Source organism: Lutjanus erythropterus, chromosome 5 (genome assembly GCF_056507025.1).
Source record: "Lutjanus erythropterus isolate fLutEry1 chromosome 5, fLutEry1.hap2, whole genome shotgun sequence".
NCBI lineage: Eukaryota > Metazoa > Chordata > Actinopteri > Lutjaniformes > Lutjanidae > Lutjanus > Lutjanus erythropterus.
The window spans coordinates 23,109,214-23,231,109 of NC_139321.1; the positions used below are offsets into that span (position 1 = coordinate 23,109,214).

Sequence of the window (121,896 nt, forward strand, 5' to 3'; positions counted from 1 at the left end):
TAACTGTACATCAGTCATTGATCTGTTTGTTTCACACAGGCTTCACATGGTTTGACTGCACCTTATTAAATGGAACACACATATCACAGTGGGTCCTTGAAGCCAGTGACATCCTGTGTATTCCTTCAACAACAGCCTCTCCCACGGTTACTGAGGGTAAGGAGACTCCCATCACTAATATCCCATCATCCAGTCAGCCTCCCTCCAGCATAAATGGTTCATGGTACCTTAGTCAGTGAACTTTACCACTTTGCACCTTATCCAATGGGACACACATATCACAGTGGGTGCTTGAAGCCAATTACATCCTGTATTTTAAGTTGGAGGGTAAGGAGATGACATCACAATGTCAATAAAAACACCAAATTAATCCCTAATTAATATACAAATTTTTAATGTTGTGTCCCAGTTTGAGCACTTAAGCGTCAAAAGTAAGAGAAAGCTTCACAAACTGTGCAGTTCAATTACAGGCTGCAAACAAACCCAACTGTCTGACCCCCGTGGCAAAACAGTGCAAAACTTAAATGGCAAAAACCTAAACGATCACAGCCATCCATTAACTCATCACTCTCAAATGTTGTCAGGGTAACGGTACAGAGTCCTCTGTGCAAAGAAAAACATCTACAGAAAAACTACAGCACTTTACATTAATTTCTTTCTTTCTGTTAACCTGAACTCAGTCCTCGCCATCGAGCACCTGCTGCTCCTTTTAATGCAGCTTCTACTGTGTTTCTATGTCATTTTTACTGTGTCCTGTTTGGATGTGATGTGTTGGGTTTTTAATGTGCTTTCTGTTTTCTGTGCGTATGAGCAAAGACAGATTTCTGTCTTTTGCTATTCTATTCTATTCTATTCTATTCTATTCTATTCTATTCTATTCTATTCTAGAAAGTACCACGTGTTGGTTCTGAAACTATTACCACTTCTATTGATAAATAAAGGTATAAAAAATCAACTGACAATCGCATGATTTTAAGGGGTCAACTCAGAAAAAAACAAAACAATTATGAGGTTCTACAGATTTATTTATTTATTGAAGTATCTCATCCCTGACAATTTCAGATATTTAATTAATCTAGTAAACTCTGATTTTCTTCATGACATTGTATTAGCTCATTGCAGTTATATCATGCCTATACTGGAAATATGTTTTTTTTATAGACTCCCTATGAAATAGCACACACAGACACACATACACACAAATGTGTATCAGTGTAATTTTGCAGAAATGAAATAATTAGGTAATTATATTTTTATTTTTTAGGTATTGAAACTTCCTGTGATGGCAGACAGGATGGAGCTCAGTGTTATGGAGCTTTGGGAGGAACTGTGGTCATCCAGCTGATGGACAGCGCCTCAGAAATATTTAGATACCAATGGTCTCAATACAGAACAGTTATACTCAGTGGGGGCAAGAATAGGAATCTGTCTAATCTGATAGAAGACAGATCTTCATTCGCTCCCAGTGATGGAACATTTAGGATCAACAGCCTGAGCAGTGCTGATGGTGGTGAATATACTCTGAAAATATTTGATGAAGCTGGAAAGCTCACAAAGACTCAAACTCTACAGTTGACCATTCAAGGTAAATAATTATTTTTTCCTCCTGGGGAATTTAGTAACATTGACAGACACACATTATATACTAATATTAAAACGACATATATCATCTTGTAGATGTATTTGTATCCATGTCTGTTCTCTATTAGAAACTATATAAAATGATTCTGTTAATATAAACAGTCATGTGAGTGTGTTTCCTTCAGCTTCTGTGTCCTCTGTCCTGCTGGTCTCTGAGTGTCTGTCCCAGGGAGAGATGAGGGTGTCCTGCTCCTCTGAGGGAGGGGACAGTCCTCAGTACAGCTGGACTCTGGATGGACACACACTGACAGACACTCAGCTCCTCTCTGGAAATGAAGACAGCAACATCATCACTCTGAGACAAGACGTCTCAGGACAACTGGTCTGTTCAGTCAGAAATCATGTCAGTAATGTCTCAAAAGAAGCAAACAGATCTAACTGTGGTGAGTGAGAACATGATGAAGATTGATGATTGTGACACTGATGATTATGATCACTCTGTACATCAGTCATTGATCTGTTTGTTTCACACAGGCTTCACATGGTTTGACTGCATCTTATTCAATGGGACACACATATCACAGTGGGTCCTTGAAGCCAGTGACACCCTGTGTATTTCTTCAAACACATCAACTACTGTGGGTGAGGAGACTGACATCATAGAGTCAATCAAACCCTCCACTCTTCTGTCACAGCAATAACTTGACATGTGATCTTTGTGTCTCTTTGTTTGAACAGATCTCTTCCTGCTCATATTACGAGCTGCTGTGATTCTCATGTTAACTGGGATTTTCATCTATTTTGCCTGGAAGAAGACAAAACAGGAGATATCTGAAGGTTCTGCTGTCTGTCGAAAGACGGAACGTCAAGAGAACTCTGTTGTGATGGTTGAAATGAGAAGTTCTGCATCTGAACTTTAAGTTACTGGAACCTCTCACCTGCTGTGATCGGCCATGTGTCTTTATGGAGGTGAAAACAGAGTTTAAAGTCAAAATTCTCCTCTGCTTTTATTCTCCTCAAATTTACTTCTTTACATCTCAAGAATACCTTCCTATCTTTTTGACATTATATTCTCGATATTTTTCTTTGAAGGAAAAAGTTGACTTTATGGTAAATTAGTTTTAATTTTGTATCAGTATTTTTCTCAGTACTTATGTATAATTTAATCTGGTGATTTTAATCTAAAGCCTGTATTTAAGATTCTGTATTAAAGCCCAAACTGTATTTTTGCAGCGTAACAATTACAGTCATATTCTCATGTATATGACTCAAGTGTTTAACTCAGAAAAGATTTATTTATGTAAATAATAGTTTTGTGTTTTTCACATCTGATTATAATCACAAATATGGACGTGTTTTGCTTCCATGTTTACAAAGACTAATAATGTAAAACCTTTCAAAGCTTTAAATCATAAGTGCTTTAATTTAGTTGCTCAGTCTGGTGTCATCAGTTAGTTTAGGTAAGATTCCTTTTTGTTGACATTTTGATCATGAACTGTTCCTTTAATGACTGCTGACAACTGAATAAAACTTCCAGACTCGTCATCAGTGGCGTCTGTAGGTGTGAGGTTTCCCTCTACTGGTTCACGCAGGAGTTACTGTTGTTTATAGATGATTCTGTATTCAGTAAAACTCTGTTGAGAACATCTCAGGAAAAATAATATCAGAGGTCTTTTAATGGTTGGGGCATTTGTCTTTAACAGTCGCCAGTAGAGGGCAACAGAATCTAAGGAGTTGACAGAGAGGAAGAGGAGGAAGACATGATGGATTATACAGACGAGGTTCAAACCAGCAGCATTACAGAGAAACAGTTTGAGCTTCAGACCGCTGTGGGCCAACAGCAAAGTGTGAATATTTTACAACCTCGGATGTCATATTGTTACATTTTTTTCACATTGTTGATACTTCTGACAAAAACCAGTAATCCTCTGACAGTACATTTTTTTTACTAAAACAATAAAGAGGAGAAAATTTGGATATTGCAAAGACACTAAGTATATTAACAAATAAAGACAACAATTAACCTTAATAAAGTCTGATTCTGTATAATGTAGAACTGTTCTACCACTGTGTTAGAGGCTGACATTATGTAAAAATATAAAACTGTGATCATAATCATTGTATTATTATTGCAGTTCAAAAACTCAAATTCATATTCATTGATAAATGTTGCTTTACTGAGTTTTATTGGATCATAATCTTTAATTTTTAGACAATGTATTTTCAGGTATTTAACACTTTAACCTTTAGTGTTGTGTTTATCTTTAAATTTGCAGCTTTTATTTAACATTAACATTATTCTGCTCACGTAACTTCATATACATTTCTGTTTAATTTAAAATTCTAACTATTTTTTTTCTATAGTTTAAGACTTCACTGTCTAAACTATAACTTACAATACAGTTAGATGTGTGCAAATAATTCCTATCTGCTGAACACCTTCTTATAATAAAGACCTGCTAGAGGGTTGGTGTTAGTTTGAGAGGTTGAGACTTCACCTCAGGCTGTTAATTTTGATTAAATATAACTTATCATTCATCAGAAATACGATGCATCATGTGCTTATTTTGTCAGAAATGGTGAGAGGGAGACATGACAAGTAATTTTTAATTACTTCCTCTGTTAATATTTGAACATGGGCGTCTAAGAAATGTCAGCTGTCAGTCTCAAATCCTCTTTCTGCATGAAGAAGGAATGATTCCCTCTGTTCCACTCAGTCCATCACACCCAATGTGGCCCTCTTGGTCCGGATGAAAAAGGAAGTGAAGCTGACATCACTTCCTTTTCTCCTCTCTACCTATAAAAAGATGAATACAACAACGCTCCAGTCGGTCAAAGTTGTGACACATTCTTCTTGGAGGCCGATCACTTCTCAGGACACATTTCAGGCTGTTCAGTGTAGGATGTTCTTGTTTGCTGTTGAATAAAGAAGAAAAGTTTGTCTGGAAGCTGCTGACTGGATCAACAGAGGCTGAACACTGACGAGACATGGAGGCTGTGATTGGACTGTTGCTGATGCTTCTCGGAGTCTCTCATGGTGAGCTGTTTAACTTATAACACTAATGACACAAATTAATTTTGGATTTAGTATCATTTGAATTAAGTGAATTTAATGTTTTGCTGCTCTAATTTGTGCGCTTTCATGTATAGTTTTGAGTTTCATATAGACATTCTCCCCACTGATGTGCAAACTAAGACAATTTAAGGTCAGTCAATGTGCTTTAAACAGAGAATACCAATCTCTAATTGAAATTATACTCATATTTAATAGTGTCCTGGTTCAAGTACCTAAGTGTCATAAATTAAGATGAAGCTTTACAAACTGTGTAGTACAATTACAGGCTGCAAACAAACCCAACTGTCCGATCACCATGGAAAAACAGTCCAACACTTAAGTGGCAAAATCTTAAACGGCCTCAGTAATCCATTGAATCATAACTTTCAGCTCCTGCTGTCAGGATAAAGGTCAGAGTCTACAGAAAATCATTTATTTCTGTTACCATTAAATATCTTAACTATTGAGGAAAGACATTTTTTTAATTTAAATCTATTTATTTATTTCTGTAAACTTGTAGCTTATTCTTGTATTGTGTTTCTGTGTGTTTTAGTGTGTCCTGTTTGGATGTTGTTGGATGCTCTTTTCAATGTACTTTTTTTCTCTGCACGTAAGTAAAGGCAAATTTCTGCCTTTTGCACAGAAAGTGTAGACAAAGTATTATTGTATTCTATTCTATTCTATTCTATTCTATTCTGTTCTGTTCTGTTCTACCGCAGCCCAAATGCTGCAGGATAGAAAGCACCTGTTGGGTTTGAAGAAATTACCTAAAAAAAAAAAAGATAAAGATGTAAAAATCAACTGACAGTAATATGTTAATTAAATGTTCAGCTTCAAAACAAAACAATTATGAGCTCCTACATGTTTATTTATTAAACTATACTTATATGATTAAAGAATCTCATCCCTGACAGTTAAGATATGTAATTAATTTAATAAACTCAGTTGTATGACAGTGTATCATGTCATTGTAGATATATCATACTTATACTGAAAATGTGAATGAAAATGTTTTTGTTTTTTTTGTTTTTTTTCTCAGGTGTTGAAACTCACTGTGACGGCAGACAGGATGGAGCTCAGTGTTATGGAGCTTTGGGAGGAACTGTGGTCATCCAGCTGATGGACAGCGCCTCAGAAATATTTAAATACCAATGGATTAAAGACAGAACATTTATACTCAATGGGGGCAAGAATAGGAATCTGTCTAATCAGATAGAAGACAGATCTTCATTCACTCCCAGTAATGGAACATTTAAGATCAACAGCCTGAGCAGAACTGATGGTGGTGAATATACTCTGACAATATTTGATGAAACTGGAAAGCTCACAAAGACTCAAACTCTACAGTTGATCATTCAAGGTAAATAATTATTTTTGCCTCCTGGGGAATTTAGTAACACTGACAGACATACATGTCATATACTATTGTTAAACTACATATATCTTATATTCTACATGTATTTGTATCCATGTCTGTTCTTTATTAAAAAAATGTATAAATGACCAAGATTCCGTTAATATAAAAAATCATGTGAGTGTGTTTCCTTCAGCTCCTGTGTCCTCTGTCCTGCTGGTCTCTGGGTGTCTGTCCCAGGGAGAGATGAGGGTGTCCTGCTCCTCTGAGGGAGGGGACAGTCCTCAGTACAGCTGGACTCTGGATGGACACACACTGACAGACGCTCAGCTCCTCTCTGGAAATAATGACAGTAACATCATCAGTCTGAGACAAGACGTCTCAGGACAACTGGTCTGTTCAGTCAACAATCATGTCAGTAATGTCTCGAAAGAAGCAAACAGATCTAACTGTGGTGAGTGAGAACATGATGAAGATTGATGATTATGACACTGATGATTATGATCACTCTGTACATCAGTCATTGATCTGTTTGTTTCCCACAGGCTTCACATTGTTTGATTGCACCTTAATCAATGGGACACACATATCACAGTGGGTGCTTGAAGCCAATTACACCCTGTGTATTTCTTCAACAACAGCCTCGATTACTGGGGGTAAGGAAAATAAACCCTCCACTAATATCCCATCACCCAGTCAACCTCTCTCCAGCACAGATGGCTCATGGTACCTTAGTAAGTGAAAACTAACCAACTGCAGTGGATTCAGTGAAGTTATTTTCCCTTTTAATGTTTGTCTGTCTTCCTGAAAACACCTGTTATGTTTGCTAACTTAAATTATGTGTCTCTTTTGTCTTTTGCTACTGAAACTGGCGACCAGTAATAGCTGGTGTACTCGCTGCACTGGTAGTTCTACTTGTGGTCGGGCTGGTGGTCGTCTGGGCTCATAAAAGAAAGCAAAACAACAAAGTTAAAGGTACTAAAACTTTTATTTTTCCTGATCCATCGCTGCATTCAGAGTTGATTTTCTCTATTTAAAAGAATAGTTTGACATTTTGGGCTGTACATTTACCAGAGTCATTATTAGCTTTAATTTTTATTTCATTTTTATTTTAGTATTCAGTGTAGCTTAGTTTCAATTGATTTCCATGGTGACTTTTGTTAATCATAAAATAAATTTAAATAGTGCAGAATAATACAGGCACAACACTTGAAGTGAAGGAAGTGGACTCACAGTCATGTAGACATTTCTCTAAAACGCGCACCGTTGCCTCCTAATGCTTCTTGTGTTGACAAATTTGACCAAACTGACAATAACTAAAAACATTACTTGTATATTTTTTATTTTAATTCAGTTAGTTTTGTAAGTACACAATATTGTTTCAGTTCATTTAATTTTTTTCATAAGCTCTTTTTTATTTGAGTTAACTTTAATTTTTCCTTGCAGTGATCAGTCTTTTTGTTAAGTCACGGGAAATAAAATGTTAAACTATTCCTTTAACAATCCACTATACAATCACCATGTATTTAATTAAATATGACATGTTTGTGCCACTTGTTGCTCTGCAGAAGAAGGGGATGAACAGGAGCTAACGTACGCTGATGTGAATATTGTGCAGCGGGAGGGGAGGCCGAAGAGGCAGAGGGCGGAGGTGCAGGTGGAGTACGGCCAAGTCAAGTTTTCAGATCAACCCCGGCAGACTGCTGAAGCAGCGGGGGATGAGTCTGTGTACGCCAAGGTCCGTACAAGCAGGTGATTCAGAGTTTTCACAAAGACTGCAGCACTGAAGGCAGATTGAGGAGGTGTTTGTTAAAAAGGCCTGAAGGTGTTTCACCTTAATTTATTGTTAGTTCAAACAGGAGAAATATAAGCCATCATTGCACATAGATATATTGTTTTTTTGTTTGTTTGTTTGTTTCCATGTTTGTTTTCATCACTTTTACTGTACCTCTGTTGAGCGGGCATCAGAGTATCAGCTCCATAATTTCAGTCACAGGATGGCTAGTTTTTATGGACTTGTTTTTGTAGATTATTTAACAATTTCTTAAGAAATTGTTATTAATATTATTATTTTTTAGATTTTTCAGATTCAAAGGAGCTTTGTTTATATGTGACTCAAATGTTTAATGTTTAAATAAATTAAAAGAAATTGAAGCAAATGACTTGTGGTTAAAGAATATAATAAAATATAATGAGAACTATATTAAGACTGCAACATTTTTTTTAAATGAATGAATGTGTGTGTGTGTGTGTGTGTGAGTGTGTGTGTGTGTGTGTGTGTGTGTGTGTGTGTGTGTGTGTGTATTATGTACATGTGGTGTGTGTTTTACTGTTTCTCTTTATCTTCAAATTGTTTCATACTAGTCTTCCATTTTTACTTGTTTCGAATTTATGACCATATTTACTTTTAGTTCATTTTTTTTGTAAAATTGCAATAGTGATAATAAGAATTTTATAAATAACAAAGTATGTTTTGTGTTATTATTCTATAATGATTTGCAGACATGAACAGTTCTCTAAAGTCCTGTGAAAAGTGTGTTTATATTGGTGCGTCATGTCATATAAAACGGTTACTTTTAACTTAATGTCAAAGCAATAAAGTTTGCATTTTCTTAAATGAAAATGTTTTCACTGAAAACACGTGAAATAGTTGACAGTCAGAGTATGCTCTTGCATTGGAACATTGTAGATTTATTAAAGCTTTAACGGCGTGTGTGAGAGTTAATCTCTTATTCAGCCGTCTTCCTCTGGGTCTGTAGACTAAAGATAAGTTGGTAGAGAAACGTCTTGTTGCTCAGGAAGTTCAGTTAACACGAAGTTGTTTCCATGATGTAAACACTTCTGCTTTTTCATGGCATGAGCTGTAACTCTTACAAGATTGGTTTATCGGCCTGTTGCGTGATTTTGAAGCACTCACAGGGTGTTCAAACAGCTCGTGTCAGTTGACATATCCCTTTAATGCAATGATAAAATGAGTTTGGGTGGTTTTAATCAAGGCCTGCAGTCTTTTCATGAGTAATACATTAAATTTCAAAATTTCCTACAATATAAGCAGTTGCTTCTGAAATTTGAAATGATCATACTTTTTCTGTTTAGCATTTCTTAAAAGAGCGAGATAAAGGAATGTCTTCTTTTCTTCCCTTTTCTGCCAAACTGAAACAAGAGGGGAATTGAGAGGGACAAATTAAGTGGTTTTAAACTCGTGTGGTTAAATAAGAGGAGAAGGACTCAACAATTTGTGAGATGAGCATGAAATGTGTTTTATCTTTTCACACCATCAAGTGTTCTATATTTAGTCTGATGTGTTTCCTATCACTCTGTGGCTTCCAGTTCAGAATGTACGTGCCACAACAGATATCAGCTGCACTCAACTGAAGAAACACTCGACGCTTAATGATGTTTTAATAAGTTTTATATTTCAGCAATTGAGTATTTAAGTAAAGTAAATAAAAGTAAAGTAAATAAAAGTGAAGTAAAGTAAAGCAAGGTAAAGTAAAGTACAGTAAATGAAAGTAACTTAGATATTTTTTCTAATATTATCCGTTATGTTCATAAAAAATCTCTCCATTTATTTGGAATTAACTTGAACAACATGCACCTGAGAACTACAACAAGCGGATCAATGTTTAATTTAAAGCAAAGATGAGGTGCTTGTGGTAAAAACCAAAGCACATTTAATCACAGGATGTACGCATGCAGAGGAGAACACGTAAGCAAACCAGTCACTCCTCTGCGTATTTAAGTTTCAAAGGTTTTATTGTTATTAGAGGATGTGACAAATAAAAATGCTGAATCTTGAATGCAGTGCTACATTCTCCTCAGCATAATTCTCTACAATGATCACATAAAACACATAAAACAACACAATATTGTCATGTTATTAATATTATAGTTAGAAAACAGTTTTCATACATAAATGTGGGCCAACTTTTTGCCAACAACAGGTCACTTTTGCCCTCGTCATCTATGTTATAATAATTTCTTAATGATTTATTAAGTGTGTACAACCTAATCAATAGCCTAATCATAAGCCATTTTTAAATCATAAGAGTATTCTTATTGTACAGTAGAACCCAGCTTTTGATAAAATGCTCTAATAACTACTTACAGACATAATATAAACCATATAAAAATATCAAATTAATTAGTTACAGCGAAAATACTTACAAACATAATGTAAACTATATATAGACATACGTAAATATAAAAATACTAAATTAATTATTTAATTTTTAATATTATTACATATTGTATATTATAAATAAAAATAAAAATAAATATAAAATCTAAAATATCTATGAGATGTAAAACTCTGTTAGCTTCACTGTTTGATTTTAGTGCAGTGACTTATGGGCAATCTGGCATGTCATCTTCCTGCAAAGAGAAGCTCCATTGTTCAGTTCTTCCCTACACAGCTCACAGTTTCCCTTGAACTGAGCATGTTTTGCTCCCTGTGGTTTGGAGTCTGATTTAACACGACTGAATAACCTGTGCAGTCCACCTCACAGCGAACAACAGGTTGAACAGATCACAAATGCAGTCTGTTTTTTTTTTTTTTTTTTAAGTGAACCATCGTGCTCCGACCTAGAAGAGGGTGTGCTCGACTGCACAAGATGCAATGATAAACAGCGAGCGCAGAAACAAACGACTCAGTACTGGAAAGCATCAGCTAGTGGAGTGAAGTCTCTTGCATTAAGTTGCTACTAAGCTCTTAAAAACAGGAGAATGAACAAAACAACTGATATAGTGAACATTTTGGAGAAATAACTCGTTTTCATGTTGTCAAAGCTGTTATCAGGTAAAAGCCCAGTGCTGTTACATCTGCCAGCAGCCTTTTGGTGTGGGCGTGGACTGGGTCACACGGTGTGAGTCCAAACCTTTGATCCCCCTCAGGCAGGGCACCTTTCTTTTCTCGACACAGTATCACCCTCTGAAACACCTATTTGTATAAAATAATTTTTAATAAGTTGCATGAAATCAGTGTGGTGCAGTTTAGTTTAAAGTTGTTCTGTTTCTGTCTGCTTTGTAACGTCTGCTTTAAGTGAAAGTGTTCAAGTGTGCTTGTGTGGGTTTAACCAAAGACAGAGGTTACGTGATTGGTTTGGTTTGATAGCTTGAGATTAAAGGTTGATCACCATGGTCTGCCATTCAGCTGATTCACAGAGCCATAAAATTGGTGTTTATGGTTCATGATAGTTGGAGCGTCCCAAGCAAATAATTGACAAAACAGCAGAAGTGTAATAAAGTTACTCCAACAATCCACTATCCTTCTGCCATCTGATCAGTATTACTTTGTTTAGTACAATCACAGACCTTTTTCACAGCAGCTACACTGATATGACACAGCAGGGTAAACACAGACCTTTTACCAGTGAAACAAATTTAGTCCCCATTCTGAATAGATGGGGCCTTTTTAGGATCATAACACCTGTGTTTATGTTACTATTTCATGTTAAAATGTCTGCTTATTATCTGTTATCTATTATCAAGTGTACGGGTGTCAAATTGTTCATTGCTGTTGCCGTGTTAACCTTTTAATATGTGTATTATATAGGGAATCCAAAGAGATTGACCGTTGCACCTTATCTCTTGCCAGTTGACCCACAATTAAACATTTATTTTTTCGTCATAAAAACCAGGTGATTCTTTTCATTGTCGTGACACGTTCATGTGATGTTACCTTTGCCATGCCAGAGGTGTTTAACTATAAAAACAAGACTGGTTTTTGAATGTCCTTCAAGTGACTTATGTTTTTATTTTTTAGAGAATTTTTCAACCATTTGGCAAGGTAGATAAAAAATACAGAATTTAGAGTTTCTTCAGTATTTTGTACAGTACAGCTGGTTTCTGTTGAACAGTGTGTCTGTAAAGAAATACAGTGTTGATAATTACAGAAGTGAAACAATTTGTCAAATGCCGGGCGCTGAATTACTACCTTAAAATCCTGCAATCCTGTGTAAACTTGTGGGGTTATCCAGTAGTCGGTGCATTAGCTGCATTAGATGCAGTAGATGTGTCGACACACCTCACTTTAGCCACTTAGAAAATGTCCACCTAAAAAAAAACAAAAAACCACTATACACTATATTTAGAATGTTTTCTCTGCTTTCCTGTGCCATCACATGGCCTTTCTCTGACAAGAAAGTGTCATTATATAAACCAAACATTGCTCTCTACAAACCAACTACACTCCATACCTCATCGATCGCAGGAGTTGCTGGTGTAGAAAAAATTACTCACTTTAACTATATTGAAATATGCCCAAAATCTCAAAGCGAATATATTGCAATATGTTATTTCTCCACCACCCTGTCTAAGGTTATGGGTAATCATAACAATATCAATGACTATCCATCCTATTGATCAGGTAAGTTAGATTGAAAAGAGAGCAGATCAGAACCTTTGCAAACAAGTTAGGGACTTATTTGTAAGAAATGGAAAACAATGACTTTATATTTTATGACATTCATTCTGACAATAACTAACAAACAAAGATGCAACAATAAACAAGACAAACAAATAAAGGTCAGGATGAATAATGGCTGAATGTGGATAACCGTAATGAACAGCATGATGAACAAAGAAAGAGTGAATGATTAAATAAATAAATGAGCAAATGGTTTGTGGAACGGTTGGGAAGGGGACATTATTAGCGTCGTTATTTGGCACCGTTCTACAGCAGACAGTAATGGAAACAGATGAAACATTTGTTACCTAATTCTCCCTTCATTAGGCAAATCAATATTTTTAATCATCTTAATACAGATTTTTCCTAACATCTTTCATTAAGGAATGAATACATTAACTGTATATCAAACTCATTGCACTCTTAGCGGTATGAATATGAACCTTAAAGATCGAACAATAAACACAATTCCAGTTTACATGTTGCAATGAAATAATTACAGATCATCAGTGTATAGTCTATACCCACAGGTGCAGTTGCATGCACCAAATCAAAATGAATGACATAAGACTGAGTATATGTCTGGGTATTAAAATGAGATAAGCTCTGCTATTCTTTTTGATCTGTCATCCTTGAAGTGCATGTGGGGGAAGCAGCAGGGGTCTCAGGGACAGAGAAGCTGAAAGTTTTGATTTTGCAGATCCTAAAAGTCGTCCGCACCACCTGTATCCTACCACTGTCTCTATCTGATAGTATGTTTGTGTTACTGTGCGACTTCTGTGTTTTAAAGGGGTAATTCTGATTAAATGACGTCATACAATAACAATTTCACAAATGGGATTTGGTTGGTTTGGGGAGTGTGCTATTTGGCTCACATAATGGCAGTTTCCTATCAGAAAAGGCGGTCTGGTGGTGGTTAAGTGGTGAAAATATTCTACATCATTATAATGGCCTTGTTTGCTTGTGTTGGTCATATACAGTAGTGGTTCCCTGGAGTAGTGATTTCTTGGAGCCCCCTGCTTCTATCTAACAATGGTTGAGCCCCCACAAGCCTGTACACAGACCAAAAGAATAAGTGATTAATACCAAAGCTTTCCTGTTAAAAGTTGGATCTGGATCAACCTGGATCCCAGATTGGGAGCCAATGATATAGAGGCATCAGTATTAAAATGAGACTGTTTCATAACCAGTTAAAAACTCCTTGTAGATGTTTGTTTTCTTTATGGGCTCCATGAAATTATCAAGAAGCTTTTCTCTGAGGACATGTTTCAGAAGAATATGAAAGCAGACAGACTGGTGACGGTGGTAAGTGCTAATGAACAGAAAATGCAAACCAGATCAATAAACCTCTGTAGTGAGCATACTTTTTATACAACGTGCAGCAAAACATGTTTTACAAGCAGCAAACGAAACTTCTCAAACACATGAAAATAGAAACACACTGCTAAAAGTGAAAACAGACAAATTCTTTCACAGGATTACAGAAGTTGAAATAAGATTTTGGTTCACTGGTTCATTTTGAAATCCACGACTGATGCTGGTCAGTTCTAAATTTACATTGCTACATTTGCCTCTTTTCCTTCCTCTTCTGTCACCTACAAACAGGAACAATCCGAAGTGTGCTAATATTCCTCACATATACAATACAGAACATACATCTTGTCACACATACAGTACATAAGTCTGAGAAGCAAGTATTTTTTTCACTTAAAATGTGTGAATTTAGTAGTACAAAGACTGCACATTAAGAGACATGTGGCAACAGTTATGTCAGGATGTGGCTAAACACTGCTAATATGAACATCCTTTTCCATGGTCATTTTTAAACGCGTGTGCTCTCGGTTTGTTGCCGTCACTATGTTCACAATGTTGTAGCTAATAACATTAAATAAAAACAAATTTTAAGTTCAAATCGAAAAAAAGCAAACGTTATTTTGATGTCATGTGCACCTATTTAACATTAAAAAATGCCACATTCAAACATTTTTGTTTTCATATCAAGTCCAATTTTTCGTTTCTGTTTTTTCACTTCTCTGTGCATTCACATCATCTATTACATGATATATGGCTTTCTTCCTCTCTTATCTGGAACCCATTTGTTCAAAACTTTTGAATGATCTATTCCTGCATCAATATTTTCAGAAGAAAAAACATTAACGGGTTGTTGAACTTGGGCATCACCTTGTGTATGTTTTTTCTTCATCTGCTTTCTCTCTTGTCTTTTTTTTATTCAAATAGCGTCAGTCAGACAGATTATTGACACATTATTTCACTTCCTCAAAAATAAGTAGCAGGGCTGTTTTTGGATGTTTTGGAAGAATTTGCATTCTTCATTTTCATTGGTATTTATATGCTTGAATGAGAATCCGAGACACAGTTTCTTAGTTAGAACACAAAGAAGGAAAGTGAAAAACAGACATGTTATTCCTACTCTCTATTTCATGTTGCAGATATTTGACCATACATGGACATCTCTGTATTCTCACTCCATCCCCACAGTCCCCACATATTTCAACACAATTAAGAAAGAAGAACTTCTGAAAATGCTTGTCTCTCCACAGCTTTAACCACCAGCAACAAGAAGGCATGCAAGTTTGACAAGTTACCCAGTGATTCTTCTTTAAAATCGGTATCTCAGTGCTGATGATGACACATATTGACACATTAAAGTCCTGTGATTGGCAAATGCTCACTAGAAATGATCAATGTATCAGTGCTTGTCATTGTAAAAAAAGAAAAAAAAAAAATCAAAAATGGGAGGTGCAGCATTATAACATCATGTTGATGCAAATCATCTTCATTTATTCTGTGGTAAACTTATAAAAACAAAACACACTATGTACACGTTTCACACTGTATCAGTCTTCCCTGTCAAATCCACTTAGTATTCCTCTGATATTGTGTCAGACAAAATGTTGTTGCTGGGGCTGGTGGTGAGGTGGGTGTGCACAGGTGGGGTGGGTGTGGTTGTGGAGGCCTGCTGGGAGTGCTGCAACTTCTTCCTGTTTATCTTCCTCTCTTTGGCACGTCTGTTCTGAAACCAGATCTTCACCTGTAACAGAGACACACAAAAATATGAGACATCTACAGGTACACGCACAGACATACTGTGTGCCGTTGTTCTCTAACTTCTATCAGCTACAGTTGCGTGTTGGTTAAACTGCATGAAGCAAGGTCACAGTCAATAGGCCAACAAATATTACATTGTGTTTTTTGAATTTATAAAACTTTCCTCAAGCCAAAAATTCTATTTAAAAATCTATGACGTCATCACAATGTAAAGTCTATGGGCCAGGTGGGAACTCGCATATTCAGTGGGTCATATAATCAGGACTTAGGATGTATCAGGACCCAGAGGCAACTCACTGGACATTGGACTGAATGGGTGCCATTTTTGGATTTTACTATGAAGTTCATTATAATATATCTGTGGACATGATGCAAACGTGACAAGCTGTGCATTGTTCAGAAGCATATGTAGAGAATTTTATTCACAGGGCATCCCACTGGTTATACTATTCACTGTTAATCATTTCCACATATTCAAGAGACTCACCCGGAGCCTTCACATTACGACAACAACGCCAATTTTGGATGCTACGGTGTCATAAGACATGGGCATATTTGTCGCATATTTTTCCCCTTTTTACAGCTCTGGCCTGGCCCATCTCCCTGTGGCACGCCTATTAAAAAGAAGTAAAAGTTTGATATAGCAATTTATGGGCTACTTGTACTTATGCAGTCACAACAAAAATGAATTAATACTTTTTTTCCCCCTCAGATGGTCAGGTCAACCAAAGAGGGCAAATGGGCTGGTGCTCAGGCAACTTAAGTCTTGTGCAAAAACATATGTATTGTGTAAGGACTCTTATTGGACGTAAATAAAATATGATCAGAAATAGTAAATGAAGATGCACTGTCCCCTGTCATGCTTTCCACTGACTTATCTCTTAGGCCTTTATCATCACTCACATCTCTAGCGTATGATAAATTCAAACTGTTGCTTTTCTATCTTCACTTTATGCTGCCCTGCCTCATCGACTTCTGTTTCACTAAATTCATTTCCTTCTTTCCCGTATTTACTTTGTTGCACTCAACTGTGGGTTTAACGAGCAGAATGAGTAGGCAGAAAAAAGCTGTATTAACAATAATAGCATCATGAGAGCAAGAGTGAGGGTTTTGCCATTAACACTTATGCAAGATGTTTTGTGTGGCCGCATAACATTATGGTTTACAGAAGTTTCTGTTGTTTCTTCTAAAGGTGGTTTCTTCAGATGGGACTTTCTGTGCTGTCTAAATGTTAACTCTACTGACTGAACTTGTCTATTTAACCAAGATGATAAGAAAAATACAGTTCCAAGTAACAACGTGGACCAAAACAGCCTAAACCTTTCCTAACTCTTCACTACCACCTCACATAAACACAGACGCAGATACAAGAGGTGGAAATCAAATGGGCCAATGGGTTTCTAAGAAAGATTACAAAATTTGACTTCAAAAGAGACGTAACACACCTTTACTTAATCCAGTGCACTCGGGGGTTTTGGGCTGTACACACAGGAGCATGGCCAGACTTTTTTGACTGGGGTGGCCTGAGTAGGGCAATAATTTATGCAGGGGTGGCATGAAGTAGGTTAATTTTCTAATATCTACTTTAAATGCTAACATTATTGTATCTTACTGTGTCTTATACTTGTGTGTTTATAGTTTTTAGCTACAAGATATATAGCTCAACCAATCACAACACAACAGAGTGGCACCGCAGAAATATAATATACAGCTTCCATTCTTTACTTGTTAAGTCCTTGAAAAGAAATCCTTTTCCTCCCCTGTAACTCCTTCCTCAGAGTCTTAAATTCTGGGATTTATTATTAATTCACCTATTTAATGTATATACTTTTTGTTTTTAAGAGCAGAGTAAAGGAAACTACAACTAACATCTCGTACTTCAACCCTGTGTTGTAAAATGATCCATAAAGTAAATTAACATGAAAAAAATTAAAGGGAGGCTACATACAAAAGAAAACGATGCACGTTTAAAAAAAAACACATTAAACACTTGGTTGAAACTAAGGTCCCGCCTGTCACTGGGCAGATAGCCAATCATACTTGAGGATAATAAGGTGGCAGTTCAATCAGATTTCCGCTGTGGCCAATGCCAGTGCCAGTGCCCCCCCAGTTCCACCCCTCTAGAAATGCCCCTGTGTATTCAGCCCTACATGGTCTGAGGCATGCTACGGCAGTGCACAACAGTGTGCAACGGGCTTTGAGATATGTTTCCCACTGTGATGCCCTTCTAGTGGACAAAACGTGGTAAAGTTCCCTCTAAGGTGCCTTTCCAGAAAATGTGATGAGGTGCCATATAGACTGCCCTCTACATTCCTTTAAATAGTTAAATAACTCTCAAAGTTATTCAATACTGGCATATATTTAATTCTAAGATACTTTTTCACATCCTCAGACTGTATTTTTCATCTCATCCTCTCTTTTTATTTTAAGCTAAACTAAGTTTTATGCTGCTGCTGTTGAGTTTGGGGATGATTTTGTTTTTCGCTCCTGCCTTTTGTTCCTTTTTATTCTCGCCTGCTCTCCTGCAACATAACCCTTCCAGTGCGTCCAGCCATTTTACAGCCTCTCTCTAACTTTAATGTGCTCCAGTCCTCTCACCTGTCTCTCGGAGAGGCCTAGCGTCACTGACAGCTCAGCCTTCCTCCTCATGGTGATGTAGCGGTTGAGCTGAAACTCCTTCTCCAGCTCCAGGCGTTGCTGGTCAGTGTACACCACCCTGTACTTGTCCTTAGTGCGGGTCTTCCCCCCTGAATCACACAAAGAAACCCTGATTTAGTAAAACAATAGATGCGTGTTTGGATAATGACTGTAAGAGAACAATCGTGTTATTCTACCTGGAATCAAAACAAGAACGATTATGTCAGTAAGTCACGTGAATTGTGAGCCATGGCCAAACAGAAGACTAATTTGAAGACGTCTGGTGCCACGTTCAAGTTCAGGCGCCACTTAAAGCCTCATCAACTCTATTAATCATGCTAACTCTAACTAATGTAAAGACTCCTCGCTGCATTGCATCAGTGCTCCTCCTTATCACTATGAGTGGTGTTTACATAGCTGTTTACACAGGCAGCTATTCATTGACACGCATGTTCACCCACTTAGGAAAGGGTGAGTCAGAGTTATTGATCTGAAATCTTGAGCACGTGACAGCATCGATTGAGGTAGGCTAACACACACACACACACACACACACACACACACACACACACACACACACACACAAGAATGGCTTTAAGGGTTCGTCTTTCTAGGAAATTCAGTTTGACTTCTGCAGACTTCCTGCAGTGCTAACTTTATCTAGCCAGTGTGTCACCCTCTTCCACCCACCCAGTGGACAGAGAGGGTGGGGAGTTACACTTCTGCAGACTTCTTGGCCTCCACTGTTAGCTTTGCATTGACATCTTACTGCATTCTGCCAGAAGGGAGGGGTGAAAAGCTTGATGAATGTGTGTGTGCAGTCAGTCAGACTTAACGCTGTGTACATGTTGAAATGGTTCCTGTGCATGAATATGTGTTTTACCATATCAGTCATCTGCACACCCACTCAGCTGCTGGGTTTAGTTGGAAATGTGACCACATCAAGAACTCTGCCTAACAAAAATATGTTAAATGTTAGTTTGAACTAGAGCTCGAAAGATACTGGATTTTTGGGGCTGATACCTATAATAGGGAGTAAAAAAAATCCTTTATCTGTATATCAGCTGATATTTTTTTATACAGATCTTTAAACAGATATCAGTGCACTGACGCAATAAACTTACCTGTATTTTAAAAAAAAAAAATTATTAACAACTAAACCCACAAATCAATCAATCAATCAATCTATCTATCTATCTATCTATCTATCTATCTATCTATCTATCTATCTATCTGTTAGATTTTATATTATCACTAACAGCTCTGCCATTGTTAGCTAGACTATCAAGTTTTGATTTAAAAAGATCAACTGATCATTTGATCCTTTTATGCTCCGACAACAGTTCTTTGTAACAATAGGTTGACTATCAAGGTATCACAATAAAAAGACGCCTTGATGTTGTGATATCTAATGTGATATTATATGGTTCCTTATTTTATTTTATTAGCTTTATTTCACAAAAGGACTGGTACTGATTGCTACATTCAAGCATTTATTGCTCAGGGTGATTCCTGCAACTTTTTTGCACATACTTAGGTCATGGCTGGCTATTTATATTTAATTAAATATATAAAATTAACTATTTTATACGAACAAAAATGCAGTGTGCATCAAATTTATTTGTTAATAAACGACATTTTTTCAAGACCAAGTCATCATTTTTCCTTGTTTTTTAATATTAAAATAAATACTGTATCATGAACTTCACTGTGGTGTCATTGTACCAAGAGTTTTTGTTATTGTTATGTCCCTATCATTTTCAAATTCTTCTTTAAAAATGTAGCTGTAGAGTGTGATTTAACCGCCTGTACACTACACTGTGTTGTTTGAAGTGTTTTTTCTTAAAGTCCAGAGAAAAATAAAACACAGAGAGGAGCACCAATTCTGCCTTTGATATTAATGTTTGAAATTTCAATTGAATCTTGATTTAAAATTGAAACTGTGACACCCCTAATACAGCAAGGATCAAATGGACATAAAATGCATAAAAACAATCCCTATTATATTCTGTTAAAAACAAAAACAAAACAGACAAACAAAAAAAAAGGTGCATATCAGACGACATATATGCCAGTACAGATATAGACTGATATAACTGACAGGCCAATATAATATCAGCTGGGCTATATACTGGTCAGGTTCCAGTTTTAGGTAGATTTTATTTAGATGACACTTTTCTTGTTAGTTGCCATTTAAATTTGTTGATCAGCCATAGGCCAAAACAGTGTTTAAATACATTGTACAGGCTAAAATAATAGGCCTATATATGTCCCTAGACCTGCAGTAATTAGTTGATTAGTTGATAGTTTCAACTATTACCACCAGTTATTTTGCTAACTGATGCAGTTTTCTGAATAATATTTTGAGAAAATGTCCACATGATCTGTCTTAATCTTCTAAAATGTGAATATTTCCTCTTTGTTTGTTTTTTTTACTCCTTGCTGATAATAATAAAACTGAATATATTTCGATTGGTCGAGAAGGTGATCGAAGTGATAATGAAAATAATAGTTATCTGCAGCCCTGTATGTCCCACCTGGAACAGGCGGTCTGATGGGCTCATGTTGTCTCCTCCTGGAGCTGAAGGGGTCCTGTCCGGAGATGAAGTTGTACGGGCTGAAGGACGCCCCTCCAGCCGCGGTGGGCGTGCCGCTCAGCTCCGGGGAGGAGAAGCTCAGCTGTCCGGCGCTGGGGCTCGACCCCGGGAAGCTGTAAGGATACTCCTCCCGAGGAGCGTAGACTGGGCTCCAGGTGCTGGTCGACGGGTCACCGACGTGATGGTACCCGGTGAAGTCATACGGAGGCGGGATGTACTGACCGTTCAGTGTCAGTGTCTGACCCGGGTGTCTGGCCGAAGGTGAGTTGTACATACCGGTGTCCTGGTCCTACAGGTGGGCTGACTCTCAGGTAGACCTCGGTGGCTGAATCAAGCTGCCTGGCGCATGTTAGGCCTCCCTGTTTGTTCCCAGCAGGCGCTGGCGCTCTGTTTTCACTCCAGTCTAAAGGTTCAGGCTACCTGTGCAGTTAGACTACACACCTTTATAGATTTACTGCCGAGGAGTTCAAAAGTATCACCGTGACGTCACTTTTTACCTGAGAGTCACCCACCTGCCTGCCCGTCTTGGCGACGTGAGGCCATTGACCCTGATTTACCCAGCCTGCTCTGCGGAAATATTTTTGATGAAGGCCATCATCATGAAGGGCTCATGTGATGTTCAGCACAGAGATTGTAAATCAAAATATGAGGAGTATCACAACGTAAAACATAACTATTCAAAATCTTAAAAGTATATGAAAAGGTGCTTTTAGTGAAATCAAAAGTGAAAGTATTCATTTGGCAGAAGAGTTGCCCCTGCTGATGAGGGTTGTTTTACTGCACTGCCAGGTAATTATCCCATTAATTGTAGTTCATTTAGTGTTTTGCCTTGCAACCAGTCAAATTTAAAGTAGTATTTACACTAAAGGAATATCAGAACCAGCCTCAACAAACCTGTGAAGTATTTGTGTAATTGTAAAGTATGAAATCATTCTGATGTCATGTAGTCCCCCATTGTCCCAGTAGTATTGCAGAGAAGGTGCCTTCAGTGGTAGCTATATCACCCTGCCTGTCAGTGATTTGTATGGTATTTAAAGGTCCAGTGTGTAAGATTTAAGACGGTATTATACTTTCTGTGTCAGAGAATGTGATGGTCCACTGGGACTTTAATATACTCCCAAATACACAAACAGCTGCGGACACCCATTAGTTTTGTTTATACTACTTTCTGGAGTCCACATGTTTCACAGTAGCACAGTAGACCAGCGGATTAATCTGCATGGACACAATAAATTGGGGGTGTGTGTATGTTCACACAGAGTACAACAACTACAAGTACCCCCCCTCTGATGATGAAATTTACATCATACGGACCCTAGCAGACTCACACTCACTGACGAGGAAATTTATAATACAGTCTTTATAGGCATCCATGGTGTCCGCAGCTGTCTGTGTACACGTTGATATGGGACAAAATAAAAGCCATTCTTTTGATGAACATAGAATGAGCTCTTTTATATCTACGACAGGACAGGTCCTCCTCCACTGAGGTCACCATGTTTCTGAAGTAGCCCAGAATGGGCGTTTTTTGCAAGTTTCATGGCCACTATGCTGTAAGATCTCCTACATGTTTGGAATGAGAGGGAGAGACAAGGTATTTGAAATTTGCAAGCTGATCTAACTAGCCACTAAGTCCTACATAGTGGTCCTTTAGCTATTATTATTATTATTATTATTATTGTTATTATTATTATTATTATTATTATTATTATTATTATTACTGTCACTTTACTGTGTAATCAGTATTTCAATGTTGTACAGTATATTGAGGTTGAGCTAATTTTGATGAATTTATATGCAAATGGGTAGTTTAAAATGCCACATTTTATAGACAGATAATATATTTTAAATGTAAAAAGTTGAACTAGTTGTGAAGTGAAGTTACTAGCTGTCAGATAAATGTGGTGGTTAAAAAAGTACATTGTTTACCTGTGAAATGTACTGCAGTAGAACTATGAGGAGAAGAGACATAACGTGGAAATACTCTAGTCCAAGTGCCTCATAGCTGTAAAGTACTTGAGCAAAGGTAATCAGCTACATTTCACCAGAATCTTGACTTAACGTCGTGAATATTCACCAACAACGGGTGTTACAGATGAATTTTTACCCCCTCAAGCATGACTGTAAAGCCAAATTCCTCTTTTCATTCTCTGAACAAACGGGTTAATTTCGCTGAGTTAATGGGTTTTCTGTCATCATTTAGATAATTGTTTTTAAAGCTGGTAAACAAATTTGACTTGATTTTGTGAGGTCATTGTTAATGGTGTGTCAGTGAGGTGAAGAAACTTTGGGAAACACATAATCAACACAGACACCGGTGAGCTCATAATTGTGTTATACATGGAAAAGCTAAATCCTCAGTACTGTCTGATGTATAGTATAATATAGTTTGCTCCAGATGTGTGGCATTTAAATCAAGTTTAAAGTAATGGCAAAGTTTTGTAGGTTTATTGTCGACCACATCCATGCCTAAAATAACCACATGAGGGCAGCAAAAAACTGATAAATGGCAGGTAATTCAGCAGGTTGGAGTCCTTCAGAGACACAAACTTGCAGTTTCCAAACATATGATCAATACACACAAGGTTTAATCTTAATCCCACCTGCTCAGAATATCATATTGTAAACTAAACTGTATATTTCCACTTGTTGACCTCGTCTCTGGGTCCTTCTGAGTCTACCAAACATTCATAAAAGATTCATGTTGGGCCAGAAGACTCATTATCAGCTATAACAGCAATCAGCTGTTAGCATGAAGCAGACTTGTGTTAATGGACAGAAAAGTGCTACAGGCCTGAACATTAAGGGAAGTGCAACATAAACAAACTCATATCACAAAAAGCTTGAAATGCAATAGCTCACAGCCACCAAGTGAAAACAACTTGTCTCGAAAAGGAGAAACATGGTTTTAGCACTTACAGCATACGTGAGACCATGTGTTAATGTACAAACTGGACTGTGTAATTTGTCTTCAAACGTCCAGATTTCAAAAAAAGTTTACATTTAAAGCCCTTGTCTGTTGCCGCGTGCCAAAAATGAAAATGTACGGCTGTGTAAATCTTTAATATTTATCTTTGTGCTGAATTTAATGAGGGGTTCCTGTAAATAATGATACAAGTATGGAGATTTAGTTTAAACAGTGCAACAGTTCCCACTGGTTTCCTTGTAGCTGTCCCAACATTTAGGTTCATTGAGGGGGAACTAATAAGAGACTTATAGCCTCTTTTTTTTCACTGTTTCTAAAAGCTCACATGTGTTAGAAAGAGAGCTGCTGTAGGTGCCCAGACACACCCATAGCTTTCATCTTCCACAGTCAGGCTCCCCCTAAAAGACCTCTTACAGTCCACAAAAAGCCTGCAAACAGTGATTATCAAGTGCTAAACCCCTACAGCAAGTCTGTCAGACTCACGACTGTCCAACACTGAAAAGTGGAGAAAAGTTTATGTTGTTTTAACTGCTGTTCAACAAGCATCAGCATTATTTGGACTCATGATAAATAACTGAATAGAGTGACTAAACAAATAGTGGTCATTACAAGTTTGGGTAGCTGACTCAGAATGACAAGTCACCACCCCAGTTTCAGTTCAGTGCACTCACCAACTGTTTGTGTTCAGAATTGCCTAATTAATGTCAAGACAGCATGGACATTTTGGTTTGAGTAATGAGTATGGTGACAGGGCAATGTTTCGCAAGGAGGACAGCATCGGGTTATTGTTCTTCATGGACAAATACCTTTATTGTCATTGTGCATGTACAACAGGATTCAGTGGGCCGTACCAAAGCTACATAGAGGGAATGAATATAAATCTAAAATAAAACTATGGAACACAAGTGTGAACATGAATTAAAACATGAAAAATAAACATGATTTATAAAAAATGTCAAATAAAGATATAAAGTAAGAGTTATACTGTACATAGGCATAGAAAAGGAAATGTCCGTGTAGAGCTGTGACCTTAAAAAGGCAACTGCAGTCAGTCTGTTTTTTGAGAATATTACTTTTTTCCCTGCATTTTCTACCTTTATTAGACAGTCTGCAGTAGAGAGCTGACAGGAAATGAGGGCAGACAGAGGAATGGGATGACATGCAACATAAGTCCCCAGCCGGACTGTGGCGAGTGTGTTACACCCATACATCACTAGGGCACCTTAAGTTTTTAGAGTTTATCCCATTGGGCTTTTATCACTTTCATGATATTCTGTATGTAATTGAATTACAGTTTAATTTTGCAATTATTCTCACAGTCATTTAATCTGTCAGCCATATTGATATGAAATGGTAGGGTAAACACAGGTGTTACCAGTGATACTAATGCAAGGTCCCGTTCCATTTAGTGTAGCAGAGCCTTTCCAGTAAGACAACATACATAATAGCAGCACTCTGACTGTGTTTGACCTGAATATAATGGAACCTAGCATGTGCAAAGAAGGTTTATTATATTCTTCATTATTTGATTAATTAATTTGATTAATTCAGTCTAAGTCTAAGATGATTTCCTCAAACTTCAAACTTCTTGTCCAAACAACAGTTCAGAATTCAAAGTTAGTCAGTTTACTAGCCTCACATTGGAGTACAACAATGTTTTTTAAATCTTTGCTCGTAAAATTATGATTAATTGATTATCAAAATTGTTGCAGATTATTTTCTGTCAGTTGGCTAGTCCACCAGTTGGGATTGGCAAAGCTTCATGGGAGGTCACAAGGCCCTCTTGAATTTAAAGGGTGTGAGAAATCTAAAACTTGTTTGCTTGACATAAACTTCCTGCAGTTATTGTGTTCATTATTTGGGTTAATTGCACTGTTTATCAGTTGTTCGCAATTGTTATTGTTATGCATTGAATATAATATAAAATACCCATGAAATATGTCACTTAGTCAGAGGTTGGAAACCGACTTGTTAAATCAACTGATTGTTTCGGCTCTAAGTTGAGTTTTTCCTGTGTTGTGTTTCTGCTTGAATTCTGTGGTATCACTTGATGTGAAAGTTGCTATCTGAAAGTATGACAGTGATGATTGTAACTGTCACTGTGTATTAGAAATGTGTGTCAAGTTTGGGTCTGAATGACGTCTGAATCAAGTCTCGAGGAACATCTGACCATTACAGCCTTTACTGGTACAATTTATGATGGATGTGATCCAGATCTGTCATTTTAAGGCGCCGTCCGTCTTCATCTATCAGAGGTGTGTTGAGTTCAGCTCCAGGTCCAGACCTCAGCCCCCTCCCCGCCCCCCCAGTGTTTCCTGCTTCTAGCTCCCCACCCCCCTCCCACAGGCCTCTGGAGGCCCTTGCCTGTCAGACACAGAGATACCCTCTAGCTTTATCTGAAATCCAGTAAAACACAAACACAGGACTGGCATTACAGGGAGGCTGGGTTAGTTGCACTCCAGCTATGGCAACAGTCCAGATCAGCAGTGAAAGAAGCCAGTCTTTAGGTCCTTTGAATGATTTGGAGTCCAGTGTATTAAGTGGTTTGCCACTCTGTCAAGCTGTATGAATAAACAAGGACAGATGCCAAGTGCAAAACAATAGATACAATGCCAATGTAACAACATGCTAAAATTATGTCCACATTAGACATATCTGTCTTGGCTCTCTTTTAACTTTACATATTTACACCCACCGTGTCCTGTTGGAGCTGTGGTTTGTTGCAGGATGTGTATATTAAGCTGAAACAGGACTGAGTGTGGTCAGAATTTGCCTCATGTGGATGTGCCATATATTGTTAACATTTTAATTGACACTATATTAAGCACTAAAACATATAAGAATAGATTCATGGAGTTAAAGAGGTAGTTTGGATTATTTGATGTGGGGTTGTATATTACCTACAGTAGATATCAGTCTGCATGCCCACAGTTTGGAGAAGCAGTGAAGGGCACCAGCACAGAAGCCAAGCAACAAACTGCTGTGGTCAGCAACAAAATTTATTTTAGCCACTTATAAATGAGTTTACCTAAAACATCAATATCTGTTTAAATGTATGATATATTTCGAATATTTTCATCAGACAGCCTTTTGTGGCAGGAAACCATCATTATACAAGACAGATATTGCTCTCTCCAAACCAACCAAACTCCATAGGCAAAATCAGTCATTTTACCTCATAAAACATGGGCGTTGCTGGTCTTCTGCTGCTTTAACCTGTTAGTTTTTTGAGTTCCTGTGTGACACCAGCGTGTAAAAAGGATAGTTCACATTCACTTAATTCAAACAATAACATAAATAAACTAAAATATCAAGGCAGTGGCAGACCAGCAACGTCTGTGTTCTGCATGGTAAAATTGCAGATTTTGCCTATGGAGTTTGGTTGGTTTGGAGAGAATCATATTAGGCAGCAGTTTCTCATGAGAAAATGCTGTCTGATGGCATGGTAAAGTGGTGAAAATATAGCATACACTTAAACTGATATTGATTTTTTTTAGGTGAACCTTGTTTAATTGGCTGCAATACCTTTTGCTGCTCTCCCTGTCCAAAGCAGTACATTGCTTAGCCTATGTGCTGGTGCCTCTCTCTGCCTCTTTGTGTCGACCGCCATCTAGCTAATACACTGACAATCAATGAGTACCTCATACAACCCCAGTTCAAACAACTATCCCTTTAAGAATGTGGATTTAGGACAGATTTATTGCCTGAAGATGTTAATTACATAGAAATAAAGAAATACGTGTTAAGGTGGGACAGTCCTCTGCTTTTGCTCCCCTCCTACCTAATAACCAGGGCTCACAGGCTCTCTAATTACTGCTAGCAGGGCTTTTAGACTTACCCTCACAATTAGAGGAGAACATGGTTACTATCCAATTTAGCCCCTGTTCCCTCCTCCCCTGTGTCTGCCCCGACCCCTTGTTAGACAGAAAAGGCCCTCGTCAGCTGCAGCGTTGCGTTATGAATTTCAAGCCATCCTCTCATATCCTGGGAAAGGAAGAAATTAGGGAGAGAGCCAATATAGAAAACAGGCGTATTTGCATGGTGTGTGCATGTGTTTGAAAGAGAGAGGGGCTGAAAGAGCAGAGAAAAGAGACAGGAGGGGGGTGAGGACTGAGGGAGGTGTTGAGTTATTTTATGTGGGATGAATTGAAAAAGAAAGGATTTTTAAAAAAAAAAAGACAGAAAAGGAGATATGTAAGAATAATAGGTTTACTCAAGCTGAAAGTATCATATGGATGATTTGTGCCAACAAAGATGAAATTGAACCTGTTTAAATCATTGTTTAATGTTAGATTATGTTGCACCACACATGAAAACTAGCATAAAATTCAAATAATACCTAGATTAAATTAAAGTCTGTTGCACCAAAACTTTACACTCCAGTTTAAGATGTGATCTAGTGTTAACTTTAAGTTTAAGTTTTTCTCAAAGGAGGGGAAATTCGAACCATCATGAGTGGGCTAACTAGCCTAGTTAACATTGTAGCTAGCTAGCAAAGGATATAATGTTTCATTAACTTTTTAACTAGCTTGGAAACAATATTACATCTTCTGTTGTTTGTTTGTTTGGTTTTTACTGTTTAGCTTGCAAACGGTGCAACTTTTTTTTGCTAACTTCTTCTTCTTTGCTAACATTTTGCTAACTTTTTAACCAGCTGGCAAACAATTTAACTTTTTCTTGACTTAGCTAACTAGCAAACCAAATTATGTTAAGGAATACAAAGCGGCCAAAAGTTATCAGTTGCACCCATCCCACTCCACCTCTCCTCACCCCCGACCCCCTGAATTCAATTTTTGTTTACATAACTAAGCTTAAATTTACTAAACTGAGATTAATTTTTAAGTTTGCAACCGAGCTCCGCTTAATTTAAAATCTGGATTTGCTCAATATACACCTAGTTTTGTTAAATTACGATTAGACCTGATCTTAAATTGAACTGATCTTTACTGTTGCAGCCCAGTCTATGTGTTTAACCTCTTTTACACCTGATTCTAGCATTGTGGTTTGATTATATAACTGAAGTTATTTTCCTGAGAAAACTGAGACTTCCATGTTTGTTTCCAAAGCAGGCCACCATGAGCTCTGCCAAAACCTTTTTTTTTTTTCCTGCTTGGACCTCTCACTCTCTCACTCTTTCTCTTCCTTTTTATTGTGTTTGTTGTTTTATGGAGGGGTTAGATGCGGTCCAGATTGCTGTTGCCAATAGAGACTGTCTCAGTTCACCTCCACCTCCATTCATAAACAAATCACTCCAGCTCGGGAGACTCTCAGCTGCTACCGAGGGACAACAAGCAGAACTCGATCTGCAGTTTGAAGTTTTCTCTCCCTGTCTTTTCTCTTTCTCCGTTCACTTCTTTATTTTCTTTTAAACTTCCCTCTATTGCTTTCTGCTCAACTCCCTCTCACAATTCCCTCCCTCCTCTCCCTCTCTTACTCCAGCCTCAGCAGGGCCGGACCGCTGACTCTCTCCTCTGTGTGAATCTGTCAGGGAAGCAGTGTGTATGTGTGTGTGTGCTTCTTTTTAAACTTACAGCACTCTTTGGGAGCGGTGGGCAGGCTTTCTCAGAGTGTGAGAGAGGAGAGGAGACCCCCGTGGTGCTGTGATTTGACTAAACAAACAGCCGGGCTCAGAGCGGCACCTCCTCCAGCGGACTCCCGGGACAGCAGAGATTAACCTCAGACTCTGAACATCTGAGGGATCTATACATCTGAAGCAGCAGCCCCTGTAGAGACGACCAGCTGGAAACCTCTCCTCTGATTTCAGAAGGAGGAGACCGACTGCTGGCCCGGCAAACCTCCTCGGACAGAGAGGGAGGACTTGTCAATGCTTCTCGGATCACTCTGAAGGTAAGGGGTCTCACTTCTCTGTCACTGTCAGGGATTTTATTGTTAGTCATGGCTGCTTGGCAGCTGTTGGCACAAGTGAAGATGTAATGGACAAAAGCGGTGAAAATTCACTTAGCCTGCACGGGAAGCCCACTGTGACAGATTCAATTTCATAGCTGTCTGTCACAGAGAGGATGCACCTCATCCTTTCAACACTGAACACTCTGTTTATGTAACTTTTATGATTTAAACTGATAAAATAATCTGATTTCTTATATGAGGACGAACAAAAAAGTCTGATTTTAACACTTTAGTCTGCTTTTTTGTGTGTGATGTTTTTGTGAGAATATGTCTCTGTTGGTGGTATTTGTTGCCCGCATACTTGAATGTGTACACAACAGGAATTACAATGTGAGCAACCTGTTCAAACATCAACATGGTGATGGCTTGCATCTCTGTACATAGACACCTTTTCACTCTTTACACAGTGCGATGCTAACAATGTTTATCCTCTCACTAAGAGAATACGTTTGACAAGGTATCCCAGGGTCTCTCTCACACACACACACACACACACACAGGGCTTTATAGCTGAGGCTGTTTGTATGTGCTCCACTTTGTGCTTCGCTGCTAAAGGGCTTGTTTATACAGCCCTCTTCAGTCACCCTGAGTGAACCGACGGTCCTCAACGCTAACCATCAGTCTCTTTTCCTCCCCTGTGAATGGCCCTAACAGAATCAATCTTCTCTGCATAGCTACATTGAAAAGCCGTGCAGTGATATCAGACCTGGCATCAGTCGCTGTCCGCAGCACCCTATGCAACTGTGCATGGATCTTCTCCTTTCAGTGATAACACATACCAGAAGTCCATAGCTTAATGCCTTAGTCACCCTTCTTTAAATGTAAATCTCTCATAAAGCTGATGAGTTTCGGTCTCATCTGAGGAACGCAGAGCCAAGCAGACATAAACATAATCGCTTGAGTCATCTCCTCACATTCATCAGGGTAGAAGGTTTACTACCAGGAATGAGTTACTGTACATCAGAGGTTTTCCAGGGGGGCTCCAAACAATTTCAGGGGAGGCTCAGTGAATGGAAACGAACAATTATTACATCACCTTTGAAAAGTAGATCTCAGTTGCTATGAATAACAGACCATTGCTATTGACGCAGTTATGATCATAGACTTGGAAGGAGCGATAAAATAATTTTTAAATCAAATATGTTAAGTTTTTCTTTGTAAGCAACCATGTAATAAGTGGGATAATTTACATTGAGCAGGTGATTATTGTGAAATAAACCCCTTCAGGACTATTGAAGTCCTGCATCATGTTGCAACAATTAATTTCGCAATAATGACCTGCTTGCTGTTATCCCTTACTTATTACATTGCTTTGTTTATTACTCAATTCTGGTTAGACAGTATTAAAGTTCTGTTATTTCTGTACAGGAGACTGTTGCCATGATGTTGCAATGGATGCATTTCTGATCATAGACTCTGCAGGAGCAATAAAAAGATTTTTGCATCGATAAAATCATCTTTAAATTAATATATTGTGTCAAATTATTTATTTTATAATTAAATAGCCTTGTAATAAGCAGGATAATGTACTGTGAGTCATTATTTCAGTGTGATTCAAGATCCCTGCACCACTCTGTCATTTATTTATATTGTAATAATGACTCGCTCACTGTGCATTATCCCTTATGTGAGCTATTTCATGGCTGAGACACATGTGGCATGCATGTCTGTCTAATCCCGCCATATGTTTTGCACCTGAAAGCCTTCCCACTTCCCTTCTAAGCGTGGCTGCTGGCTGTGGTGTTTAGTCGTTTGGTTGGTTAACTGCACATCCATCTTCCGTGCATATTGATGACCTTTTTGATATGGGGGGCATCTGAATTAGCACGAGTTGTAAACAACGCTGGCATGTGTTCTGTGTCTGCTGCTCTCCTCCTCTACAGTTAGGAGTTTCCTTTTGAAGTCTTTGATCTGCTGTGGCTCCGTGGATGAGATATTTCTGTCTAGGCATTGTCTTGTCCTGTTGTCGGAAAATTGCATGCATGTCATACTTTCACCATCAACGGTATTAGACGGTGTTGCATTCATATCATACTTAAGCTGGATGTCTCCTGCTGAACATTTCAAAGCAACCACTTCAAAATATACTCTGATAAATCTTTACAGTGAGGATTTATGAAACATCGTGAGGTTTCATTTGTCTCCTGAACGGTGGGGATTTTTCTCCCTGTGCGTCAGGCTGCTGGTATGCACTGCAGCAGAGCTCCTCTTCTCCCCGACCCCTGATGCAGCACGGCCCAGTCGGCTCCATTCCCCCTGGCCCAGACCTAATCCTTCGTCATCAGCTGTTTCCTGGCTCTCTGGGCTCTCTACATGCCAACCGCTCTGAGGAAATGTGCTTCACATTATGACCATGCAGAAAACATGCCAGGAGTCTGATTTGGCTCACATGTGCTGATATGTAACAGTTTGAGCTCAGCAGAAAGTTTTGAAACACATTGATCCCATTCTGTCCTCCTGTGATTTATCCCCCCTGAGCTGGACGCACAGCTGTTCAGCAACTCTGAAAACTAGTGTGACGCTGTTTAGATCTGGATCAAGTGTATAGAGTTTAAAAAGAGCTCTCGGACATCTCATCACATGATCGTTCTCACATTCAATGATGTCTATCATTGTTTTTTTTATTTTTAAACATGGTGGTCTCTGACTCACTCTCTGGCACTTAGTTATTGGCTGATTCATAATTCATCACTCATTCTTTTGAACTGAGCTGTTTCGTTTCAAGTCTATCAGTCTTGTGCCCTCCTTACGGTCACAGCTTCTTTAATGCTGTACTTAGTGCTCTTCATTAAAGCTCTATGAGTAAAATAAGAGTCTAAGTGGTGCTGCAGTACAGCATCCTGTACGGCTGCCCGTCCATCTGGCCTCCCCCTCCTCGTTCCCTCCTTTTTTCCCTCCCACCCACTCACTCTGAGCTGACAGGCAGCTGCAACTCATCTTCAGTCAGAGAGCGCGGCCACTCCTACAGGACGACTCCTGGAGGAAATGTTTCCTTTTGAGTTATGATATCAAACATTTGGAGGGAAATCAGTCTTAATACACAAAGAAAGGTGTTATTTTCAAACATGTAACAAAGAAGTTGTCCAAAGATATGGTGGATAGTAACTCATGTACGGAATATGTGCTGATACTTTATTCAAGTATTTTCATTTTAATCTAATTTAAAGTTAAGATGAAATGTTTTTCAACCCTTTTAGATCACATTACTGGTCACATTGTGCACCTGTTTAACAATATTTTCATTGTGTTTTATATCAACAGCAAGTCCAGTTTTCTTCCTGTAAAACTAAATATGACATGTGACTATGTACGCTTGAATGAACCAATTTCAGCTAATAATACCATGACATCCACCCATCAATCAGTCTTCAACAGCCTCAGAGCTAAGATTCAAGAGAGAGAGAGAGAGAGAGAGAGAGAGAGAGAGAGAGACAGACACGGCCACTTTTCAACATTTAAATCAAATTCCTCCCGCCTGCTGATCCTGTTTCACTCTGAAATGCATCACAATATGGAGGCTAGAAACGCAGTTTCATCTGGACTTGAAGCATTTCAGAGAGACATAATGTACTTTTTACTCTACTACATTTACTGTAAGGGATGATTATAGTTACTGGTTACTTAACAGATTATTATTCATAAATAAAACTCACAAAACCAAAACCTTTTTATGTTCTATCAGTTCTAATCAAACCATTCCCTTGCGGTCCTAAAGAGAGCTCTGTAACACTTTATTTAAAGGGGTGACGGCGTCAAAATCACATATGTAATGTTAAACCATAAAACTAAATAGTTTGACAATGTCAAGCTGTCATAACTTAGACATTTCAAACAATGTCCCTAACCCTTTGCATGAAAAGCGACATAACTGACTGAATGACAGCAGCCATAAACAATAATTAAGACTTCTTCATGGTCATGACAGTTATGACAGTATAATGATAGACTTATGTACACACCTCCAAATAAAGTGTTACCAAAGCAGGTTAGTTTTTCAAGTGTTTAACTTGTTTAACTCTTAATATATGATAACTAAAGTTATTTTTCTGGGCCCTTAACTTGAATGCTACTTATTTAGTTATAAATATTAATGTTATAGAAAAAAAAACCTTGCCTACCAGCACCTCTTAGTCCAGAGCTAGGAGTTTCCCCCTGTTTCTAGTCTTTGTGCTAAGCTAAGCTAACTGTCTGCAGCTTCAGATTTATCAATCAGACATGAGAGTTATATTGATCTTCTCATGGTACTCTCAGCAAGAAAGTAAGTTTCCCAAAATAGCCATAAGATTTGAAACCAAGTTTCAGGGGCTTAAAGTAAAGTTTTGAATGCAAGACTTGTTCTTTTTACTCTGTGATATTACCTCCTTAACTTAACTGAATGGTTTGCTTACTTCTTCCACCTCTGCGTGGGCACAGCATTAGAAATATATTACAATGTCCTCTCTGACTTTATTGCTTGAGTAAAAATACAGATTTTCAGCAGAAAGTTTTGGTCTCCGACAGATTCTTCTGCTAAAGCACCACTCTCTCTGGGGTTTTTGCTGTCCTCACTCCAACAAAAACATGCTGGAATTGGTGATACAGTGTAGTGGAAGAGGACGAAGGAAAGCCATCTGTAGCTTTCACAAGATAAGAATATTCCACACAGTGGAAAATAGAGACTAAATTGGATTTCTTATTTTTACTGCTATGTGCTGATTTCAGATTAAGTGTTAACATAAGTTGGGGATTTTTGATTTGACAATACTCATGCATAGAAAACAATATCCAAAAGAGCTGTTCCAAGACTGTTTGATAGGTGTAAATGCCAAAGTTAACATAACTCCGCATACACATGCCAAAACTGCACAAGCTGTATAAATTATCATCCAGATTGATGCTTCTCTGTTTCTCTTTTCCCTCCATTTCCTCTTCCTTTCAACATTATCGTGTTCAGGGAAACGAGTGGAATTTAAAGCCGGTGAGGCCTAATTGTATTCAGCTGTTTCTATTTCTCTTTTTTTTCAGGGGGGTGTGGGTGTGTAAAACCGTGTGCCTGCATCCTCCATTTCTCACGGGGCAGGTTGTGGAGCTCATACCCTCAAGTGTTTGTTGGATGGCCAATGTGCAGAGAAAAGGAGGATAACACCGTGCAGATGGGTGGGGAGGTCTTAGAAGAAAAACGTGGGAGGATGTGGCGCTGCTTATGCTAGCAAATATATCTGATATCCCTCTATTCCCTATGAAGAACAGCTTGAATTGGCTGGGACAAAGCACGCATAGAAAATTACAGCCTTACTTGTAGAAACCCAGACAATTACTGCGCAAGAAAATTAGAAAAACTGACTTCAATGACAGCAGCTGCTTTACTTTTTGATACCTTAAACACTTTTCCTGCATTTAGGTTCCCAAATGAGTAGAAAATGAGATCATTAAACTGATATCAAACACTAGCCACATCTAAGGCTGTCATTCTGCAACCTTCAGTTTTACCCAGAAGCCCTTTACATCCCCCCACTGCCACTACAAACAGCATTTACAACTCTGCTTGAAAAGGAGCAAACTGAAACCCACAGTTTCCCAAACATGTGTTTTGCCTCAGCACGAGTAGAGAGTCACTTTGGTTGCTGAGTAGAGACCACTCACAGTCACTGTACTCTGATGCTGAAGCAAATAAAACCAGAATGAGGTTTTAAAATGTACCACAATCTGATAATGCAAACTTGAGATGGCTTTAGTGTAGCCTCAAGCTCTAAAGTTACACGATGCAAGCTATTTTTCTGGCTGATACAGACGTTTTTAAAGCCATGTGTCCAGCTGTGTCACTGCAACTTCTTGCTGGGGGTCAGTGTGCTGTAAGTGAGCCACATCTTAAACTATTTATGACAGATCGGACCTTTTTCCAGCTTCATTCTTCCCTGCACTCATTTTGCAACATTTGGCAAAAACCTTTATGAGACAGACAAATTGGAGTGTAGAAATATGTGGGTCATTTCTATGATAGTGATGTGCATTTTTCATTTAACTAGGAGTGAAAACATCAGATGTTTTTATTAAAGCTGCCATTATCGACATCTTTAGATTAATAATAGATCAGATGTGTAATGTGAAAGTGGTCAGCTGCAATGAGGAAACCACAGAGAATTATCACCTGACTCTGCGGCTCCCCTCTGCTCTACAGAGTGTTTTTGCATCTTTCAGATTATGAAAACAGAATCAGCAAGTAAGCCATGACGTACTTGAAGCATGTGACTTACATCTGGGGCAGACAGTTTATTTTTGGTGTCATTGGGCAAAGGTTCAGTAACTGTAAAGCCAAATGTAATTCAAGTGGTCTGAAAGAAGAATAGACTTCTCCTCTTGATTCTGCTTTCATGCTTTAGAAAATAAGACAGGAGACTTTGGTCAGTCATAGGTTGGTTGATGACCTGGAAATGAGACTCAACAAACAAATATCTTTCTCCAGAGTCGCTTTGTGCACCTTTAAACATCGCTGATGAAAACTTCAGATCTGTGTGTGCTGATGAGGAGAGTGTAACTTAATGACATTAATATATGACATAAATATGCAGTAAATGCAATGTTTCCATCACATTTCCTACATGGTTTTCAGTTGTTTCCGCACGTTCCTCTGCAGTGGTTCAATGACACCCGACTGGAGAGTTGGCGCCACCAGCTATTTATCTTCATGTGGCCAAGTCCTTATATTTGCATAACAGTCAGCAGTGGATGGAGGGATGAATTTGCATTTTATTTGTCTGTCTTTCTGGAAACATGGTTGAATATCTTGCTACATTTAGATGGAAACTTCACACCTTCACAGCTTGTGCCAAAATAATGTGCTGCTTTAAAAAAAATGCTGCTTTAGACATGTCACACTTGACACAGAGAGTATTCTCTCTAACAAAACAGATGAAAGGAAACAGAATTGCTTTGCATTTCTCTGCATCTTTTAGCAGTGTGCATGGGGCTGAGAGGAGCAGTCTTTCAAAAACACAAAACCTAAAAGAAAATGTGTGAGGAATGAATTACACTTTGTCTTAATCTGCAAATCTAAAAATGCTAGCCTGTCTGACTAACTAATGCTAGCTTACTACTTGAAGTTTTAGCCTATGTCAGTCCCTTTAACAGGGCTCTCATTTTAAAATGTGTCAGATGGAAAGATTAAAAAGTCAGCTGGAGATGGACTTCTCAGCTGACTTGAGGAGTTCAAGCATAAGCTTTAACTTATGTTAGCCAGGTACACTGCAAGTGAGAGTCATAATTTAATTCAACATAAATGAGAAGTCTGCTTTTACTTCTCTGTGGAATCAAAGACCTAGTGTTAAAAAAAATTACTGCCAGTTTCAACGTTAAATCTGCCAACGTTATCACTGTAAACTGCATATTGGCCATTGGAGAATGGACAACAGTAACTAAGGGGAGTGGGGCTTAAGTGAAGGGTCGGTTCTGGAGAAAGATGGTTGGTTGTTGAGTGTCATTCCCAGGTCGTCAAATACTTAACGTGTTGGATGTGAGATTCAACAATCAACTATCTTACTGCCCTGTGATTGGTCAAAGGCTGCTATCACAGGCTAGATTTTCTAAAGCCAGAAATGGCGCCAAGAGGATGAGCAGAAGTCTAGTTTTCTCTCAGACCACTTGAACTACATTATGTTTAGTGGTTATTATGGAACTTTTGCCCATTGACCCTACTGCCTGCTCCAGCTTTAATGTTCAGTTAACGTTCTCCATTCCAGTTTTTTGCCTTTAAATATGCAATATGTTAGGCTCATCTAGGTTGAGAAGAAAACCAAATTTTGAAGATGGTTAAAAGATGTTGGGGGAACCGCAAAAGCCACATACATGTACATTCACATCTTAAATCAGGTAATGTTAGCAAAATGCTAGCTAACTAGCTAGTTTATCTACATCTATCATTAGCTAACATTAGCTAACTTGTGACAGTGTACGTTGCTTTTACAGGAAAAGGAGAAAGTTGACCGAGGTACCAAGTTTGCTCAATGCGCAGAGCAAAAAGGGGCGGGACTGTGTGGAACTGATATTTCAACGTAAATGAAGATGACTGAGTGCTCACAAGCTAGAAGTGTAACTGTCTTTACTCTTTTTTACAGTCTGAAAGATGGATTATTATTATACAAACACTAGTACCATGAACACGCTGAAGCATTTCCTGCTTACAGGAACTCACATATTTTGACAACATGTTGACGACATGTGTGCTCTCCCGGCTCAAACTGCCTCTTGCTCATGAGCCTGGTAATGTACAGAGTGTGTCTTAGTCACGTTGGGGGACAGAGAGGCCGTCTCCTGGGGTGTAAGCAGTGCATCGTGGGTCTGCTGCTGAGGGACCAGAAGGTTTTCCTCAGGGGGGGTAGGTCTGTCCAAGGCGAGTGATAAAAATGGAGGTTTGTTTGAACAAAGACACACTGGGTCATTTTTTTCCCACAGAGCTCGCCAGAGTCCGTCTGTTCAGAGATACATCAAGGAAACCTGACATCCCTCTGAAAACTAAAAAAGACAAGTACGGCGTGTACATTTATTCTGCGCTGTGGCTATTCTAGTGACATGATTTAGTACATGTCCTGATAAAGTTTTACTCCTTACTCTGTCATATCTGAGCTATAATTGCATTGGAAAGAAATGACCACGAAATTGGAGATGTTTGTTTTGCAGATCACAGCTTCCTGTACACTTCAGCAGAGTAAACATGACTGTCTGTGATGTAAGACTGTGTGTGCGCTCCCTCTGCTGTCCCACTCCATGCTTTGATGTGGTGCTTCCCATAAATTGTGTTCTGTATGTCTGCATGCTGCCTTTGCTGTCTTTTCCACTGTCTGGTGCTGTGTGCAGTATTCCTGCGGTGTGTCAATGGTTTGTCATGCTTTGTCATTGGTCTAATTGGTCTGTTTCTGCATGTTGATTGATGTTGATTGTTTTTTTCTATTTGGCTTTGCTCTTTGCTCTTGTTTTTCCTCATTTCAGATTGTGATTTACATCTGTTATGCGCAGCTTGTTATTTAAAGAAGTTTCTCTCTTTGTAGAAGTTGCATTGTCGTCCACTTCTCATTGTGGTGTCTCTTGTTGTGTCCATGAGTTTTTGGTTAGAGGTTGTGGTCTGCTGTGTCAGTGATGCATCACTGGTTTACACCCACACAAAGCCAGAAAATTTCCCTGTACAGGAAGTCAGAGCTCTCCAGCTGCATTTTGAGAAGCTTTTTGGACATCTTTCTCTCTTTTGTTATAGATTACACTCTTTCCTCCTCCTTTTTTTAAGTGCAACCTTTCCCCCCCTTGGGACGCACTCAAGCAAACACTTGGCTGCAAATGTGGTTCCCACCTCTTCACGGGCTGCTTCATCACTGCCAGATGTTTAAATCAAACATGCAGATACAGTATATATAGATAATCCCAGAGGCGGGATTATGGCTGCTGTGGGACTGAGTTCTGTGCGTGGGGTGCTGTGTGCGTCCCGCTGAGGTCAATTTGAGCATTCTTCCTCATTAGCCGGTGACACTTTGAGTGTAGCAGGGCTGTTTATGAAAACCAGCAAGGGTCATTCAGCCACCAAATTCCCAGCATCTGTGGGAAAACTCGTACGATGGGATAACAGTTTATCCGTCATGGTGATTACTGTGCCATCACTTACATAAACACTGTTTGTTGCTTTCAGACCCCCACGATCATTGCGGGAATGGAGTATCCCATTTCAAAGATTTAAAAGACAACAATAAACATCTGTGTTACAAAAATGTTTTTCATATCCTTTAAATCATCTTTAAGACCCTCTGCAAGATCTCAGACTGAGAACCGCTTGACTCGACTTGACTTGTAGATATGGTGGACGTTTCTGACAGTAACTTGTCTCAAACACCACTCAGTTGTCTCTGTGGTCCAAACAAGGGGCTTCCTTCAGTTTTTAGGGGTCAAAGTGCTATTAAGTTTTTTTTTTTTTTTTTAATCAAGCTGGAAAGGAAGTCAGTGAAATTCACTTGACCTTATAAATGGATAGTTGTATGAGGCACTTATTGATTGTGTATTATGTGCACAGGGTCAGCAGTAAAATGTATTTTAGCCACTCTTAAAAAAGTCTAGTAGTATATATTACTTTGCTATCAGACAGCCTTTTTTAATGGGAAGCTGCTGCTATATAAGACAATTTTTGCTCTCTCCAAACCAACCATACTCAATAGATGAAATCAGTCATTTTACCTCACAGAACATGGGAATTACTGGTCTACTGCTGCCGCAATCAGTTTGTTTGTTTGTGTTATTGTGTGACATTGGTGTTTTGAAAGGATAATTCACATTCACCAGATTCATGGAATGACACAAATAACCCAATAGACTGATGCAACGGTAGACCAGCAACTCCTGTGTTCTGTCAGGCAGAATTAGTGATTTCAACAATGGGGTTTGGTTGGTTTGGGGAAAGCAATATTTGGCTTCTATGATGGCAGTTTCCTGCCACAAAAGGCTGTCTAACTTAAAAGTAAGGCAGTGAAAGTGTTCAAAATATAGCACACACTTAAACTGATGTTAATTCTTTTCGTAGGTGGAAGTAAAACTATGTGTTTTTATTAAGTTTGAAACAAAGTCACTGAAATGCTGCCAAACTCTCTTGGCAAATTCACTTTTTTAACCCTTCATGGTATTGTATGTTCCCTTTTTTCCACACCAGACCAGGACAGAGATTAGCACAAAAATAAGCTGTTTCTGACAGTGTTTACCCTTAAGTGTCTCATCACATTAAGACTAGGACTTTGATGTGACTGTTGCATGTTCTTAAATCCTGGACAAATCTTATTGTCAAAGCCTTATTGTCCAAACTCTATTTGAAGTGGTCTTCTGGTTCCCTTTGGTCCTCTATCTTGAGGGTCGGATGGCCTCTGAAAAGCCGCTGTTCAGAACCCCCCACTGCCCAGCGGTCAACATAAAACCTCATCATGTTGCATTAGCCAAATGTTATTTTTCCGTCCTTTTCAAAGACCTCAAAATAAGATTTGAACACATAGGGATTCTTGTTCAGCAAAGAATTTTGTCTGCTGTTTGATCTCAGATGTGAATTTGTATCCTGTAGTAGCCTTAATGTTGCTCTTTGGCTTGTTCTAGCGAAATATAGCCTCAGCAGTCAGTCCCAATAAGATTTGTTAGTCCTCATGGTGCCAAGTGACACATGCCTTTGGCGTCACCGCGTTTGGCTGTTGTCGCTCAAGTCATCAGCGCTGACACTGAGATTACGGGCACTCGTAAGCGCTGATGTATGGCTTCCTCAGAGGACAGTCCCTCGCTGCTGGTTGCTGGGGCCCCCCGGGATACGGTGACCCCTCCTGCTCCTGCCGTCATGACCAGCAGGGTCCCAAGTGTATCAGTGGTCCTGGGAAAGTTTCAGAGAAGTACTGTGGGAACGTGAACTGTACACACACACACCAGTAAGAGTGTGTGTGTGTGTGTGTGTTTATGTGTGTGTGGTGGTAGTGGATGAAGGAGATTGGAGGGTTGGAGTGTAATGCAGCGTGTGCCTGTGTGTGCAGTATGTGTGTGTTAGCACATGCAGCATGCATTATATGCCAGTACAGATGTGTAGGTAACAATTTATAATAATCATCATCAATTCAACTTTAGTTAACAGTTATTTTACTGTTTACAAACATTCAAATAATGTGTACATATGCTTTATACCATTTTTTTTGCTTAACCATCTATTAAGCAGTTAAGTTTTACAAACAGTTTATAACTTTATACTTGTCATCTGTATAATGTTCATAGAGGCACTACACAGTATAACAATTTAAGTATTATTAACAGGAATGTAATGCAACGTAACTTAATATAACCTGACATAATGTAGGTTGCACACCAAGGTATCATCAGCTGCAACTTCACAATAGCCGTCCAAATAATATTTGTAGACAGTTTACAAATATCTCTTATGTTTCTCTGTGTAATGATTTCTTAAATCATTTACAAATACGTAATGTAGTATATAAAAAGTTATATTGGGCGCAACAATGAGCTGTTTGTTGACTAATTTAATTTTGATAATTTCTTATCAGCTGTAATACAGCATGTAATTTGTGAATTAATTAGTTTGTATTAGAAAAACTAATAACATAAATAGTATAAATTATAGCATTACAAATAATTATTTCATTGTTTAAGTAAGAGATAATGTACAGTGAGCATGTCATTATTGCACAATAGACCTGACAGAATGAAGCAGGACCTGAATCATCCTGAAGGGGTTTTATCTCACTGTACATTATCCCCCTTATTACCAAAAACCGAATAATTTGATAGAACATATTAATTTAAAAATGTTTTTCTTGTTTTAAAAATGATTTTATTGCTCCTCCAGGGTCTATGATCACAAATGTATCCATAGCAACAGAAATAACATACCTTAGAAAGCTGTGATTGACCAGTCAGAATACAGTATTTAACAAAACTGTGTGATAACAGTGCAAACAAACATTTTATCAGTGATGGTTCTTGTAAAGTGTAACCAATGTGTGTATGAACTACAGCACAACAGGAAAAAGTATCTCTCTCTGCCTCTTGCTCTCTGTCAGTCTCTCGTTCACCCCTTTTTTATTAGAACCAGGAGGCTGAGGAGGAAACGGACCAGTCATGTTTTTGGAGCAACTCAAGAGCTTTTCGTTTTGGGAGCGGAAGTGCCAAAGGCAGTTAATTTAGAGAGACAACGTGTATCTGGTTTGAGTAGCTGGGGTTAGTCATGGAACTTCTTGTACATCGCCACTGCAGCCAAACTGATCAGGTCTTTCATGTCTTTTAAACATGAAAGTAAACCCATAAAAACTTTGACACAGTTTTCTAGATAGTCTTAAAGGTGGTGTTGCCAGATAAGTTCAGCAGATGAATGAAAACTCCTAATAGTTATAGATAAGATGGATAAATTAGTATTTAAAACACATGTTCTATTGCATAAGGCGTAAAGATAGTGCAGTTTCTTAAAATAGATGTTGTAAAATTGGATTGCATTATCCACTAAAAATGCTAAATGGGGTAAGATTTCGCAAGATACGTTTCACAATTTTTCCACTGCCTCCTCCCCTCCTTCTCTTCCTCCTCCGCCCTCGCTCTTCCCAAGCCTCGTTCTTCCGCCCTCTCTCTCTTTCCCACCCTCTTGCGTCCAGGCCTGTGATCCATCCTTAACTGTTTCCAGACGTCTGTGAGCTGCAGGCCTTAACCCCCATCCCAAACATAATAACAAACCATTCCTCCCTTCCTCAACCTTTGCTTATGCCTTCTTACTCTGCAGTGAAATTGGCTAAGAGTGGTTAAAGGGATAGTTCAGGTTATTTTAAGTGGGTTTGTATGAGGCTATGGTCAGTGTATAACCTACAGTAGATGACGGTCAGCAAGTTCCCAGCAGAGAGGAGCGCCAGCACAGAAGAAATCAAATCCATATCAGATTAACTGTATGCTCTGTGTAGAATATTTTCACCACTATGCTTTAATGTCAGACAGTCTTTTCCAATGGAAAACTTTAATTACACAAGCCAAATATCATTCTCTCCAAACCAACCAAACTGCACAGGCAAAATTAGTAATTTTATCTTGCAGAACACAGGAGTTGCTGGTCTACTGCTGCCTTGATTTGTTAATTTGCTTGTGTTATTGTGTGACTTCAGTGAATTGAAGTGAACATAACTGTTTAAAACACAAAAGTCACACAATAATGCAGAGAAACTATCATCAAGGCAGCTGTAGACCAGCAACCCCTGCGTTCTACGAGGTAAAATTACTGATTTTGGAGTTTGGTTGCTTTGGAGAGTGCAATATTTACCTTGTATAACAGAGATTTTCCTGATGGAAAAGGCTTTCTGACAGCAAAGTGAAATGAAATGAGTGAAATGTACAACATGATATCCATTAAGTATCACAAACCCACAGCAACCTTTCAAAATCCCAAGTATGCCTCCTGTGTCAGAAGCGTCTGTGAATGCCCTCATTTTCACTTTTGTTTACACCAAAACCAATTAATGGCTCAGCACGGCTCTAGAATAGCTTGGACGCAGCATTGTTGCCAGCGAGCGTGAGGCAAAGCTGCACACAGTGACCCGTTTGTTAGCGGGCAGAATGCTGGTGAACCAGGAACAAAAAGAGCCAGACATTGTCGCTCTGTCCTGGTGCAACGAGGCATCAAATAACTCCAGAGTGAGGTCCTGCATCTGCACCTCAGACTCCGTGTGCCAGCCAGAAACCAGTGAAGGAAGGTGCTCGACAACACACTAAATACTTTTTGTTTGTTTCCTTCACAGTGTGCAGAACATATGTCATTTACTTTGTTTGGAAACAGATTGTTCTGACATGTAATGTGATTTATTTTCTAAACTCTCATTTAATCTGACCCGCTGGAGCTCACAGGGGCAGGAATTTATCTGTTATAATGAAGCCTGATGGAGAGATGTTAACTGGGGTGGTGTTGTGTGTCAACTGGGGTGAACGCAAACTAGATCTCCCTGTTGTTTTGTTAATTTCAGCTGAGTAATTGCATATTTTGTAGACAGAATGATCTGTGTTTCTTGAAATATTGTCTGAGAATACATGAAGTTTAAACGGTACTGTTATCCCTTACGTTTGTTTGCAGAACAAAGTGAATTGAAGGCTTCCGCCATGAGGAGGGTGACGGCATTCACGCTCCATCTGACAGTCACAGTTACAGGTGAGAGCTCAAGTTAAATAAACAAATTTTAAAAATAAAATCTGTAACAGGACCACAGGAGCTTTTGCAGGTGGTGGAGTATTTTATACTGAAAGGGACGATCACCCCCTGTCTTAGCAACGCAGCCTGTGAGATAACACAATTCTTTGATGTAAATGACAACTGATGCATTCAAACTGACCTCTGTCATTTTAAATACATCTGTTACTGGCAAAGCATCATTATCCTCCCACGTCTCCACTCCAGCCAACTCACATCCTTCATCGTTTAGAGATAGAGCAGGATCTGGCATGCATTGTTGATTTAACCTTTGACCTTATGCTGCCATCTCTTTGACATCCAACCTGACCTTTTTTTTTTCTTGTTGTGTTAACTGCAGCCCTCCTGTATTTCTGCACCGAGCTGTGCTGTCTGGAGATCACACCTGATGACAAAGAGCTCGTCCTGGCCCGGGGCGATTCTCTCACCCTCACCTGCTCTGGCTCAGAGACCATCACCTGGGAGTTCAAGAGAGACGATGTGCCGTACTTCCAAATGGAATCAATTCAAAACTACCCAAAATACCAAACTATGCAAAGCAGCAACACAACCAGTGTGGTGTTGTTGTGGAACGTGAGCTGGAAGCACACTGGGGTGTATCAGTGTATCGATCGAGGCACTGGAGAAACCAAGGAGGTGGCTGTTTTTGTCCCAGGTGAGGCCTGGTTTGTTCAGCTGTGATTTAAGTGTCATATATGGGAGGCTGCAAAAGCTACAAATTCATACCGACATGGTGTGTTTTGCCAAGTGGTATCTCATTCATAAAATGGGAAGAAAAAAAATCTCATCAAAATTTGTACTGTCCTCACATGGGTAACGTGAAAAAAGTACACTAAGGAAATAGAGTATGCATACTAAAAACTACTGCAGACATTATTGCACATTTTTGTCCCACAATTCAGTGCACAGCTGCAAAAGAAAATTATAAAAGTGTGAACAGTGATGAGAGAGATGCAGGAAGATCTAATTAAGTATGGTATAGTATTAAATCATGGGGAAAACATTTTTCTTTCTCTTTGTGAAAAAAAACACGATATTATAAGGATTTATTAGTATGTAGGATGGAAGTGTACACAACAGTTGTTTCATCCACAATTTAGATAACTGGTTTCAGTATCCTTGGGGATACAGACATTTGACAGGCTCTGACAGGAGAGGAGCTTTAACTGGGTGTATTTTATTTCATGACAAACACTGAAGGGGGATTGGTCAACTACTAAGGTCATGTGACTTTATGTCACCATTCAGAAATATATGCATCATTTGTATCAACATCCAAAATAGTAGCTTACACAGAAAAAGACACTAGCCATGATCTAAATATTATTTTTTCATGCTCATTATATTTCTGGGAAATTTCATTTGAGTACATTGTTTTTTAAGGATTATTATGTATGTACTTGTTGAAAAATAATGAATTATGTTTTAACTTGAATAATCAGACACTGAATGTGTGCATTCTGGAGTTTGCATTGTTTTGGGTATATAACAGGGACAATCACTCATACATGTATGTATGTATGATTTGAGGCCTATGCTCTATGAATAATCAAAATATTGATTACTCTTTATTTTACTCTTAAATGTGTATTATTGATTAACTCATCAGTGTATGGATTTTTGTATTGTCATTGGTTTGTTTAATTCCATTACCAATAGGACATTACTAGTGTAGAAGGTAATATATAAACAGGAATAAGATGGGTTTTTTTTTTACAAATATTATATTTCCATATTTGTTCAAACATGTGTTTCCAGTGTTCAGAACAAATGTGACTATTGTTCAGCTGTTTACCCTTTTTCAAACTTTGTGTGCAAAACATGAAAGAAAGTAGCCAATTAATTGTTTATATAATGCTTTAAAAGTTGGCACATGACCTATTAAAAAAAGGGAGAAATGTTAAAATTATATTAATTAATTTCTCCAAACACTTATTTTCCCATTTAAACGAGTCATGTTTGTATCGACAGATCCTGACGTGTGGTTCATAGACATCCCCCACCGCATGGTAACAAAGACCAGTGAGGAGACCACCATCCCCTGTGTGATCACCAATCCGAACATCAGCGTCACCTTGTACGAGGAGGACTCTGACCTGCCCATCAGGGGGCTTTATGACCCCACTGAGGGATACACGGCACCGCTGGAGGACAGGACCTACGTATGTCGTGGAGAGCTGAATGGGGAGGTGAAAGAGTCTAAGGCCTTCTACGTCTTCAGCATCATTGGTAGGTGTTCAGGTTAAAAAAAAAAAGTCTGTTTAAAGAAACACTTCTTCCCAAAATAAAAATGTGGTCATTATCGGCTCACCCCCCATGTGTGCTGAACCTCCTGAGAGCCCACAAACACACATGCAGAGTTGGCCCCTTTAATTCAATCTCAGCCCACACCCAAACTGTTAAAGTTAATGAGTCCATGTTTTTAAAGCGCCATAAAAAATCCTCATAAAATGTCCATCACATTTCTTCAAATGGCTTACGCAGCACAATCTACAAGTTTTGCAGCCAATGTGTTGCACTGTGAGTCCAAAAGTGTAATTCCTGTATTATCACATGTGCTTTGGTCATCTTACAACTCTCTGGTGCTTCTGGAGGGTGTGCAGACAGAACCAATGGTGTTTTTAGTGAGGAGATAATGAGGTAAATATGGAATTTTTGGTCTCAGAGTACATCGTTTGGCAAGAGAATATAAGTGCTGAAAAGCTTGTTTGGAGACATTTGGGGCAGATTTTTTTACTTTTGAGCAGCTGTGAAATTTTGGAATCATGGGAGCCAGCTACCAAGTTCTGCTTTGACTAATAATGAAATATTAATTTCAGGGTTTATTTTTGTTCAATGAAACTATTCTACATATTGTTTTGATAAAACACATCATCACCGCCTCCCCCACACTCTTTCTTCCCGTTTCAGTCCCAGAGGCCCTCGACGCCTACATCAATGTGTCAAAGACCGTCCTGAAGCAGGGTGAACCGCTGACAGTGAACTGCACCGTGCACGGGGTGGAGCTCGTGTTTTTTTCCTGGAATATCGACAACAGACCAGTGAGTAGGAGTGAAACAGAACAAGCGCTTTTGTTCAGCTTTCCCTCCGCGATCACTCTCAGAACTCGTGATCCAGCCCAGATTGCATCAAGATGTAGAGACACACCTCAGTTTTTATCCTCCTGTGAAATTCTTCTTATAACATGTGGTGTTGGTATTGTAATAATCAGTTCTTCTTGGGTTCATTTTTGGAAAACTTTGAAGACATCCACAGAGAAGTTTCACCCTTTAGCATTTTGACTCAAAATAAAGTCGCTTACAGGACCGTTGCATAGGATTTAGTGGCATCTGGTGGTGAGCTTGCATATTGGAAACACGTCCGCCTCACCCTCTCCTTCCCAGGTTGTGAAACCTGTGCAAAACGCTAAAGCAGCATGTTGAGGACCTGCATCCTCTGCTCCTACGGAAAAATAACAATAGTTTTTTTCATTTTACACTAATGAAAACATGCTTATGAATATTATATACAACTTCTGGCATATTCTGCCAATAAATCCCCACAACTCTTAAGCACTGAACCTTTAGGAGGCAGCTTTACTTTATTTTCTGTCATGTGATCTGTGTTGCAGATTAGACAACATTTAGCAGCACATGACAATATGCGGTAAATAAACATTTCTTGAAGAAAAAAAGAACATAATGAAGCCATGATCACTCCAACTAAAAATAAGACAAGACAAGACAAAACAAGACAAGACAAGATGAGATAAGATAGTGTCCGGCACGGTGGTGCAGTGGTTAGCACTGCCGCCTCACAGCAAGAAGGTCCTGTGTTCGATCCCCCGGCTTGCTGTGCGGAGTTTGCATGTTCTCCCCGTGTCTGCATGGGTTCTCTCCAGGTTCTCCGGCTTCCTCCCACAGTCCAAAAACACGCATGCTACGTTAATTGGTGACTCTAAATTGCCTGTAGGTGTGAATGTGAGTGGTTGTCTGTCTATGCATCAGCCCTGCGATGAACTGGCGACTTGTCCAGGGTGAACCCCGCCTCTCGCCTAATGTCAGCTGGGATAGGCTCCAGCAGCCTGCGACCCTTACGGAATAAGCGGTTACAGAAAATGAATGAATGAAAGATAAGATAAGATAAGGTTTGCAAAGGCTCAAACAAATTATGCTTTTTTATGATGTTTCTTAGATGTTTGTGTTTTATGTAATAGTATGTGCTGTCATGTATGGTTGTTGATGTATTTCTTATTTCTTTATTTCTTCATAAAGGTTTCATTCATTCATTCTTTCATTTTGGTCGTGTTCAGCTTGATAATAAAATGTCACTTCTTCATCTTTTTATCTTAAGCTCGTTGAGGTGGAGCCACTGACAGATGTCTTGTCTACCATGAATATGCGCTCCTGCCTGATCTTCCCTGTTACCACGGTGGCCAACAGCGGGATGTACGTCTGCCATGTCCACGAGAGTGTCCAAGGCCAGACCGCCTCTGCCAGCGTCAACATCACTGTGCTCGGTTAGAGTAACCCCCACATACACACACATATACACACCAAATTAAAACAAACTGATGCTGGTGAGATTATTTTTGTGTTTCGCTGTCAGAGAGAAGACTGCTTATTATGTAAACCTTTGCAAGTCAAGGTGAGAGAGGAGGTTCTTTTTAAGGAAATGAAGAAGACCTCAGTTTATTTCTGTTCAAAGTGTGAAATAAACCACTGACATGGTGTGGATACCATGAGTGATACCTTGAATAACAGAGCTTCAAACCAGGGGGGCACAGAAAATCTATATTTAGACTTTTAGAATAAACTCAAAGTACACAAGAAATGTTTGGCTAACTGAGTTATGACTGTTAACATACAGATAAAGTCTAACATCTAAGCAAATATGTGATCTTGAAGCAGCTGAAGGCCAATAAAAGCAGGACTCATCACACTGAACTTTTCCTCCTCATTCTCTCATGATAGTCACCGAATGCATTTGAGTCTGTGCATGCTTATTCTATCTGCAGTGAGGTGTGTTATGTTTATGAAATCCTTGAATAACTTGAACCGCCATGCTCCATGGAGACAAGGACAGTTTAGTAGTGCTCTCTGGACATCTCAGTGGAAAAGACAGACACTGTCTGGCCACAGAAGGTCAGCTGCAGCAGTACAGTACACTGTCTTTAGCCTGCCGTCCAGTGAAGTAACTTATTGATTAATGTAATCAATTTTATAACTATAACATAATCAAAATGTTGCTGTTTATAAGGTTCATTATGAAAAGGTAGGTCAGCTCAATTTATGCAAATTATTCACATTAAAATACCGTCTGATCCCAGCGATCTTTCAAGTGGAAAGACTGAAAAAGAGTCTTTCTGATTCACTTCGACCTACGTGCAGAAACATATTTTATTAACCTGTGATTGTTTGCACAGATGTATACTACACTTATTGACCGGCCCAGCGCTGCTACGCTTGTTTTCACTCCACGACAGGAAAATGACTTATGTGGTTCAGACCACAAGACGGGCGACATTAACAAAACCTTTAAAAAGTGTTTATGTGTCATTTAAAAAGTGGAGTTGGCTACTATTAAATACATATTTTCTATTATGTCATTTATTTCAAAATTCATTGGAGGGGAAAACTTCATGCTTTTAAAAATGAAACAGTATGAAAAGTTCATAAGATTATCGTGACCACATTTATGGTAACTGGAGTAACCAGTGGAGAATTTAGCAGCTAAATAGACAAATATTTTTGGATTGAATGTTGGACTTACATTGATTTAGTTGTCAGAAATAGAACAACAAATGAATGATGATGTTGCACAGTGTCTTGTTTATGTGTAATTAGGCAACTGTTTGCTAACAAATTATCTATATCATCTTAAAAGATTAATTTAATTATCATTGTTCTCGCTGCCCCCAAATGGTAAAAAAAAAGTTATTTCATGAATAAGACTTGCATCAAATGTGAATGAAAATGAATTTAGCTTTTTGTTTTTATATATTCCAATGTCAGTAAGATACATTTTGTGCAGAAGATCAAATATATGATGGGAATTAAGTTGGTGATGATACCATTTTCCCTCCTCAGAGAAAGGCTTTGTGGATGTGAAACCTTCTCGGAAACAAAACATTTCAGCCAAGCTGCAGGAGAACGTGGAGCTGAGAGTGGAAATCGAAGCCTACCCCTCCCCGCAGGTCCAGTGGAGCAAAGATGGTGCCACCATCAAGGGAGACAAAATCATCACAACCAGACAAGAGCATGAAATCAAGTAAGACATCCAACCGGACTCGTCAGCTGTCCTTTGACTTTAACAACACCTTAACATATCATAAAGCAGTATATTCATATGAGTCGGTACATTTAAACATTTAGCAGTGGACCTCAGCTGTTTGGGTGACAGCCTCCAGAGAAATCCAACTCTCATCAGTCATCACCAGATAAGGCCTCCACAGAGAGAAACTCAATCCTCTCCAGAGGGCAGGACTCCATCACTCATCGCACAGGAACCATAAACACAAGATACCTGTCACAACTCACAAATGTCTTTCAGAGAGAAATGCCAAACAGTGTTTTAATTACGGGGCCATGTTTTCACAACACACATTCAAAATCATAATATCATCCATGAAGCCCTTCACCACAAATAAAAAGAAAGAAAAATACCAGATGTGACTATATCATAGTAAACGTTACAGAATTTACACATAGAACACATAGAACAGTACAGAACAACTGAAGCAAAAGGGCAAAGAGCTCATAATAAAAGTTACAAAGATAAAGAGATAATATACAAAGTAGTAAAGTATTGTCTCCAGTCTACTATATTCAGGATATGTAGTGGATCTTAAAGACACCAAGAGCACATGTCACTTAAACAGCACATATCACTTAAAAGTGAGGTTTTCAGGGCTGAGAAAAGACGACCAAACATTCAAGAACAACCAGCCATTTCTATTTAAAACTGCCCATATTCTTCCTCTGTATTTCTCTCTCTATACCAAAGGGTAACACTGGGCAGGATATATTTGATCCAGTCGTGCCAAATGCACTTGTGAGCAATTAGGAGGAGCTTATCAAGAAGTTTCCAGTGTGATGAGGGGAGATGCTTTTCCTAGAGTATAGACCTAAAAAGGAAAAGCCCAGGGTGTTTATTTTCTTAAAGGTCCGGTGTGGAAGATTTAGTGGGGTATGTATATGTATGTTTTCATTAGTGTATAATCACCTGAAAATAAGAATCATTATGTTTTAGTTAGCTTAGAATGAGCTGTTTATATCTAAAGAGGGTGCCATGCCATGTTGAACAGCCATGTTTCTGCAGTAACCCAGAGCATTTCAGGGCCTCCTTCTCCTTCATGCTTGCAAGAGGAGAGTGAGGCAAAGAGTATTCAGTTGGTTGCAGTCTGCAACCTCACCACTAGATACCACTAAATCCTGTACACTTTAACGCATAGAGAGCAAGCGCATGATTCATTTTGTACAAGAAAATCTTGTACTGGGTCTCCTTGTGTCTGTTGCATGTGAAAGTGGATCTAATGAAATCTTTGGCATCCTGCCAATCATGTTCGATACAGTCATTATTCAAATTTCTCCTCTTTGTTTCATATTGTATGAGGGCAAAAAGCACAGAATAATCTTATTTTTTTAATATCCACACCTTCTTACATATGTCCTCTACCTCAGGTATGTCACCATTCTGACCTTGGTGAGGGTGAGGACGGAGCAAAAGGGCCTCTACACCGTCCTCGTCACAAATGGAGATGACACAAAGGAAGTGACCTTTGACCTGGAGGTCCAAGGTGAGAGGCTCGGCTTGGTTTTGAGGCATAGACAGTTTGAACGTAATGTTTTTGTGTAAGAGAAATCACAGACAGACTTTGTTTTTATCCACGTCAGTGATGATAAATGACTGCTGCACCCCCTGTGTGTAGTTCCCTCTCAGATTAAAGACCTGACAGACCACGACCTCCCTGGGAAGAGACACTTGGTGACCTGTGTAGCTGAGGGGGTCCCAACTCCGACCATTCAGTGGTACAGCTGTGACAGCATGCTCAAGTAAGTTACACTACCACCCATTCATCATTGAAGTGTCACACGGTGAACACTAGGGGGCTGACCAAACACAGACATTTATTTTACTTTCAAATGCTGTGCACCTGCTTTGACTTCTTTCGACTGACTCCACCTACTGATCTGCTGTACTGCTGCAGGTGCAGCAACCAGACGGCAATGTGGCAGCCACTGATACCAGAGCCTGACGTGCTGAGCATCCAGACCAACATCAGCGTCAGCGAGACTCGTAAAACCAATCAGGTGCGGAGCCAGGTGACCTTCCACAAGCCCCAGCAGGTCACAGTTCGCTGTGAGACCAGCAACCAGGCAGGACTCATCGACAGAAGAGACGTCAAGCTGGTGTCCAGCAGTAGGTGTCGTGTGAAGAATCACACATCCAAAGGCTATTGTATTATATATATATATATATATATATATATATATATATATATATATATATATGTCTACTCTGCAATACTTAATATGAAGAGGTGTGTCATTACACTGTCATAATCATCTCATGACACCTGGCATGACTCTTTATGTATGTTTATTACTGTTGTCATTGACTGTGTTGTTATTAATGTAAACTTGACGTTGTTATTAATGTAAACTTGACATTGTTTGGCATGTTTTTGTTATGACAACTTGACATTATCAAGCTTAAAGAAACTGGTTTTGACACTAGCAGTTATAAGACCGTTATAAGTTTGTCATTAAATGTTATAAGGCCAGTTTAATGACAGAGTGTGGTACCAAGATGATTTGGCTCATAGATTTTGCTGATGGACAGATAGTTAAGTCATGACAACATTAAAAGTTAATTTGACAGTGTAATGAAACTCAGTGAGTTCAAGGAAAATATTCATGACACACTTATAATGGTCTCGTGACGGCCAGTGTCATAACCAACCATACATGGCAGTTTAATGTAATGTTAAGACACAAAGCTAAACAATTTCTGTAAGTTTTATAATTTCAAATTGTCATAATGAAGACATTTGTATCATGTTTATGTCAAGTTGGTATATCAAATACATCTCAAACAATGTCAACTTTCCATTAAAATTGACATAATTAACTGAATGATTTTTAATGGCAGTCGTAAGTGAGTAAGTGTCATGACATGGTTATAACAGTGAATGACAGTCTTATGCACACCCCTCAAATAAAATGTTACTGTTCACTCTTTTTACTCTGTAAATGTACCACTTTACTGTTAAATTATAATAAAAGATCAAATTCTGTCACATTTGGGTTAAACTAAACAAACACTTGGTGGTCTGGAAAGTTTATATTTTAGAGTTACAGTAAAAGGTTTCACTAAACAGTAAGACAAGACAAAATATGTGTATTTGTGCTTGAGCTATAAATATCAATCTAACTGTAACTTCCTTCACAAAGCCGTTGCCAACATGTTAATAAAGTTAAGTTTTATGTCTGTGGAGAATTTGGAACAACATGTTCCAATTAAATGTTCTCTGTTTGACTCCTTGAGTCTCATCTTCATCTTGACTAATGCTCTGTGTCCTTTTTTCTGTTGCAGCTCTGTTCTCCCAGGTGGCAGTATTGGCTGCTGTTCTGGCCTTAGTGGCCATCATCATCATGTCTATCATCATCCTCATTGCTGTATGGAGGAAGGTAAGAAACAAAGAACCAAACTTTCACAAGTATGGTGTATTAAAACATACCAAAAGATTTTGTTGTTGTTGTTGTTTTGGTGTTTCAGTTTTGTTCTTGTGTGTTTTTCTCAGAAACCTCGCTACGAGATCAGATGGAAGGTGATAGAGTCTGTGAGTCAGGACGGTCATGAGTACATCTATGTGGACCCCATCCACCTGCCATATGACCTGGCCTGGGAAATGCCACGAGACAACCTGGTGCTGGGTGAGTCCTCAGGCGAACAGGGACAGGTGATAGTTAGGAGAGGGGCTAATGTGGACATGTGAGGCCCTGTGAAAAACTTAATGTAAGGAAAAATTAACTTATCACTAATTTTATATATTATATGCATTAAACATTCATACTGGCCAAGTCAACGATAAATAAAGTGTTAGATAGATAGATAGATAGATAGATAGATAGATAGATAGATAGATAGATAGATAGATAGATAGATATAAACAAATGTATTTGGTAAACATATATGTATGTTTGTCATTTCAAATAACAAAAACTGAAGTAATTTACAATTTAATTAAGACAACAGCCAGCAAGACTATTAAATATATTTGTAATTAAACGTTTAATTTATATATAGATAAACATAGATTAAAAACAATTAATTCATACTTAAAATGAATTGAATGAGAAAAGACATTTCATAAATAAATGCAAAAGTATTGTTTGCAAAAAGGTCATTCTAAAGGTATGATTGCATTTTAATGTACCTTTGGTTTCCTTTTGCCAACTTTATTATCATTTACATGTTCTTTTCTTTTTAGTTTGTTATTACTTTGGTTAAATCATCTTTTATTCAACACCTTTATGATCGATTGAATGATTCCCTGATTGTATTTTGTCACTCCCTCAGTGACCAGTGAGTAAGATTTACAGGTATCTATTGGCAGAATATGGCAGAAATGGAATATAATAATCATAAGTATGTTTTCAATTGCAAAGAGAACGGACAAACCAAACTCTAGATATGGCTTTTTGTTTCACGACCACTGACGTTTCTCCTACACACTTGGAAAGGGAGGGCGAGGCGAGTGGTATTCAGTTTGTTGCAGTCTGCAACTGCTAGATACCACTAAATCCTACATACTGGTTCTTTAATTGCTTTATAGCTATTTGCTAAGGTCTCGTGGTCTTTCAGTGTAGTGGTTCTAAAAAGATGTTGCTACCTTTCTTCTGTGTTAGTTGAAACTAAAAATAAGTTCATATCAGTTGTTAATATCAGACTAAACAGACTTATGTTCGGCGGTCTGCTTGTTGCTTAGACAAGGGCAAACAAATGAGTATGTAGCGATCACCAGGTGACTTTAGTGCTGTGGGTGGTGTGGGTCGTCTGGGCGTAGTTGAGGCTGGAATACTAAGTGAGGTTTGTTAAGCATGTCTTCTTGGTCCTAATCCCACCTCATTTTTAAAGCTCTTTTTAAACTTTTGTTGTTTTTTTGTCACAAAAATAAGCAGGCACTCCACGGCGAGGCCTCTGCTCAACATCTGGACCATCTGTGATAAACTTAAGCCTGTTCTTAACCTCACCTTCCCAGTATAAAATAGAGAAATTTGTTAAGATTAAGTTAAGATTTAATGAACAAAGAGGTTCTCCTTTCCTTTTCAGGTCTACCATGTGCTCCATTCACACTCTGTCCCACTGAGCCTGTCTTTGTGTTTCAGGTCGCACTCTTGGATCAGGAGCCTTTGGCAGGGTGGTCGAGGCAACTGCGTATGGTCTCACTCATTCCCAGTCCAGCACAAAAGTGGCCGTGAAAATGCTGAAATGTAAGACACACTATGTAAAATCACAGTAGAAAGCCATGTGTGGACCACAGTAGAGTCCCCTGCGTACAGCTGTCAAATATTGTGTCACCGGAGCCATATTATTCCTGCGAGCTCAGAGAGAGCAGCAGCCTGCTGAGCTTTAGTTTGGTTGCCAGCCTGGTTTGAGCTCCAGCCAACAGGTCATTGAGCAGTTTGGCAACGATGCACTGTCTCCTGATCTCAGTATGTTTGGTTCTCCTGTTCTCATACCCTTCTCTCTCTCTCTCTCCCTCTGTGTGTTTGTCACTCTCTGTCTCTGTACAGCCACGGCCAGGAGGAGTGAGACTCAGGCTCTGATGTCGGAGTTAAAGATAATGAGTCACCTGGGTCCTCACCTCAACATCGTCAACCTGCTAGGAGCTTGCACCAAACATGGTGAGCAAATGATGTGTTGGTTATTGCAAATTAAACTAGATTAAACACCATGGTTTGGCAATATGGACAAAATCAAATATCACAATATTTTTGACCAAAGTCGAAAGTCAAAATGACTAAGTCGGTAAAGGCAAATCGTAGAGCAGCTACAACAGTCCGGTAAGTTCAGAGTTCATCACATCACTTTACTGTAATTCAGCCTTTAAAACCAGGAAAAGACAACACTTCTTTCATATCATGGTATAATAATATCTAAAAGATGATATCTAGTCTTGTATCTCAAAATCATTATATTGCCCAGCCCTGGTTCACCGCCACCACAGGTTCCCCTAAACGCTTGGAAGGGGAGAGTGAGACAAGTTATTTGCAATATGCAAGCTCATTGCTAGATGGCACTAAATCCCATACACTGGTCCTATTATGAAGAAAAATGTACATTTTTCTTATTTCTGACCTCCCACTGAGGGTCAGTTCTATTCAGTGTTAAAATTACAGTTACAAAGTTAAGTATTGTATGAGATGATTAATAGTATTAATCTCAAAGTATTTTAATTTGAAGTGTTGTGTGCATCAGTGCTGGGATTGTTTGCCTTGAGAATCTCCAGCTGGAAGTCTTCTTCTTCTTCAAAGTGAAGATACAATGGAAAACCGCTTTAATTGTTTAACATGGTCATATAAAGTTTTCATGCAAAAGCTCACAGGCCATATGATCACTTCATGATTTAAATAGATTTATACTTGTTAAAAAAAAGGCCTGTCCTATTTGCACTTTAAGTGAATAAGAGAGGAAAGCAAAAGAGTTACAATTTAATGCAAAACATCCATTTGGCGAGAGAGAGGGAAAGGTTGTGCACCATAGACGGAAAAATATTGTGGAAATGCTGTTGTTCTGTCTGGAATAGAAACATCACTATCATGCGCACCCATGCATAATTTAAACCATTTATTACCTGGTTCTTTATTAACCAAAGCAATGCTAACATGCACTTTGTTTAATATTTCATAAATAGGCCTAGTAATATTAATAAATATTGTTGCTGTTAAGGCAATAAATAACTTGTATATCAACATGTAAGAAATGTGATTGAAGGGCTGCCTCAGTAGCTCACATGGTAGAATATGTGCAGCATGTACTAAGGCAAACTTTACCACGGCAGCATGCATTCAATTCCAGCCCAGGCCCGTTGCTGCATGTTATTTCTTCTCCTGTTTCCTATTTCCTCTAATAAAAATTTGCATTCATTTAAAGGCATAATATGAACATGATTTCATCCTGAGTAGCGTGAGATTTTCATCCACAAACGAGCTTGTTTAACAATAGAGACAACTCCCATGATCCTGTGCTATTTCATAATGTCTGTCTTTTTTTTTTTACTGCTTTGATTAAGAAACCCCTAGTGCTCTTTTTTTTAATAAGGGACAGTTGATCCAAAAATCAGCAGTACATTCTTTTCATCTTTTCCTTATGTTACTCGAAGGACCAACAAATACTACTTTTTTTTTTGTTGTGTGGCAGAGAGAAAATAGTTTCTACATGAAACTGCTCATAACAAGCTGTGTGGATTATCTCGAGTGACCAGGTCACGATTTCTGGAGAGAGACTGTTGAACTTCAAATGCAGATTTTGGTGCTTTGAACACCACACGCTGAGTGCCATCTAGTTCCATTATATTTGAGACAAGGCAGATATTTCTGACTGATACCTGCAAAGCTCTGTAGTTAGTCTTCCTTAATTATTTACAGCTATAATATGTAACATTTCCCCATTAAATGTGTAAAAACACTTGATATATTAATATATTTTGTTATGTACTTACATTATCCCAGATGTTTGCAGCAATCTTCAAACATAGGAAAATATAGGTTTTTATTTATTCAAGATAGAGTGTGTTTCCTGCTATCTAGTTGGTTACTAGTAGCAACCATTTCCAGGAAAACACCGGATATACTGGGTCAAATATGTCAGTGAGGAAGAAAGTCAGCCAGCATGACTTACTGTAACGGGAATAAAATTTTGATACATTACCTCATCCCTGAGCATAATTGCAGCCTTAGCCATGTCAAATAAATTTTCATCAGTCATGGTAGTTTTGAAGTGAAGATAACAACTCCCATGATCCCACACCTCTTAACATCGTCAAACTTTTGTTGTTGTTTTAATGTGAGAGAGACCCTGAACTTCATCTGTGCCTTGTGAGTAAAGTGTGCCCTGCCTGTAGCTTATGTTTTATCAGTGTTTGCCCAATTTCTTCCTCCGCCAATCAGGCCCTCTGTATCTGGTGACCGAGTACTGTCGTTATGGCGATCTGGTGGACTACCTACACAGGAACAAGCACACCCTCCTGCAGTACTACGCTGAAAAGAACCAAGACGACGGCTGCCTGATCTCTAGAGGAAGCACTCCACTCAGCCAGAGGAAAGGGTGAGAACCACAGACAAAAAAAAAATGTGCAAAGATGTGCACAAAATGTCCATTCAGAGCTGCACAAAGGAGCATTCTGTGTCTCATCATCATTTTATACCATACTAGGAGACAGCCACAGATGTGTTTCTCATATAAAGTTTGATAGCCATGAATAATTATGGATTTAGGTCAGTGTCAGTACATTTTCACACTTGATGTATCTCTGCAGCTACGTGTCTTTCGGAAGTGAGAGTGATGGAGGATACATGGACATGAGTAAAGATGAGCCGTCGGTCTACGTGCCCATGCAGGAACAGATAGACTCCATCAAGTATGCAGACATCCAGCCGTCTCCATATGAGTCTCCTTACCAGCAGGACATCTATCAGGAACAAGGTTTGCCTTGAGCCATGTGTGTGTCCATATTCACAATAATTATTTTTCCAGTGTTGTGACTGAAAACAAGCATAAAGAATTCAACACACTTAACACAGGAAACAAAGAAGGCACACTTGAAGTACAGTATGATAAAGAAGCCAACCACAGTGGAGGAACTCCCCTTAATTTATGTGTGAAATGCCCTATTTTTAATCAGCCAACTTGAAATAGTGCAATGAATCATGAGCAGATTAATTGTTTTAGCCTGTTAAATCAATGACAGCTTGCTGTTTGATCACAGAGCGGAGAGAATGTACACACAAATCTTACAGCATATGAAGGGAATGAGCTTCATGTCAGCCCATGCAGTCACAGGACAGCCGGAGTTTCCCCGACAACAAGACAATGTCTTCATTCATGAGACACTTCTCACCTTCTCTTCCTCTTAACATTTGTCATCTCACCTTGTCATCATGTTCAGGTGGCGGAAGACTGGACCTGGTCATCAGCGACTCTCCCATTCTCACTTATGATGATCTTTTGGGCTTCAGCTACCAAGTGGCAAAAGGGATGGAGTTCCTCGCCTCCAAGAATGTAGGATATCAAGATGTTCTCTCATGTGTGAGACAGATCTAAAAGAGGCAGCTCTGAAAAAAAGTAAAGGCCGAAGGGGCTGGACGTTTACATTTCCAATGTCTGACCTGATGTAAAGTTAGGAATTTAAGTGTGTCAAACAATATAATTTTCTTTACTTTATTAGTTTTTCGCAAATTAAAAAGAAACATTGTGTACAAACGTACAGGAAATAAAATGAAGCACTTTGTAATCAGCTTGTTTTTTTAAACACAATGTTGCATTTTACATATTTGACTAAGTTCCTTCTGCTTAAACAGCAGACATAACCAATGAATGGGCCAATTAGGCTATTAATAAAATTATGATCTAATAAACAATGAAAAAATTAGAAGAAGTAGGTATGTAGTATGGTTATTTAAAGAAAACCACAATGATGTGCTTTTTTATATTTCAGGGGCCGGATTAAGTTTAAGCTAGTCTGGCTTTGTCTGAAGCAGTGATAGACTGATTAATCAAGCCAATTATCTGGCATTTTGAGATACTCAGCCAATGTCCACACTCACAAGGCCAGTAAACAAAAAATGTCTGCAGACACATCTGCAATGGAATAATGTTAGGGCTCCCCTTTTGAGTTTTGTGAAGGTGGTAAAAAAAAAAAGTTAGTTTCAAGCTAGGGCTGCACAGTTAATTGAAATATTATCAAAAGTATCATCAAAGGACAATATCTGAATTGCAGAAGCTGCCCTGGCCTTCAAATCTTGTTCTCCAGATGTTAGAAAACATGTTTATTTGGTACAGACGTAATGTTTTTGACTAAAAATGAAAATTGTGATGTAATTGCAACATTTTTTTTTCTAATATCTTGCAGCCCTATTTCGAGACCTGTACTCATGCATCCTGCTGTAAACATTTGCATAAATTGTTCAAGTCATTACTGTCTTTTCTAAATATCATGTATCTCCCATCCTAAATGACAGCAAATCTAATCTAATTTAATCTAAATCTAATCTAAGATATTACTGGCTAGTATTAAATATATATATTATCTTATTATTTATAGAAGAATGCAGTTGAATGATGTTACATCTAACATACAGTACTCCACTCTTTCTTAAATATCAGACACTCATTTTCTCCTCATTGCAATGTTATACTTCATGAATCCCATAGTGAGGTAGACAAAAGACCTTAACAACCAACCTAAGAAAAAAAATCTTTACTGTACTGTATCTTAACTGCAGCATGGCCGAGTCTATGGTCGAACTGTAAATGAATAATGTACGGAATAAATGCTGTGAAAAAAATATTTATCCTATAACACATAAAGTTATACTGAGAAATGAGAAGGTGAGTTATATCACTATAGTTACCTCGAGTGAACTGAGGGTTAAGTTATTCTTAACACTTGTGTTGGACTCCTCTCTATAATTAGTGATCTCTTTTTTTCGGCCTAAACAGGTAAAAATTAGAATTAAAATAAGACAACACAGTAAAAGAGATACAGACATGTGGTCATAGTTGTTTGGACCTCTGGGATAGAGGCGATATCACTAGGGCAAGCAAACAAATGATCCCCATGGAAACGGTATAATCTTATCGCTGTAAAATCTTTTCCGGTAGAGGAAAAAGTTTTTCCTTAAGCAAGGAAACCTTTGAAGTGATTCTGTACAACACCCAGAAGTAAAGTAGCAAGCTGCTAAGGAGAAACTGCACCTTAAGTGTCATACTTGAGGAGAATATTTAAGGTGGTTTGTGCAACCAGCCATTAAATAACCCACATCCACTGACCACCTGTCTGAACATAACAAAATCCACCTATCAGCATCTGTAACCCTGCATGTCTTGTTTAATCTGTACAAAAACCAAAGTTGATTTGATTTAATTTTATTGTACCACAGTGCGTCCATCGTGACCTTGCTGCCAGGAATGTGTTGATCTGTGAGGGCAAACTGGTGAAGATCTGTGACTTCGGCCTGGCCAGAGACATCATGCATGACTCCAACTACATCTCTAAAGGCAGCGTAAGTAGCAAAGTCATTACAAAGATCAAGGATTTAAGGAAAAAACTTAGTTTAAATACACTTTGGATAAGTTGCAGCTGCCAAATAAATGTAATGTAATTGATATAACCTAAACAAAATTAAATGTGTGTGTTAGCTGGAGCTAAATAACACACTGCAAACAAGATCCTAAGTGTTTCTGCAAATAGCAGCAAACTGGACTCTTAATCCAGTTGCCTGTCTAATAAAACAGCTCTTTATTTTCTCACATGGAGTGTTTCTTTTTTTTTTCTTTCATTCAGACCTTCTTGCCCTTGAAGTGGATGGCACCAGAAAGCATTTTCCATAATTTATACACCACCCTGAGCGATGTGTGGTCATACGGCATTCTTCTTTGGGAGATTTTCACACTGGGTCAGTCCAAACACACACATATTCACACACATATTCACACAAAAAAAATCCATTAATCCAAACCAGAAGTGGCTCACACAGAAGAAGGTTTCATCTTCTTTAATTGCTTATATCGCACGCATTGTACCAGTTTCAAAACCTGCTTGACTTCTCGCTAATTCTTGAAGGCGCACACACGCTTATGATTAACTGTAAATTATGAAACACTCATTCTACAGAAGTTGGATAAAACTGTGTTTTGGGGGGGAATAATTGTCACTCTTCAATTATGCTGGGAAAATATATTTTTAAAGATCAAACTCTTGGCTACTGCAGTTTTTCTCAGGGAGTTACTTTTTTCAAAACATCAAGTTCTAATCTATGAACAGTTAGTTTGTTGTTCACAACAGACTTGAATTTCTTATTCATTCAAGCAAATTGCACGTGTTTTGGCACATGTGTCCAAAAGAGTAGTACGATTGTCTACAGTTTGCACAAAAACAACTTGCACATGGTTTGCTGATGAGCTGATTCTCAGTGAAATTGTCAAAGTCTTCACACCTTCTAAACATTCTTTTATTGTTTGAGCCATCATATGCAAAAAGACCCATATATTAAAATCTGTCAAACATACATGTACATTTTATATTCTGTAAAGGAAACTGTAATGTCTGTTTGGCAAATTACCTGCTAGGTGACAGTAAAAAAAAAACAGGAAGTCACAAGGAAGTCATTTTGTCACACTCATTTCTTCCGTCTTTATTTCCGATAGTCTCCTCCTGCCACAGACACACACTAAATGGTGTGCAATATTCATGTTTTTGTATTAAAACATGAATACTGAATAGCCATGATTACTTATATCTTTAGATATCAATAACAACTTACCATAATTTGAGAACATTTAACCCTACAGCAGACAGCAAACTTGAACACCAACACACTGTTGAAATTTTCAACTGACAAGTCGAAATCCCGATTTTCCAGTTGATCCATCACAACTGCAAGGAGATGAAGAGGGAGACGGTTATGTTTAGACTGTTTAAACAATGAGCCAGAATAATTGAGAAAAGCTGTAAACCTTGTAACGGGCTGACCTCTCAGTGATTTAATTTTTTATTAAATAGATTTTTTTGCAGCTGAGGAATTTTTGCCAACTGTATTAGACATACAAAACCATGGACTAAAAATGTATAATTGAAAGTGTAATAATGAACCTGAACTGACCAGTTTGAGATGTCACGTCCACAGTTTTACAGATGTCTCTAGCATGTTGGGAAAAAATCTTTTTGGGCTGGTGAGGAATTTTTTGCTGCAATACTGCATTTGGGAGCCACTTGGTGTCCAGTTCTATTATAAGTGTATGTCATTCTATGGTATTCCTGACTTTTTTTTAAACCCGTGAAAAAGTGAGACAGGGGTCCTTATAGGGTCGAGCTAAACCTTTCTATGCCGGATTAAGTCATGTTGTTTTTTGTAAAAATCTGGCTGAGTTGATGGAAATTTAGGATGCAACTTCTAGGGCCAACATTTTCATGAAAAATGTTTTTAAACATGATTTTAATAGCATAACATAGACAGGTAACACCTATCAGCAGTTTTAGATTTCGCAAGCTTTAACCCATTTTTTAATTGTTTGGGTTGTTTTAAGTGTTGGTAGTAATATTTTTTTAAAGTTTTAGGTATGACATGATTTGTCCCAATTCTCAAGAATGGCTGTATACATTTCTGGGTCTCTAAAATGACTAAATAATATTCATGTGTGTATGTGAAGCTAAAGCCAAATTCATATTTCATGTCTGGGTGCATACATATTAGTTTGTTTGAAGACTCATGAGCCCTAAATCTCATTAGGCACAGTCAAGCCTTGAAAACAGCATTTCCTTGCTCAGGGTATTGTGAGATATTTTTTATTAAAGAGTCTTCCCACGATTTTTGAGACTACCATGAAAAGAAAGGAGACAGTTTATTGGGTATGTAGTGTATGCCCTAGTGGTAGACAATAAACTCACAATCCAGCCTCTGTAAGTGATAACCAAAGATTCTCTGTGCTTCGCCTCAATCTGATATTCATCGACTTTTCAGAACCATATATATTTTACGATGTCAGTGCTGTTTTTATAGGAAAATAACACGACATTAATTGCACACGTCAAATGTCTTGTTTTATACACATTTCAGAATGTGCATGACTTTAGGTTTTATCTTAGTTTCCATTAACAGTTTAACATTTAGATCTAGTTTAGATTTCCAGCTTGTGCACGACTTGAGATTGCTGATTTGAAATGCTTTCTGCAGGAGGAACTCCTTACCCTGATTTGCCAATGAATGAGTTGTTCTACAGCGCTTTGAAGAGAGGCTACCGCATGGCCAAACCCGCTCATGCCTCTGATGAAGTGTGAGTCTCACTGTAATCCTGATGTTTCCTCTCCAGTAACTCTGACATGAAAATGTAGAATAAGAAACGAATTATGTTGTTTGTGTTACAGTTATGAGATCATGAAGAAGTGCTGGGATGAGAAGTTTGAGAAGAGGCCCGAGTTCTCCTTCCTGGTCCACAGTGTGGGGAATATGCTGACAGACAGCTACAAAAAGGTACTTTATTTAGATATCATGTGTAGTAGTGACTGGAAAAAAATGTAGCCCAGGGGGTATTTCCATCTAACATTTTATAACACTTATAACATTTTATAACACACTGGCAAACCAGCAACTGAAATTGATTTTTTTTTTTCGTAAATGGAGTCTGTCTGCTTTGAGGAGAGCAATATAAGAGCTATTTCTGGCTGAGCAAAAGCTCTTAAAAAATGTCTATCTCTATAGTAACACTTTCCATGATATTGAATGAATAACAAACTGAGCCTATCAGTAGCAAAAATTAACACTTTTAGTAAATGTATTTTCTCAGCGATTGTGTTGCAACACATTGTACAGCTGCTAGCTGAGGAGATCAACTGAACCAGTTCAACCTTTTATAACTCTTTCTCATTTAGACTGCACAATATGTAAAAAAAAAAAAAAAAAAAAATAGAGCTCATATATAAATATACCAGAATTATTCTGAAAGATATCAGGATGAAGTAAACTGTCTCCCATATTCCCACTTTAGTTTATTATAATGCAGCAGTTCAGATCAGGGATGACATGAACAAAATCTTCAAAAAGTGTTTTGATCATGTGTAAATTCATTTAAAAGTGGAGCCAGCAGTTAAATAAATTTTCAATTACATAATTTCTTTAGAATTAATTTACTGGGAGGGCAACTTTATTTTTTCATTGCTTCAGTGCCACATTAAACTGTGATCTTGGACACATAATTGTGATGTTCAGATGTTATTTTATACTTAGGTGATGTTATCTAACAATTAAATTATTCATCTACTCATTTATGCACTTATTCACTCACAGTCAGCCTGATTGCCCCCTTGTGGATGTTTGCAGGCCTGATTCGCATTCAAAATACATAAATAATAAATAAATATAGGTATATAGGTATATACATAAATAAAGGGATAGTTTGGATTATTTGAAACAGAGAGGAGAATCAGCATGGAAGCTAAGCAATGAAGTCTTGTGCAGAGTATCCACAACAAAAGTTATTTTAGCCACTTAAAAATATCCAGCTAAGAGAAATTCCTATCAGTGTAAGTGCATGACAAATACTTTCGCTGCTTCATTTTTCCATCAGACAGCCTTTTCTGACAGGAAACCACTGTTATATGCCAAATGTTGCCAAACCAACCAAACTCCATAGGTGAAATCAGTAATTTTACTTACTAGTTGTTGGTCTACTGCTGCCTCCATCTGCAAGTTTGTGTATGTTAATGTGTGACTCTGTTTTTTTTTTTTTTTTTAACATTTGGATTCACCAAAGTCACAATAATACAAACAAACTAGCTGAGTAAGGCAGCAGTAGAAATTACCAATTTCACAGATGGAGTGTGGCTGGTTTGGAGAGTGTGGAAACTGTGGTTTTCCATTGGAAAAGGTTGCCTGACAACAAAGTGTTGAAAATATTCTAAATGTAGCTGCACTTGAACTTGTTTTAGGGTTTTTTTTAGGCAGACTTGACTCTGTCCACAGCAGTTCATTGCTCAGCTTCCAAGCTGATTCTCATCTCTGCTCCTCCACACAGGAGGCGTGCCAGCTGGCATGTACTGTAGCTAATACACTGTCTGACAAGTACTTCATACAATCCCACACTAAATAATCCCAACTGTCTCTTTAAACTTTGGTCTTGCGCTGATATGGTTAAGTGGAGACTATCTGAATAGGACTCTGTGTGTTTGAACTCTGCAATACAGACAGAGAAACTTCTAAGACTGTGCAGATCTATACTGCTCAGAAGAAAACTTACAGGAAGACTACAATTTATATTACAGACATTATGTTGATTCCTCAGTGGTGAAAGTTGATGGTTTTGCCAGCTGTGATGTCAGAGCATTCGTCACATCTGCACTCTGGAATTTCAAGCTCACAAACCATTCAGTTACATTCCTCACTGCTCAAATAATCAAACTATCGTGTCTTAACAGAGATACAACCAAATCAACGACAACTTCCTGAAGAGTGACCACCCGGCAGTCGCCCGCACCAAACCCCGACTCTCCTCACCCTTCCCGATTGCCAACCCAGCATTCGGCTCCCCATCGGCGCCCATCGGCCTCTCCTTCCCCCCAGACCCCTACAACCAGAGCCCGAGCCCCAGAGAATTCAGACAAGGGGCAGACACACAGGACGTCATTACTTCATACAACGAATACATCATTCCCATCCCAGACCCCAAGCCAGAGGACGTTTTCACTGACGAGCCCTCAGAAAGCCCTGCAAGGTACAGAACCGCTGAGAAAAATGCTCCAGATGTGTGCCAAATGGTGGAGTTGCGAGAAAGATGAGGATGTATTTGCTTAACAAGAGCAGTGTTTGTTCCACCACACACCCACTCATCCAGATGTTGAGCTGAGACAATAGCTGCATTATGGAGGCGGACATGGAGACATGCTTTTATAGCAAATATAAACACACAGCCAAGCAAAGTTGGCTTTAAAGTCCAGATAAATGTTTGACCATACAAAAACCTGATATATTTACACATATAATCAAAGTTGTTGTTTCTATAATAACTTGGATTTAGTTTAGTTTTAGTTTTGGCAGCGGAGCAATTCTTTTGCTTACATCTGGAGCACAGTTCATACCTTTAACATTGTGGTTCGGGTTTGAGGTCTTTGGTCCTCGTGTGAGAGTAAACAGAGATGCACTGTTGGTCCAGATCCACGGACTGATGTCAGTGAGGATCTCTTGGACACATCAGGCAATCAGTAACAAAATTATTCAACAGCCATTTAAATAATATTGCTATTAGCGTCCAGGTATCCATAACCTACAATGCTATTTGTTTCATTCACTATCCTCTCCTCCCTACGCAGACTTTGCTGGTCTTTATGGCTAAAGAGGTCAGGTGAATGTAGGTCAATCGCTGCCATGTGGCTATTCTCATGGGGGTGCAAAAAGACAATCTAATTAAGGAATTAGTAGATGACAGAAAATTAATCAGCAACTGTATTAATAATTGACTCATTACATTTTTCTTTTGCAAAAGTGATGGAAAGTTATTGTTTTCATCTTCCGAATTGACTGTTCCTAAGTCCCGCCCCTTTTTGCACTGTGCCCCCATAACAATTCAGCAAACTTGGTACATCCTGTAAAAGTGACATAGCTTTAGCTCATGTTAGCCAAATGTTAGCCAACTAGCTAACTAATGTTTGATGTGAGACAACTAGTAAGCTTGCATTTTGCCAACATTTGACAATTTAACGTGTCGCCCAGCAACATCTTTTAACCTGAAAATTTGGTTTTCAACATAGAGCCTAGCACACAGCACATTTAAATACAAAAAACAGGACAGGAGAAACCCGACTGAGGTACCAAGCTTACTCAACTGTTATTGGTACACAGAGCGAAAGGGGGGGGGGGGGGGGGGTTTAGGAAGGGTCACATGTGAGTATTTTCTGCTTTTGTATGTTCTGATCACAAACTGAGTATGTCTGGGTTTTAGTCTGATTATCAGACAAGGCCAAAACAAATACTCATTTAACTGATAAAATAATCTGCAGATTAATAAATACCAATAAAAAAATAATGCATTAGGTGCCGCCCTTTTAAAAGTTTTCGTTTCAGTTATCCCACTTATAATAAGCTAACTGATATAATTTCTTTTCAAATTTATTTATGATGTTAGGCAGATGCTGCCTAAAGTCCTGAACAAGTGCTGCCTTGTTGCCTTGCCTTTGTATTATTCATTACTAAAAAAAAAACATTAGATTAATTTGGCAGCAAATTGATTTGCCCCAGTGATTTACTGCACATTGCAGAGTACACACATATATGAAGTACAGATTTCTCTGTACAAAAAGTTGTATTGGAAACTTTTCTAATTCTAGAAAATACATTTGATGTGCTAAGCGTTAAACAAAAGATGTATAGTTTATTTTGAATGTTCACAAAATGGGCAAGTAATTTTTTTTTTCTGTTAAAAATGGTTTGTGGTTGCTGGGAGGAAGATGAAAAAAAAAATAGGGAACATCAGGACCAGTACCACACAGAGACATTAATAAACACTGACTGACTCTGGTGTGCTCTTCTGTGACTCATAAATGACTGAGTGCTCAGTGTAAAGTCGTGTTTTGTTTTCCTGCCCTCAGCTCTGTGGAGGAGGAGACCGACTCCATGTCGCAGGACAGGGCTGACACTCTTCCAGAGGAGGACAGGCTGGAGGACACCAGTGAGAGAGACGCTCTGCTGGGCTCCTCAGGAACGCCCGAGGTAGAGGACAGCTTCCTGTAGCCACATGTAGGCAGCCCTGAGAAAACAGAGCGCTTTTCTGGGAATTCTTTTTTCAAACGAGCCTAAAAAAGGGAACGTGACTAAACTAGAATGTAGCAAAATTGAAACTGAGAAGGCAATCTTTGTATTTCCACTAAGCACTCAAAAAGTTTTGCCCTTCTTTGAGTTTTTGTATCACACTTAGTACCTCTGAAACTACAGCGTGGTTAGAAATAATGACAGCATTGTCCATTTATCGGAAACTTGCCACAATATACAAATACGGTACTCACCTCACATTCCTATAGAATCAGTCTACAGTAAGTTAAGATCCTTTTACTGTATTTGTAGCCAGAGACTTCTTATGAGGCCTTATAAAATTTGTGATTTTTTAGTCATATTTAGTCATAATGTCCCTTTTTGGCTGTTACTACTTTATTCTCCCTTTATGGTTCATAAACAGTGTTGATTTTTAGAAAAGCGGGTAATTTTTTTTTTGTTTTTTATGAACAATTTCTTTAGTTTTCATAACCACAAAATAAAGACAAACCATAAAACAACTTTAAACACATGAAAACAAAATACAGAATCATTAGTATTAAACCATGACGAACCATGGAAAGTCAGTAACTGAATTAAATCTTTACGTTGCATTTTTCTTACCTTAAGTACAAGCAACAACTGTATCCACTGGCCTGAAATGCAGACAGATTCTACATGCACTGTTTTACTATGAAAAATCTTTTTGGTTTTCAAATGCCATATTGAGGTTACCAGTTTTCTTTTTTTGTGAGAATTATATGAAATGTATTTGTGTGTCAATTGTGAATTTTTTTGACTTGTCTTATGTAGGTTCATTTCATAGTTCTGTGCCAGATTTGCACTTTATTTAGAATAAATGTGGATATTCATAATGGAGATATACATAAATATAATAAAGATATAGAGAATAATTCAACTTCTGACTTAAATATGTGGCTGTTACAGTAAATCGGTTTCTGTGATGACAGGTGACTCTCATAAGTGAAAGTAATAAACAGCGTATCACTGCCTTAGCACAATGTGGCACAAGTGCCTTTGTATATAAAATGAGAGATTTTTGTCTTGCAGCTATAGTTGCTTGCTGATATGAAGGGCTACTGTGCTCAAGAAAACCTAGATAGCCATATGTGTACATGTAAAAATTATGCTTTTAATTTTCTGTTGCATTGCGTAACATTCACTTACACAGGATTTCAACTTTCAGTATACTTACTCCACCATTTAAAACAACACATTGTAACTTTCTGTAGCAAATGCACATGATCACTGTATCACAAGCTATGGTACCAAAGCAGTTCTTAACGTTTACAAATGTATTTTTTATATGTGCCATTTTATATGTTGTAAATGTGACAATAAATGTGTATTATCATAGTAGTACTGGGGGTCTGCATCTTTTGTCAGGCATGTGAATTCATGTAACTGCTTTACTCTGCCTATAATTTACTAAAACATGAAAACTAAACAGCAAAACATATTAATCCTTTTTTTAAGAGAATTCCTGATGGTCTCACTAATATCAAGTTAAATTTCTATCCTACACATTCAGTAATTTCTAGTTGAATTAATCTGTAAAATACTCCCATAACTCATTTGGCTACCACTTTATAATGATGGTACATTAATTAACATTTGGTAATACGAAATAACAATTAACAGTTAACTGACAGTTAAACTAATGTGTCTAGTAATCACTTACTGAGCATGTTAACCAAGGTATTAATTTATACATTATTTAATAGTTTGTAAAGATGTTATCAACATTAGTTACTATGGCAATAACCATTAACTAGCTATGTAAATTAACATGTAAACCCTTAATACATGTTAACAAGACACATTAACAGTTACTTAACTTGTATTATTGTAACTGTTAGTTAATGCTGACTATTACTACACTACTATCAAATACCTTAGATAAATGAACACCATTAGTAAATAATTACTAGACACATTAGTTAACTGTTAAGTAACTAGACTGGCTAATATTAATTACTGTAGAGGCTGCATATGTCCATAATGACTTTTCTTACTCTACACTCTCATATCTGAGTGCTTTTTCTCTGACTACTAGGTCAGATTTCTAAGAGCCCTTTGACTTTCCTTCCCTCTCCCACGAGTCCACGCTTCTTTCCTGGCTAGAAACGCCTGGCAGCCACGGTTCAACAGTGATGGAGGTGATTAGTCTCACCTCAACAGATATCTCTAGAGAATTGCGCCTTTCTGGGGCAAATTGACAGTGGCTCATTAATTTGTTGAGCGTGATATGGTGATCCGCCTCCACACAAACTCACAGACACACTCTCTCTCTCACACACACACACGCACGCACACACACACACACACACACACACACACACACACACACACACACACACACACACACACACAGAGTTCCCTCCACCCTCCACCACTTCTTGCTGTCTGAGAGATTTCATGTTTGCTGTGTGACTTCTTTTGAGAAGAAGAGACTGTAAACAAGCAGCAGGCAGAAGAAGGGCAGAGGCGAACAGAAAGGGAAGAAGAAGGGACCCTTGTGTCAGCTCTGGATGCTGGAAACATCAACCGCACGGAAGGTATCACACCCCTCTGTTAGGCTGAAGACATCTGCAGGTGAGTACATCTGAAATAACTGAGTGATGCTTCCACATCACATAACTTTATTATATTTTGAGGTGAGCTGTAATCATGAAAAGCTCCTCCAAATATTTCATATTGTCTGTTCTCCTGATTTACACATAAGAAGACAAACGGGGCTGTAGAACAAATTATTGTTCATTTTTACCGGCAAAGCTTTTCTGACCAGAACGAAAGGAGAAGTTAACGAGGGGGATGAGTGATAGCTCAACTTCAGAGGTGCTTTTTTTTTTCCATTTCTCTCTTTAACACCACAGATACAAAGACGAGTGTTTTGTAGCAAACATCAACATTCAAACTGCAGGTTTGAAGTTGATCCAGGATGCAGTCCTACCTCACTCTGCTGCTGGGGATTGTGGCCTCTGCTGCTTCAGGTAAGGCCTGACAAACACTGGCTCTTAAAATCTACAGCTGCAGTGTATTCAGTGTCTTTTCTTATCATCCTGATTGTTTTTTAACAGCTACTGCTAGTTTCATCAAAAATAAAACAATCAACACAAGTAAAATAGAAAAAAGACAGTATTCTAAATGCTCTAATAGGTTTAATAAATAACAAAGTACATCAAACGTTTGAATTAAATCCAATTAAATAAGATAAACATTTAAAAGACCTAGTTGTCTGTGCCACATCTAACCAATTATTTATGTAATACTCTCAAACACGGCTTCTCGTGTAAGAAGCTCTAAGATTTCATCGTGCATTTCATGGCATAAACTCGTGGTCAGTTCAGACACTCTCCATCTGAGATCTGACACTCTCTTGTTTGTAATCAGCAGTACAGTTATTGTCTACAGCATCATGAGTTGTTTTTTGGGGTCATTCTTGTGATACTTTCTTTTTTTTTTTTTTTTTTTTTGCCATGTTGAAGTTGAACACCACATATATGGCTATCGGCCGCTGAGCATCAAATTGCAATTTCATGTATTTGCATTTGAGCACATAAAAGCATCTGTTGTTTGGTTTAATTATGGCTCAGTGGATTCGCTTTGCTTTCTGGTGGATTACTGTTTGAGGTATAATTGGGGTCATATCAAGGTTGGATGAATAGTTCATTTAGATCATCGAACTGGGAGGAAAAGGAGGCTCAAAACTAAAATGCTGATTGGTTTCAATCCACGTTCATTCCTGGTATCACTCCATTATCTTGTGCGCTGTGGCGAATAGAAAAATGCTGATCGTGGAATCTCAGTTCTGCTTCGAGCTTCAAAACACACTGTACAAACCTCTAAATGGAAACTTTTATAACCTTTACCAGAAGTGTGGACTTTCTAAATGAAAAAATGCTTCAGGTTAACAGGAAAGACAATCAGTCTCTCCAGTGTCAAGAATTGTCCCAGAAGTGATCCAGTCCCCCCCCGAAAATCTTATGTGCAATAATTGGTCTAGCTGGGTGTCTACATACTTCCAAATCCTCCACAAAGTGATAAAAGAAAGAACTGTTCATTTAAACTTGCTTTAGCACTCCCTGAGGGTTAAGGTCTTTTTTTTAGCTGTTTCTCCATAAAAGTTGTCTGAAAAGTAATATTTTCTTTTCCATTCAATTCTTGAATATGTGTGTCCTCAATTTTAGAGTTGAACGTTATGGCCTCAGCAAAAATACAACAGCAACAGTTGAGAAGGTTTCGTATATTAACATGTTTTATATCTCTAGTGTTGAGATGGCAACATTAAAAAGCAGAAGCAAGAAGGATTGAGGGATGTTATCAGGATCCAGTTCTTCAATCTGCTTCCTGAATTCATGAGAGTACTACCAAAATAAATCAGAATCATGGTGCAGACAAGACAGCTCTGGCTAAGGTTTGAATTATCAAGGAGAAAACACATAACAGAGCAAAAATACTCTCTGAGAACTTCAGCAACAATGTCTAGTTTGAATAATTAGTTCTTTTATGTGTTTCTGTTGTCTAAAAAATCAGTAAATGCATTAATTAATTTATATTTTAATTCCCTCTCAGCGGAATGGAGGCGTCCGGTGATCAAGTTCAACTCTAAGGTGGTGGAGAGTACTGAGGTGGTAGTCAAACCCGGGACCTCTCTGGATCTGAAGTGTGAAGGTGACGGGCCTGTAAACTGGCAAACGAGGCTGGCCAAACACAGACGGTTTGTGTCCAAAGGCAATGGGAACGTCCGCACCATAAAGGTGGAACGTCCCTCTGCAGAATTCACTGGGACATACAAGTGTTTTTACACTGCAGGGTCCCAGCATCGAGACCTGACCTCCTCAGTGCATGTGTACATAAATGGTGAGCTCTGATAAATGACTATTCTATGTGCAGACCGGAAGGACTCATGTTGAGCTGTAGGTGCTTGTCCACACTGGTCATTCATTTGTGTGATTATTATTTTTTTTTTTATGATCTAATAAATTGTCTAGATCCAAACCGTTTGTTCTGGACCAGCAGTACATCCCTGCGGGTGGTGAGGAAGGAGGGTGAGGACTACCTGCTGCCCTGCCTGCTGACCGACCCGACCGCTACAGACTTGGGCCTCCGCATGGACAACGGCACCACTGTGCCGCCAGGGATGAATTACACAGTTTACAGGCACCGTGGTATTCTCATTCACAGCCTCCATCCCAGGTTCAATGCCGACTACGTCTGCACAGCCAAGGTGAACGGAGTGGAGAGGACGTCCAAGGCCTTTTCCATCAACGTCATTCAGAGTGAGACCACTTGGTTGTTAGGGATGATCAACCAGGCTGGCTTGCATCAATTTTTAAACTTAATTAAATTATTGATCATCTTTAAATTATGTTGCACCAAACTAGCTTAAAATTGAGTAAGATTAAATTTAAACCTCAGTTTAGGTTTTGCTCTAAACCTAAATTAAATTAAATTTTGCTGCACCAAAACTCCAGTTTCAACTGTGACCGAGTTTTAATTTTAAATTTAGCCTTGAGGACATTTAAACTTGCTGCCTTTTTGAGATGGATTGAGCAAAATCCCCTGCTGAGCCAAAATGAGTAGGCTAATCAAGCTAACCAAATTTTTAGTTAGCTATCACACAATATAGCTAATGTTTTGTTAACTTTTTAGGTAGCTGGCCAACAATATTACAGTTTTTTTGTTTTTAATTAGCTACCAAACAATGCAATGCTTTGTTAGGGAATAGAGAGCGGTTTTCATGCCTCTTACCCTGCTTAATTATAGTTTTGCTGAATTCTGAGTTGCACTCATGTTCAAATTAAATTAAAATATTAAATCAATCTTTGTTGGTGCAAACTAGTCTTGGAGTCATTTGAGGTGATATGTGCATCAAGTGTGATACTCATTTATGATTTTCTCTCTCTTTCTCTAGAGCTTCGTTTCCCTCCGTATGTCTTCTTGGAGACAGATGAGTATGTGCGCATTGTTGGGGAGGAAATCAAGATTCGCTGCACAACACACAACCCCAACTTCAACTACAACGTCACCTGGAAATACACCACCAAGTCGGTCAGTACGAGGCATCTTGTGAGTTTTCTTGATTATAGTAGAAAATCATAATTGTAACTCTGATTTATTTCCTCTTTTTCTGTCTTCAGAAAGTAACAGTAGAGGAGAAGGTTCGCTCCAGCGGAGAAAATCGCCTGGACATACAGAGCATACTGACCATCTCTGCTGTGGACCTTGCAGACACAGGAAACATTTCCTGCATCGGCACTAATGAAGCAGGGGTGAACAGTTCAACCACATACCTTCTGGTTGTAGGTAAGCCACAGAAACACTCTTGCTGTGTTTCATATTGATTTATTACCCACTGAAAACAAACTGTTTGGACTTTACTAAACAGACAAGCCCTACATCCGCCTGTTGCCCCAGCTGTCCCCCAAACTGGCCCACCAGGGTCTCTCGGTTGAGGTGAACGAGGGAGAAGATCTGGAGCTCAGCGTGCTCATCGAAGCGTACCCCCACATCATAGAACACAGATGGCACACGCCAACATCTCCCAACACGTCCACACAGGAACACAGGCTCATCAGATACAACAACAGGTACAACGCAAAGGCCAGAGGTCGAGACAAAAGAGAGGACAGCTATACAAAAGTGGCCTCCGATTGCTCCAAGATGTCAGCAGAGTTTAAATTTAAAAAACAATCAAGTGTACTACAGGAAAGGGAAGCAACTCTGGATTTAAAACATGCTGTCTGCGCATTTTGGGTGAATTTGACAGGGAACACTGAGGTCATATATTTCCTCAGGTCATGAAACTGCTGCTAGAGGGAAGAGTGGTGTTCTCTTTTTAATTTGTTGACGTTCTCTGTGATGATACATAGGAACTGTCTGAATTTAACCCACAGAATTAGTCACTTTGGATCTTGTAGACATTCCTCTTTTTCTCAGTTTGAATATCCTTTTTGGTTTGTTTTTTTTAGATACCATGCTAGTCTGCTGCTGAAGAGAATGAATGCGCAGGAACAAGGGCAGTACACCTTTTATGCTAGGAGTAACTTGGCCAATGCATCCATCACATTCCAGGTCCAAATGTATCGTAAGTGTCACAGTAAACAAATCAAATCAGTAAACATCTTAATTTATGTTTCTTTCAAATCTGATCAGTGCCGTGGGTGTTTCTTATCCTTGATTTTCTGCTCACTGGCAGAGAGACCTGTTGCTGTGGTGAGATGGGAAAATGTAACAACACTCACTTGCACCTCATTTGGCTATCCTGCTCCCAGAATCATCTGGTACCAGTGTTTTGGAATACGACCCACGTAAGTATCACTGCACAGGGAACAGTAGTCAGAAACTGAAGCCTTTTAACCAAAATTTTCACCCATAACAGTGAGCAAAGAAGCAAGGTCATAGCACCAGGGTTCCTGTGATGTTCCTTTGACTAACTGTGTGTGCATTGCAATGAGGCAGGTGCAATGAAAACAACACGGGGCTGCAGATGGCGATCCCCCTCCAGGCTCCTACAGTGGAAGTCCAAAGGGAGGAGTACGGGGCCGTGGAGGTGGAGAGCGTACTCACCGTGGGGCCGTCCAGCCGGAGGATGACGGTGGAGTGTGTGGCCTTCAACTTGGTTGGCGTCAGCAGCGACACTTTTGCCATGGAGGTTTCTGGTGAGTGTTGGATAAACGTCACTGTGATCACAGGTTCTGTTCTTGCCAGTTTGTTATTGTACAGACATGGGATGTTTTTAAGATGTGACTATATACTGTAGGCTATATGTTGCTTTTACAGTTCCCACCAGCAACATCTTTTAACAATGTTAAAAAAAAATGGTTTTCTTTTCACAGTAGTGGAACCAAGCCCATCTAAGTAAGGAAACAGGAAAGGAGAAAGTTGACCAAAGTGCTGCCAGTTACCAAGTTTGCTCAAATGTCATTGGAGCACAGAGCAAAAAGGAATGGGACTTAAATGGGTCAATTAGTATCACTGATAACACCTCTGTTCACCTTACTACTTCATATCTATATGGCTGGTCTATTGACAAGATTTGATCATTATCAATGCCATTATTGAAGCTGCGTATCGGTCTGATTCTTTATGGATTCCCTTATTGATTCCTGATCGGTTTTAATCGAGCTGACTGTAGCCTGAGAGCTGGCCGTAGCACCAGTCTGTCTGTCAACTAAAAGGGAAATGAAAGAATATTTCTACAGCATTTTTTATTTACATTTTCGTAGTCAAACAAGAAGTCTGCTGTGTGGAACGAATGTTATTATAACCTGATGTTTACCTTCAGAAGCCGATGTGCTGCTCGTTTGGGAAGCAGTGGCATTTGTGCCAGATACATGGCATTCCTGGAAATTAAGCCCATGTAGAAAGATGTTTCAGCAATTTGCTGACGTTTCCACCCTTAATTGAAATATGTGCAAGTATAAGTTTGATGTCACTGTTTTGCGATGCGCAACTGTGAGAAACTCATGTCAGCACTGACAACAGTAATTGACAGCTTATAATTCAGACGAATTGTGCAATTTGGAGTCATTTCTCCATGGTTCTGCCTCTTCAGTCTCTAGTACAGTCACATGGATGGTGTAAACTAAATCCACTGTTTGGTTTGTGAAATTGTGTTGTTATAGTCAGCTGACCCCTTTGTAGTCCTCACAAAACTCTGTAATTCTGTTGTTTTGTTTTGTGGCGCTCAACATTTAACAGATCATTTACAAAAACAGATAAAAGCCATACTTGAATAAACAACAGTTGATTTACCCTAAAGAGCACACACATAAAACACAACTTGAGGGAACAAAATAAAACAGAGATATCTGTTTGTGCAAATAAAACCTTATATATATGCCAACAGTATTCAGAGGAACATTAGAGAATATCAGCTTGTATGACACAGTCAGTCATTATGTTAAATTATGCATTAATATGGGTCTTTGATTGTGCAGACAAGCTCTTCACCTCCACCTTGACCGGAGCAGCAGGCATTCTGGCCATTCTCCTGGTGCTGCTGGTGTTTCTGCTTTACAAATATAAGCAGGTAAGATGTAACCAACAAGTGGTAAAATATTGTTAAGCCATCCAGATATTTCCATGGGACACGGCCTTTTATTGTTTTGGTTTATGACTATTAGCTCCTATTTTCATCTTCAGAAACCCAGGTATGAGATCCGATGGAAGATTATTGAAGCAAGAGATGGAAACAACTACACCTTCATTGACCCCACACAGCTGCCTTACAATGAGAAGTGGGAGTTCCCAAGAGACAAGCTGAAGCTTGGTTTGTAACATATTATCCTAGACTGGCTCAAATACAGTGCAATTATTTAGTGTGCCAGAGAATTTTGATTATAAAACTATTAAATTGTAACATAATAAAATCAGAAAAAGAAAATTAGATATGAAATCTGATTGTGATCAATAGATCTAGTTGAGGTTATATTCAAACTGCTTTCTTGTTGTGTTTTCTGTCCAACCAGGAAAGATCCTGGGTGCAGGAGCTTTTGGAAAGGTCGTTGAGGCCACAGCGTATGGTCTGGGAAAGGAGAAGGATAACGCAATGCGCGTGGCCGTGAAAATGTTAAAAGGTGAGCCGATGTCATGACCTACGATTTTACAGATTTTACATAAGCAAGTCTGAAATCTGTTCCAGATAAAGTGAAAAATATGTCTGATTTAGGCACTTGAAAGCATCACCTGGTGAAATCCTAAATTATGTTTCACATGATCAGACAGGATCATATATGACTGCAATCTGTGTTTTTGTACATTGTGCTCTTGCAGCCAGTGCTCATTCAGATGAAAGGGAGGCCCTGATGTCTGAGCTGAAGATCCTGAGCCACCTGGGTCACCACAAGAACATTGTCAACTTACTGGGAGCCTGCACCTATGGAGGTTAGACAGTATCCTGCATTTGTTCTGTTATGTTTGATTAAATTAAAATATTGTCAAAGCATGTTTTTGATACTTCCAGTCATCATCTTCTAGGGAAATCTAGTAGAACTGAGTGATTTTAATACAAACATGTTCTCTTTGTTGAAAGAGCTATAACAGTGTTTTCCCCCATCAGGACCAGTGCTTGTGATCACAGAGTACTGCAGCCTTGGTGATCTCCTGAACTTCCTTCGCCAGAAGGCAGAGACGTTTGTGAACTTCGTTATGAACATGCCTGACATTATGGAGAACTCAAATGACTACAAGAACATCTGCAATCAGAAACAGTTCATTAGAAGGTACATCACCAGACGTGTCCGGTCTAATGACGGAGGAGTGGTGATAATCATTGAACGTTATCTACTTCTGCTGAACGGAGGATCAGGGCCACGTGTGGAAAAAATATTTGAGTATGGAGTTTAAAGTGCGAATTCTGAGTTTAAGTCAGAATTCGTAGATTTTACTCAGGACTTTGATTCTATTCTCAGAATTCTGACTTTAGAGTTAGAATAACATTCACCTTTAATGTTAGAGGTCAGAAGAGATTAACCTCAGAATTTGACTTTATTCCCAAAACTCTAACTATTCTCAGAATTCTTAGATTAAACTCAGAATTCAGACTATATAGTCAGAATAACAATAAACGTTAATATCAGACTTCTGACATCAAAGTCTAAATTCTGAGATAAACCCAGAATTCTGTGATTAAAATTTTCACACGTGGCAACATGTGGCTCTCTTCCATACGACCAACATCCCACTCTGATTATGTCCTCTTGTCTTTTCCACCCAACAGTGACAGTGGGATCTCCAGTACGTCCTCAAGCAGTTACCTGGAGATGAGACCAAGCCAGCTGCCAAATATAGGATCATCTCAAGGTAAAAAAACTACTTTCTCCCCAAGTCTCAGTTTAAATAAACACAAATTCAGTCATTATGCAGCAGCATACTAATTAAAAAAGTCATGTCCTTCTTACTAATATTTCTGCCTGATTCTTAAAAAGACTGTGTGTGTGAGGAGGCCGTGGACTGGCCACTGGACATTGATGACTTGCTGAGGTTTTCCTTTCAAGTGGCTCAAGGCCTCGACTTTCTGGCTGCCAAAAACGTGAGTTATTTTACCACAGAAAGGATTCAAATGTACAAACATCGAAAACAGAAAGTACTACTGTGATCCCAGAAAAAGCGGGAATTGCCCAGACAACTAAAAAAAAAAAATCACCGCCAGATTTCTGAGAAAAGCAAACAAATTTACATGAAAAAATATTGCTTTCAATCTGGTGAATGAAGGTTGTAAAAATAGTTTGTGAGTTGGCGATGAGGGGTATTTCACATGACACTCTTAACTCATCATAGCTTGACAATGGATGTAGGAGACTGCAACCCAAAACAAACTGTGTGTGTGTGTGTGTGTGTGTGTGTGTGTGTGTGTGTGTGTGTGCGTGTGTGCGTGCGTGCGTGTGTGTGTGTGTGTGTGCAGTGTATTCACAGAGACGTGGCTGCCAGGAATGTCCTCTTGACTGACCGCAGAGTGGCCAAGATTTGTGACTTTGGTCTGGCACGTGATATCATGAATGACTCCAACTATGTGGTGAAAGGCAATGTAAGCCTTTGAGTAGATTAGAGCTAACATTTACTTAATTAATTAATTACGTTAGAGACTAGACTTAAAAAAACACTTTATGCTTTTTACTGTGTATGTTTGTGAAGGCACGTCTGCCAGTGAAGTGGATGGCTCCAGAGAGTATCTTTGACTGTGTCTACACCGTCCAGAGTGATGTCTGGTCTTACGGCATCCTCCTGTGGGAGATCTTTTCTCTTGGTCAGAACACATGCATGCATTTACCCTACATTTAGACACATTTATTTCACGATTTTCTTGCTAAAATGACAGGATATTCATCTCTATTAGGAAAGAGTCCTTACCCCAGCATGGCTGTGGACTCCAGGTTCTACAAGATGGTGAAGCGTGGCTACCAGATGTCCCAACCAGACTTTGCCCCTCCTGAGATGTAAGCTCACCCTTCAAAGTCCAGTTCATTCAGGCTGGGTTGCACCAACAATGATTCATTTTAAACTTTAAAATATTGTTGCACCAAACTTCATTCAACCAAACAATCAAGGCAGTTTTAAATTTAAACCTCTATCTAGAGTTAAGTTTAGTTTTTACTTTTAACCTAGATTAAATTAAATTCTATTGCACTGAAATGTTCAGCTCCAATTTAAAACCCGATTCAGTATTAGCTTGAAATTTGAGAACATTTAACTTTTAAAATAGCAAGTTTTGTAACCTTTTTTCTAAAAGGAGAATTTAAAGCTTCTTCCTATCATGACTAGGCAAACTACGCTAACTAGCTTTTTAGCTAAACAATACACCAACAAAACGTCATCAGAGGTGAGTGTGCAACCAGAAAGCAGCATGTGTACAGACAGCACAGCCAGTGTTGCAGATTTAGTGACTTTTCAGATTTTCGGATTAACCAGCTCAATAACTAACAAAACCAAATAAGCTGAACAAAATTAATAGGACATGTCAAGAGCCCATAAAGTTTTTTTGTGATTCAGCTAACTCCTTTTGGCTAAACATTCATTTGAGCAAACTTAATCATGCAAATTAATTCAGACACCTGGAGACTATCGTGATAGTCAGCTGTTGTTAGCTAACATTTTATGCAGTATATTACTATGATATGAAAGACAAACAAACAGATTCAACTCATGACATTTGATTATTGAGTCAACAAGGATTTTTATATTTATTTACAAACCGTGCAAAACATACATTGATTACAACTGTAATCAACTGTAATCAACTATCATCGTTTGACCAGCTGCCAAAACCATTTTGTCCCCTGAATGCATGCACACTCTGTGACATTTGTAAACAAGAAACCATATAACATTTTGTTAACTTTTTAGGTCGCTAGCAAACATGAACATTTTGTAGAATTTTTAGCTAGCGAGCAAACAATTTAACATTTTGTTATCTTTTTAACTAGCAAGCGAACCATTAACATTTTGTTTAGTTTTTATCTAGCTAGAAAATAATGTCTTATTAAGGAGCAGCTGAAAGTTAATTTCAGCCCTAATAATCTCTGTTTTACTAAACAGAGATTATTTTCTAATTGTCCAACAAAGCTCTGCTTAATTTCAAATCTGTATACTTACTCATTTCAAACCTAGTTTTGCTTGGATTAAACCAATCTTTGTTGGTGCAACCACTTTTTGTCCAGTCAGTGTTGTTGCTTTGTGTCATCTGATAATCAGTTGAGTTTTACAGCAGAATCAAGTGACTATCAGCTGCGTTTTTACAGTTGAGTCAATAGTGAGCACAAAACTTCTGAGATGCTGAGAAACAGTGTTGTTAATGTGGTTCTTCTTGTTAACATGCAGTCACAACTAGTAACATTTGACTTGATATAAGCTTTAACAGTGATTTATAAAAACTGATTCTAAGTTGACTTCAACATCGGGCTGTTCAAGCTGCATGTTTCCCAAATGTTCATTATGCCTGAACAAAGGTCCCTTTTTTCTTTGCCAGTCTTCTGACCTATCTAACATCTGAAATAACTGACACATGCGGTAACCTCATGAAGCACTTCCATTATTCCTGATTTTAATTTACTCGCTTTGCTCCCAACCCTAAACTTAAAACACAACACGCATGAACTCAAAACTTAACAAGCCGCTGAAATGAGAAAATAAAGACAGTGTTTTTCCCAGTATCTCAGAGGGGCCTAACATCTGTGTGTGCTGATTTGCCGTGGCTGTCACACCACCCGGAATAACTATGCTGTGGAAACGGAGGGGACTAAATCTGAGTCAGGGCCTAATCATCTGTTGTTCTGCTGTGAGTCAGGCCTCAGTTCTGCCTGTTAGCCACATGATCTCGAAGCTAGGAAGCCATGTAACTGCTATTTCACGCCAGGAAAATGAGACTGGAGGGGCAGGGGTTCTTATGAAGGGGTCTCTCTCATCAAACTGCGTCAGCACCTCTATAAGCCTCTCCTTATTTGTCTGATATGGCTTGATAAAGTTTCTTAATGTTACACCACAAAGTTTTAGCAGCGAAAATCGGGCGTACGGGACATAAATACCCTGAAAATGTACACCAGCAATGCTTTTTTTTTTTGTCTTTAAGTATAATTCACTGTTGTTTCAGTTACATGATCATGAAGGTGTGCTGGAATCTGGAGCCTACAGAGCGTCCGACGTTTAGCAAGATCACACAGATGATAGAAAGACTACTTGGGGACCAACTTGAGCAGGAACAGGTGAGTTAGTGTGACTTCAGCCTGGCTTTGCCAGAGTGTCAGATGCTTTGTTTCACTATCTGTGGGACAAAGCATGTGACACTCCAGCCAATGTCCTCAGGAAACCCTCTTTTTTTTTCATTTAATTCTCCAATAGACACAACAAATTTAGAAATGTTGTCCAACCAATTAAATGAATTTGATTTTTGTGATATAGTCTTATTTGGGTGCTGTTTACAAGTGATTAAAAGTGATACAGTTTCTGACAGAGAAACATCCTCTGCCACATAAACGAGCCACCTATAATTATGTTTTAGATACAAAATTCTGTTTGAATGAAATAATATTCAGATATTCTTATTGTAGATGTATGTTTTAGATGTATGCATGTTTTAAAATGTGAAGCCCAGGAAGAATAGCTTTACTTTAGGGCACGGCCAATGGGATCCCAAACAAATAATCAGACAAAAGAAGCAGAGATTTTGGCTTTCTCCGATCGAGTCTCACCATCCTAACGATGCCTCTCCACAGTTAATCTACCAGAATGTGCAGCAGCAGGTCACAGAGGGTGAAGTGTGTGACGAGCCCAAGTGCTGCAACGGCCCCTGTGACCAGTCTTGTGACCACGAGGAAGAGGAGCAGCCTCTGATGAAGACCAACAACTACCAGTTTTGTTGAAAGCCCTAACACGCCAATCAATCAGCAAACCAATCATGTATCTCGATCAACAAGCAATGAGGAAAAGTGGAATCAGCTGTAGTTTGTAGCCAGAGTACCACAGCTTGTTCTAACCGCTGGACAGTCGCGGAGTCGCCTTCACAGCTATTTTTTGCCTGTCGTGCCTGCTCGCCAGACAGACCAGCAGCTGCAGCAAGCATGTGACTTGCTTCTTTGCAGACCATGACTAGAAATTGCCACGTCTAACACCGACTGCAGACATGAAAGGAGGAAACATGTCAACAAACCACACAAGCGTCCAAAGCTGTACCTTGATGTCACTCCTGTTGTATTCTCTGTGTATCTGAGGTGTGATCTGTTAGTTTATTTGAAGGAGTTTGTCTTTTCCTCTGACAGTGTCCTTAATTATATATTGTACACTATGTTAATTAATGTCTTGTTTTTGTGGAGATTTCAGTCACTTTTGTCTGTGGGTTCGCTTCCTTTTCACCATTTTACTGCATGTAGGGGAAGCAGCTTAACAGTCACAAACACTGGATCCAAAACTTAGTGAACTACATGTCTTTATGTGCTCTGAACTGGCAGAGGTGGCAAAAGTACACATACTTGTTACTCAAGTAGAAGTACAGATAATTATTTACAAAAAAAAAAGACTCGTAAAAGTAGAAGTACTAATTCAACTTCTTTACTCAAGTAAAAGTGAAAAAGCACAGGCTCTGAAATGTACTCGAAGTATAAAAGTAAAAGGTCGCCCTCTGAAGAACATTTCTGCTGGTTGTTTCTGTACAAAGCTAAGTGAACTTCATTTTCTCTGAGGACGAGTCTCCCTCTTTTGTCTGTTTCGCTTTGTTACGTCTTTATTAACTAACTTATGTCTTCTTACATAATTTCTGTCTTGTTATGTCATGTTACATTGTTTTCATCTTGCTAAGTAGTTTATGTTTTGTTGTGTCTTGTTGCATCGATTGTCTTTTTCATCTTGTTATGTCATTCATGCTGTTTTGGTCTTGTTATGTCCCTCAAGACTTAAATTTTGTTACGTCTCGTCACGTCTTTTCATGTTATGTCATTCTGTCATTTTCATTTTACATCTTCAATGCTGGTTTTTGTCTTATGTTTTTTTTCCTTCTTATTCTGTCTTTTACATTGTTTTTGTCTCATTGCACCACGTGTGATACACCGATGGATACACAAGGAAACGTCTTTTCTCTGTGTTTGGTCTTGATGTTGGGAAGGCAGCGTGCAATGATGCAAAATAAAAAAAATAATCAATAAGTTCCCTGAAATGCCTTAAAAATAAAGTAGCGAGCCTGTTTTGAAAATGTAAGGAGTAGAAAGTACAGATATTTGTGTTAAAATGTAAGCAGTAAAATTAAAATGTCTGAAAAATAAATATTCAAGTAAAGTACAGATACCTGAAAAATCTGTTTACAGTAACAAAGTATTTGTACTTAGTTACTTCCCACCTCTGTGAACAAGGTTTCGTTCTCCGATCACCTTTAATTGAACATCTGAAGAGTACAAGCGCTTTTTCCTGGTTCAAACATGCTAAATCGGGCGTGAAGAGGGCAAAGAATGACCATGTTGTTTCCCTCTCTGTGCTTTGGTCATAGCTGTGTTTCTTGTGACACACTTACAGTAGCTGTCAGTCGGTGGCAACATGTGATTGTTCCACTTTAATGTAATTAATTAAGCAGTGTTCAGTGTGATTTGGGAGCAGGGAATACAGCTGAACTGAGCAGGGAAATCTGTGGATCCGTGACGGATCAGATGAACAATGGTTCATGTTTGACAATGTGAAAGTTTTTTTGTTTGTTTGTCTTTTTTGTGTGGCACAACTTTACTCTTCTCATTTCCTGTAGAGTTAGATGAGTGTTTTGTAAGCTTCACCGATGTCTATACATATGTAGCAGTCAGCCTACACTGCCAACTGTAAGAAGATTTTAGAATAACATATAAGCTATAGTGAGAAATACAGACTGCAAATTTGTGTGACTTCAGGCATTTCAAACATGCTTGCATCTGAATGAATCATGAGTGAGATGTCTAATAATGTATATATCTCATGGTGTAAATCAAGAATTATCTTTATTTTCGCTGAAATGTTGTAGAGTAGATAGTAGTATATCAATATTTCATATACGTATTGTTTTTTTTTTTGTGCAAGTGAGACAATCAATGCAAAAGCTGCCAATTAAATCACTGGAAAGGCGTTGAATGAAGCTTTAACCATTGAAACTCCAAAGTAAAGTTTATACATACTGCTGATTATGATGTGGTGCCAAATATTTCTGAGCGTGTTTTTCTTTGTTGCACCTCGCTGTGCGTATAGACATTGTGCTGCCTTTAAGTTCTTCTCTCCTCACTTCCTATTTTTGTTTGGATAATGTCCAATCTGCATTTCCTCTGGAACGTTTCCCACAGTAACTGTCAACATTGCACAACTCTGAAATCTTTGGAGGGAAGTGTTCGTCCCACCGCTGAGACCAGAAGTCTAAATGCTTGTTGTCTTGTTTGTGGTTTTACCAAAAAAAAAAAAAAATCATATTTCTTTCTTTGAAGACACTTTCAGACTTTTTATTGTTTGAGGTGCCGGAGACAACTGGAAGCACAACGGGCCTCATGTCAGAGCCACTCGTATGAACAGATTTGTTTTTAAGTGGTTTGTAGGACTGATTTAGGAGAACTTGTCACATTCACTAATTTTCTCATAGTTTGAATTTCCTCTCAGATACAAACTCAATTTACGACTGGTCCAGACCTGTCATAGCGTCATCTGCACTTGGTCTGCTGTGATCCAAGCTTAAGTTTTTCACTAATCACTGTATATTTCCTCAGTCTGAAGACATATTGAGTTTTAAAAATAAATTACACTTAATAATTATTTCGACATCATCCTGTTTGACTGAGTTTCAAATTATAATTTAATTGTAAAATTACATATAAAGCTTACCATCATTAATTTAATTATGTATTAATAGCTGCTGTCAGGTGTATTGGCCGTACATCTTCACATGCAGGTTTATGAATTTGCTGTTCATGGGAACATCCTCATTTTTTCTGTCCTCTGTCTCTGTGATGGAAACTTTGTCTCGACTCTTTGAAGTCATTTTCATATTGAGACATGTCCTCTTCATTTCAGTGACACTCCGACCCTCAAGTAGCATCCCATTAACAGCACTTGCTTTCCTGTTCCTTTACTTTAGCAGGTCTTTTAATTCCACTGCTGATGCTCTTAAAATGACTTTTCTTTAACCAACACATCAAATTCTGAACTCATAAAGATCGCCTTTTTATTCTTTGATGCCATTTTAATGAAAGAACACTTCCTGACATGTGAATTAAGTCCAGGATTTTCCTCCAGGAGAGGAGGAAATTTGAATCCTATTTAAAGGTTATTGACTTACTACTTTTATTAAATTATTATCATAATATTTTCTCAGTTTCCTCTTGCAGCTTGGTTTGGTTTCAGCAACAAAACAGCTTTGTTTAAGAAAAGTTCATGGTTTGGTTCAAAGTAGACCGTTCACCACATATCAGAAAGGCTTTCTTACTGAAATATTTCTGCCAAAAAGAGCTTTCTGATAGAAAATCCTGATGGCTAACCTCTCTCAGGTGCACTGCTCCATAAAGCAGAGACACCTCAGAATTCTTTTTTTTTTCCCCAAATAACTGTGGCACATGTTAAAAAAGATCACGTCACATGATCTTATTAACAACAGCACAAACAAACATTAATGTTACGCCTTTTAAAGTTTAAAACATTTGTTTTTTTCAAGTATATTAAACACAAATAATGAGGCCAACTGCACTGCTAGAGTAATTCTTTCACTAATTGTTTTGCTGTGCTAAAGATGTCCTGAAGCGTTTACAGACAGCTCGAATAAAAAACAGTATTTCTCTTCCCCGAATCTTAGTGAGGTCAAAGTTTTTCTTGTAAATCCGCGATTCAGACTATGCTTGGAAAAAAAAAAAAAAAACTCCACAAGCGTTGCAATGGAACAGGAAGTTGCTTTTTTTTAAAGCTTTTTTAAAACAATCAGAGCAAACAAATAACCACCACTAATAAAAGAAAGTATTGAAGAAGTTAAATTTAAGTGTGAATCTTTACAACGAACAACAAACAATCCTCTTAATTTAACTAAAGACAACACTGTATGCGCCTCTCTTTACTGTAACAGTAACATCTACTGCCTGACCTCTTCTTTACACAATCTGGAGCTTTTTCACTCAACTAACCGTGACATCGATGATGTTTGAAGCCTCTTTTCATACCACATGACTGGTATGAGAATGACTGTAATTCTGGCGGGTAGATTTGATGAAGATAAGGAGAAGAAGCAAACCCTCATCATCGTTACATTTGTAGGAACTTACATGAGACTGTTTCTCTCCACCACTTCTGTTGAGTTATGAAAGTGTTATTTGTAGTCAAGACCAGTTGAAAGAAACGCAAAAGTATTTTTTTTAAATGCTACTAATAGTCACATGGGATAATACAAGTGCATCATTTAATGACTCAGATTTTGAAACACTGAAGTTGACCAGAGCTGCAAAATCATTAATGGTTTTATATTTATTTGTTACATCAGCAGTTTAATTTACAGGATATAACTGATCAACCATTGTAATATTCTTTATCTACATGATATACTTGGGTGCTGTGATGTCTTTTGACCAGTAGGTGTCCCTACTGAACATGTGGCTTCTTAACAAATGAACCGATTATCGATACAACTGCCTGGACAGATTCAAAGCTTCATGAAAGTCTTGTTAGTTCATTTGAAGTGCTGTGCAAACTAAGCATTACTGAGCAGCGTTAACAAAGCACTTCATGCAGGCTAATCTACTAAATATCTTCAGTTTATTCTTTAAGGCTGACAGCTGATTGTTTGAAGAGAATTAAGACAAGTGATCGCATGTGTCCTCGAATGGATCTCCACTGAGAGAAAAAACTAAATACAGTGAAGGCCACAAGGTCCATCACCATTATACCATTATGATTCAATACAATCGACCGATACATATTTTATCATCACTATTCCAACACAAACATCAGTCCAAAAGGCAACAAATGGCACATGAGAGGTAACTGTAAAATGTAAAGCAAACATGTCTCTGTACATAAGAAAGGGAAAATAAATACAACAACTCTTTCTTGGTTAAATATACACATTTAGACTTTAAGTAGGTGAGTTATTAAAATCCTGTTTACATTCTTTCAGTCACAGGAGAGCGTTCAATTCACACGCACACTTTCACTGCTTTTAACTCTTGGCACACTGTTGGTAAAAGACAAAACATTGTTACATTCATCTAGTCATTTGAAATTCAGTCTCCATCATCTTGATTTTATTTACTCTCATACTCATTGTTACTGTAGTTAGACATGCTTAAAAGATGACCTTGTAACCTTTAATCTGATATTCTCTTTCTTTTTTTTTAGCACCTTCACAGTAAACACTGACCACTCTGCATTTTTTCTCATTACCTACCATAAAGGTCCATTTCTGCTTAATTCAGTACACTTTCAACGACACATTCAGCCTCGTTCTTCACATCAGTAAAACCTGACAACAGCATAGCTGAATACTTGTGTAGTCGTACAGGCTGGTCCTCCGTATTAAAGGGAAAGTTCAGATTTTTTGAAGTGGGGTTGTATTAAGTACATATCCATAATCAGTGCATGGCGATCATGACAATTAGCAACCAAAAAAACAAAAAAAGCAACAATGTATGCTATCTTTAGAATATTTTCACAGCCTTTTCTGACAGGAAGCAGCCGTCATGTAAGCCAAATATCACTCTCTCCAAAGCAACCAGGCTTCATACCTCGCAGAATACAGGAGTTACTGATCTACTGCTGCCTTACTTGCTTAGTTATTGTGTGACTTCTGTTTTAAAAGCTTTGTTCAGATTCACAGACGTCACACTGTAACAGAAACAAACTAATCGAGCAAGGCAGCCATAAACCAACAACTGTCGTGTTATGTGAGGTAAAAAAAACTGATTTTGCCAGTTTGGTTACTTTAAAGAGGGCAATATTTGGCTTATGTAAGGGCAATTTCCCACCGTAAAAGGCTCAGTCAAAATATTAAACTGACATTTTAACTGGGCAGTACACTGCATCCTACACCAGTACTCCTGCTCAAACTGGGGGTGTGCCAACAGCCATCTCCTGTAGGTAATACACTAAGTATGGATAACTAACTGATACAACCACCCTTCAAAAAATCCAAACTACCCCTTTAAGAGTAAAGAGAGCTTCAGAGCAAAGTACTCTTTAACACTGAAATCACAAACTTCTGCTTCCTCACTCGCTGTGGTGAGCGCTGTTTCACTCTTACATCTCTAGTATGATCTGCTCCCCCGTCTTTGTGGTCAGTCCATGCGTCTCCCTCCTGATTGTCCATCCTGGACATTTTTATTCAGGAAGCACAACCTCATATGTCTCAGTCCCTCTCTCTTGTGTCTGTCCCTCCATTCCACTTCCTTCATCCTCCTCTTTCTCTGTGTTGATCTGAGCCACTCCAAGCCTGTACAGAGCATCCCTGATCACCACCTCCCCAGGCTGGCAGGCCTTCACCACTTGGTTGATCTGCTGGCTCACAATGTCCCGGCTGGTGAGGAAATCTACCAGGCGGTTGTACAGGTAGTAGTAAGCCGTATTGTTGAACACCACAGGTTGCTGAAGGGCGCGGCTTGCCGAGGAGCAGTCCTCTGATTTCTCAGTGGAGCCGTTCTCAGCTTTGTCCATGTCCACGTCTTTCTGTTCTGCTCCCTCCTGTTCCTCCTCTTTCTGCGGCTCAGACATCAGGCTGACGTAGGGCTCCAGATCTCGGCACAGGAGCATTGAGTGGTGGTCTGAAGGAAGAGCGGGAGGCTGCTGGGCTGCTCCGGGAGGATGAACCAGCCAGCAGCCGGAGGATTTGGTGATAGGGTGGACCTGCTGGTTCTCTGCTACCAACGACAGGTCAGCGCTGTACGGCTGCTCTTGTAGCTCAGCACACGACACAAACTAAAGAACACAAATTCAGAAAACAATAAGACTAAATCCTGCTTTTTTTCTAACTCTGAACGACCACTAAAGTTTTACGATTTTTCCCATGACTAACGTTTATAAATTCAGAGAAAACCAGGGAAAGATTTTCTATATTAATCTGTTGATAAACCCATTAAATTCTTCTTTTATTTTGAAGTAAAGCTGCAATTATTAATTGATTATCAAAATAGCTAGTGATAAGACAACTAAGCAATTAATTGGTTTGAATCATCTTTTTAATAAAAAAAACCCCACTCTTCTCTGATTTCAGCTTCTAAGATGTAAATATTTTCTGGTTTCTTTACTTCTCTCTGATGGTAAACTGAATATCTTTGGGTTGTGGACAAAACAAGACATTTGAGGACACCGTCTTGGGCTTTAGGGAACAATGTTGACATTTTCTACTCGGGCCTTTGATCCATTTAAATTTTAACCAGCGGACATGTGAGCTCCTTAAGTGATAACAGGACTTCGATCGCTCACCTCTGGCTTTTCGAAAGGGTCCGAGAAGCAGCCTTGGTTCCTGCCCCACATCTGGGTTGCCAGTTCTGGGTACTGCATGTCAGCACAGAGTGCCACCTGACGGGCACAGTCGCTCACATAGACTGGAGGCCAATAGCGAGAGGACAGGAGCAGGTCTACATGGTCTCGAGCGGTCTCTCCTCTCACCAAGTACTTCGAGCTACACACAACCTGGACAGAGTCATAGGACAGAAATGGACGAGTAACACCGAAAAGCCTTTCAAAACTCTCAAGAAACACACAGGAGACATTTGGGTTTCACTTTTAACTGCTCATCCAACATTTGGAGCTTTACAATGCAATTTTGTGTGAATTCACCTGTTTGAAATAGACTAAAAGAAGGACAGGGCTGCTGGTTTTACCTTGTGGGGGCAGACCTTTGACAGCTTGCCAGCGGTCAGGTGTGCAGGGGGCTGTGGGGCCGTGGAGAGGCCACTATGAACAAGTGTGTACAAGGAGATCAGGGAGGCCAGCAGCTCATTCTAACACAGAGGGAGAAAAAAAAAGAGGCTTTTATTTAAACTCCAATCTCTGAGCCCATCGGCTCTCATCTGACGATGATCTGACAGAGTTATTTTAGTTTTTTATTTTTCATTAGTGTAGTCGAGTTTAGTTTCAATTAGTTGCCAGAGAGGGTTTTTGTGTTTCAGTTTAGTTTTTATTAGTTAAGTTTTAGTTTAGTTTTTAATTTTCAGTATCATTTTCTTTTTTTTATTGGGGTATTTCTCATTGGAAAGATTTAAAAAGTCTGATTAACCACAACACTTTGTGAAGGCAACTGACCCACAGTTATGCAAACATTTCAGTTTCATTTAACATATGCACTAATGTCTCCTTATGTTTGTTGTGTTGACAAAATTTGACAAAATTGATAAATGTACAATATGTAAGTTCAGTCTCTCACACTAAAACAATAACAAGACAACGTTTGATGATGTCATGAAGTAGCGTGGCATTTTTCTTTACATCTAAACAACCACCATACCATGAAAATCAAAACGTCTGACATGACTCAAGCAGAAGTCATATTCACAGACAAGGTAATATTAAAGTTTCACCAACTTCCTCACTCACTCTCTGATATATCCGGACGGATCCCATGTTTTCCCATAAGTCATAGCAACTAGCACCTAGGTGGCAACAGCCAGCAGGAAACACACTCTTACCATGAATAAATTATGTATTTTCTGTCGGAAACATCTAGGATAATGTAAGTACACAACTCAAAAAAATATACAACATGTCTAGTGCTTTTAGACATTTTAATGCAGCTCTTTAATTCTAGCTTTAAAAACTAAAGGGATTCCCAATACAAAATATTGTTTAGTATTTTTCCCTGTTTTTTATTTTTTTAAGTTAACTATTTTTCACAAATAGTTTTAGTTTTTAGTTTAGTTTTCGTTCACTATAATAACCTTACTGCAGTGCACCAGTCATTATCTATATTATAGTCCAATTAGTTACTTGAGATGCGAGAACGGATGACGGACAATATTTTGGAATATCTCTATAAACATATCTGTATATAAAGGTAGACAATTTTTTTAAAAGGTGATCACAGGCTAAATTATGATCAGAAAACAGCTGGTTGGCCATTGTGTTCCTCCTCTTTTGCTCCCCACACAGACTGTTTATCAGCATGCAATGAAAACCCGCTCAAATGTGATTGGTCAGTACTACTTGGAATACAAACCAGAACACTTAGGATACCAAAATCTCGCTCCAAGACTACATTCATATGCAGATATCTGTTCATAGAGATTAAACAAACTGTCACACACAAGTACACCAGATGAATACAAACAAAAAGAATGATTAAGAAGAAAACTATCTTTCAACTCAATTTAAGCAAACCAACTTGCTGAAATACCCTTGAGCAAGACAATTTACAAGTCCCAGGGTGCGTGAGAGCAGAGGGGGAATTTCTGGTTCTTTATACCAAGAACTTGTCACATGATTAGTGTTTTTTACCCAAACAGAAATACCCAAAACCAAGCAAGTATTTTCATGTTACAGTCAACATGTTTACTTTCAATCATTAACTTACAAGAACAAGAACAACATGAGCACACGCAGCAACACTTTCTTCTCTTCTTGTCTCTGTTACACACAGATACACACACACACCTTGGTGGAGTCTGGGGTGACGCTCGCTCCGCAGCGGTCCAATACCGTTCTGAGCTCGTCCTCACTGTGATCTTCAATCTTGTCGAGTCTCAGCTGACCATCATGAATGAGGCGCACCAAAACTGATGGATCTCCTAAAACAGATGATGAAAACTGTTCTCTTAAAACATGTTTTTTAATAGTCTCCATAAGCCACTGCAAGTAAAGTAACAAAACACTTCATACTGCAATAAAAAAAAAGTCTTAACATCATGATGGACTGTAATGCCATCTACTGTGATACTACATGGTTAATTATTTTATTAATTTTATCTTGTAAACTGACTGATACTGTTTTTTTTTTTTGTACATTCAAGCATTCATTGCCAAAGATAATTAATGCTAATGTTTCACACATTGTGGCTGACTATTTTTTTTTTATTAAAGAAGGAAAACAGAGAAATCTTTAATATATTTACTATAATAAAGCATAAAATGGTCACGATATGTCAGAGATTAAGGAAACGTTTTGAAATACTCACTTCTCTGACAATAACGCAACAACCGTGGTGTCCTTTTAAATTTCTATTCCGGTCTGTAACTTGTGTCACTGTTTGCCTGTTTCACACACATTTCACAAGTAAAATTCAAATTAATGCCGAATGTTTGCCGAATGAGTTAGTCTGTTTAGGTGTATGAAGAAATCATTGATAATCTTTTAGAAGGAGTTGATGTTTATAGCAGTTAAATTGAGCAACATGTTAACAGAGGCTGGCAGGCAGTAGCTGACAATCACTGAATGTGTATTTTCTGAGCAGTGGCCTTTTGTTTTTTAGGATAACAAACTTAACTTCACAATGACAGACAACTGACAGTTGTAAACAGCTGATCAAATTACGGTTTAGGACTTGTTGTTGCTTGTTATTGTCAGATTGTGCTCGTCTTGTGCTCCTGCAGTGTTCCTGCAGCCTGCCTGAGCTTATTTGGACTTAAGTACTCATTTTTGGATGTGCTATTGTTACATATTACCCCTTTAAGTAAAAGGGAAAAACACAATTCATATGCGCAAAAAATCTTGTGCACACCAAATATGTGGCTTAATAAAGAACTTTTTTTTTCAAGCTGTCATTTTTCTTTGTTTTTTTTTTAAAATCGCGATAAATATTGGATTGTGAACTTTTTAGTCACAGTGAGTTTTCGGTGAATTCCTAATAAATTTAGGTTAGTCTGTATAGCTTTTCCCTTGCTAGTCACAAGATTAACTCATAAAAGATTAAATTCGGGGGTATAATCAGGTACCTGAGGGCTGCGGTGCGTGTGACAGGACCTTGTCCTTCTCTGTGTTGATAACAGTGGAACTCCTCATCAGTGGGGGGATGAAGGGAGCGATGATTGAAGCGTCCACCCGTGTGATGGGGATGTCAGTGGGGAAAGTCGCTTGCTCGATGGCCTCACTTTCCATGGTCAGCCAGAAGTCATCCACGTGCACCTCATCAGAAACTGAAAACTCGGGCCAGGTAAACTGCGGACAGAACCAAATGTGTGGAGCGATCACTATACTCACGCTTTAACATCTTTCCTATAAGTTTTACATATGAAAGACCATCATGTCATGATACCGTCCCTGCTCAACAGCTCTAAGCATGTTGTCACAGCTCTACATTGGACCAGTTTTTACCTCTACGTTCTTTAGCTCCAGAACGTTGTTCACATAACGCTGTGCGATCTCCAGTTTGGGAGCAACACCACAGATGCCGCAGATCATATCATTGTAATCACGCACTGTCAGACACTCAAAGGCCCAGTAGCCGCTCAGGAGAAGCTCCTGAATTTGAGATAACTCCTCTGGACTCAGGGTGTGGACTGTTGCAAAAGAGAGAAGATACAGGATTGCTAATGTTCAAAATGCCAGACAAAATTAAATTAAACACAGTTGCAAAATTCTAGGATGTTTACCGGGGTGATTGGGGATGTGGTCTAGTATGGTCCCGGCTGCATGACAGGGTGACTGGCCCAGTTTGATACCGGCCCTGATCTTCAGGAACAGGTCGATACTAACCAGCAGTCTGTTCCCAATGTTGAACAACCCTGTCAAAAGAAGAATCGCATCCTAAGTCACAGAGGAACCTGGCAACAGGCCACACCACAGTAAAAATCTGTTACCATGAATACCGGAGCAAAATATTGTGCGACTGTGGTCTTCTGCCCACAAAAATAACAGTGTGGAAAGCTGCAGCCAATAACTACTTACTGTTTATTAAACTAAGCAACAGAAAGCGTCTGTTGAAACACTGGAGATAATTGTTGATAATTATGATGATAGTTTTTGCATTCTTTATATCAAGATTCACCATAATGCTGTGTCTGAAGTATTTATTTGCCACATTAAGCAGATAAATGTCAGAATAAACTAATCAGCTTTAAAATTATTAGGCTGGTGTTCATTGAAAATGTAAAACATTTTGAAAACATGCACTCAGTTAAGTTCAGAAAACAGCTAAGCAACCCAAAAGGAATATTCAGATATAATCCCTGTATAGTTACCAACATTTTCATTACTTAATTGTAATTTAATTACATAATTTTTGTCACTAACTGTAATGTAGTACAATTTTTAATTTGTAATTTAATTGCATGTAACTAGTTACTCCAGTTGCTGATGACTTGCAGCCCCTATTGGCCAGTTGTGAGTGAGGAGTCAGAAGTCAATTTAGGTTATATATAGGTTTTCTGGTATAACCAATGGTGGACAGTAACAAAGTACATTTACTTGAGTACTGTACTTAAGTACATTTTTTGAGTATCTGTACTGTACTTGAGTATTTATTTTTTATTTTTTTGGAAACTTCTGACTTTCACTTCACTACATTTCAAAGACAAATATTGTACTTTTGACTCCACTACATTTCTATGAAGGTTGTTGTTACTTTTTGACTGAGCTTTGAAGTCAGCTGTTGCTGTTTTTTCTTTTCTAAAATGCAGTTGGTCACATGCTGTGTTCCTCACAGAAAGAAACCAATCACAGTAGCTCCTCTCAAATGGGACTGATGTCAAAGTGGAAATTCTTCATCCAGGCGCACTAACAAGCACAAGCAAACTCTCCCTCTGTCATTCAAACAAAAAGCGGTAGTGGTGACGGGAGGAGAAAGACAAAATTAAATCTCAAGATATTATTATAATTATTAATTATTCCAGGTAGCTTTTAAAGTTGGATTGTTTTTATTGTAATGAAAAATATCACATAATTCATGTATATACTGCCTCTGAAGACAGAAAGAAATCTCAGTTATTTAACTTGGAGAACTCCTTACAGTTGGCTTCAATCTAATTTTATGCAGTGATTTTAATACAGTTACATCAGAAAATGCCAATATCTGTCCTTTTTGTTTTTGACTGTATTTCTATGCTGAAGTTTTTATAGGTGTTTCTATAGACTTTGTGTAGCAGAGTGGTTCTACAAGCAGGTCAGTGCATCATTAGATGGTTTCAGAGAGTTACAAGCTTCTGTAAATGCATCATGAAAACAATACAGCATGTATTGATATTAGAAAATGTACTTTGTAATTTGTACTTTTCAATACTTAAGTATTTTTAAAAACATGTACTTTTGAATACTTACGTATTTTTAAAACCAAGTACTCCAGTACTTTAACTCAAGTAAAATTTTGACTGATTTTAATTTTAATAATATTTGGCCAGGAGTATCTATACTTTGACTCAAGTATTGGGGTTGAGTACTACAACTGGATCTTGCAAAAAGTGAGCTCACATCAATGTATCTATTATAACTTTTATCTATATGTATAAAAGTGTTTACACCCTAATTATAAACATTTATAAATCATTAAGAACAGTAATCTTATTGTTAAGTGGTACCATTGTTTCAAAAATTGTGAATCATCATAGCCACGAGATGTTCTTGAGCATAAAAAATTCCATTTGATTGGTCTGGTAGTATGAGAGATGAGCTGCGGTCACAGGATCAAAGAATCAAACACACACAACCGATCGCATGATCCCCTCCAGGCAGAGATAGTAAATCTAGCTTTAATCTAAATTCTAGAGCGGTTAGGATTAAAGAACGTGTGACAAATGAATATTACAAAAAATGGGCCGAGTATGATTTACTGGAATCTTAAACACTGTCAGTGTTCTGCGTGTTCACACTTAAAAAGAGCTAGCTCCAAGTTCACTTCACACAAATCTGCTACTTCACTTTCATAATTCACATTAAATTTTGAACTGAGTTTTGCAGCTCACTGTTCGACATCCAAAAATGAACTAGTTTATGTCCACGTCTTTGTTTTTTTTGTCTAATATCCTCTCACCTGGGATACTGAAATCTTTATGATGATGTCATACTACGTGGTGCATGATATTCATGTTTTTATTTTAAGTGCCGATATTATTCATATCTGTACTATTAACAACATTTCACAACAATTTGAGAACATTTTACACTACAGCAAACTTTAACACTTTATTATTATTTCTCTCTCTCTGCTGCGATCACACCTCTGTTTTCTTCAGCTGATAATGTGAGCACTATCACTGCTCTCAGGAGTGAATGTCGCTTATGTTCACATTCATTAATTGTAAACTGATCCGTTCAGTTCACACAAAAATATAAGCACATTCAATGCATTCAATGTCCACTGAACATATCTCTGAACATTATAGATATAATGGAGAATTTGGTGTATTTTTGAGTGACATGAATTCCACCCATAATCTGATCTGTTGTGTTTCGATATTCTGTATGAGAAAAAGTACAGTGGCCTCTAACAGCATGATGGAAGACAGTGAATCGTGCTCCACACTTGTACAGGCTGTTGTGCGCGGCGCTGTTTACCTGGATGCAGGTCAGTGAAGCTGTGCAGAGCCAGACACTGGACGTTGAGACACACTTTGAGCTGGAGAGACGCTGTCTGGATCAGTGTCTCAGTCAGCAGCCAACAGTCCTCTTGTCCTGCAATAGTACTAGCACACACATAAGAGCACACAGGTGCCTCATTACACAAACGTTTTAAGTCTGAAATCCCATTTTAACTTGGTTTAGGGTGACATTTAGGATTTCTGATGGTACAAAAACATCTGTCTTATCTTGGGATAGCTTTAAAAGAGCTGTCCTAACTGAAGAATTTAGTTAGAAGTCAGGAATCCTACATTAGAGTGATATAGTTCCTTTCATAAAGTCAAAATAACCAAATGTCAGGACCACTGTTGTTAGATCTGTATGACAATGACAATGGAAATGGGGAACAACACTGAAATATTATGATTGAAAGGCTACTCAAACCATATGCTAATACTGAAGTTGATAGATGAGATCCAAATATTTATCCTAGTAGATAATTGTGAAGAAAACTACCCCAAAAAGTGGGTTTCCTCTCCTCTATCAACACAATTACTGCCTCCAACTCGTTAAAGCTAAAATCAAATGCTCATCTTTTCTTATCCATGATAAATTCTTCACTATTTGGGCCTCCTTGTAAATTTGGAAAATGTTATACATTACACTATATCATCATCATGTCCATTTGTCCCAGAAAGCTGCTGATTAAAAACATTTTGCAAACATGTTTATTCACATACAGAGGCATGAAGTGAAAAGGCCACAGTGGATTCTTAATCAGCTGTGCCTTCTTGTAAATTTGGCATTAAATACAAAACAAAGTTGTTTCTTTCCTTGTGAAAAACATCATGATGATGCTGAGCAGCATAGTAAAAACACAGAAACAATGAGCAGAAGCCAGGGACACTAGACCAACTTCTCTTCATTTTGTCATTCCACTCCTTATGTCCTCACCTCTGGCCTCCTTTGAACAGAGGGTAGTTACACAGGCCACAGTGAGTCGCTGCTGATTCATAGAACTGAGGCCACCCAGACTCGACCAGCGTCTCCGTCTCTACGCTGCCTTTGTGTTCCTGGTCGCCAGTCTGAACCAAAACGATCTGGAGGCTGTTGAGCTCCTGGATGAGGGTCAGCGTTTCCTGGAGCTCGGTCTCGCTCTCAGGAATCTGCAGGGAACGGTGCAGTAACTGCAGGGTGTTTTGCCGCTGGATGTCCTTCTGAGCAGGACTCAGGGCCTGGTATGGATCGAGAAGAGTCCCAGACTGAGAAAGGAAAAAATAAAAATTATGTGTGAGATTATTTTAATAATCACTAAAATTATTCATTTCTATACAGAAGAACAGAGATGAGAGAAGAAAGCTGTAGTATCTGTAATAGGAGTTTCTGGAAGGTTACATTAATTCTTGCAGTTACTACAATAGACACATCTTCATGTCAAGATCAGAAAACTACAGTTCTACAACTATTAGAAAAAAAAACATTTACACCAGCTCTGCTCTGTTAAAGCCTTGGAGAGGAAACTGCAAGGACAAATGACTTGACATCAAAGACCTGCTGTCATCAGTCTGAAGTCCAGATTTATGAATGCCAAGAAGAAACTGCAGGGAACCGAGGTCGGCCTGAGACTCATAAAGGGAGTTAAAAGATGAGAGATACAGCTGGAAACTCATCCTACAGTATCTTCACCTGAAAACAATCTAGAGGAAGTAAGCTTTCACCTTTAGTCCCTTAGCGTTCTTCTGGGTCAGCTCGCAGCCACATTTAGGGCACACCGCAGGTTTGTGTCTGTTCTTATACATGTAGTCACAGGACGGGTTCTTACACCGACCCCTTCCTCGTGCTGTAGACAGTCCCAGTTCCTACAAGGATAAAGAAGAGCAAGACTTACCCACAAGTCAAGGAAGAAAAGGATCTCAGCCAACAATTTTACGTTTGAAAAGATTTATCGAGTGTAATCTAATAATAAAAGAAAACGGGAATAGTAGTATACTGACAAATCTGGAAACGGTCTGTTGTTGTTTGAAAGGCACGACTGACAGGATATTCATTCTCCTGTCAGCCACAGAAGACACAGGCTGGCTTCCATCTGCTGGCACAGAAGAATCCTGCGGAAAGACACGTGAACAGTGACAATGATGGAACAAATCTGCACCTTTGCTGTTTCCATTTTTTATAATCCTGGGTTAAACCAACAAAGATTCATTTAATCTAAGATTAATTAGAATCAAATTTAGCTTTACAAGGTTTAAAGGGATAGTTCATCCAAAAATGAAAATACAGTCATTATCTGCCCACCGTCATGCCAACTGAAGGTCGGGTTTAGTTTTTCAGTCCACAAAACACTGCTGGATTTTCACAACAAATCGGCGCTGCACAATCTCCCAAACAATGTAAGTGATTGATGACTAGTTTTCAAAGGGGAAAAAAAAAACAGAAAAAAACAAAACATAAAATGCCTCAATACTACTCATCTGGTGTAAGATTTAGACTAAAAACAAGGTGTAAATGAGGTCTTTCAAGTCAACTTCGCATGGTAGGGCTTTAGGATACTTAGATTACACCAGTTGAACAGTACTGAGGCATTTTATATTTTTTTGTTGTTTTTTCAATTCGAAAACTGATCACCATTTGCTTAAAATGGTTGGGAGATTCTGTAACACTGTTTCCTATGAAACTCCAGCAGTGTTTTGTGGACTAAAATACTAAACCTGACCTTCAATTGGTATGAGGATGAGCAGATAATGACAGAATTTTCATTTGTGGGTGAACTATCCCTTTAAAATGAGTAAATCCAGATTTAAAATTAAGCAAAGCTATGTTGCACAATAAAAAAATAATGTCCATATAGTAAATCCCAGAAAAATTTGCTGGCCAAATCAATTGAGCATTGTGGCCGAATAATGGATGATAATAAAAAAACAAACAACAGCACAGTAAGGAAAAACAGAGACAGCTTGTTTTAAAGTCATCCTTGTGGGTGCAGCCCAGCCTAAGTGTTAGTGTTTGTGTGTTAACCTGCTTGGCGGCGGTTGTGGGGACTGTCTGGCCGAGCTGCTTTAAAGTGTTGGGTTTGAGACCTGAGAAACTCTCTCGAGCCACTGTGGTTAGAAAACAACCACATTAGGGGAGAGTGAAACCTCACAAAGTACCTTAAACAGACATATCACTTCTTCTCTGTATTATAAAAGTAATCTGTGTCAACGAGAAGCACTGATTGGACATACAATAAAACTGTACACAAACTAAGAATTAAAAGATTACATTTATTTAAGTATAATTAGAAATAAAATCAAATGAGGCACAGTACCTGTGGATGATTTATTGTTGTTTACACTTTGAAATTTTCCTTTGTCAGCTGGGACAGTTAAGATCTGGAACAAAGTACGGCCTAGAAACACAAACACAAGCCAGTAATGTAAATCTAGACGGTGACATCTTATTTTAACAACAAAATATTGTATGTTTTATCTCACCTGTGCAATAGTAGGCAGGGAGGATGGGTCTCACAGGCCTCTTTTGAATAGTGGCAATGCTTCTGTCTTGACCCTGGACTACTGCAGCCTTAAGACTGTCTTTACACTGTCTACTCAATGACACAGGGAAAGCATGTCAAGTGGGACACACACTACAGTTAACTTTTATACAGTTAAACTTGTCAAATAAACAGAAATAGTGTGGCATAAAAACTTCACTGATGCTCACTTTGTTTGTTCCTGCTCCTTGGTGTTGCTGCCCTCTGGTGGCTTTCCAGCTGGAGCTACACGCTGCTTCCTGGAGCACCGCTGAACTTGCCCTTCTTTTTTGCTCCCAGCGGTGTTTGTTTTACTGACATCAGCATTCCCCTCCAGTGCAGAGGGAGGTGTCAGTTGGCAGCTTTCATTAGGCTTGGTTTCAGCTTTCTGTGGCTTGGACGCAGCTTCTTTCACTTGCGTCTTCTTCGCCTAATAGTTAAATGCAAGCAAAGTTAATTGACTTGAACTGCAGGCCATAACTGGAGGCTGAATCACTGGACTACGCCTGGATGTTCGCATAAGACTGAACATCCCTGATATTATATGACACTTACAGCAGGTATCCATTTTCCACCCAAGTGGCTCCCACATTCAGGGCACGTTGGTGGCTTGTGGCGGGTGACATAAACAAATGAACATCCAGGATTTAGACACCTCCCTCGACCCCTCCTTGTGTATGTCTTCACAGACTGCAAAAATTAGGAAAACATGTAGGTTTGTGCCTCTTAAATGGTATTACCGCCCTCCAATCATCAGACTTGAAGATATTCCTGATTGTGTTTTTCTGTGTGCAGACTCTATGCTTGCCAATTTCAGTATTGACATTTATTAGGTGGATGAATAATGTGGCTGCTCACCATTTTATATGAAGGTTTGGCACTTGGTTCTATGCTGGCTCCTACAGAGACCATCATAACTGGGCCCATTGAGCTGACACCTGCCAAAGACTTGGGCTCCAGCAGGTTCTGACGTGAGAGATCAATCAATGCATTAGTATATACACTGTTTTGTGATTAAAATAACGAGAAACATTTTTACCTGTCAAGCCCTTATAATTGTTAATACAGTTTTTTTTCCGATTGCCAACATGCACTGGTTAAAACTGAACAAAGTCAAAACCCGTCACAGTCAGTGTAGCAAAAGTCTGTGTGGACCAAACTGCAAATCACTTTTCAGTGCTTTTACACAAAATGTATTCAATCAACCATTTTTCAAAATTCTTGAACTCATCTGGCATTTATACTTCACCAGCTGCAAGGCACTGGATATCTGCAGCACATTTTTCAAATGCTGCCACCCAGTTTTGAAAACTCTAAAATGATACCTAACTTTGTGCATTTCTGCATGGCCATGTTAAACTATAGACTGGCTGAAAGCCTACTCATGTGTCTTGTTTTCAGTCTCAAGAAGACGGTACACAGTATCGTCTAGTATGAGTGATTATACTATACATGTTAATGTTTTTTTTGGTAATTATTATCAAGCCCTGGAATTTCAGGAATTTGCTTGTTTCAACTTTTTATTTTTCACTTGTAAACTACTTTTTGCAAAGATACAGAAAAAAGTAAAGGATGTAGAAGCAAATTGCTGCATTTCTGAATCATCCTTGTTACAAATACTTCAGTAGAGTCAAACTGACAAGGTGTTATTCTTATTAAGTAGTGAAATACTGATTTATGTTAAATATAATTAAAACTTTAAAGATAAAATTTCAACATTTATATAATGCTGCCTGTTGTTGGTGTTTTTTTAGGTCAGTGTGTTATAAGTGACAGTGCTTTCTAAGTAGAGCTGGGTATTGGTACTCAATACTTTTAAGGTACTGATTGAAATAACCCTGTGCCAAGTAGTATCAAAACTTCTCCAGTTAAACAATTCCTCCAAACCAAGATCTAGAAAAACATTCATTTGTATGGTTTTGCTTTCCACAAACTTCTTCCATTTAATGGCCAAGATACATGTTGGTAATGTAGACAGTTTTGAAAAAGTGATTTCAGTATTGAACGGTGCTTGTTAGCGACTGAAAAAAAACGTAACATAAAACAAATGAAGCTCATCCTGCTGTGTGGTGGAAGGATCTTTAAATCTCACCTGGGTGGGTATGATGGCAACCACCTGCGTAGTTTCCCCCTGAAGTGGCTGCACTGTTGCCCCACCGTAACCACAAGCAGCAGCTCTTGTCTCATTTCCTTTAAATGTGATCCCATTTGTTGTAAGGTTGGCAGAGCCTTGTGAGACGTGGGCGTCTGTGGAGGCTGGGGTTTTGGATGAGGCAGAGGAGGCAGAGGAGGAAGAGGAGGGTGGGACTCCTCGGGGGTTTATGAGATGAGATGTTACTGCTGTTTCCTCTGCTATGTCATCAACAATGACGGGCTGTGCAGCAAGTTCCACCTCACCAGCCAACCCAAGAGAACTGAAATGGGGCTCTTGGGTGAGAGAGACAGAGGGCAGGCCTCCGTCCACCGGGGGGTCCAGAGGATCCACGCTCAGCTCCGGCTGAGAGCTGCCCGGCTGGTGGTTTGGGGGGCAGTCTTTGGACAAGAGAAAATAACTGGCTCTGGGGAGGATTTTGCGGAAGCCTGGCAGGTCTTTAGATGGGCTGAGAGACGACTGAGGGAAAAGCACAATCAAGAAAATTGTTTGTGGCTATCCAAACAGTCATTATTACATTATACTAAGCCCACTGCTTTAATTTTGATGCTAATGGGTCACTTCATCCTGACTTTATCTGTAGTTATGTTGAGCCAAATGTGTTCATTACAAATTAAATCAATCCAGTTGCCTTCAGGAGCGCTCTCCAGCGAGTAATCATAAAGAAGGACTCTGATATACTTGACAGCTTATGCCTACAATCAAGCACTCCATCATGGGCAAAGCTTTTAAAAAGATTGGCTTGGGTTGACTGCTCAATACTGTCATTAATTTACTGCTGCGGGTTCTACAGACACCACAGTTTTTTTCAGAATATACAGTACCACCCCTGTATTTATTAAAAATTATTAAACAGGAAAAAAAATCATGTAAATTCTGACTTTATTCACCTTATCACAAACTCTTCTGAAACTAATTTTGTACTTTTTGAGCATTTGTGTGATCACTGATCCTTTACAGTTACTTGTGACGGCTGAGTTGAGATTCTCCAGGAAACTAGTAAATATCAAAGGGCTGGGTGATGTAGCTGAAAAAATTAATAATAAAAGGTTTCATTTTAGTCAATATCGATAATTATTGATATTTTTAATGAGCTATTTTTAATAAAGAGCAGGAGAAAAAGTGTTGAACTCAACCACTTTATTCTGAATTTAACTGCCTCACTTAAAATGTAACGGCTTTATCAAGGCACACAGGTGATAGAGTTTAAAAAAAATCCCTCCAAAATGGCTATACTGGCAAGGTAACCTGTTCATTTTTATTAACGATTTCCTCATTATCTGCACTAACTTTCTCATGCTGTTTCTGTTGTTGTGTCACATGTCAATGGTGCAACTGAACAACAAAATTAACGCCAACAACAAGTTAAATAATTGTCGGTTTGTGTGTCATTCACACCACGTTCCATTATCAGGGGACATGACTGGCTGGATATGAGCCACAGCATGTTTGTTATGTGCTTTCATGGCAATATCCGTTTAATTCATTGAAGGGAAACTATTAAACCTTTTATTGAACATTTTGTTGATGAAATATCTATTGACAATTTATCACTATAGTTTTATAGCCCTAGCCTATAAAATTATTTAAATCTGTGCACACAATCAGTATAGATATTCTGACTGTGGAAAAATGTGAAATGAGCATTTTGCACATTTTCAAATTTCCTTCAGAACAGACCAATTTATTCTGATATTATTTATATGAGGGTCAGTGAAATAAACGGCTCCATAGATGATCAGATGTACTGGTTTGCTTATATATATATATAAAAAAAAAAAACACTTGGATGAATGTAGCTTACTATGTCAACGCCCTCCTTCTCAGACTTGGCCTTCTCCAGATAGTAGGCTTTCTCGGCCACGCTGAGCCTTTTCCAGCTCTCACTGATACGCTTGTTGATCTCAGACTGTGGCAGATTAGGGATTTCCTGTTGCATAATCTGGTGGACATCAAAGTAGTACAGCAGGTAGGCAGATCTGAAACAGACAGATTCAGCAAGTATAATCAGTTTTTAGAGGCTCAATCCCTTTCAAAAACAGAGTGGTGCTTAGTCAGAGTGTTTATGTGTATCAGTGAGTTATTTTTAAGACTTAGTAAGACTTTTTATTACCACAGTTTAATTAAATTTAAGGCCAGTTTTTCAATAAAACTAAACATCAAATGTGAAAATATACCCAATATATTAAATACATGAATATTTAAAACATCATCAAATTGAAAACTATTTGATACTTGGGCTTCTATTAATAAATGTAAATTTAAGACATTTTAAAACTTTTTAAGGATGTATATCCGCCCTGCTTTGGACTATGTACATTACCTCGGCTTCTTAGGCTTCTCCACACTGTCTTCTTGAGCTTTGCTCTTCCTCTTTTTTGGGGTTGTCACCTCCATTTGGTTGTAGCAGCTCTCCACCTCCTCTGTCACTTTGACAACTTCAAACACCTCCTCTTTCTCCATGATGATTTCCAAAAGTCTAGGCCAAACTTAAAAAAACAGCATGAGATTAGTTTGTTGTTTATGAAGGTAGCCTTTATTACAGGAAAGATAATTTAAGTTATTACCATTACTTTTATTTATACATTTATTTACTCTTTTTGTTTGATGTTTATTAATTGTATTATTATTGTTGTTATTAATTATTAATTAAATTAATACTTGTTTTGTGCCTGAAGACCACACAAGGTTTGTCCTGTTATTCTATTTTGAAATTAAAAACGTAATTTGTATAGTTTTTCGCTAAAAAATGCACATTGTAACGTGTAAGACTGTGCTTTTCACACCTTAGTTTGTAGAGTATGTAATGTTTCTGCGGTAGATCATGACTATGCAGCGCCACTCTTCTTTCTGAAGTTTATTATAGCTCAGTGAGTATCTCAGCTGATGAGAGGCTCATACAGATACTGTGTCTAATAAAAGAAACAGAAAGTAGGACAGTGTGACAACGGGCTCGCACTTCATGCAGACTCTACAGGGTCTCAGTCAAAGTAAAATACCATATAAACTTGTCATGCATATTAGGGAGACTAATAAGGCGCTGGCATGTTAAAAACACTGCTCCTTGCATGCTCTAAAGGTAGGTTTAATGGCGTGTGTTTATACTGCCTGCACAGTCCGTCGGTTATCCAATGAAAACCCTTCTTGTTGAAGCCTTACCTACGACGGCCCGAGGCTATACGGTCTGCTCTGAACCACCTTTACAAGTCGCCGAAAAAGTCGGCCACTCTGCCGACGGTGAGTAATGCTGAAATTTGTATATGCTTCATATTTAATCGAGGATTTGCGACACATAAATGTCTGTAAAGTAGCTTCGTTCCTCGTCGACTTGTAGAAAACATGGCGGTTTGTTGCTATGGTCTTTAACCAATGAAATGGCTGAATAAACAAGCACTAGCCAATCACGGCAGACGTTTTTAACACGTGAAAGTAACGTGTGCGTCTTGTAGAGTGCAGATTGTGGCCACACACAGGCGCAGTTTACTACACAAGAGTAATACATGACAGGAAGGATCATTGCTCATGTGGCTGAAGTTATTGTCTTCATATATAGTATATCCCCCTTTCTGTCTTGAAAACATTGAAAATTAGATTTTACTTCAATAAATTTCTACTTTTTAAATTTTTAATTAAATTTTTTTATTTTTTCCCCAGACTGTTGAGTAAGTTTATAGAACTTCTATTTTTCTAAATGGTAATGAGGTGTTTGTGAGACAACAAAAATTCTACTCTAGAATATTACTAAGAAAATGTTAAGTTATTTGGATAATCCCTTGCAAAGTACAAACAACTTTATCAATATTCGTTGAGACTATGAATAACACTTTTTTTTTCTAAAAATTTAATCACAGTGAGTGTCAATAGAGCGAATGAATGCCACATTAGTAAGATAAGGGGAAATATATAGGTTCAGGGATAACGTCCTTAGTAGTGTATTGTCTACAGAGTAATTGAAATACAGCTGATCTACCAAATGTCCATGGATTTATAAGATGTTATGAAAAAATGGGGAGGGAAATCTGCTCAAAGTTATCCTTGATACAATTGAAATCGGTGCTGACACTTGACATCTCATGAGTACATTATTTTATTAGTGACGACGATGCTGTTTTACAATAAAGGTGAATGGTACTCTTGCTTATTTCGTAGACAAAACTACGTTTCTTTACATCTTGTTTTGGCACACCAAGACCAAACTAATCGAGCTGAAGTTCAAAAAAAAAAAAAAAAAAAAGCTCAGGCTTATGAGCCGAACACTGATCACCCTACTGAGCAAAAATGGCGGATGACAAGGTGAGTGAGTTCCTGTGCTCTGGATTTAAATGTATTAATTTCACGTGTTTCGTCAGATGACAGTGACTGCTGGAGAAGGACGAAAACACGTCTGCTTTCAGCTTTCAGTTGGCTGTAAAATGAAGTTAACGGCGCTTTGTTTGCCGCTGAACTGATATATCCTTGAGCTGGCTAAGTTAACTTAGGTTGCTGTTCGCTAACCAGCAAACTTTGAGAAATCTAACGCTGGCTGTTTTGTTAAAGACGCTCTGCATCATGGGATATTCTGTCAGTAACATTAACGGTAACTTCAGGCCAACGTTAGATGTCCTCGGTTCCAGCGACGCTGGACTCGTCACACTGTTTCCTAATTCAAATGTGGTTCGTTCCTTTTATCTCAGGACCCTCTGAAACAGTTGAAAGATCTGACGCAGCTCAAAAATCAGTTGGAGGAAATCCAGAGGCGAATAGAGAGCGAGGTTTCTGTTGGGATCCCTCAGGTGAGTTATTATAATCTGTCTCTGATGCCTTACCTTATGAGGAGAATGAGTTAAAGTTGTTTTTTAGCTGCATTTTCGTTTTAACAGGCGCAGACTCAGTTTCCTTTTATGTTTCTGGCAAATGTTTATGCTACATTTATATGCATTTACCATTTTATTCATCTTTTATCTTATTGAAATTAGAATGCAGTTTTTTTTTTTTTTTACCACTGAAGGCCAAGGAAAATAGAAAAAAAGCAAAGATTTCATATCTCAGTGAACACAAATTGAAATTTCTTCAACCCTTTGTTTGCCTTTTGTTTAGTTTTGTCTCAGGACTGTCTTATATAGAGGCTCATTATTTTTTTCTCTCAGCCAAGGACTCCTTACAAGATAGAGAATATATGGAGGCCACCTCATGACTTGTATGTCAGTATAATTTTTTTTTTACTCTTTTTATTGGTTTTTCATCTTATACAATAGAAAAACAAACAAACAAACAAACCCTCCCCAAACTGTAAGCGCTGCAACATATATATATATATATGTGTATATGTGTATATATATATATATACACACATATACATAAAAAAATTAATATGTCAAAAGACGACAAGAGACCGGTAAATGAGTAGCACATATGAAATAAATGAAAGGGCAGTCAGCCCTCAACTTCCAGGGATGGATGATGAGTTATAGTTTCTTTAAGAAGGAGTGCGATGGTTCCCAGATCCTCCAGAATCTGTCCGATTTGTGATTAAGGTCATGAGTCAGTTTATGTCAGTATAATTTGACGTAACCATTTTTCTTTCACGAGTAGCACAAGAGAAATGTATTAGAAAGATATCTCTGCCATTATTGAATAATAATTTTTGATTAGATGGTGATTTTAGATTTAAAAATGAAAACATTGTTGAACTATGATTCCTTTTGTAAAAAAAAAAAAAAAAAAAAAAAAATTATATCATGATGAATCCGATAACATAGTCCAACTAGTTGAGAACCACTTGGCTTTTAGTATCCTCTTTATAATTAGCCTCTTTTGTGTGGTTATATTGTTGATAATGTAATGTCTTACCATGATAAATATGTTCCCTAACTTGTACTGTAAGTGTGTTTGATTTTATTCACTCATCTGTACGACCGTTTTCTGTGCCAGCACCGTGCTGAAAATCCTGCTGCTGTTGTTATTTTGCTCTTGTAGGGAGGCTCAGTGTTGGGATCTCCGTTTCTGAAGGGCTTCCTGGCCGGCTATGTGGTGGCCAAGCTCCGCTCCTCTGCCATCCTGGGAGTACTGCTGGGAACAATCACTGGCATGTACGCCGCACAGAACTATCAGGTGCCCAACATTGAAAGGACGGTGAAAGACTATATGAACAACTTGAAAAAAGGACCGAAGTAATTTGGGCTGACTGTTACTTCAGCCAGCGACACAACGGGCACAAGAGGAAGAAATATTGCTGCCTTGTCAGTGGCTCGTGACGGATCAGCCTTCGAGATTTTTGTGTGGACTGGACTGTGGATATAATGATATAACTGGAATTTCATTAGGGACTCAAAAGTAAAAGACTTTTTTTTATTTGCATTTTTGTTACAGGTTCAGTTCAATACTGCTCCATTTCATTTCCATGTGTACCTGTTTGATGTTAACACAAAAGATGGAAGACTTTGTGCCTACAAGGTTTTAAATGTTTGGTCCATCAAATTTCATTACTTGGTTGAAGCCCGTTAGATTTTGATTTGCTCATGTATGAAACACGCAGTAGTTCTCGCAAATGTCTCCTACACCTCTATTGTTTGACTGATTATCTATATACAGAGTTATACAGAGAATAGAAGATCAAAGTATTTTAGAATTGATATTTAAATAGCTGAGATTTATTGCTGTTTAATCTAAAAACAGCCAAAATGTGAAAGGGGTTTTTGCACTATAGTTTTCAGATTTATTAGAAATTAAGTGTTTATTTTTGCATCATTGAGGATGATCGTGATCCAGAATGTGGGACCCAGTTCCCCGGCGAGAATCAAGAGACAGTGGGTGAAAAGGATTCAGTGGGGTATCCTCTTTGGGCTGATGGTTGTCATCTACGGCTCTCATGCACCACTCATCACACTCACCAAGGTGGATGGTCAAGTCCCTTTCAACCCGTCATCGTGTGTTGTCATGATTGAGTTAACCAAACTCCTGATATCTCTTGCGACTCTTGTTCTAACCGGGGGTACCTCCGCCTTACGTGCTCCTCCACCTCTTGTCCTTGTGGCGCCCTATGCTGTCCCTGCCGTACTCTACGCCCTCAACAACAACCTGGTTGTTCTCATGCAGGCCTACATGGATCCAAGCTCATACCAAGTCCTGTCTAACCTTAAAATCGCCGCCACTGCCCTGCTGTACTCCCTCTGCCTGGGCAAGAGGCTGCGGCCAATTCAGTGGTTGGCCCTGGGGCTCCTCATGTGTGCGGGCGTGTGCCACACCTACAGCAGCCTGGACCTTGGAGACCCTGAGAGGGCCGACGCCGACGGAAGCCCCAGGCTTCACATCACAGCGTGGGGTCTTCTCCTGGTGCTGGTGTACTGCGTTGTGTCAGGGCTGGCAGCAGTTTACACAGAGAGGGTGCTGAAGAGCCAGAGGCTGCCGCTCAGCCTGCAGAACATCTACCTCTACGTGTTTGGCGTGGCCGTCAATGGGCTCTCCTCCTTCTCCTCCGTAGGAAGTGAAAAGGGCTTTCTGGAAGGATACTCAGGGGTGGTTTGGGCCATTATAGCAGGGCAGGCAGCTAATGGACTCCTGATGTCTGTGGTGCTCAAGCACGGCAGCGGAATCACCAGACTGTTCGTCATCTCCTGCTCCATGCTGGTTAACGCTCTGCTGTCTTGGGCCATCTTAGGGCTGCAGCTCACACCTTTTTTCCTCCTCCCTGTTTCTATGATTGGACTGGCAGCTTATCTTTATTACAGATAATAAGACTCAACCAAACGAACCACACGGCCCGTTGAACCCCACCATGAAACTCATTACAGTCTACCTAAACTTCTGTATTGTAGTTTTTGAGTTTCAGATGGGATTTATTTTCTGCCTTTTTTTCTATCTGCCTTCTGACGTCCAGAATCCAACACGTCACGTCTGAACAGTCATATCATCTGTTTATGGTAGCATATTGCTGCCACACCAGAAAAACAAAAAATCAAAATCACATTATAACATGAATATATTTTCACATTATAACTAGAAACTTTTGCTTGATATAATACTTATCTTGTTATAGAGTGATAACTAATATTGTTATAACGTGGTTACATTTTCATTACAACACTATAACATAAAAAGTTTGTTATACTAAGATGTTTTTCACGTAATGACAAACTTTTCACATTATGACATACAAACTTCTCACGTTACAGGAAACTTTTCTTGTTTTTTAAAAATATAATATTTATCTTATTATAATGTGAAAAGTTTTATGTTATAACGTGAAAACCTATTTTTATAACAACGTATAAAGTTGTTAGGTGATTGTGTAAAAAGTTTGTCGTAGCAAGATGTTTTTCACTTTCTAACAAGATAAACTATGACGTGAAAATGTTGTTAGTTGTTATAATGTGAAAAACATCTTGTTATAACAATAAGATTTTTACATTACAGTGTGATACTGATCCATTTTTCTTTTTCTGGCGTGGCAGCCATACATGTCTATAGCTGATACTTAATTTGGCAATTTACATCATATTTTAGAGTTCAACTTATATTTCTGTTACACTGTTTCAAGTAAATTCAAATAATTATTCAAGTCCAGATAATTATATCTTCAGTGAAACATTTCTGATGATTGCTGCTATTGTCATCTTCATTATGTTTTGTATTACATTCTCTGCCAAGAACAACATAAAAGATAATATCAAAGTGTTACAAAGTGTGTTAATGATAATTAATAAATCGTCAAAAAACAGATTTATCTCTCATTATTTACATCAGGGGTTCCCAAAATGTTTCTGACATGTTCCCCTTTCAGAAAGAAGTGTGCACCCCCCTCCACCACGCAACTTTTATCAATCATATCAATAATTGGGGATGGAACTTATAAAACTGATTCATAAGTTGAATTGCAGTGAAATAAAGGTCAGCAGGATAGAATCAGTAAACTCTTGTTTATTTTCCCACATAGATAATATTCATTCAACTTTGTTTCATTCTTTGTTTCTCCCCTGGTCTTCTGTGCCACTGTGCAGCGGCTCTCTGCCCCCCTACAGGGGCCCACCTCCCAATTTGGGAACCACAGATTTACATGAAGCACACTGATTCACAAACATCTTATAGTCGTGTATTCATTGTTTCTGGGATAACAGTTCAGCTGCAGGGTCACCTCGTACAGCCAGAGTATCCTTTAACTCTCCCAGTGCTGTAAAAAGAAGAAGAAGAATGTTTAAATGCTGGTGGGAGGATGAATCCTGTCACGTTTAACTCCAGAGGTTAGGCTTTGTTCTGTCTGTGATGAAACAGCCAGCCTGCTGCAGAGGTTAAGGCACACACACACACACACACACACACACACTGACCTTTACGGAGTTGTTTGTTGTCAGCCTGCAGCTGCTGGTTCTGGGCAGACAGGTAGACAGCGTCCTGCACAGCCTCCAGCAGCACACTCCTGTATCTGCCCTCTGACATCTTCCTCTGCTCCTCACTCACCTGACGAAACACTCTGAACACCTGGAGTGCAGCAGAGCAGATAACACAGGAGAACACAGGAGAACATAGGAGAACACAGGAGAACACAGGAGCGATGCAGGAAGGAGCCGCAGATGCTTCTTTATGTAAACATTTTATCAAGCAGCTTGAGTTTTACTGATAAACTGAATACTTTTTCTTTTTGACCTTGAGTAGAATCTATTCTGAAATGCGGTGTTAATTACAAAAATTCTGTTTACTGTTTTTGCAGTAATTGATGTTCTGAAGAAAAGACTAAGACATTTCTCTAAAAAAAAAAAAAATCTAATTTAAAATAAGTGTTCTAACATATGGACTACAATTATGTCTGTGTATTCCCCCCCTCTACTACTTAAAAAGGTGGTCAGCCATAGAACAATAAATTCAAATTGTTGCCTACTTCACTCAAGAATTTTAAATATACATAATATTTATATTATGCCTTTTCTTGGTTTATGCTTCATTGCTTTATGTTTGTTTTTGATGCTATGGTTGCTTGTTTGCTTACTTTTGTGGATCACGTGACTTCTATATTTGCTCATAATCCTTAGTGAGGTGAAAGTCCTTTAAACCTCTAGAGAGTTTTTAGAGTTTTTTAATTGCGCCTGCACAGTTTGCCTCTTTTATTTTGTTTGTTTTGCTTTCTGCTGTTTTGTTTTATTGTGAAAATTAAAAAAAAAGATGGAGGGATATAACAAATATTTTAAGTGAGACCCATTTCAGGAAACCCAATAAAATGTGAGTGATTTAGAATAATCTTTTTTGTCATTTCTGTGTTTTGTTTTTCATCGTCTTTCATACCCACCAGAACTCTTGTATTGCACGGCTCAGGTAATGTAACACACATATTTTATCATTGATATACATGTACAGCTGCTGCCTCCAACGCTGTTGTCCCCATGAGCGCTCTTCAACAATTTGGAAGCTGAGACCAAATTGTTAAGATCTCATATTGTGCTTAATTCTAATAATATGAGGAAAATGACAATCTCAGAATTTCGACCAAAGTTATACTATAAGAAGCTTCATACATACATGTAAAAGCACAGGTGATAAATGTGTTTGCATAACAAACACATTTATGTTCTGCATGTAGACTGAATCACCTATACATCTATTGTTAAAAGATTTTTTTATCAATAATTTTTAAAAGAAAACTAGAAAATAATAAAAACTAAATTGAAATGAGCAAACACTCTGAAAACTAACTGAAACTAAACTAACAAATGAAAAACAAAATAGAACTCTGCAATCATCTTAGTGTAAATATAGTCCAGTGGTACACCAAAGACACAATATAACAATATAATTAGAAAAATGAGTGAAATTGTAGAAACCATAATTTATAATACACAGATATAACAGCAACATTGCGTCCTCACTTATGATGTTCTACGTACGTGAGGATTGAGCTGGTTAGAAAAGTTGTGAGGAAATACAGCAGTGAAGCCAAGAAAAAGATCATGAAATGAAAATGTGAGAGATAATTATTTTAATCAGCGCTCTCCCACTGGTCCAACAAACCCTCACCTGCAGGCTCTCCTCTCTCAGACAATGCAGCTCCGTTTGGTGCCTCTGATATTGATCCTGCAGGTCTCTCTCAGCCTGCTGGGCCTCAGCGCGCAGGGCCTCTAGCTGCAGCACCAGGACCTGCCTCTCTCTGGTCAGCACCAGCAGCTCTCTCTGGGGGCCCTCTGTCTAGCAGCGGGAATGGATGGAGCCATAAAAAATGCAAAGAAATAACAGAATTAAGTTGCAAATGCAGTGGTTTCCGCTGCCCACCATAAATCCAGGCCCTGCATTAATTTAAACTGACTCAGCATCCTCGGCTAAGATAGATCACAAACTGAATAATGTTAAACAACAGTGTATCTCATTATCTCACCAGTGGCTGTTCCTGTGCCAAGTCTCTCTCCATCTTCTCCACCTCCTCCTGAATTAATCTCCCACCGTCTTCCTTAAGTTGCCTCCTCCGCTCCTGCGCTTTGTTGTACTCCAACTGAGACTGAGCATTAAATTGGCAAAATAAACGACTTGCCCACTCTCACATATATAAATCTTATTTAGGCTACAAAGCCTTGTACACATGTTATCCAACTGGATGTATAGGTGCACAGTATTATAGAGGAGTTAGATGGAGTGCGTTACTTGTTGACAGAGGTCAGATTTCTCAGTAACAGCCCCGTTCTTCAGCGTCTCCTCTCTGAGAGCCTCCCTCAGCTGCTGGATTCTTGCTACTCTCTCCTGGACTTTCTCCACATTCCCTTTACCCTCTGTGGACACAAGAAAAACATTACATCACTGGTGTCCTTACACATAAACAGAGACACATATTTCTGTAACACTTTATTTGGATGCGTGTGCATGAGGCTCATTATACCATAACCATGTCATGACATGACTGAGTCCTTATGAATATGTATGACTGTTCTGTCAGTAAGTCAGTTATGCCATTTTTAATGCAAAGTTGACATTGAATAACATGTCTGTGTTATGACAACTTGATATTATCAAACTTGAAGAAACCATTTAGCTTTATGTTTTAACAGTGCATCAAACTATCACATGTGGTTGGTTGTGGTTATGGAGGGGTGGCACGAAGTATGCACACATGTATGCACATACACACGAACACAGGCACACTGATGTACCATTTGTCATATCTACTTTAATTACATTATTACAGCTGACTCAGTCCCGCGGTGCCAGCAGCCAAACCCAGCAAGAACATACTATATTCCCTATTGTTAAACCGGCTGTGAACTTAAAACTTAATGAGATCTTTCGGACAAGTCCAAAATGTCAAGGAAAATATTATACACATTTTTCATATCGCAGCAAATTACCTCTGATATGTTCTTCCATTTCTTGTTTCAGCTGGTCTTGTAAATATTTCAGCGTGTCTGTACTCTCTCTGTGATCACTGCTGTGCCAGATGCCATTAGGGGTCCGACAACTCTGCCAGATCAATGCAGCACATGGCACGCCTTTCATTATGTTCAGAAAAATACATAATTTGTTATCATTTTGTTAAACCTATGAGGGAAAAGTAAACAATTTATGTAGACACCTGTGTTTTGTCTTTTATCTTCTTTGACTCTTCCCTCCTCTTCTCCCATGACTGATTTTTCACAATCTGTTGGAGAGATCACAGAATGTACATCAGCTACCAACTCAGTTGGTCCCAACACAAACTGTAAAAAATCATACAGGGACTTTGCAGTGCTAACTCATCTTTTTTCATCAATGTAAATATACAAGTTTGATTTGTTCAAGTTAATTACATGTAATATTTCTCACTCACTCTCTCACTCCTCGAACACTTCAGAACGTCTGACTTCAAAAGTCTTATAACTTAGAATGATGAGCTGAATAAATACTGTGCAGAGTTTAATCAACTCATTAAATTGAGTTTCTAAAGAAACACGATTAGAATATTAGCAGACTTCCCTGGATGCGTTCTTCAAGATTCAAAACTCTCCTGAGACACTTTTTTTTTGAAGATGAAGAACACACATATGATGAAAATTTGGTGTGTGTCTCTGATACACTTGAAGATACATTATGGTTGTTTATTTTCACAATAGTGAAAATATTATGAACAATTCACCATATTCACATGGTGGCTTATTTCTTTAGGGTGAGAAGCTCAGATGCTGTGGCAACAGGATAGTGTTGCACTGCAGTGTTTCAGGTTGTACGTCGTAAATGAAGTGAATCTGACAAATCTGTAATTTCACCACTTTCCAAATAATCAGCAACTAAACACATCAACAAGACAATTGATAGAGAAAATCCAGAAGACAATCAGACCATATTTCAACATAAAACAACATATTTGATAGCTCATTTGCTACAAGGTATGAAATATCAAAGGAAGAATTCATTTTCCCCTTTCTTATCATATCATTTAACACTACCAGACAATAATGTTAGCTAAGAGGTGGTTAATGCTAATGTTAGCTCTTCTCCAACAGTAGCTAATAGATTATCAAATATGTTGTTTTACCTTGACTTATGGCCCAGTGTCCCTCTGGATTTTTATCATCCATTGTCTTTTTTGTTGCTGATCAATCAGAAGTTGGTGACATGATAGCAATTCATCAGATTTTGTATGTTTATATGATTTGCAACCTGAAACACAGCAATGCAATGTTTTCCTCTTGATAACAGCATTTGAACTTTCCACTCTGAGAGGAAAATGGCCACAATGTCAAACTGAGAAAATGTAAAAAGGATCAAATCTGTTTGCAATGTTGTTAAATACAACTGAATTAATATGAGGTCTTTTTAACAAGAAGAGTTTGTTTGTTTTTAAACATTACAAAATTACCTCAACTTGTTTTTTTCAAATTCAGTCAACTGATTATTACTTTTTTTAACAGTGTATTGTTTGGCATTTGGCTTATCAAATGATTACCTGCAGGTTTTGGGTCAGCTCTGCCAACCTGTAGGTGTCCTGAACTTCATTTACTTCCTGTGACATCATCCTGGTTCTTAGCTCTGTGATGCTGTCTCTGATCTCTTGCTCGGTTGCCCTTGGATACCAGCGGTGAACAGTGGCCTTTGTTACCAAACTTCTCGATTTCTGGGCCAAAGCTAGAGCAGACGGGGTCTCGTCATCTAGACGACCTGGTGGATAAAGAGAGTCGGTGCTGTGCTCAAAGGATTCTGGTTGACTTGGTGCTGGCGTGCTCAGAGGGCCACTCACCATCGGGGTGGATGCAGTAGATGAGGACCGTCCTGCTGTTTCCTGTTAAGGCTTCATGCAGGAGGAAATGGAGGAGGTTGTCGTTTGTTATGGCTTCACATTGGATTTGGTCCACAACTTTCACCAACGGGATGACTCTGCAGAGTGTACCACTATTACTATTTACTAACACCATATATATAAACAGTGTAAATGGCCATACAACTGAAACAACACCTCTCAGAAAAACTGTTATTTATAGCCTCTTGAAAACAGGCTTTTTGACTTGCAGTTCTATTAGATTATCTCATAAACTGAAAACTAATTGTGTGTTACTGCTGTAATTTGTGCTCTAGTTGGTTGTAATCTACATGATAGACCTGCATATTCACACTTTATCTTCTGCATTTAGCCCATATGGTTAATCTGGATGCAATAAGATTAAATATAATTATGTGGCTTTTAAGAAATCTTGTAAGATATCATTTTGCAGCTTCATTGAACACAAGAAACTAGAGATAAGTAATATAGATAATTAGTGTTAAATAACACAATACAATACAATATACAGTACAGTGATCTCATACATATAATCTGCTGTTTTTTGCTGTTGTGTGGAAGAAATGGACATACTTTACTGTTGCAATAAGTTAAAGTGCAACTTTAAGAATGCCACTGCCAATTTAGAGTAAACACAAACAGTCAGCAAAAAGTTTTTCCAAAATGTCAATAGTTATTTTTCAGTTCTCTGATGTGTTACTGGAGCAGTTCCACATTCACACACATGCACACAAAGCTGCAGGGGCAATTTAAGTGGATATAAAATCTGTCTGAAATAAAGTCCTTCCATTGCTGGAGACCTTATAAGACTTTGAGCATAACTTTGTTTACATAAAAACAAATTATGTTTGTCTTCATTGTTGACTTGACTAATATTCCATCTCACAGCAGACATTTTGACTTGTCATAGCAGGAAAATCACAGGTTACTGATAACAATGACAGTATCTCTGACCTATTCAAGTGTCCCAGTGTGACAGTGAGCCAGCGTGCACAATAAACCTTTTCACAGCAGCCATTCTGACATGAAACAGCAGAGTAAACACAGGTGATACCAAAGATACTCATTTAGGTTCTGTTCCAATCAGAGTCAGGGTGCTGCTATTCCCAGCCTTTCTGCTCGCCAGAAAGCCTCTGCTACACCAAATGGAACGGGACCTTAATCAGTTTCCTTAATTAAACCTGTATTTAACTGCTATTTTCATGTCAGCATGGCTGCTGTGATAAAAGTCTAGTTGGAACCTGATATTGAAGCAGCTAAATGGAATCCATTATTTATTTTATTGCTTTTTAATTACTTTAGCAACATATAGCCCTGTTGTAGTTTTAAATATATTTTTAAAGAAATACTGAACAAAGAGTTTATATACTGTAATGATCGCTTTGTTGCTTTGTTAAGCATTTAGTCTTCCAGAAAAAGCTCTTTAATTAACCAACACCAATGGACAGTTCAACCACTTATGCTATTTAAAATGGCTGCGGAGCAACTGAAAGTCTAAGTTGTTAATAAAAAAAATTCCTCAACTATAATAATCTATGTCTGCATATTAAATGCATTGTAAAGATGGATTAACACAAATTGTATTAATACATTTTGGTCTGGAATTAAGAAGACTGAGCGACTCTTTCCTTCCCCTGCAGACAGACATGTAGGAAGACACATATACAAATAGTCATGTATGTAGTAATGTATGTAATATGGAATTTTGTATAAACTGCTTTGGCAACATCATATTTTTGTTCATGCCAATAAAGCTAACTGATTTCATTTGAGCCTGTTTGAAATGATAATGTGTGTCTGATATATTTTTTCTGAAAAAAAAAAAAAAAAAGAAATCCACATTAAATCCCTTAAAAAGGCATCTACTCCTTCTACCTCATTAAAAATTCCAGAATCTATATGCAAATTTTTTTCATTTGCAAAGTTTTCCTGCTGGGCACAAAATGTCTCCCAGTTCACCATGAAGTCAGTTGTCAGTGTGTTTGCACTGATGGCTTCAAGTTTCTACATCACATTTGTATAAGTTGCAAAAACAGACCCCGACTGACTTCTATGCTAATTGTGAAGACACAATTCCTGCTCATAGGCCCGTCCCTTAAAATCAAATTTTGACTGAACACAATGAAACTGATTGTGAAAACATCCTTCTAGCGTCAAACTGCACAGACATCATTCTGCACAGCGAAGCTCAAACATCCAACTACAGGAACAAGAAGAAAAACATATTTTTGAGCTTAGGGGGACTTTATGTTCTGAATGATTGTCATGCATGGCTGCTTAGAGCCAAATAAATGACACTGGTACCAATCCAGATATTTGGTACTGTGACTGAACAGTGCTCTAACACTCAGCTGAACATGAGGAGATCATTGTTAGTCCCTCTGCCTCATGTAACTGATATCCCACTGTATATGAGTATGTGACCAACCCTCTGAGATCAGTCCTGCTGGCTCCTCCTGCCAGGCTGAACAGCTGCAGTCTGCCGCGACACACCTCCTCTGGATGAAGTTTCCACTCAACAGCCACTGAGAACAGGGAGCTACATCTGAGGGAAGCGCTCACGCCATGAACAGCATGTGTGGAGACAATAACAGCATTCATTTATTCATAAAGAGCAGGAAATGGCAACTTGAATGACACTGCATATATACAACAACTTGATGAGATCACTCTGCTACGTTACAAACCAACCACTCATGCAACAGTTAAGACACTTAGCTCTATTGTGAGAGTTTATACCAGACCCACCTGTTGGAAATGGAGCCAGTGTTGGCCTTCAGCGTCTCCCTGTGTGTTTCATACAGAGTGTAGGCTTCTTCTGCTGAACACACACACACCTCACATAAACCTCCAACAAGACTGAGAAAAAACAACAACAACATTTAATTCACTTAAATGTACAAGTGTTGCATGGATGATCCATTTCAATCTGTATTTTTGTTAGTTAGTGTATCTATCTTGAAATATCAGTGGACTCACCTTCCAAGGATGGGGTGTGTCACAAGTTTCAGAGTCTGTCTACTGGGGCTCAGGAGATCCACTGCACTGCCATCTGGATAAAACTGACATTGACGAACACCAGAGGTCATCCTGCACCTACTGTGTCTGATGTGATTTGCGGTTGTGCTTTATTAAACAGAAGGACAAACCTGAAGGAATGACACAGAGACAAACGACTCCCCTTCCACTTGTGATGACATTCGACTAAACAAATCTGCCAAAACCTAAGAAAACATAAAGATGTTAATACTTAACAAAAATATAAACGCAGCACTTCTGCTTCTGCTCCTATTTTTAGTGAGTTGAAGTTTAAAAAAAAAAAAAAACTTCCTCTGTTTATGCAAAAGTTTTATTTGTCCCAAATTTCGTTTGTGAGCCCTTAACTTTTGCCAAGATAATCCATCCTACTGTGTAACAATTAGAGATGCTGATTATACAACAGGATTATTTCATAGTGTGGTTTAGACTGGTCACAATGAAAGGCAACTCTGTGCACTTTGATCTTGACAAATACATTTATGAGGTACTGAACTGTGGCAATTTCACATAAGGCTACTGATACTTATGTCTTTCCCCTGGAGGGCAAAGTCATGACCCGCCCTACTCTGCCTCTGATTGGCTTACCCTGATATTATTTATCCTAATCCTAACCAATCTTTCTTCATGCCTAAACTTAAGCACTCAACACACAACCAGCGAAGGCAATTAGTACTAGCCAATCAGAAGCAGAATAGGGTGGGTCATGACTTTGCTCTCCTGGAAAAAAAAAGCCAATAAGTACAATACTGGTCCACTAATATCCATTTATTAATGTTTAACTAATGCACAGATCTTCATGAACTAATATGCACAACTAGCTGCAGTCTAAATCTTAATCATCTGTTTTA

The 121,896-nt window shown here is 38.5% G+C and overlaps 9 protein-coding genes across 10 annotated transcripts in view; 6 read left to right on the plus strand and 3 right to left on the minus strand.

Moving 5' to 3' along the window:
- Window positions 1-3,686, plus strand: part of LOC146326905 (uncharacterized) — a 5,867-nt gene extending 2,181 nt beyond the window's left edge. The window contains exons 4-7 of the mRNA XM_084719269.1: window positions 40-156; window positions 1,265-1,585; window positions 1,767-2,024; window positions 2,320-3,686. Of these exons, the coding sequence (XP_084575395.1) occupies window positions 40-156; window positions 1,265-1,585; window positions 1,767-2,024; window positions 2,320-2,501 (878 nt within the window). The 3' untranslated portion in view covers window positions 2,502-3,686. The remainder of the gene's footprint in view (window positions 1-39; window positions 157-1,264; window positions 1,586-1,766; window positions 2,025-2,319) is intronic.
- Window positions 3,687-5,663: 1,977 nt separating this feature from the next.
- On the plus strand, window positions 5,664-7,902 carry LOC146326906 (uncharacterized). Of its 2 annotated transcripts, none has more exons than XM_084719267.1 (4): window positions 5,664-5,996; window positions 6,187-6,444; window positions 6,536-6,724; window positions 6,870-7,902. In XM_084719267.1, the coding sequence occupies exons 1-4, from the start codon at window positions 5,756-5,758 to the stop codon at window positions 7,025-7,027; spliced, it is 846 nt and encodes a 281-aa protein (XP_084575393.1). In that variant the 5' UTR covers window positions 5,664-5,755; the 3' UTR covers window positions 7,028-7,902. The 2 variants fall into 2 exon arrangements, with proteins under 2 accessions (XP_084575393.1, XP_084575392.1); XM_084719266.1 differs by having other exon boundaries at window positions 6,536-6,646.
- Window positions 7,903-15,114: 7,212 nt separating this feature from the next.
- On the minus strand, window positions 15,115-21,230 carry cdx1a (caudal type homeobox 1a). The gene is made up of 3 exons (XM_084718408.1): window positions 20,640-21,230; window positions 18,064-18,212; window positions 15,115-15,448 (listed from the first exon to the last, which is right to left on the minus strand). The coding sequence occupies exons 1-3, from the start codon at window positions 20,971-20,973 to the stop codon at window positions 15,278-15,280; spliced, it is 654 nt and encodes a 217-aa protein (XP_084574534.1). The 5' UTR covers window positions 20,974-21,230; the 3' UTR covers window positions 15,115-15,277.
- Window positions 21,231-28,511: 7,281 nt separating this feature from the next.
- pdgfrb (platelet-derived growth factor receptor, beta polypeptide) lies at window positions 28,512-70,119 on the plus strand. The gene is made up of 23 exons (XM_084719270.1): window positions 28,512-29,472; window positions 44,123-44,197; window positions 44,577-44,891; window positions 46,208-46,465; window positions 47,147-47,277; window positions 48,569-48,734; window positions 50,305-50,485; window positions 51,898-52,013; window positions 52,146-52,269; window positions 52,425-52,636; window positions 53,813-53,907; window positions 54,021-54,153; window positions 55,609-55,713; window positions 56,017-56,127; window positions 58,393-58,549; window positions 58,761-58,927; window positions 59,391-59,503; window positions 61,384-61,506; window positions 61,788-61,899; window positions 64,177-64,276; window positions 64,368-64,473; window positions 66,414-66,709; window positions 68,580-70,119. Exons 2-23 carry the CDS (start codon window positions 44,149-44,151, stop codon window positions 68,719-68,721), a joined length of 3,312 nt encoding a protein of 1,103 aa, XP_084575396.1. The 5' UTR covers window positions 28,512-29,472; window positions 44,123-44,148; the 3' UTR covers window positions 68,722-70,119.
- Window positions 70,120-71,196: 1,077 nt separating this feature from the next.
- On the plus strand, window positions 71,197-85,907 carry csf1ra (colony stimulating factor 1 receptor, a). The gene is made up of 22 exons (XM_084719271.1): window positions 71,197-71,355; window positions 71,637-71,753; window positions 73,336-73,623; window positions 73,755-74,042; window positions 74,678-74,814; window positions 74,904-75,069; window positions 75,152-75,353; window positions 75,735-75,850; window positions 75,962-76,073; window positions 76,225-76,424; window positions 77,706-77,797; window positions 77,911-78,037; window positions 78,237-78,344; window positions 78,541-78,651; window positions 78,827-78,989; window positions 79,487-79,569; window positions 79,695-79,798; window positions 80,171-80,293; window positions 80,401-80,512; window positions 80,603-80,702; window positions 82,853-82,964; window positions 83,475-85,907. The coding sequence occupies exons 2-22, from the start codon at window positions 71,702-71,704 to the stop codon at window positions 83,619-83,621; spliced, it is 2,943 nt and encodes a 980-aa protein (XP_084575397.1). The 5' UTR covers window positions 71,197-71,355; window positions 71,637-71,701; the 3' UTR covers window positions 83,622-85,907.
- Window positions 85,908-89,966: 4,059 nt separating this feature from the next.
- Window positions 89,967-106,294, minus strand: hmgxb3 (HMG box domain containing 3). The gene is made up of 20 exons (XM_084719274.1): window positions 106,133-106,294; window positions 105,614-105,788; window positions 103,750-104,268; window positions 102,516-102,623; window positions 102,213-102,347; window positions 101,849-102,087; window positions 101,620-101,729; window positions 101,454-101,534; window positions 101,162-101,244; window positions 100,141-100,251; window positions 99,865-100,005; window positions 99,101-99,408; window positions 98,144-98,271; window positions 95,248-95,379; window positions 94,970-95,154; window positions 94,591-94,813; window positions 93,313-93,446; window positions 91,548-91,667; window positions 91,147-91,356; window positions 89,967-90,639 (listed from the first exon to the last, which is right to left on the minus strand). Exons 1-20 carry the CDS (start codon window positions 106,270-106,272, stop codon window positions 90,046-90,048), a joined length of 3,876 nt encoding a protein of 1,291 aa, XP_084575400.1. The 5' UTR covers window positions 106,273-106,294; the 3' UTR covers window positions 89,967-90,045.
- Window positions 106,295-107,970: 1,676 nt separating this feature from the next.
- LOC146326911 (SLC35A4 upstream open reading frame protein-like) lies at window positions 107,971-109,965 on the plus strand. Its single transcript, XM_084719273.1, has 3 exons — window positions 107,971-108,102; window positions 108,483-108,581; window positions 109,765-109,965. Exons 1-3 carry the CDS (start codon window positions 108,088-108,090, stop codon window positions 109,960-109,962), a joined length of 312 nt encoding a protein of 103 aa, XP_084575399.1. The 5' UTR covers window positions 107,971-108,087; the 3' UTR covers window positions 109,963-109,965.
- A 576-nt stretch (window positions 109,966-110,541) lies between these two features.
- On the plus strand, window positions 110,542-111,844 carry LOC146326912 (putative UDP-sugar transporter protein SLC35A4). The gene has a single exon (XM_084719272.1). The coding sequence runs from the start codon at window positions 110,542-110,544 to the stop codon at window positions 111,517-111,519; it is 978 nt and encodes a 325-aa protein (XP_084575398.1). The 3' UTR covers window positions 111,520-111,844.
- A 370-nt stretch (window positions 111,845-112,214) lies between these two features.
- LOC146326913 (uncharacterized) lies at window positions 112,215-121,291 on the minus strand. Its single transcript, XM_084718409.1, has 13 exons — window positions 121,159-121,291; window positions 120,989-121,071; window positions 120,758-120,868; window positions 120,438-120,554; window positions 117,971-118,107; window positions 117,680-117,891; window positions 116,330-116,395; window positions 116,106-116,217; window positions 115,408-115,532; window positions 115,145-115,264; window positions 114,790-114,957; window positions 113,112-113,262; window positions 112,215-112,954 (listed from the first exon to the last, which is right to left on the minus strand). Exons 1-13 carry the CDS (start codon window positions 121,207-121,209, stop codon window positions 112,881-112,883), a joined length of 1,527 nt encoding a protein of 508 aa, XP_084574535.1. The 5' UTR covers window positions 121,210-121,291; the 3' UTR covers window positions 112,215-112,880.
- Window positions 121,292-121,896: the final 605 nt, after the last annotated feature.

What these genes read in the sequence shown, in the direction of transcription:
- pdgfrb (XM_084719270.1), top strand. Translation starts at nt 44,149, where the DNA reads ATGAGGAGGGTGACGGCATTCACGCTCCATCTGACAGTCACAGTTACA. An exon ending in ACGAGACAACCTGGTGCTGG is followed by an intron (nt 54,154 to 55,608) that starts GTGAGTCCTCAG and finishes TTTGTGTTTCAG; the next exon opens with GTCGCACTCTTGGATCAGGA. An exon ending in ACTACATCTCTAAAGGCAGC is followed by an intron (nt 61,507 to 61,787) that starts GTAAGTAGCAAA and finishes TCTTTCATTCAG; the next exon opens with ACCTTCTTGCCCTTGAAGTG.
- csf1ra (XM_084719271.1), top strand. Translation starts at nt 71,702, where the DNA reads ATGCAGTCCTACCTCACTCTGCTGCTGGGGATTGTGGCCTCTGCTGCT. An exon ending in AGTGCATGTGTACATAAATG is followed by an intron (nt 73,624 to 73,754) that starts GTGAGCTCTGAT and finishes TAAATTGTCTAG; the next exon opens with ATCCAAACCGTTTGTTCTGG. An exon ending in TTCCATCAACGTCATTCAGA is followed by an intron (nt 74,043 to 74,677) that starts GTGAGACCACTT and finishes CTCTTTCTCTAG; the next exon opens with AGCTTCGTTTCCCTCCGTAT.
- hmgxb3 (XM_084719274.1), bottom strand. Translation starts at nt 106,272, where the DNA reads ATGGAGAAAGAGGAGGTGTTTGAAGTTGTCAAAGTGACAGAGGAGGTG. An exon ending in AAGGAGCAGGAACAAACAAA is followed by an intron (nt 101,730 to 101,848) that starts GTGAGCATCAGT and finishes GTCATTGAGTAG; the next exon opens with ACAGTGTAAAGACAGTCTTA. An exon ending in CCCTGCCTACTATTGCACAG is followed by an intron (nt 101,535 to 101,619) that starts GTGAGATAAAAC and finishes TTGTGTTTCTAG; the next exon opens with GCCGTACTTTGTTCCAGATC.
- LOC146326911 (XM_084719273.1), top strand. An exon ending in TTTCTGTTGGGATCCCTCAG is followed by an intron (nt 108,582 to 109,764) that starts GTGAGTTATTAT and finishes TTGCTCTTGTAG; the next exon opens with GGAGGCTCAGTGTTGGGATC.
- LOC146326906 (XM_084719267.1), top strand. Translation starts at nt 5,756, where the DNA reads ATGGACAGCGCCTCAGAAATATTTAAATACCAATGGATTAAAGACAGA. An exon ending in TCTACAGTTGATCATTCAAG is followed by an intron (nt 5,997 to 6,186) that starts GTAAATAATTAT and finishes TGTTTCCTTCAG; the next exon opens with CTCCTGTGTCCTCTGTCCTG. An exon ending in AGCAAACAGATCTAACTGTG is followed by an intron (nt 6,445 to 6,535) that starts GTGAGTGAGAAC and finishes TGTTTCCCACAG; the next exon opens with GCTTCACATTGTTTGATTGC.
- cdx1a (XM_084718408.1), bottom strand. Translation starts at nt 20,973, where the DNA reads ATGTACAACTCACCTTCGGCCAGACACCCGGGTCAGACACTGACACTG. An exon ending in CATCAGACCGCCTGTTCCAG is followed by an intron (nt 18,213 to 20,639) that starts GTGGGACATACA and finishes TGTGTGATTCAG; the next exon opens with GGGGGAAGACCCGCACTAAG. An exon ending in TAGGCCTCTCCGAGAGACAG is followed by an intron (nt 15,449 to 18,063) that starts GTGAGAGGACTG and finishes TCTCTGTTACAG; the next exon opens with GTGAAGATCTGGTTTCAGAA.
- LOC146326912 (XM_084719272.1), top strand. Translation starts at nt 110,542, where the DNA reads ATGATCGTGATCCAGAATGTGGGACCCAGTTCCCCGGCGAGAATCAAG.
- LOC146326913 (XM_084718409.1), bottom strand. Translation starts at nt 121,209, where the DNA reads ATGTCATCACAAGTGGAAGGGGAGTCGTTTGTCTCTGTGTCATTCCTT. An exon ending in AGCTGACCCAAAACCTGCAG is followed by an intron (nt 116,396 to 117,679) that starts GTAATCATTTGA and finishes TCTCTCCAACAG; the next exon opens with ATTGTGAAAAATCAGTCATG. An exon ending in AATCTGACCTCTGTCAACAA is followed by an intron (nt 115,265 to 115,407) that starts GTAACGCACTCC and finishes TTTAATGCTCAG; the next exon opens with TCTCAGTTGGAGTACAACAA.